The 113409-nt window shown below is 43.9% G+C and overlaps 3 protein-coding genes across 8 annotated transcripts; 1 reads left to right on the top strand and 2 right to left on the bottom strand.

Annotated features, from left to right (window-relative positions):
• Window positions 1-6121: 6121 nt before the first annotated feature.
• Window positions 6122-52592, bottom strand: DAW1 (dynein assembly factor with WD repeats 1). 2 transcript variants are annotated; one of them, XM_053309833.1, is made up of 13 exons: window positions 52446-52590; window positions 48628-48700; window positions 42246-42390; window positions 39190-39248; window positions 36856-36978; window positions 36505-36604; window positions 27950-28057; window positions 26686-26792; window positions 21009-21111; window positions 18607-18721; window positions 16907-16983; window positions 8531-8693; window positions 6122-6639 (listed from the first exon to the last, which is right to left on the bottom strand). In XM_053309833.1, the coding sequence occupies exons 1-13, from the start codon at window positions 52483-52485 to the stop codon at window positions 6605-6607; spliced, it is 1248 nt and encodes a 415-aa protein (XP_053165808.1). In that variant the 5' UTR covers window positions 52486-52590; the 3' UTR covers window positions 6122-6604. The 2 variants fall into 2 exon arrangements, with proteins under 2 accessions (XP_053165808.1, XP_053165809.1); XM_053309834.1 differs by lacking the exons at window positions 6122-6639; window positions 8531-8693 and adding an exon at window positions 11393-11858 and having other exon boundaries at window positions 52446-52592.
• Window positions 52593-58255: 5663 nt separating this feature from the next.
• CCL20 (C-C motif chemokine ligand 20) lies at window positions 58256-80012 on the bottom strand. 2 transcript variants are annotated; one of them, XM_053304820.1, is made up of 4 exons: window positions 79876-80012; window positions 60609-60723; window positions 59062-59139; window positions 58256-58781 (listed from the first exon to the last, which is right to left on the bottom strand). In XM_053304820.1, exons 1-4 carry the CDS (start codon window positions 79901-79903, stop codon window positions 58754-58756), a joined length of 249 nt encoding a protein of 82 aa, XP_053160795.1. In that variant the 5' UTR covers window positions 79904-80012; the 3' UTR covers window positions 58256-58753. The 2 variants fall into 2 exon arrangements, with proteins under 2 accessions (XP_053160795.1, XP_053160794.1); XM_053304819.1 differs by lacking the exon at window positions 79876-80012 and adding an exon at window positions 60960-61349.
• Window positions 80013-88617: 8605 nt separating this feature from the next.
• SLC19A3 (solute carrier family 19 member 3) lies at window positions 88618-112922 on the top strand. Of its 4 annotated transcripts, none has more exons than XM_053304815.1 (6): window positions 88618-88776; window positions 92685-92845; window positions 96332-97148; window positions 99611-99803; window positions 102815-102956; window positions 111813-112922. In XM_053304815.1, exons 2-6 carry the CDS (start codon window positions 92696-92698, stop codon window positions 111975-111977), a joined length of 1467 nt encoding a protein of 488 aa, XP_053160790.1. In that variant the 5' UTR covers window positions 88618-88776; window positions 92685-92695; the 3' UTR covers window positions 111978-112922. The 4 variants fall into 4 exon arrangements, with proteins under 4 accessions (XP_053160790.1, XP_053160791.1, XP_053160793.1 ...); XM_053304816.1 differs by lacking the exon at window positions 88618-88776 and adding an exon at window positions 91494-91565; XM_053304818.1 differs by lacking the exons at window positions 88618-88776; window positions 92685-92845 and adding an exon at window positions 94440-94814.
• The last annotated feature ends 487 nt before the right edge of the window (window positions 112923-113409 follow it).

The following is a 113409-nucleotide window of genomic DNA, read 5'->3' as shown; positions in this document are numbered from 1 at the left end:
AGCCACCTATCAGCAGCTGAGGCTTGTCAAAAAGATACCTTCATTTGAGCCAATTCTTTTTTTCTTTTTTTTTAAGAAAGAAATTTCATCACAACTGAAGTGTTGTTGTGGGATGGGGAGAGTTAACCTTAAATCTTTTAAAAAATAAGCTTCTAAAGTGGAGAGAAAGATTGTTTATATAAACAAGCAAGTCATGTTTTTTCTTGCTGAGGTCTTCGCAACTTGTGAGTCACTAAATCAGGAACCGCCTACCAGTCAAAAGCAGTCATCCATCAGCTTTCTGATTTGCCTTGCACAGCAAAAAGGTGGGCTGTCGAGCACTAGACTTGGGCTTCAGTGGTGCGAAAAATGACTAATCTGCACCTTGCAAGTGGTACCACAAGACAGTGGTTGTCTCCACACAGTGTTGGGGGTGAGGGGGCCTTTTCAGGAAACCAAAGCCCATACCACCACCCCCTGGTGTGATGGGAGGTGTGTGTCTATAAGGAGCACTGGGAAGGGTATTAGTCCCTCCAGCTACTTTCCACACAGAGCTTTATTGGGAGCTTTTGTTGGACCCTTGCTTGCAAATAAATGTGTTTCAGTCGCTTCAAAAGGTCATGATGTCTGCAGCCAGGGGGTCCTTTTTCACAAAAGTGGTCTCTGTACTTTCTTGGGCATGTATTGTAGAAACAAATGAAGCTTCACTTTCCAGGGCCTAAAGGGATCACACCGGTGTTTTGCTCCATAGCAGATCTCAACGCCTGACACTTTCACAGCCTTCACAGGAGGTAAACCATGCATAATAACAGAGGCTCCTTAGGGTAAAGTGGAACAGAGGAGTCAGGACAGATCATCTTTTACTTGGCTTGACATTTTCAGGGCAGGCTCACATAGGAGGCAGTAGGAATTTGGGGCTCAAAAAGTATTTGGAAGCAAGCTTTACCAAAATCAAAATGGCATCTGGCTTTCCCAGTATACACACATGCTGAAGTACACTCTGATTCTTCAGCACAATTTAAGGGGAAGACAGGGAAGGAGAAAAACAATGAAAAATTACCATGAAATTACAGAACTAAAAGAACTGTAAAGTCTAGTAAAAGACTGGAAATCAACAAATCTATTTCATGCATTTAGCCAGGAGCAACATCACAAGGGCATGGCTGAGAGGTGGCATGACCTTTCCCCCTCCCCAAGCATCCTGTTTCACACAGTGGCCCACCAGATACCTCTGGAAGTCCACAGGCAAGAGATGAAGGCATGCCATCTCTCCTGCTGTTACTTTACCTGCAACTGGTATTCAGAGTCATCGTGCCTCTGAGGCTGGAGGTGGCCTATAGCAATCAACCTAGTAGCACAGGTCACCTCCAGTATGGGCCAAGCCGCCTCCTTCCTTAAGAGCCTAATTGAATGGAGATTTAGTGTGGTTTTCCAGCCCCGGGACAGCAGGGGAAGATCACACAAACCAGGCCTCCATGCAATTGGGTGGTCATATGAAGAACCTCATTTGCACTATGTGAGATTTTAATATATCAGAATTCCCCTTTTCCAATGGGAAAAAGAGCATTCAAAAGTCTAGGTTCTTTGTCTTTATCTTTGGCTGATTTCTGCCCCTCCAAGAAGACACACAGACAAGAAGTAAAAGTCAAGAATATTTATTCTCACGCAATTTCTTGACAATCTCGGAAGACAGCAACAAAATGCAGGTACGGCAAACCGTCCACCTTTGGAGTAGAGCACGGCCGGAAGGGCGCCACTTCTCACCTTTAGTGCACTGCGCTTTTTGCGAAATTATTCATAGACCTGATTCTGGGTCAGGGTTTCATGCACAGCAGAGCAGCTCCCTCGCTGCAATCTTTTGAAAGTCAGCCCTCGACGCAGGCTTTTGAAGATGTAAGAACATTTTCTATGGTATTTTCTATGGCCAAATTGATCAGATTACTTGACCAAGGTTTCAGGAAAATTCAGGCTTTCAGGCCTACAAAGTCAGAAATGTCTTACAAACTGGCTGAATATTTAGACCAGATCTTGGTACCAAAATTTAGGCGATTTCTGACCCTCACACAATTGAACGTTCTCCCTACGGCAGTACCTGATGGTAAATTCAAACAGCTTCCTTACGAACAGCGCTGTTGTCCCTACGGTTCAGAGGATATAGAGTCTATCACCCATGTTATTCTTTATTGCCAGTTTTATAAGGACGCTCACACCAAATTTATTGCTCCTATTTTAGCCATTTATCCTGGTCACACAGACCAATTTTATTTGGAAATTATGCTGGCCAGTTTTAAACCTGTAATTTCAAATAATGTGGCAAAGTTCTGTTTTGTGGCGTTGAAGCTCCAGAGAGACTGTATTAGTAATTTGAATAGTTTGTGATTTTGTAGACTTTTGAATTTTTTGAATTTTCTTATTAATGCTATTAATTGTTAATGTTTGTTAATCTGGTCTGTGACCACAATAAACATACTACTACTACTACTACTCTTACAGACCGTTTTGGACACACTGTTTTTCAAAGTTTCCAAATCGTCAGAAGAGACACCTTTCAGAGATACATCTTAGGGCTTTCCAGTGTGAGTGAAGTTCTACATGAAAGAAAAACTGAAGGGCAGAAGGGATATGACAATATGACAACAGGATGGTGGTATGACCAAAAAAATATTGCAGCATTCAGGGGCTCTGCTCCAAGGGTGATGGGTTGTGAGTGCCTGTTTGTGGTGTTGGGCCTACACAACAAGATAGCGCTGCTGTTGGTTTATCGGCTGCCCCACTGCCCATCAGTGGCCCTACCTGAGCTCCTTGACTTTGTTGCAGGGCTCGTGGTTGATTTCTCTAAATCTTGGGAGATTTCAACCTATCTGCCCTGGGCGGGAGTTAGTTAACTGCTCAGGAGTTCCTGGCCTCCATGGCAACCATGAGCTTGTTGCAATTAATCTCGGGCCCAACTCACATTGGTGGCCACACATTGGATCTTGTCTTTGCCTCAGGGCAGTGGCAACATGATCTGAGGATGGGGGAATATAGTCATCTCACCCTTGCCATGGTCAGATCATGTCCTGGTATGTCTGCATATCACTGCGGCTCCTGTACTTTGCAGGGGCAATAGACCCATTTTATCGGTCTGCCCTAGGCACTTAATAAATCCGGTTGGATTCCAGAGTATGCTTGGGGAACTTCCCAGCAATCTTGTGGGCAGCTCTCCAGCACGACTTGTTGAGGCTTGGAACATCGAGGCCATCAGGGTGTTGGATGAGAATGCTCCCAAGTGGCCTTTTAAAGTCTGTGGGTCTCATGCCCCTTGGTTTTCAGAGGGGCTAAGGGGCATGAAACAGGTCAAAAGATGCCTAGAGCGATGCTGGAGGAAAACTGGTAGCGAAGACGATCGAACACGGTTGCATTCCTATGTCCAGGAGTATACCATGGCAATGGGAGTAGCGAAGTGTGCTTATTTCTCCGCTCTCATTGCAGCGGCAGAATCCTGTCCAGCAGCATTATTTCGGATAACCCATACCCTTTTGGGGAAACAAGAGAAGGAAGACCTTCCAAAGGGCCGTTGTGAAGTTTTTGCCATATTCTTTGCCAATAATGTCCCTTGTCTCTGCTCCGAGTTGGACTCTGATTGCGCTCTGAGGTGATGGAGGAAATGTCTTGTGATGTCATTCGGGATACGTTTGAACTTATGGAGGTTGATGATGTGGATAGGCTTTTCTGTGGTATGAATACGGCATCTTGTTCACTTGACCCTTGCCCCTCCTAGTTGATTTGTTTGGCCGGGGGAGGTGTGAGGTCCTGGGTCCAGAAGCTAGTGAATTTATCACTCAGGGAGGGAGAGGTTTATTTTATTTAACTTACATATTTTAATACCACCCAAAACTTACGTCTCTGGGCTTCCTCTAGCTTTGAAAGAAGCAGTGGTCTGCCCTCTCCTGAAGTCTTCTTCCCTGGACCCAGACATATTAGATAATTTTAGACTTATCTCCAACCTTCCCTTTTTGTGGAACGTTTTGGAGAAAGTCGTTGCTGCTCAACTACAGAGAATCCCAGATGAAGTGGATTTCCTTGACCCTTTTCAATCGCAGTTTAGGCCACAGCACAGAAACAGCATGGGTCGCTCTGGTGGATGACCTCTATCGGAGCCTTGATGAGGGGAGAATGCCTCTCTTGGTTCTATTATATCTCTCAGCGGCTTTTGACCATCAACAGTGGTATCCTTCTGGATCATCTGAGGGGTTGGGAATCAGGGACACTGTTGTGCTGGTTCCTCGCTCAGTCCTCACTCACATGCTTTTTAACATCTATATGAAGCCGCTGGGTGAGGTCATTCATCGGTCTGGGGTGAGGTATCATCAGTATGCTAATGATACCCAATTGTACATTGCCACCCCGGGCCGATCTAGGGATGCCGTGAATGTGTTGGCCCAGTGTCTGGAATCTGTAAGGGTTTGGATGGGCCAAAACAAGCTCAGGCTTAATTCCTCCAAGACAGAGTTGCTCTTGTTCAGTTCTCGATTGAGCCAGGTTCAGGTTTCAAGTGTTTCCCTTGATGGGGTCGTGCTCCCCTTAAAGAGTAGGCTCACGACTTGGGGGTCATCCTAAACTTGCTTCCTCCTGCTGGAACAGAAGGTGGAAGCCGTGGCCAGGGGAGCCTTTGCCCAGCTTCATCTGGTGTGCTAACTGCAGCCTTACCTCAACCAGCAGGCCCTGGCAACTGTAACTCATGTCCTCGTCACCTCTAGGTTGGACTACTGCAATACGCTCTACCTGGGGTTGCCTTTGAAGACAACTCAGAAGCTTTAGCTGGCCCAAAATGCTGCGGCCCAGCTGCTTATGGGCAACAGAAAATATGATCATGTTTCACCTTTGCTGAGGTTGTTGCATTGGCTGCCAGTTTGCTTCCAGGTCCAATTCAAGATGCTGGTTATCACCTATAAAACCCTTCAGGGTTTGGCGCCTGTGTACCCTCAGAACCGCCTCTCCAGTCCAACTTTGACATGCCCTGTGAGGTTGTCTCAGGTGGGCCTTCTCAGAGTTCCAGGCCCAGGGGAAGTACATGGGGACTCAGCTTGTGGGAGGGCTTTCTTTGTTGCAGCTCCCTCCTTATGGAACACTCCGCCTCCTGAGATTCGTAATGCCCTCTTTCTTCTGTCCTTTAAGAAGCTCCTGAAAACCTATTTTGCCAGGCTTTTAGTTTTTGTGTGTGCGTGGGGGGGGTGTTCTTTTTCTTTTTTCCTTTTCTTTATCTCTCCCCCCGCCCCTTGCCTTCATTGTTGTTTTATGTAAACCACCTCGAGTCTAAGGAAGTCAGGCAGTCAATAAATTTTCTAAATAAATAAATAAAATACAATACAAGTTCTGTCTATTTCTCTTGTGATAGATCCTTTGAAGTAGATTTTTGACAAAAGTACCTGATGCAAATATACCTGTATTAAACTGCATGAAACCTATGTAAATCATGGTCTGAGGCTAAATGAGCAATAGGTCAAAAGTATGCTGAATTAATTTGGCCAATCATTGCTAAAACAAAGAAGAGGGTGATGCCAAGACAAGATATAAGGGTGGGGTAGAAAGTCAAAAAGGCGAAGAGAAGAAGAGAAGCAAGAAGAAAATCGGCAAGCAAATTGCCGGCTGAGTATAGCTAGTCTTTCCCCCCCCTTTTTTCTTTTGGACAAAATCTCCATTTAGTGTTTAAGACCAGAGTGTGCTACCTGTATCCTGAGAACCGCATTTGTTGCTGACCTCTAAGATTGTCAAGAAATTAGGTGAGAATAAATATTCTTGATTTTTACTTCGTCTGTTTGTCTTCTTGGATGCCGGAGGAGCAGAAATCAGCCAAAGATAAAGTAAAAGAATCTAGACCTTCTGAATGCTCTTTTCCAATTGGAAGAAGGGAATTCTGATAAATTAAAATATTACAACTAAAGGCTCCTTTCATGATGGAGCAGTGTAGCTCATTCTGCTCTTCTACCACACTGTCACAAAGCACCCTCCTCAATGCGGGGGGGATGCAATGTTCTCACAATGCACTCCACAGGAATGTGCAGGGCTCTCCAATCACAGTTGACTCCTTAACCACGGTTGTGCTGATCAAGAGAACACAGTCTTTAAGAAGTATCTTTATCTCCAAAAATTCAACACAATATCTGAATAAGCAGTTTTAATATATACTCCATTCTTAATACAATGTAAATATTTGCAGCATGTAGTGCTTTAAATATTTTTATTGAACAAAAACTGAACACAGGAAGTAAAAAGTATCCAACTGGAAGTGTGAGAGGCATCCAAGGAATGCATTGTACATAGTTAATAATATCATGATGCCTCTCTCCTTCCCTCTTTGCCCACTCCACATCTGGCCTACAAATTATTCCAAGGAAAACAGGGTCATTTGTCACAACTTTGCCACTAACCTAGATATTTGCTCTACTAGGGGGTCCTGTTAAATAACTAGCTAACATTGTTAATTCCATGAGTCCAAGAAATAAGTCTACTTCAGCAAGGCTGAAGGTGGTACGGGAGAGAGGCAAAACCAGGGTGTTGTTTTTTAAGGGCACTGTGGTTATTGTCTGTGTAAGAAACTCATCCTGTAAAGCTCCTAGGAGGTTGGACCAGACATCATCCTCACTTAGCGCCATATCCTACATGTATTATCCTTGCTCCCTGGAAGGAATAGAGGAGAGTAATTAATGTTACTTGTATATTTATAAAATATATATTACAGCCCACAGCTTGCCAAACTGTTTATTAAATGTGCTTGATCAATCATATTCTATCTGACATGATGCAGAAAATTATTCAGAGTATCCCATTGACATTAAAACAGAACACTAAATCCATTCTGTGCACATCCCTACTGTGCAGCCACAGCCCTACAGGAAAACCTCAGTATTTGCAGGGGTTCCATTCCCTGCCATTACCACGGGTAAGGAAACTGCAAATACAGAGCAACTGGGGCAATGGCATCACAGGGTTTAGTCTTCCAGGAGGCCCCAAAATCGCTAAGAAAACGGACAAAAATGGAGCGGGGGGATGCTAAATAAAGTGCCCCACCATAGTCCGTGGGCCTCCAGCCTTCTAGCAATGCCCCCCACCCAAAGTGCCAAAATCTGCAAAAATTAAATCACAATTTTCAGAGCTTGTTTTTTTAACAAAATGAACCTCAAAATGCTCCTAGTTGCAAAATGGCATGCAGAAATTACCTCAGAGGTTATTTCCGCCCACTCCAACTCATGGATCTTAACTCTTTGAGTAGCGATTTGTATCGCATATACCAAAATCAGGTGCCAATTACCCAACCGTGGATACATTAAACTACAGGTGTCGTGTCCACGAACACCAAGGTTAGCATGTATACTTGCTGTCTTTTTCCCCTTGCCAGCTATGAGCCTATCACACAGTAACAGCACATGCTTTGACTGCAGCAGATTCTCAGTTCAATCCCTGGCCTCTCCAATTAAAAAAAGATTTCAGATAGCAGAAAGACCTCCGATGCCTTGGAGAAGCCTTCCTATCCAGAGGAAACAGTACAAAGATAGCGAACTAATGAACTGACTCATTATAAAGGCAGCTCCATACATTCTGGGCTTTTAAAAGCAAACCAAGAGGCACATATTCTGCTTTCCTCATCTTTCAATTTATGCCTGCAATACAACGGTTAAAATTATGGAGTCTCAGTTGCGGGGAAGGAGTGGGAGCCCAGTGGAAAGACTGGAGCTCAGTCCTTTGCATGGAGTCAGATCCAGATTCAAGCTCCCAGGAGTCTGGGGAAAGGTACTGCTGCCAGTCATTGTACACATGTTTAAAACATGTTTAAACTGGCTCTGGAACAACAGCTGAGCTAGTAATGTTAGCTTACATTCCGTGCAGCACCCTGCTGATCCAAGGATGGGGTGGCTGCAGTGGTTCCATCTGTTCCTAAGTGGTATCCACGCTGTTTCTGAGCTTGGAGAGCCTCCATGGCATCTGAAAATAGCGTCAACACTGAAGCAATGCAGAGCTCAGAAATAGCGTGGACACAACTAGGAGGAACTAGCACTGCTGCCCCACTCTTGGATTGATGAGGCACTGTGCAATATGTAAGCCACAATTTCCCCCAAAAAACCCTCTCCTAGAGGCAAGAACTACTGGAATCAATAGAATTCTCCTTAAGTTGTGAGGATATGAGGATGTCTAAGTAAGAAGGACATGAATACGGGAGTTGTTGAAATATTCAGGTTGCTTTAATGTATCTTCCCATAAAAATGTTCAAACAATAGGGCCAAATCTATATACAACCTATTATTCAACTGCTGTTCTGTTCCAAAAGGTTTTCCCACTCATTTAACCCTAGCTTCTCTAGGCCAAGTCTGGAAAAGGTATATACCATAGAAGCAATGGCACAGTTTTATGCAAATCTTCATTAGAATTACATAATGGTCTGGATGTGTGAGCCAGGACAACAATAACTGGGAAACTCTTCTTTTCCATGTTGCTATATTTCTACTCACCACCAATGATTGATAATTCTAGTAAAACATTTAATGTGACAATTTCTAGTTCAGAAGTCCATTACCTGTAATGATTATATTGCCCTTGTAGTTGAAAGCACATGAAAATATTTCATCAGTGTGGCCTTCTAGGATTTGAACACACTGTCCTGTCTGAGGCTCCCAAAGGCGAGCCGTTTTGTCAGAGCTGGCTGTAAGAATACGGCTGCCTTGAGGATTGAAACAGATCTTTTAAAAAAGACAAAAATGTTAGAGAAACAAGATACTTGACTCTTTCAGTTTTCCACCATAGTTCATACAGACCCCCACTTCCACAGTCAAGTTACCTGTCACAATAAATCCCTGATTTCACTTGGCCCTCCTATTTGTTTGTACATCCAGAAGCTGATTTAGACGCTGAAGTGAGTTGAAAGAAAATCGACACCTACCATTGCATCATCTTTCATCTCAGAATAATGGTGGTATTATATATTATAGCATATAATACTATACTATAACTGATTTATAAAAATGTTTCCTTCATAAATGACACAGTTTACTATTTTTTGTATTTGAGAATCAGTTCCCAAGAAGAAAATGAAACTTCTGAAGCACTCCAAAGCAAACAATAGCAGAGCTGTTGTCTGCTGGTAGAATTCTGAATTCCATGGAGAAACACAGTGCCCAACATCCAGATTAACAAAGCATCAGTGCTACATGAGAAGTAGCAGCGCCGGCACTGAGTTTGACTAATGCAACACCAGCAGTCACACAGGAAATTTTAGAAAACCTTCCCTTCCCTGAAAGTGCTCTGTACCACATAAAAATATGTTCCTGAGGGTTGCACAGCCCTTAGGGACATACTTCCATGTGGCACAGAACACTTCTGAAGGAAATGGAGGTTGTCTCTCTCACACACACACCCCTTGTACAGATTATCCAGGATAGTTAACAAGCAGCTTAGATTCCTTGTTTGGGTAGGTAGGTACTCCTAACTACCCAAATCATCTCAAGATAACAACCTAGAGGTAAAACTTCTAAATTTAATCTGTGTACACAGCCCCTCAGCTTAGAGGCAATAATAGCTAAAGGTTTATTTATGTATTAATTATTAGAAACATTTGATATACCACCCACTCCGAAGACTCTGAGCGGTGTACAAAAACATGCAAAACAAGACAGCATTAAAATTACATTCAAAATAAAACTAAAGTAACTAACAAAAAAGAAAAAGAAAAAGAAAAGCAAATAGGTAAGCTACAGGGTAAAAGCCTGGCGAAAAAGAAAAGTCTTCAATAAAGATTTAAAAATCAACAAGGAAGTTGCTAAATGAATCTGCAGGGGAAGGGAATTCCAGAGAAGTGGGGCAGCAACCGAGAAGGCCCTTTCACGGGTCCTAGCACCCCGAACCTCTCAGAAATCGGGGACCGATAAAAGGGCCATCTGAGCAGATCTGACCAGACGGGATGTAACTGGATGGGAGCGGCGGGTCTGTAGGTAGACAGGTGCCAAACTCCACAAGGCTTTGAAGGTCAAAACCAGGACCTTAAATTGAACTTGGTAGCGAATAGGCAACCAATGCAATGAGGTGTTACCCTGTCATATTGTCTGGCACCCATAAGTAAATGAGCCGCTGCATTCTGGACCCACTGTGGCTTTCCGATCATCCTCAAAGGTAACCCTAGATAGAGGGCGTTACAATAATCTAGGTGGGAGATAACAAGGGCATGGGTCACTGTCATTAATGCTTGCCGATCAAGGTAAGGGCGTAACTGATGAATCAGATGGAGCTGGGCAAAGGCACTTCTGGCTGCAGCTTCCACCTGCTGTTCAAGCAGGAGGTGCGAGTCCAAAATGACCCCCAAATCACGTACAAGCTCCTTCGGGGGCAGCGCTACCCCATCTAAAACAAGGTTCACATCCAGCTGTTGGCTGGTATGAGGGCTGAGTAAGAGTAGTTCAGTCTTGGTGGGATTCAGTCTGAGCTTATTTTGATTCATCCAGACCTTAACAGCTTCCAGGCATCGAGTAAGCACAGAAACAGCATCTCCAGAATGGTCTGGGATGGCAATATACAGCTGTGTATCATCAGCGTTTTGATGAAATCTCACCCCAAACTGGGAAATGACCTGACCCAGCGGCTCCATATAGATGTTAAAGAGGACAGGGGCAAGAACTGAACCCTGGGGCACTCCATAAAGGAGTGGCCATGGATCAGAGCATCTGTTCTCAATGCAGACCGACTGGACACGCCCGCTAAGGTAAGAACGGAACCACTGTAAGACAGTGCCCCCAATACCCAACCCACACAGGCGGTCAAGGAGGATAGCATGATCGATAGTGTCTAGCCGCTGAGAGATCTAAGAGGACCAAGAGAGGGACACTACCCTCATCAAGGTCCCGAAGAAGGTCATCTACCAGAGTGAGCAATGCTGTCTCTGTGCTATGCCGAGGCCTGAAACCCGACTGATAAGAATTAAGATAACCAGTTTCCTCCAAGACCCTCTCAAGCTGGGCACATACAACCCTCTCTAACACCTTCGCTACAAAAGGGAGGTTGGAGATCAGCCTATAGTTGTCGAGGACCTCAGGGTCCAGGGAGAGTTTCTTCAATTGAGGGCGAACTATCACCTCTTTAAGGGCTGCTGGTACAAAACCCTCACGTAGCAAAGAGTTAACCAACTCCTGTAGCCAAGAATTTACATTCCCACCAGCTGTTCTAACCAGCCAGGAGGGACAAGGGTCCAAGCAACATGTTGCCGCACCCATACCCAAGAGAATCGTGTCCATATCCTCAACCAACTCAAAGGTGTCCCATATAACATCACAGGGCAGAATCTCCTCTATCTGATCAGATCCTACAGAAGTAGAGTCCAACTCTAGCCGAAGGCGGGTGACTTTCTCAGCAAAGAATTGAGTGAATTGATCACAGCAGCCAGATTGAACATCTACCGGCTCCTCTCTCCTAAAAAGGGAGCGGGTAATCCTAAATAAGGCCACTGGGCAAGAGTCAGCTGATGCAATAAGAGCAGAGAAATAGTGAGATTTTGTCACTCTTATCGTCCTAGAATATTCCCGAATATGGGCAAGTAGTCGCATTCAGTCATCTTCGGCACCAGTTTTCCTCCAACGACGTTCCAAGTGTCTTTTGGTCTGTTTAATCTCCCTAAGCTCCTCAGAGAACCAAGGGAGCCGGGATCCATGAACCGTAAGAGGACACTTGGGAGCAATTTCGTCTAACGCCCTCGTGGCCTCGATGTTCCAAGATTCCACGAGCTGCAATGGAGAAACGCCTACCAGATTGCAAGGAATGTCCCCAAGAGACTCCTGAAATCCGACAGGATCCATGAGGCGCCTGGGGTGGACCATCTGTGTTGTAGTGCTGTCCCGGTAGAGACAGGGGGCCACTGCAATCTGCATATTAATCAGAAAATGATCGGACCATGGCAGGGGAGAGATGACAATATTTTCCATGACCAGATCTGCCTGCCATTGCCCCAAAAGATAAACCAAGTCCAAGGCATGTCCACCCACATGAGTCGGGCCCAAAATGATCTGAGACAAGCCGATGGTAGTCATAGAGCTCATGAACTCCCAAACCATCAAACCCCCATCAGGAGCTGGAAGATTGAAATCCCCCAGAACCATAAGTCTAGGGGTTGCAATGACCAGGCATGACAGGTTAACAGACAAGTTCTCAATAATTTCAAAGCTATACTTTCTTTGACAACTCAAATCATCATATCAGCATAGGATATCTAAGGTAATGCCTGGTTTTAGAAGTCAAACTCAGGAATGGAGAAGATGCTGCACACATTGAAGGTTATACACTGATTACCAAGTAAGCTAACTTGTTTGGTGAAGGAGAGGGAAAGGCAACAAATATTGAATGAATATACAGATGGAGGAGATAGATAATTTTGAATTCTGGGAATGTTAATTTTGAACATCAGGCAGGCCTCTATAGGAGTATTAATCTTATGATTATATCTGACTGAATGCTGTGATCATATGTGGCTACTTACTCATTATTTGTTGTTTCATATGCGTACTGACAATGGATTATGATAATGAATTACTGTGGAATGTATAACTAACAAATTTAAGATGAAAAATCCTTAGGTAGATATTTCCCAAAGCAACAGTGACACAATCATTCTATATAATGGCTGACATTATGTGCAACGTTCCAACACTGGGGCTGCTACAGACAATCATAATAAATCTCCGATTTCCTTTGGCCCTCCGATTTGATTGTACATCCCGAAGTGTACTGAAGTTACTCCAAATGAGAATACCTGTGGCAGAGGTCAACCACTCATTCTGAAGAGCATCAGGGCTGCCTTGCAATTCTGCAGCAGCCTAGCATGATGCATTCTGGCTTTTGATATAGTAATGTGGGAGGTTTACTACTAGGGATGTGCTCGAACCAGTTCGGGCACCAGCATTTGAACCAGTTCGGTGGGGCAGGGGTCAGTTATTTTAAAAAGCAGATAAGCAGGACCTTACCTGCTCCTCCTCTGCCCTACCGCTTTTCTAGGACGGCACTTGCTGTTCAAAAGGCCACACGCAGCTGCAGCACTGCTCCTAGCAGCCTGTGCATGGCGGCCATGTGCATGCCCATGCTGAACACATGCTGCTGGGAGCCGTGTTGCAGCCGTGTGAGGCCTTTTGAACAGCGAGTGCTGTGCCTGGAAAAGTGGTAGGGTGGCGGCAGAGCAGGTAAGGTCCTGCTTACCTGCTTTTTAAAGGAACTGACCCTCGCCCCACCCAGAGCTGCTCAAACCATCTGTGCACATCCATAATTACTACTATAAGAGATTTACGATAAGATATTACTATAAGATTGTTATATAGAACAGATCTCCTGTTCTTTCTGAATCTGTAGTGAAGAGTTATTTAAATGATGGTTATTTTTTAAAAGGCTTTGGACAAATTTAAACTATATTAAAAATGTAATTCCTCACATATATACTTTTATGAGCTCAGCTTTACTATACAAGATTTATTACACCATTGCACGGCCAAATTTTAATACAGAGACACTAATGTTCCATTTAATCACTCAACAAGACATTAAACCTGTCATTACCCTCCAAAAATTAACTGAAAAACAATATACCTAGCCAACACATTATTACAAGCGGCCCTAAACACCAACAAATGTAAGGGCTGCTGAACAGTGCATACAAGTATGTTCTCCATATCTATCCCTGAAGTTCATATGATTTAAGTGAGCGCCTTCTCCAACATGAACCTTCCCGCCTATTAAGATCATCTGGGACAATCCGGCTACGGTTGCCACCGGCTGCCCTGGGACTTTGGAATGTGCTCCCTGTCAAAATAAGAGCTTCTCCATCTCTGGCTGCCTTTCAAAAGACCCTAAAGACGCATCTGTTTTCTCAGTTAAAATATTGATGATGATGATGATGATGATGATGATGATGATGATTTAACTAATAATATTTAGTTAAAGTAGTTTAAAACTGTTTTAACTGCTGCTTTTATTTTGTTAATCCATTTTAATTGGTTTTATTTTGTTTTATGGTTGCTGTGTTTTTAAACCATGTACACCACTTAGGGCATCAGGCAGTTTATAAATATAATAAATATGTATATTTTATAGAAATATTGTTTATTTGCTTCCTTACCGGAGGAACTGAACTAGGCAAGGAGTATTTGCATAGCATATATAAGATGATTTAAAGCTATCCTTCCTAATCCTAAAATGCTTTTAATGCTTTGCATTTGTTAACTAGCTATTAGCTCTAACATCCTCCTAAAGTGTGTATGAACCTATGATCAACAACTTGAGTCAGACAATCCTATTTGTTAAGAATGAACAAAGATATGAACACAAACAGTATCTCTAGCCCAGCAAATTATATATCTCTCCAGACTAAAAAGATAGGAGGGAAGGACATCAGAGATCTTATTTCAGTGAAAAATAGAACGTTGACAAATGCTTAAAGGCAATGTTAGATAGGACTCCCATACATTTAATGGCTGCACAGAAGTGGAACTCTGAAGAGATACAGCTTGTCATGTCATAGTGCTGCAGAACAGCTCAACCAGCACTGAGCCATTCCCTGTTTTACAGAGCTATTAAAAGTATAGGAGACCTATTGCCTCTGATCACCCTAACGGTAAATCAGCCAGAGATGTGAGGTAGGGCTGAAACTGTAGTTTCCTTATAAAGCACACACTATTGTATGAAATATGCCTTGAAATATTGGAAAGACTGCCTGCTCCCACATGAACCTGTCTGCCACTTACAATCTTAATCACAAGCCCTTCTGCCTCCACCTTCAGAGGTTTGGTGGGTAGCAACTGGAGAGAGGGCCTTTTCCAAGCATGCTAGCCTCAGAATGCTACCTCAGGGCTGCTCACCCGGCACCTGCCATCATCAGCTTTTTTTATTTGCTCGGATTTCAGCAGTCAGACCCCTTACTGTTGCAGGAGTTTTACTTTCTTTAACTGCTACATGGTTTTTTACCTGGTTTATTGTCATTTTTATTGCATTTTGTAGTGATCAGCCTCCCCTCTCTCTAAGCCTAATGAGTTAACAAAGAACTCTCTTCTTCCTGGCAACAGCTCTCTAGGTCCCACCCACCTGGTGTGCTGATTGGTTGAGCCCTAGACAAAGTGAACCCTGGTCTTGACAGACAGGCTGGTTAACTCCAGGGCTCAGCCAATCAGCACATCAGGTGGGCCAGCATGGTGTAGTGGTTAGAGTGCTGGACTAGAACCGGGGAGACCTGATTTCAAATCCCCATTCAGCCATGTTACTTGCTGGGTGATTCTGGGCCAGTCACTTCTCTCTCAGCTTAACCTACTTCACAGGGTTGTTGTGAGGAGAAACTTAAGTATGTAGTACACTGCTCTGGGCTCCTTGGAGGAAGAGCAGGATATAAAATGTAAATAAATAAATAAATAACATCTGCCACACCATACACTAGATATAACTGTAGTCGAGAAGAAAGAAAAACAAGTCAAAATAATCGACATAGCAATACCAGGGGATAGCAGAATAGAAGAAAAAGGAATAGAAAAAATCACAAAATACAAAGATCTACAAATTGAAATTGAAAGGCTGTGGCAAAAAAAGACCAAAATAATCCCAGTGGTAATTGGCGCCCTGGGTGCAGTTCCAAAAGACCTTGAAGAGCACCTCAACACCATAGGGGCCACAGAAATCACCATCAGCCAATTACAAAAAGCAACTTTACTGGGAACAGCCTATATTCTGCAACGATATCTTTAACAACAGCAACAACACTGACAACAAAATTCAGGCATCCCAGGTCCTTGGGAAGGACTCGATGTCTGGATAAAACAAACCAGTCAATAACACCTGTCTGACTGTGTAAATAAATAATAATAACTGGTTTTTTTAGTTCTTTTTACAAGTCTCTCAGAGTTGTTGTTTAACTCAGGAAAAGGGATTCTTCTGGTGAAAACACGTCCTCAAATGTTCAGCAGCTATCAGTTTTCTCACCATGTGTAGGCTTGCACTTGGAAGATTTTTGTAACTATCAAATAGCAAAATAAAGAGAGTTTTCCCTGAGATTCCACCCCAAGCCCAGGGAAGTTCAAGCTCTGTTGATAAGAGAACAGGTGGTGGCAGCATTTTGAGCCTACTGATAATACAGAATAGTTTTAGGAGAAACCTAGCCAGGCAGCTTAGCAGGGATGATTCAGCATTTATTTCCCTCAAATGAGCTTGCTCTGAGACAAAGGCTTTAATCCACTACACATTTTAAATAGTTTTAAATGATTCATTTGTTTTAGTGATCCATTTATGATTTGTAAGCCATGTTAAAAGTGTTTCAGAGATGTGTGTGTGTGTGTGTGTGTGTGTGTGTATAAATCCTTACAAAAATAAATATAATACATATAAAACATCCATTAATATTGCTCCTAGAAAAGCCTAAGAAGCAAAAAACAAAAAACAAAACCCCAAACCGCTAATTTAACTTTATTGTACTTCCATGAATATAAGAAACAGAAGGGGAAATGACCCAGCTTCTTCAAAAATTTAGACTATTAACTGCAGTACCTTACATGATGTGCGATGTTACAGACTTGTAATGCTACGCCCGGAAGCTGGTGTAGAGTTTTAAGGCATCCTGGTGCTATTCTGATGCAATGCTTGCAGAAGCAGCAGTTCTACCATTTTCCCCATTTGCAACAACGGGGGGAACTGTGGAACCGCAGCAGCCCTAAGGCTGCGTTACAGCTCCATAATGCTGCACATTGTGCAAGACAATGTTTATATAAATCACAAAAGTTACTTCAGGCTGACTCTCCAGGAATAGATTCCACTGAGGTAAATAGAACATACTAGTCTTCCAAATAAGCAAAACAGCCAAAGCTAAATTTAGCTTGAGATCTCATTCACCTGAGTTAGAGCAGTAATACAGATAAATAAAACAAGAGGTCAAAAACAACATCACACTTACCTTTGAAATTTCTCCTCCATGACCTTCAAGTTTTGCAATACATTTTTTTGTTTCTGCATCATAAACTCTTGCTGATCCTTTAGCAGAGAAAGAAGAATTGGAGTTGGAACAGTTTTTCCTGAGTTTTTCCCTGCTAACTGTTGTAAGTATTCCCTGCTGAGCAAAGAGGCACCTTTTAAAAGTGGTGATTCTCTTTATTTAGCAGGGGGAGAGCAACTGGCCCTATCTATCTCCAGCGCCGCCCCCCCCCATGGCTGTTGCTGGTGTCTATCTTATGTTTCTTTTTTAGATTGTGAGCCCTTTGGGGACAGGGAGTCTATATGTATGTATGCAGGTAGGTAGGTAGGTAAACTTTTTCGGGGACTTTCATTGAAAAGCAGTATATACATATTTGTCATATTTGTAAGTATTCAACTTCCTTGAAAGCGTGGCCTACGTCCTACTCTTATTAAATACAACTGTGGTTGTGTCAGAGACTTTGAGGGAAACAGGACAAGCCAAGCGTTAGAAATCACTAAAGAAAATGTTCAGAAGCCTCTAGAACCCCTGCTAACTGAGCAAAGAGGCACCTTTCAAAGTGGTGACTTTCTTATATTTAGCAGGGGGAGAGCAAGTGGCCCTATCCAACCCCAGTACAGCATCCCTCCAGTGGCTGTTGTTGGTGTCTACCTTACGTTTCTTTTTAGACTGTGAGCCTTTTGGGACAGGGACTCATTTATTATTATGTAACTTTCTATGTAAACTGCTTTGCAAACTTTGTTGAAAAGTGGTATATAAAGTGGGATATAAATATCAGTAGTAGTAGTAGTAGTAGTAGTAGTAGAAGAAGAGTTCTGTGATGGACAAAATACAGGATGAGACTAAATACAGGTTCAAAAATTATGGTCCAGCTAAGAGTGTGATCACATAAAATGTATTTAAACCCTCAAAGCCCTTGTGTTGATGAAAAATACAACACGGGGTGGTACTGAAAACTGATTCAAATGTTATGGCCACACAAGGAAGACTATGCAAAATAGTCAGAAATGGCTCACCACATAAGCCCTATTCCCACTTTTTTTTACATATGGATCAGACACATGGAGTGTAAAAGGGCTTGCACCAGTTGGTCTTGTCCTGTCTAACACACACTGGGACAAAGGTGAGAAATGTGCTCTTGACTGTGGTCCAAAGTTCTGGAGTGAATGTACAGAACTTGTGCTCATATAGAGCCTGTTCTTAGTTTTGGATCAGTGTGTGCAGGTTGAGGGCAGCACCAGTAGACACACAGAAGTTGGGATAGGGTCAGTGGAGGGAATTCAGCTTCCCTTTCACAGTTCAATGTGTAGTGCCAGAAGTAAGAAGAGAGAAAGGAAAAAAACCACCTCCCAGTGACATAGAGAAGCTGGCAGTTGCTGGTTCTTTCATGAAGATTCTCCAGAGATATTCTCAAAGTGAACCAATTTCCAACACACACAAAACTTGCTGGAGTGCCTTCACACTCACAAATAATTGTGTGACTATCACAGAGAAGCCATTAACGTTTAGATTAGTTGAGACATATAAGGAATAATTGCCCATCTAAGCTACTATTACTTCACATTGCTACTGTGGGTGTGCTTGCAGCAGAGAGGAAAATGGTTATTTTATTTCCCCAGAACTGCTCTTCCAGCCCGTTATCATGGTATAAAGAACTTCAAGTGCTTACTCCATTCACCTACCATCAGCTGAGGCAGTTGCAATACGCTGGCCAGTGTAATCAAAACAAACATCAAGTACTTCATCATCATGGCCTGTTAAAGTGGCCACACGCTTGCCAGTCAGAGCATTCCATAGCTGCAATGTGAACAGAACGCCGTAAACCAAAATGCAGGGAAATAGTTTCAGGCAGCTGAAAACAGTCTCTTCCGATATTTGATTACTGTTTGATGCATATGTTCCCAATCATTATTAACCGTTTCATATACACTGCAGATTTGGTGCAGAGCAGGATAATGAATGCTTTACACAAACTTTAATGAAATTCTGGTATCTAATGGAACAGAGTTTCATTCTAGAGGCTCTTTAACAAAGCCACCTAGCCATGATCAATTCTCCAGATGTCAGTAGTTGCTAATGTTTCCTTCCTAGATCAGGTTGGCCTGATGTGTGTGGTTTCTTTTAAAGCAGCTCAAGTGTGATATCGCAAGTCATCTGTTGAGGTGATTTTAGGGATTACAGCACAGGCAAAGTACATTTTTAGCTGAATGGGGAAATGGGCAAGAACTAAGCCTACAATGCAGGGATGTGCACAAACCGAGGTCCTGAGCCAGATCAGACGAAGTCTGAACCAGTTCAAGTAGCCATGCACGATGCCAGCACGCACATGGTGTCTGCGTATGAGTGAGGGGGGTGGATTTGCATTGTCGGCAACACCATGCTGACCACACTAATGGCACCTGCACCTGCGTGGATGCCATGTGTGTGCTGGCACCATGCGTGGGTATTTGGGACAAGCGCCACAGCAGCAGGAAATACCCAGGTAAAAGGGTGCAAGTGAGCCATTTTTGGAAGGGTGGTATAGAAACCAAATAAATAAATACATAAATAATAAGTGTGCCCTTCTACTGGGATCCCAGTTGTGTGTCTGTTTGGGCTCATTGCAACCCAAGCAGACAGCGCTGGGCGCCTAGAGTACTTGACTTGCAGGAACCACCACCCCAATGCATCGCATTCCTTGCACAGTACATTGAGGGATTCCTGGAGGCTGGTCCGAGTTTCCCTGGCCCCAACATGGCTGTGTGGCTTCCAGCCATGTCAGTTGTGTGGGCATGCAAGCCACACGGCCTAAAGCAGCTCCAGGATTGTCAGGAGTGGGGGAAGAGGTATGAATGCTCCTAGCCTTCAGCCCTCCCCAATCCTGGCATTATAATCATGTGAATGACCTTAGTCTCCACAGAAACTCCCTGGCTGGGACTGCATAAAATCTTGAGCAAAAGTAATGTCCTCTACTGCAACTGGTCATTTTACATAGCCCACTGGTTTAACTATGGCAGCACTGGCTTAGAAATAGCAACCTGTAGCTAAAAAAGACATTAGCAAACACTGGTGACAATTAGTTACCCATTATATTCCCTGATGCATTATTATTGATTGACTGATTGATTTGATTTGATTTTTTTTATACCGCCCTTCTGAAATGGCTCAGGGCGGTTTACAATTAAAAACAGAAATCATTAAAAACAATTAAAACAGAAATACAAATATAAACACCAATTTAAAAACATCTTAAAAAACAATTAAACTATCAGAACAATTAAAACCCTGAAAACCAGGTTAGCATTAAAACAATTAAAATTAATTTAAAAACCTGAAAGGCCAGGCCAAACAGATGGGTTTTAAGGGCTCTCTTGAAGGTCAGTAAGGAATTATGATTGCGGATTTCTGCCGGGAGTACATTCCACAGCCCGGGAGCAGCTACAGAGAAGGCCCGCCTCTGAGTCGCCACCAAACGAACCGGTGGTAACTGGATACGGACCTCCTCAGATGACCTTAACGTGTGGTGGGGATCATGTAAAAGTTATTGATTCAAACAGCAGCAAATATTTATTTCAAATATTTATTTCCCACCCCTCCAGTGCAATGCTGCTCAGGGCAGCTCACAAAAATGATAAAACAATCACCATCATAAAACAATGTAGCCTTCATAAGCTGTACTCCAGCACTATGATTATGCCAGGGCTCCATCTATGTGTAGGAAATTCTACAGTGAATCTATAGCTGATGCTCTCATGTCAGTTGGTCAAAAGTGGTGACTTTATGCCACTCTCACTGCAAACTGAACAGGGCAACATAAGACTCACCATTTCAATAGCATTCTCTAATTTTCAAACCATTTATCTCTATACAGTGCAAGCCTGAAAGGTCTCTCACTCCATTCAATTGTATTGAGAGAGCCTCCATTGTTTATATGTACTTAGTAAGTTTACACAGAATGAATGTTTGCCCATATTTGAAGTGGGGTGGGGGGACAATGGAAAAAATGATACTGTATTTCTGGACCCAGACCTAAATATACAAGGTATTTGTCACCTATCATGGACAGCAACGTTAACACAAGCTGACAGGGACCCAGCTATCTTACCATGCATGTTTTGTCCATAGATCCAGTGATGATCAAAGTGCAGTCCCAGTTGAACTGTGCGCTACTTATTTCTGCACGATGGCCTATTAAAGTGTGCAACCTCCTACCAGGAGAGAGGATAAACATTCAAACTGTGTGCTTGATTCAAACCAAAGATACAAATGTACTACACAAAGGCAGATCTTTAAGGAGGCAGGGTGAGGCGGTCGCCTCACCTGATGAGTGCTTCTTTCTTCAACAAAAGATAGTTTTAATCCACTACCTATAAAATCCATCTGACATTTTTCATGGATGTACTTTTGTAGAGTACACCCCTGATGCTTTTGTAAAGTATACCCCCCTGATGACAGCACATCCAGCAGCACTGCTGCTGTGACTGCTACTGCTCCTACAGCAGAAATGGACTTTTCTGGATTTGTCTCCTCCCTACACTTCTCTCTTCCATTTCCTCTTCTGGGAGAAGATCAGGCCAGAGAAGCTGGTTGCTGTTGCAGGAGCAGTGGCAGCGGTGGGCAGGCAGAGCAGGTCCTGGGGAAAGGAGAAAAAGAAAAAAACATGAGGCAAGAGGGTGGCAGCAGCAGCCAGTGGGGTGGCAAACAAGGGGCAGCTGAATCCCATTCACACTCATCTCACCCCATCCCACTGCCTCTCTCTCCCCTCCCCTCTCCCCACCCCAGCTTTCACTTGAGCTATGTGGTCTGGTCATTTGTGGGATTGGAACCAGACCAAACCAATGGATGACCAGCCCACGTGGCTCAAATGAAAGTCAGGGCAAGGCGAGAGGAAGGCAGCCAGGGAGGGGTGAGATGAGCATGAACACGAGGCAGCTGCCGCTCATTCACTGCCCCACCTGCTGCGACAGGGCAGCAGTGGGCTCCGGCACAGAGGGTGTGAGGGTAAGGGGACATTTTGCATCTTACCTCAGGTGCCACCTTGGGTCACCCCTGAACAAAAATACATCCATGAAAAAAGTTGGGTGGATGTTATAGGTAATGGATTACATCTGTCTTCTTCCATTGAAGAAAGGTTTTCAATTTTTCTTAAGAGATGGACTGGTATAAGAATTTGGCTTCTGCAAGCCAAAGCCACATATCCACTGCATGTTTAGAAACATGTATTTCTGCTTCACAGCTTATGGTATGCTATGGTGTATTGGTCCTTAATCAGACAAAGCAGATACAATAAGAATTGTATTCTTCTCTTTAGACAATGTTCAGGGGCAGGACAGGAAGATACAAAAACCTACTTCAGACCTTACTGGGTCTGAAGTAGACAACAATCCACCTGACAAACACATTTGCAACAAATAACCAGTACTGAACAACTATTAAGGCTGTGCATTGCTGTCATGACCCTGGTAGTGACTGGATCATGCATTCGACCCCCAGTAGGGATGTGCATGAGCCAAGGTTCATGCACTGGTTCGGTGCCATGGGGAGGGGAGCAGAGACTGGGATCTTTTTTTAAAAGAGCAGGGCCTTACCTACTCTCTGCCACCCTATGCAGCTTCCTGCTGCAACAGCACTTGTCCCAAGAACCTGCGCATGGCACCAGAACACACATGGTGCCCGCACATGTGCAGATGCCATATGCATGCTGGCGCTGTGCGCAGGTTCTTGGGACAAGCGCCACCACAGCAGGAAGCTGCATACGGTGGTGAAGAGCAGGTAAAGACCTGTTCTCACTTTTTAAAACAGATTCCGTTCCCCACTCCCCTCCCATTGGCACCAAACCAGTGCATGAACCTTGGTTCGTGTACATCCCTAACCCCATCGTATGCTGGATCACATCAAGTATTGCTCGATGCATCAGGGGGAGCTTACCTTGTGTGAAGAACCAGCTTCTCTGAAGAAATCAGCTGGCCGCAGCGGCAGCATTTAAAATCACCATCTTTCCTTCCCAGGTCTTGCCCTATAATGCACTAGGAAAGGAAGCAATGTCATGCCATTGCATCCTTTTTCTGGTGCAGTACTGGAAAAAAATTGCCACACTTTCTAGTTACAGGGCATGGCCATTAATTCCACTGTAATGAACCAGGAAAAAGATGTAAAAGCATGACATTGCTTCCTTTCCTAGCGCTTTTTAGGACAAGATCAGGAAAGGAAAGGTGGTGATTTTAAATGCCACCACTGTGGGCGGCCAATTTCTTCCAAGAATCTGGTTCTTCACTAAATGGAAGATCTCCCAGCCTAGCAGATACTATCTGATACAATACTGATACAATGCAGTACAAGTGGCCCTCGTTATCTGTGGTCCCAGCACCTGCGACTGGGCAATGAAAACCCGATCTCATTATACACTGCTTTAAAGAATAGTTAAAATTCACCTATCCACACTTCCTAGGTGGCCGGAAATGACCTCCGAGGTCAGTTCCAGCCACCATTTTGCTTAACAGAGCCATTTTGTGGCACTTTCTTCCAAGAAGAACAAGAATTCCTACAATTCTTTGCAGAAAAAGCAGCAGAATTGGGGGCTGGAGGAGGGCATTGGTGAACAGCTGGGGACCTGGTGAGTATGGTACAGCGCTTTATTTTTCTTATTTCTGCCATTCCCCCACCACCACCACCACAAAATAATTTTTCCACCTGCAGGAACCTAACTTCCCAACTCCCATTGCCTCAAGTTCTCGATATCTGAGGTTTTGCTATCCATGGTTGTAGCTGAGAATTGTACCCCTGCAAATAACGAGGACTACCTGTATTGTACTGACATCAGATAAATTTTTCATCAGAATTGTTTCCAGTGAAAAATTCTCCAAGAGGTCTTGCATCACCTCCAACCCAATTATCGGGCCATGCAATGAACAGCTCTAGCAATTAAAAAGAGGATAGATACAAAAGCAAAGAAGAATAAAGAACTCCTATTGCTGCAGCTTAAAAGTGCTCCGGAATGCTAGCTTTATAGCCTACTATATAATTTTTAATATAAATTCATCAAAAAGAGACATAACCAGCACCATGGCTGAAACAAGTTCCTATTTTAATCTGAATAACATGAAACTAGCCAACATGAGTGTGACTAGAACATACAGCCCATGGTGGGGTGGATACATAGTTATGCACATTAACTCAAAAGGTATTTTGTTTAATTTAAAAAAAATCACTTGATTCCTGAAATGTGTGGTAATATAAGCAAACAAAAAACCCTAAACTCATACTAATGATCCAATAATCTCATTTTGGATTCCATTCTGTTCCAATATGAGGAGTAGAAGAATTCTCAATGTATGTTTTTACTTAATGTTTTTACTAATGCAACACCACTCTAGCGAATTCAGTGCATGCTATTCATTCATTAGAATGCTTCTTGTAATTTCATAAGGACTGCCAAATCTCCATAGTTGTTAAAGCAGCTGTTTCGGTTTTAAAAGTATGAAAATTTATTATCATTGCCTCTTCTAGACTGCTTGTTATAAAGCACTGAGCCTTAAAAACATTAATGAATACATATACTAAAAATCCTGTAAATCAAATTATGTATACTGCACTAGAATCTCCACCACAGTGACCAAGCAATCAATGAAATGAATCCAATTCAAAATACTTGGGGTATGTTATTTCTTGCTCAGTTTTTAGACTGCAGCTAGAAATGCCTCAATTAATGACAGTACCAAACAAAAATATATTGAAAGCAAATGTCTGAGTAATGTACTATCCTATTTGTTTGTAGCAATTGCACATAACTATTATATCAATTTTCATTTAAACAACTACTCTTTAATTCATTTTATGTACTTGTACTCTATTGACTTATCTGTGGTACCTAATGATAGGGAATGATATTGAGATAGATAGAAAAATTTTATTACAGTCTTTGACCAGTACAGAAGAATTAAAACACACACAAATGTCAGACCCATACAACAATATAGCAACAACATAGCTTTATGAAGATACAGTGACATAGAAATTACTACATTTGCCATTAAATGCAATTGTATATTCATTGCTATTAAACAGAACTTAGCCACGATGTAAGTAACACTGGCTTGATGGTCTGACGGGAGAAATGAAATAAATGCTTCATCTCCTCTGCCTTGTATGTCCTTAATCAGGAGTAAAATTAACGACTCATGCAAGTCCATATAAAAATTACAGCAAAATAAAACATGCCCCACATCCTCTATGCCCTGTGTATCACATGGGCAGGAATGTTCAAAATAAGAAATCCCACCATATCTACCATATAAAACTGCTGAGGGCAATACATCAAAGTGAGCCAGTGCAAATGCTCTACGATATTAAGGGATTATTAGGGCTTGGCAATAATCAGCAGGCTTGGTGCTAAAGGGGCCCTACTTATCTCCTGTTGCCATTCCATATCTAATATTCTTTGCTTTACAGCCTTTTTTGCTTATTCTTAGCCCATGGATTGCAGTGCTTTAGGAGAAAAGCCATACTGTAAAAGGCAAGCTTTTCTTTAACAGCTGACTTCCACCGTGACTGGAAGCTATCTTCAAGTATCAGTGGGGTCAGCCCCATCGGAGGGTATACCACCTTCAGCCAATAGTTAAGGATGGCAATCCACATACAAGTTTCCATTCTTATGACTCCCAGTTCCAGTCTTAACACTGTATTAGAGACACATCTATGGACGTGCTTAATTTATCTTAAAAATTTAGATTGTGCCATCTCTATCAGGGCAAGATTAAAGTAAGGGCCCAACTGTGCACTGTATAGTAGCTGTGCCACTACTTTGGCTTCAAATCGTTTCAGGACCACAGAGACATACCGCCCTCTCTTCGAATGATATTGTGAATATTATTCAGGATGCAAACAAATTTTGTGGTTGATTTATTACAGACCAATATGGAGTCATTTACTATTTCTACTGTGTGAAATTGGGGGGAGGGGGGATATTCAGATACATGTCCCCAATAGGCCTAGTTATAGTTTCCCACCAAGACTATGGAGATTCTCCCTAACATTGGATATTGACGGTTTGATCGATTAGAAGTGAGAATTCTAAAGCATTGCTCTTAGCACCACAGTAACTTCTTCTGACCCCCTAGAAGCATGATGAACTGTTAATAGGTCTGTCTTAAGAGTCAGAACTGTTCAGTTGTTGTTAAAGGCTAGTGCCTGTTTGGATATGTCACTCTTAGTATGTGATATTTTAATTTCTGAACTGCTAACGGAGCAAAGAGGCACCTTTTAAAACTGGTGGTTCTCTTTATTTAGCAGGGGAGAGCAACTGGCCCTAACCATCCTCAGAACAGCATTCCTCCAGTGGCTGTTGCTGGTATCTATTGTATGTTTCTTTTTTAGATTTTGAGCCCTATGGAGACAGGGAGCCATTTTATTTATTTTTATCTAAGTAAATCGCTTTGGGGATTTTTGTTGAAAAGCAGTATATAAATATTTGTCACATTCATATTCATAACATCTTTACTACCAGATCATACTCTGCTGTATGAGGGTTTTAATGTTTCTCCTCACACCCCTCAACATGATCATGGTGCTCCACATAATCTACCAATATGGAGAAATATTATCTTAGCTCTCTGACAGATGGAGCTCTGATCTGTTACTAAGGAGAATCAGGGAAGTAATATGCCTCACGTTCATCTTTAAAAAATGGTAACAAAAATATGAACAAATCCAGACAGTTTTAGAATATGAAGGGCTGTGGGCTCCTTTCCGAGTTCTTTAAAACAAAATAAGATTTAAAATAATACCTGCCCGTGCCAACATCCCACACTGCAACCGTATGGTCAAAGGAACCTGTGATGATCCTGTCTCCTATGGTGTTAAACGATAAGGCAATAATCTCTGCAGAGTGTCCCTAAATGTATATAAAGGGAATATCAAGTTTTAACCAAAAAATTTATACAGAGATCACGTTATACATAATTGGCATAGTCATTACAAAGGTACACAATCAGAGGTTCAGGAAACCATGCAAGCTGGGATCCGAGTGAGAAAATGGACCACTGACTCCTGCAGATATATAACCTCCCTATTGCTCATCAAACCTGGCTGAAGGATTAGAATAGCAGTGCAAAGAACACAGAAAAAAATCAATTCTTTATGGGCAACATATGGTGTAGTGAAGAGAGTATTGAACTTAAACCAAGGAAACAGATTCAAATTCCCACTCAGTCATGTATCTCACTGGGTGACCATGGGAAAGTCACTATGTCTCAGCTTAACCTATGTCAGCAGATTGTTGTGAGGAGAAACCACATATATTTCCCTGACCTCCTTGGAGGAAGAGCAGAATAAAAATTAGAGAGATAAATTAAGTATCCTGCAGGGAAAGAATTACATTGCCAACAAAAGACAGGCCAGATTTTAAAGAAACAAATTGTGAGGCAGCCACCACACACACTTCTTTATATGTGCTGCCATAACTTGACACATAGATGGCATTAAAAGAGCACGTTCACTCTACTTAAGAGATTTAATAGGAAGAGGTGGTATCATAGGTAGGCTAGCTCCAAGCTTTTATGTTTTACTGCTGCGTTTAAGTATGAGAAATGCTTTTTTAAAAGTCTCCCTCCAACTCAGTTTGGTAATAAGCAATCAAGAGAATAAACTTTAAGGCACTAAATAGAACCTTTGCATTTATAAGCCCAGGTAATAATAGGTCTTCATGCAATCGTATAGTGCTTCTGAGTGCAAGAGACATATCGAGGTATATTATAATGAAGAGTCAATTTTAATTACTAAAGTAATGCATTCTACCCTATAGCGGTTATGGCACAGAATTATGAATATTTGATTAAGTACGCTTTCATGATTTTAATAAGAATCTCAGCTTTTGGTTTTCCTTTCTGTTTTCCTAATGCATTATTTAATTACAGCTGCTAAGAGATCTGGAGAAATTTTCACCTCTAACTTTTGCAACTAATAATTAAGATTGCTCTTCCTACAGCTGTTTCAATTAGAACCTAGAAAAGCACCACACCACCGTCAGAACTATACATAACCGCAACTCACTGTTAATCTGACCACTTCTTCTCCGTTTTGAATGTCCCACAGTTTAGCTGTGGTATCCATACTTCCAGTGGCAACCAGGGTACTTTGAAGATTAAATGACAAACAAACCTGTTGGATAAAAGGGGGAAGAAAACTCTTTATAAAAATCTTCACATTTCCTATTATCTTCGCTGCTGGGCAGGATGACCAGCATGGCAAATAGCTGCTTCTGCTCAGTGTCCTTGTTGGCTGATTGCAGGCCAATAGTATGCTAGCCACAGGCTCATAGCTGACAACAAGGAAGCACCCATGCACTCACTCCATCATGTGGAATATTTTCCCATTCCTATCAGCCCCATCATCACATTTGGGAGGATCAGAAAGGACTTTTCCTCTCTGATTTTCTCTCCGAGACTGCTCAGCATCCTTTCGGTTCCTGTGGCTCTCCTTACAGTTTCTAGTTTTTCTTTGCAGAATTGACTTTTAAGATGCAGAGCAAACAGCTTTTGAAACCACAATGTAGGGTTGGCTCAACTATACAGGCTCTGCAAACCCCCCATGGGCCTCCTCCTACCTGCATGGACCCTGAGAGAGTTGCTTTACCACCACCAGGCTTTGGGCACAGAGGTGGCTTCAGGGATCCATAGTGGGCCCTTCTGAGGATCCTGGGCTGTACAATGTTCAATGATGCCAATCCCTGATATCGGTCCTGAGAACTAGCATAACGGGCAGTAAAGTATAATGGGCAGTCACCATCTTATAGGCAGCTCACAAGACTGAGTTCATGTGCTGCTCCCAGGATGACTGCCTACCACAGAACTGAGAGGGCAGCTCAAAATCCTCCATAGTGTCTCAGAAAGTTCTGGGGCATGCTCAAAGACTGTGAGGATGCCTCTGTCTACTTCTATACCTACCACACCTAAAAACCTAAGTGGAACCTGTCCAGAAGTTGCTTCTTATTTTGGATAGCCATCTGAAGTCACCATTGGTATGGCCTGCAAAAGCTGAAATCTTGTTGTTTGGTAAGAGTATCTGAACTCCAAAATTTGCTCTGATACTAAGAAGAAGTTATCTCGCAGAGCCTTCCCCTTATAATTTAGGAAGAAAGAGATAGTTATACAATGTCCTGTGATAACTGATCAGCAGGGATTACACAAGTGAGCTGACCATAACTCTCTGTGAAGCAAGTGCTTGGAAATCATGTTATCTGAGTGCATGATTGGTCTATCAATATTACAAGAGACATGGAGCTGCATCCATTCCATGTCTCTTCCACTCTTCCTCATAAAAACAGGTTGCTTACCTGTAATGATTGATCTTTAAGTGATCCATAGCTATTCATAAGCGCACATGGAGCTAAAGAATTCTACCCCACGAGGTCCTGTGCAGGCACATTACCCAAGCTTATGAATACCAAATGGATCACTTCAAAGATCAACTAGTTGAACACAATGCAAGCTGTGACATAGCACTATCATTGCATGATAGTGCTGGTAGTGGTTCCACTACCAGCACTATGATCTGGTAGTGGTTCCATACATCTGGTAGTGGTTCCATACATTCATAAAATCTGCCTGTCTGCCCCTGCAGCTGAGAGGGGCAAGCTACTGTACAACCTTCAGCCAAGATGACAAATCGATGATCTGGTTGGTCATCAAAAAACTGAGGGAAGGGACGCCCAACCACCGCTAAAGGGTACTGCAGTCACATGCAGGTGGCGGATGCCGACATTGCAAGGAGCTAACGAATTCTGCCCAAAGCTGATCTGCACAAGCACAGAACCCACTACTACTACTTATGAATGTATGGAACCACTACCCAGATCATCTGTTACAGGTAAGCAACCAGTTTATCTGGGTAGTGATTCCAATATTCATAAGTAGTGGGTGAATTACGAGCTGCCCTGATGGAGGTTGGTGTGCAGTCAAGCTACTGTAACACTCATTTTAGCACTGCCCATCCAAATTCCGCTGCGGCTGCTGTCCAGAAGTCTATGGCATAGTGCCTTACGAACATCTGATGTGACGTCCAGGTCGCTGCTGTGCAGATGTCACTGAAGCGTATGCCTACAAGATGTGCCACCGAGGAAGCATACGCCCTCGTTGAGTGGGCCTTAAGGGAGGCCGGTGGGCTGATGTCTTGTAGGTCATATGCAGTCTTGATCACCTCCACCAACCAGAAGGATAGCTTCTGGCGTGAAGGGGAGTATCCCTTCTGGCGGCCCTGAAGGTTTACAAAGAGATGCCTCGTCCTACGAATATGCAAAGTGGCCTTCAAATAGTAGAGCAGTGCCCTACGAACATCCAGTGAATGCATCGCCCATTCCGGTGGAGTCATAGGATTGTGGGAAAAGGTTGGCAAGACAACATCGGCATTCAGATGGAAGTCAGTTACAGTCTTTGGTCTAAATTCTGGATCCAGGCACATCACGACCCGGTCCGGATAGATCTTTGTGTAAGGTTCATCCATACAGAGAGCCCTCAGTTCACTCACACGCTTAGCCATTGTAATTGCTACCAAAAAGAGAGTCTTTAGAGTCACAAGCTTTAGCGTCGCCTCTGCCAGTGGCTCAAGTGGAGGTTCCATCAGGGACGAGAGCACCAAGGAGACTCCACTTTTCTGCTGGCGGTCTCACCGGCGGATACAAGCTATTTATTCCTTTCAAAAAATCCTTACATCTTGGGTGAGTGAAGACAGTTTCTCGTCCCATCCATCATGGTGTGCTGATATGGCAGCCATATGCACCTTTATGGAGACATTAGCTAAGCCCTCCTGTTTTAGAGAGGTTAGATAGAGCAGAACCGATTTCAGGCTAGCCTCTCTGGGGTCAAATCCTCTGGAGGCAGCATGAGCGCAGAATCTGCGCCACTTTGCCTGGTAACTGCATCTAGTAGATAGTTTTCGGGTGTTAAGGATGATCTTTCTTATCAGCCTATCCTCCACGCGGTGAGATTCAGTATGGCCAAGCTGCGGTGCATCATGCTGCCGTGGTCCTGCATGAGAAGGTTCGGCCAGTGAGGAAGCTTTCTGAACTGGCCTTGAGACAGTCTGAGTAGCTGCGTGAACCATGGTTACCTTGGCCACCATGGAGCCACTACAATTGCCCGAGTCTTGTCGTGAAGGAGTTTGGCCACTACCCTGGGTAGCAGAGGTGTTGGTGGATAGGCATAGAATATCTCCCAGCGCCATTGATATTGAAAGGCATCGCCCTTGGACCCCTGGAGCAGTACTGTTCACATTTCGTGTTTTTGCAGGTCGCAAGGAGATCTACTTTGGGAACTCCCCATGATTGAAACAGTTGCTGCACCATCTCTGGATGTAGCTCCCATTTGTGCTGTTCCAGTACTAGTTCTCTGCTCAGGGAATCTGCCAAGCAGATTAACATGCCCTTGATGTGTATGGCGACAGGATAGATCTTGTGTGGGATGATCTATCCCAATTCCACAACTGAAGACTGAAATTGCATAAAGATCTGGACACCATCCCATCTTGTTTGTTCATGTAAGCGATGGCAGTCATATTGTCCATCTGTAGCTGGATGGTCCGGCTGGCAACCTGGTCCTGAAAAGCGATCAAGGCCTTGAATGCTGCCAAGAGTTCCAGGAAACTGATGTGTAGTCACTTCTCCTTCGGAGCCCACAAACCCTGTACCCTGTGGTGTGTCAGGTGGGCTCTCCAGCCCTGCATCGAGGCATCGGAAGTTACCATGGCTGATGGTAGAGGAGGCAAGACGGGTACCCCGCTGAGCAAGTCTGTCTCCTTTGTCCACCTATGCAGGGATGATAGGACCTTCTCCGGAAGCATCACTAGTTTGGACTGAGGCTCGGTCTTGGGGTGGAAGGCTCTGAGGAACCAAATTTGCAACTTGTGCGTCCTTAGCTTCGCATAGAGGACTGTTGTGGTGCAGGAAGCCATGAGCCCCGGTAACACCTGGACCTTCCATGCTCTCTGGACAGGCGTCTTCTGAAACCTGTGGACGAGCAGCTGAATCAGCAGGAAGCGGTCTTCTGGCAGATAAGCCTTCTGTTTCTCCATATCCAACTCCGCGCCAATATATTGAAGGCACCTTGCTAGTTCTAGGAATGACTTTTCCCAATTGATCTGGATGCCCACGCTTTCTAACAGGGCCGTCACCACAGCTATATGTTCCAGCAGCTGTGCTCGTGTCTTGGCTGTCAGACGCCAATCGTCCAAATAAGGATACACAGAGAGACCCTGCGTTCTGAGGTGGGCTACAATCACAGCCATGCATTTTGTGAATACCCCTGGGGCAGTGACGAGGCCAAAAGACAACACATTGTACTGATAAATCTCCGACCCCATCGTGAAGCGGAGATATTTGCAATGGTTTTCTTGAATGCCAACATGGAAATAAGCTTCCTTCAGATCGTGCAATGCAATCCAATTCTCCTCGTGGAGGAGTGGCAGGATGGTTTGCAGCGTTGTCATTCTGAACTTTCGGACCTCAATGTACTGGTTCAAGCCACGTAGATCCATTATCGGTTTTATCCCCCCACTGCGTTTGGGGATCTGAAAATATCAGGAGTAAAACCCCATCTAGCTCAGGGCCCATTGCACTGGTGATATGGCCTCCTTCAGCAAGAGTTTCTGCACCTCCTCCCGGAGCACTGGCAACTCGGGAGTGAATCTCACGCCCAGAAATGGTGGTTGCTCCTTGAACTCCACACATTGGTCTGATGTTATATGGTGCCACACTTGGGCATGGCTTGCCAGTTTGATGGTGATGCTGGCTGAATTCAAAGAGATGTTGTTCCTTGTGTTGTTTTCCTTTGTTGAATCAAGGGGATGTTGTTCCTTGTGTTGGTTAGCTTTGGTGTCTTGAGGTTGCAGTTGTATTGAAGAGGTGCACCGTTGGTTGCAGTCGGGCCCTGGCCTGCAGTCAGGCCCTGGCTGAGATCAAAGCTGCTACTTGGATTGCGGCGCAGTCTTAGAACGGTTGGACTGAGTCATTTTGTTCCTAGGGAAGTACGGTTTCCTGCTATTATTATTGTAGTGCTGATAGGGGCACTTGAAATCCCTTCTTTCAGGTTGGCGATATGAAGTTTGCCTTCTCTGATACTGGTTGTATGGCTGGTATCTGGACTTAGAGTATCGTGGGTTCGTAAAGGAACATGCTGTGATCTTTGATTTCTTCCATTGCTCCATGTTCTCGTCCATCTTGTCTGAGAAAAGACCCTCACCATCAAACAGCAGAGTCTCGATGCGATCTTTCATGTCTTGCTGCCCTCAACCTCCTTAGAATAACGGATGTGGTTAAAGTCCGTGACTCTGACTCTGCCAAATGCTTGGCATTTGCCAATTGCTGGTGGGTCACCGTTGTTGTCTTTGCGAATACTAATTCTTTTTTTTTTTTTTTTTTACAAATTCACTCGGGTCTAATGTCGATTGTTGATCAAACAGAGCCTCCCAAAGAGAATGCATATACTTTGCTTGGCATGCAATGTAATTTGCTATCCACGTCCAACTTACGGCCCGCTTTGTCCGCTGGTGTTGTATGTCTTTTGCTGCTCTTTGATGTGGTAGCACTATCTACAACCAAAGAGTTTGGAGCCGGGTGTCATACAAGGTACTCCTTTTCCTCCTCCTGAATACAATATAACGCCTCTAGGCGTTTGGAGGTGGGTGCCGAGGTTTGTAACACCTCCCATGCCGATTTCGCTGTCCTAGTGATATGAGGAAGCATGGGTATAAATACGGGCTGTAACCTGGTAGCCGTTCTCATCATATTGTACACAGGATCTTCTAAGTCGGTAGACTTCTGCTTGAGGTGTAAGCCCAACACCTGTGCCATCTCTGCTACCTGTTGATGATAACCCTTCATCTCTTCATTTGGAGAAGTTGATGGAACCGCAGAGACAGCTGGATATGGGTCTGGTAGACTAGGTTCTTCTGTTTCCCCTGGGTCAGGGTTGGAAGAATCGGAGGTGGATCCTCATCATCATCAATATCCGAGGGAATAGGCGAGTTTCCCACTGCCACGCTGGCTACCTGAATTGGTTCTTATGGAAGGGCTGTCTGCGAGGCCGTCTGACGAAGAGTCAGCTGTGGCGCTTCAGATGGTTTGGGTGTGAAGGTAGTCTGGAGTGAAACTGTTCACTGCTGCATTATAGTTGCAGAGGTCTGAACTGCAGACTCAGCATGTAACACTGGGGTAAATTACGTTTGCACCGCTGATTCCTTCACTTGTCACAATGCCCCTTGTTCCCTTGCTCTTAACCACTGGGAGAAGAGTGAATATTCCTCCCCAGTCACTATGTAGGAGTCACCTCAGCCTCCATGAGGCGAGAGACCGCTGACCGATGTGCCCCTCAGTGAAAGAAATTGAGTCTTGGGAACTGAGTTTGGTATAACATCAGTGTCCTGGAACCCAACAAAGGTTCCCATGGAAGGTGTGCTTTCCTCCGAGTGCAGTAAGCGGGACAGTTGGGTGGTAGAGAGAGTTTGCATGCCAGCAGGAGTCACTGGGCATCCCTCAATGTCTTCAAAGTCTTCCCTTTCTGGTACCTCGTCTGGAATGTGTTCGAACTTGATGTTGGCGTCGCGTTCCGTGTCAAGTATGACCGCAACCGTCTGATTCGATGCCGTATCCAACAGTCTCACAGTGTTCAACATCGAAGCTGCGGCAGCCTGAGATGTCGATGTGGAAGCTGCGGTAGTCTTGGATGACGTAGCAGTTCTCGATGCCGAGGCCGTCTTAGGCATCTTAGCGGATGATGTTGACGTCGATGCAGAGCCCAAGGGCCTTGCTCCAGTCTCCTTCGGCGCTGAACGCTCTCGATGTCGAGAGGTATTCGGGCCAGAGACTGGAGTCGGCGACTGACGTGGTGTGGGCGCCGGAGATAATGAGGCAGCCCAATGCCTGAAAGAGGTCTGCAAGGACTGTAGGCCCGAAGGCGAAGGGGTGTGTGCCCCATCCTTAAAATGGTGCCCCTTGTGCTTATGCTTCTTCGGCGGGGGTTCAGTTGCTGAGGAATGGCTCTTTCTCTTTGGGCTGGATCGCGGGCCCATTGTTTTTTTAAAAGGAGCCAAGCCGCCCTACACCAAAGCAGTTGGTGCCAAAGCGGCTGATGCCGATGTGGCCAATATCGAGGGCCCCGAATGGGACGAACTGTTCCCCCCTGCTGGGATAGATGCCACGGAAGTCTTTTGGGGTAAAAGAGCCTCTTCCAATAGGAATACCTTCAGACGCACCTCGCAGTTTTTCAACGTCTGTTTATTGAAAGTTACACAAACGGAGCATTGTGTGGTATCATGCCCCTCTCCCAAACAAAATAAGCATTGGGCGTGGCCATCGGTCGAGGGGATTTTACCGCGGCATTTGCAACACCTTTTAAAGGTAGTTTTCTCCTTACCTGTTTTTCCTCTTCCAGACATCCTATTGCCTATGCAAGTAAAAGTAGAATAGTCGTTTGTTCCGAGGTCTTAGTGAGAGACAGAGAATAGCACCAAACAGAAGGAGTACCGAAAGAGTAATCAAAGTCCAAGTCCAAATGTCGTCAGGAAAGAGTCAGAAATAGCACCAAATCCAAAGGGTAAGCCAAAGAATTGTCAAAGTCCGTTTGCAAATAGTCAGAGGGTTTAGTAAGTAAACAAACTGATAATCCGAGGAGCCAACTATTCTGAGGTCTGAGCACTATGGCGGTCAGAAAGAAACTGAGTAAGGGACGCCTAACCGCCGCTAGAGGGCACTGCAGTCGTGTGCAGGCAGTGGTTGCCAGCGTCGCGAGGAGCTAACGAATTCTGCCCGAAGCTGATCTGCGCAGGCGCAGAACCCACTACTACTACTTATGAATGTTGGAACCACTACTCAGATCTGAAGGCGGCTAGAAGAGGCAAGCAGTGCATAATGCAATGACATTACATCATACAATATATTCTGTTCAAGTAAACCTTATGAAAATGCAGGCAAAAAGAAACACGGAGAGGCAGTAAGTCCATGGCTCTTTTAAAGTCTAGTTAGATTCTGAGTTAAAGGATGCTGCCTGAAATCCCTGCTCAAATCCAAATAACTTCAACTCTGATTCATAAAAAAGTACAATCCAACTTTAAAGCCAGTCACTAAATCCATAACTGAATTTAGGTCTAAGAGGCAATGGCACCAAATATACACTAGGACTGCTATTTATTGATTTTAAAAGTATTTAATTTTACAAACCAGCAGTAAAAAGAAATATTAAACACTTCTTCATATGGCGGGGGGATTTGCTTTTAAGTTCTGAACAAGTTAAGGAAGCATGTGACAGTTGAACATTTTAACTTTGGAATAAATTTTTAAAATCAGATGCCTTTAATATTCACAGCAAAAAAAATCATTTAGTGGATAATGAAAGGCTGCAACTAATTAGGATAAAAATACATGTCTTAAATTATCCTCAGTTTACCGGGTACAAGGACTTTCACTGTTTTTGAGAAAAACAACACATATTTTTGTGCTTGCTATGATTTCAGTGAGAATTAAAGAGAAAAGCAGACTTTGCTCTAAAGAGATTTGGGAAACTGAGGTATATAAAAATGAAATATTGTACTGACAAGCATGCACAAGCTCATGTACTCACAATTTCTGCAGTGTGTCCTCTAAAGGTGTAATAGCATTTTCCTGTTTCCACGCTCCATAATTTGCAGGTCTTGTCAAATGACCCAGTAGCAATCTTGTCACTAATTTTTTAAAGAAGTTGTTTGCATTGGGGGAAATATAAATAAATAAATAAATAAATAAATTGAATTACACCGAAGGGGGAACTAAACTATCATTTACTAAATATAAATTATGTTAGGGCATCAAAGAAATAATACTTTTCAGACCATCAAATATTTTAAAAATTGGATTATATTAGCAAGGCATTTAGGCTTAAGGTATCGTAGGGCCATGATACAGTATCAAAGATTCTGAATGAAAAGTGGCATACCCATAGGGATTATTGAAAGCAATTGCATAGACCACATTTCTGTGTCCTTCCAGAGAACGCAGCTCTTCTCCTGATGCTGTGTCCCATAGCTTGCATGTTCTGTCATAGCTTCCAGTGATAAAACTAAAGTGGAAAAGCAGAAATTAATTTTTAAAAGACATCTCTTCCCCATCTCACAACTAGAGTCAATGGTTATCTTTCCATAACTCAACCCTCTTCTCTTTTCTATGCTGTCCTCAAGGAAGGTGGCACTGGACAAGATTATAATGAGCAGTACTTCTAAATATGTAGAAACTCCTATTTTAGCATTATCAATACTCAATATATTTTCACAATTGCTCACAAACAATCCTTTTTGTTAAGAGAAAAAATGCCTGAAATATTCATTATCTATAAAGTCATCTGCTGAAAATAAGACATAGGCCAGCTTCAGATGTCATAACAGTTTGTTGTGATAGGTTAGCTCTGAACTTGTGCACTACTCACTCCATGAGGGGAAGAGATTAGAAACTTCTGTTTGTGGTTTGTAACAAATTAGTTTCCCATTATGCCCAAATACAGGAAACTGTGGTTTATGAGTTCATGAACAAATCAGGATATCAAACCAGAATCAGATTTACTGCACCATAATTTGTTGTGCTATCTGATCTAGGCCATAATGAAAGTACACTTTAAAAAGAAAAGGTTTCAAGTATTCAGTACATCTGCATCATTTTGAACTATGACTAAATGTGCTTTCTGCCTATGGTTATATTTCACACTGATGAAAGTGGTACTGTGGAAATGTTCACTTACTGTATAAATAAGATACACAGCCGGGGGGGAAATACAACTTGCAACATTCTTTAAAAACTGGCTACTGTCCTCAGCACTCCACTAAAACTGCTCTCACCAAAATCACAGATTATCTCCTCATCACCAAATCCAAAGGCCTCAGTTTTAATTTTCTTTGTCTTTTTATTACCTTTAATTGCTCTTCCTCCTTACTTACTTCTCTCCCCCCACCCCCATGATTCTGTCCTCAGGTGGTTCTTTTCATCTTCCTTCCCTCTATTCCCATAAAGGGAAACTTTATTCCCCTCACTGCTATTTTTCTCTTTACACAGTGTTCTAGATGACCTGGCCTTATCACATCCCATGGCTTGTAGTACAATCTATACAACGAGAATACCCAGCTTTACCTCTCTACTCCAGAACATTCTTCCTCCATCCAATTCCACATGTCCAAGTGGCTCTCTGGTATTTCTGCCTGGATGATTCATCTCAAACTAAATATTTTCAAGACCAAACTTCTCACCTTTCTTCCCAATAACTTCTCTCCTCATGCACTGTCCCTATCCACTGATATTGCCACCCATTCTGTTGCAGGCATGCTTCAGAATCTCCAGTTCCAACAAAAATACCATGGGGGAAAACATGCTGGGAGGAACTACAGTTCTCAGATGTCTCAGTGCATCTTTCCAGCATCCCCTTTCCACTCTCCCAGCTTCTCCTTCATGGCTACCTCACCAGCCTCAGTCAGTGAAAACCCCACATGAGCCAGAAATAGGCACTGCATGTGAAAGGCCACATCAGGAGTGCCTGCCTCTGTGCAGTTCCAGAGGGGTGGTACATTTTTGTTCCTTTTGGTAAAAAAAGGATCGGACAGTTTGGGCACTCTAATCGCCTACCCAATGGACGTGCTACTGTGTGAGACGCGGTTAGAGCACATAAGGAGCTTTAAAAGTCTACACTGAGAGGTCCTGCACAGGGACAGAACCCATTGTAATGAATACCAAGCGGATCACTACAGATTCAGAGATTCTGACACACAGCCCTATTATGTAGCCCTGATTTTGCATCTGACTCCCCTCTCTCCTTCCCCCACTCCCAATATTCAGTTTGCTGCCAAATTATGTTGCTTCTGTCTATAAGGTATTACAAAAATACAGCTCTTCCTCTCTGTCTCCTCAGCAAATCTCTGGTCTATGGCTTGGACAACTCTTGCCTTGACTATTTGAGGACTTTTGTTGAAAAGTGGCATATAAACATTTTATTATTAATAATAATCATTATTACTATTATTATACTGCAGTCTTCTTTCTGGTACTCCATGGTCACATGTTCAGCCCCTCCTCCCCCTGTGTAAAGAACCATGTACACAGATGGAGCTATAACAATAAATAAATAAAGTTAGCTATGTCTTTTGACATTTCCAGTCATAGTACTCATCTTTAGTAACCCTTTCTTATCCAAAATCTCAGCATAGGAAACTATGGGTTGTAAAAGCAACAAGTACAATTTACATGCAGGTGCCTTTTCTATGCATTTTGAAATGTAAATAACAGAACTTACCAAGAACCAGATTTGTTAAAGGCCACATTAGTAAGTGGCAAGATATGTGCCCGAAGTACCTGAAATATAGAAAAACTAATAATTGTAAATTTCTATACATCGCTAGGGAATTTTGCATTCACACATCAACATTCACAATCTACTGGCATTCACAATCTAATTGCACACAGATTACTGCAATCAAACCAACCAAAATTCAGCACTTTGAACTCCTATTGATTCCAGCATTAACTTCTCTCCTATTGAGCTCAGTAGAGCTTTTAGCTGGATTGTATCACAATTACATTTATATCACCACACCACAGCAGTATGTGGTCGCCATAAAAGAGTCAAACCTCAATCAAGTTATGTTCCAGCAACTTGCTACTAAGACTGCACACTGACAAAAGCTGAGCCTCTTGCTACTAGATGGAAGGTAACATGCTATTCTGAAAACATCTGCCCACACTCCTTGGTAGCAAGTGCACAAGGGGAAGGAGCATCAGTTCCTAGCCAGCTTTATTCTGTCCCCTTCACACAGCTATCACATTCCAGGCCTTCAAAGAGTACTCCTCTGACTTTTAACACTGAAACAGTCTTTCTGTGCCAATAGTAAATCAGCCAGCCACTTAAACATACAGAACAGTGAGCACAGCAAGCACTGCAATTTAGTTTCTGACATGCTTAACTAGTTCTGAAGTTCTGTTAATCTCCAGTGCCAGTCTATTTCAGCAAACGCATCTAGGGGGCAAATGAGCTCCCTGGAGTGGCTGAGCTCTGGCTAGAAGTCTTCCACCCCATGAGAAGATCACAAGCGGTTAAGATAGCTCAGCACTGCCATCTGCCGACATGAGCAAGTTATTGCAATGTATTAAAAGGCTGTGGACTTTGGAAATTAAAGCAAAGTGATACTCATAGCAGGCAAAATACCACCACTTCCCCCCCCCCATCATTTAAAAAACTTGGCACATATCAAGGTGACCGCAAAACAGACTTTTAGGTGAAAAGTTCAAAGCCAGTCACTGCAGTCAGACTTGGTATTTCAAGAGATCTCCTCTCATCTGTGCCTCAGAGCTGTACAACTTGCAAACCACCAACCTGAATGCAGCCCGCAGCCCCCAGTCATATATGGCAGCCAACTAGGAGCTTGATAAACCTGCTTCTGTTGCCTGCCTGGATCTGCAAAAACAGGGGGAGTCATCAAACTTCTAGAAGGCCATACAATATAGCTGGTGGACTGTTTTCATATTAGAGCAGGTCAACAAGTTGTATAGGCCTGCTTGCTCAAATGCAGACACGAAGCACTAAAAATCAAATACCACATTCCTCACCCGTACAAAGTAACACAATCTGCTCTTGTTCATAACGACCTTCCCGAATATGGACAGTAAGGATGCTGGAGCAAAATGCCAACTGACCCTGAACACAAGTTCTCAGAGGTTGCACTCTGAGCACCACATCACACATTAATTTTTTGTAATATGGAAACTAAGAATCATGTTGGAAAAGAGAGTAATGCAGGAATATGTATGTCCGCCCCGCACCACTCACTGGGGCTGTCTTGGAGGCCTCTACAGCCACTGGGGAGAAGTGCAGAGAGCTCAGCGGAGCTGCCACTCCCGCAGAGGGAGCATGGAGTGATGTGCCCTGGTGGCCGGACTGGGCGCTGGGCATGGAAAATGCTGTCAGGATGGGAGGGGTTGCAAAGGGAAAGAACAGGTCTCAGACAGGCCGCAAGGGCAGGGCAGCAAGGGGTTAATAAAGAACGGGGCAGAGCTTGAGGAAGGGGTGGGGCACTGATGTCCGGCATGCAAAATGGCCTTTAAAAGGAGCAAGGCCGAGGATGACAGTAGTTGGTGTTTGGGAGTGCTGTGATCCTCTGGTGAAAGGCCAGCACTGGGTCCAAACTGTGCCACAGGAGGAAGAATTGGGAGGCGTGAAACCCCCTCCCCTACCTCTGAGGCCCCGCCAGAAAGCTGTGGACCAGTCAGGCAGCAGCCAATCCACCTCAGGCAGACAATGTATTAACATACATACACAGAGTCTATGCAACTGAAACTATCGTGCAAATGAAACTAACATTATGCACTACAAGTACCAATATCAACAGAATGATACTGTTAGCAGGCATCTTAAAGGTCATCTAGTCCAACCCCCTGCTGAGGGCCTAAAAACTAAAAGAGGCACTGGTGGGAACACACTGTCTATAATATTGTACAGGCAAACTTCGTTATCCATGGGTTCAACAGTCATGGTTTCGCATATCTGTAGTCGAAGAATAGGTAGCCGATCTCGGCATACGCTGGGGGGCACCCCGTGGAACTCACATATCCGTAGGTAAAGGGCCTCGTACGGTCGACCACAGCCATACTTGTAAAGGGGAATCCGGCAAGGATTCCCCTTTACAAGTAAAGGGCTTGGACTGGAGGGGAACGAGGGGAAAGGGGGCGGCCACAGCCAGGATGGCGGTGGAGACCAAGTGGGCCAGTCTGCAGCCCATTCCAGGCCTTTCTGTGCACGCACATGTGCTCACAGAGGCCCAAAATGGGCTGCAGACCAGCTCACATGTTCATTTGGGAGGCAGGTGAGGAGGGAGAAGGCGTCCTCACTACTACTTCCGCCACCACCCTGGCCGCTGCAGCCACCTCCGCTGCGGTGGTTTAAAAAGATGCTGCCACCCTTGCCGCTGTGGTTGCCGCCGGCGCCATCCCTGCCGCACAATGGCGGTTTTAAAAGGTACCGCCGCCACGACCCCCACTGCCAACCTAAGCCCTCAATCATCGATATTCGCAGATTCTGTAGTCATGGTTGTACAGCAGAACGGAACCCCTACGAATAGCGAGGCTGTCCTGTACGGGCAACACTGCCAAGATTCCACTCTGTAGTCTGAAACTGCTACTCGAAAAACTGCTTGTCAAGACCAGCTTTAGGACTAACTATGGTTGACAAGAAAGTTAACAATCCATATTAGAATAATAGTTCATTCAACAGCCATATACAAGTCCTTTCAAAACAAAGAGTTTCTGTTCATTTATATAACTGAAAACAAAGATTTGAAATTGCCTTGTGACTCTTACCTTAAAAAGGTAGAACTTGTGGTCCACCTGCTGGCCCAGCTTCTCTTGTAATCGCAGTATTAAATGTAGAACTTGGTCTTTACGTGAAGCTGTGATGAGAGGCTCTGCCTTTCTAATGTCTTCTACTAAGGCTTCTACATCTGTCCTAAAGTACATTTAAAAATACCATTTTCATCTTCTGGCAAATAGTGCAGTGTGTGCAAAACAGGATTTGAAGTAACCAAAAGGAATCTAGTCTAAACTGTTCCCATGCAGGGTCTTCCGTACTACCGTATTTTATGGACTATAAGACTCACTTTTTTCCTCGAAAAATATCTGCCAAAATTCAGGAGCGTCTTATATGTTTTAACAGTTTAATATGTTAAAACTCTGAAAAACTGGATTAAAATTAAGGTGCATCTTATAGTCCGTAGCGTCTTATAGTCCGTAAAATACGGTATCTCCTACAGAATAACCACAGCATCCAGATTACAATGGGACACAAACTCTTGGTGGGTTTTAACCAAAAACAGAGAGCAAAATGAAAAAGATACCGCTCTTCAGTGCAGAATAAGTCAGAAAAGCAATTCAGAAGATGCCATACACTATTGTGAAATACAACATAGACACATTGGTGCTTGTCAATTTGAGCAGGAGAAATATTCCTTTCCAAGCCAAAATCTCCTGATCTACTAGACTTTCAGAGGGAAGGGGAGATCAACTACACTCACTCCTCCCTAGCACCAGTGCAGCATTAGCAGCATGAGTACTCTGTTAGTCTGGAACATTGGCCATAGTCTTTTTTCACATAAACAGCCCTATATTTGTTACACTTTGTTCTCTATAATAATATATACTTTAATTTGTACTAGGTTTAGGATGTAGTCTCATGCACACTTATTTTGGAGTAAGTTTCACTGAACTCAGTGGAGCTTGTCTGAGAGTGCTGGACTAGGACCAGGGAGACCCGAGTTCAAATCTCCATTCAGCCATGATACTAGGTGGGTGACTCTGGGCCAGTCACTTCTCTCTCAGCCTAACCTACTTCACAGGGTTTTTGTGAGGAGAAACTTAAGTATGTAGTACACTGCTCTGGGCTCCTTGGAGGAAGAGCGGGATATAAATGTAAAAATTAAATTAAATTAAATTAAATTAAGTTAAATTAAATTAAATTATGCTGTTCAGTTAGCACCTTTGATGTCTTCTCAGAAGATAGATTTCCTATTTCCTCAGTCAGTCAATTTGCTCCTTATTGCAGTAGTTTTAATGCTTTCTTTCTGAACAGACAATGAATTTTGAACATAGTATTCCACATATCTCACCAATGAGACTTACAGTGCTTTTTCTAAATAAATCATCAGATTTTAAACTGCTATTTGGACTTAAATTTTCTGCATGATAGCAATTTACATTTGCTATTGGTTTTACTTTCAAACAGCACATTTGTTTAGCAAAAATGTTGCATGGCCTTGAAAGGTTTAGTTTGGCATTATATTAGGGTTAGTCATTGGAGATAAAGAGTTAATTCCTCTTTAAACTGAAAAAAACGTATCTGAAAATAGCCTCAGATCTTTTGACGCATTAAAAACAGAACAGCATCACTGGGAACAAATATACAGTTTACAAAACTGGTTCCTGTTTGCAAAGTATTTTCATGTAGACATTCCAATTGGTGAAGGACAGATGTTTCACTGGTGAATGATGACCATGGGGCTAAAGGGGATTTGTCAAGAATCTTCTCTATTATCAACATTCTCAAGAATTACATCTGTTATGTCTGCAGTCATGGAATAAGGGGACAGCTTCAAGCGTGGATTGGTAAGTGGCTGGAGAACAGAACCCAACTACAGAACTTGGAACCACTATCCAGATCTGGACAGTTTTGGACAATGGAGGGAAGTAAAAAGTGGGGTCCCCCAAGGATCTGTACTTGGACCAATGTTCTTTAACTTGTTCATAAATGATCTAGAAGTTGGGGTAACCAGCAAAGTGACCAAATTTGCAAATGATACTAAACTATTTAGGGTAGTGAAAATCAAAACAGATTGTGAGGAGCTCCAAAAGGAAGTCTCCAAACTGAGCAAGTGGGATACAAAATAGCAAATGCGGTTCAATGAAAGGAAATGTAAAGTTATGCATATTGGGGCAAAAAAACCCAACTTCACAAATACACTGCTGAGGAGAGGAGAGCTGGTCTTGTGGTAGCAAGCATGACTTGTCCCCTTAGCTAAGCAGGGTCCACCCTGGTTGCATAAGAAGGGGAGACTAGAAGTGTGAGCATTGTAAGATATTCCTCTCAGGGGATGGAGCTGCTCTGGGAAGAGCATCTAGGTTCCAAGTTCTTTCTCTAGCATTTCCAAGATAGGGCTGAGAGGGATTCCTGCCTGCAACCTTGGAGAAGCCACTGCCAGTCTGTGAAGACAATACAGAGCTAGATAGACCAATGGCCTGACTCAATATATGGCAGCTTCCTATGTTGGGATCTGAGCTGTCAGTGACTGATCAGGAGAGACATCTTGGAGTTGTGGTGGACAGCTCGTTGAAAGTGTTGACAGTGCAAGGCAGCTGTGAAAAAGGTAAATTCCATGTGAGGTATCATTAGGAAGGGGATTTAAAACAAAAATGCTAATATTATAATGCCCTTATACAAATCTATGGTGCTGCCACATTTGGAGTACTGCATACAGTTCTGGTCACCATATCTTAAAAAGGATATTGTAGAACTGGAAAAGGTGCAGAAGAGGGCAACCAAGATGATCAGGGGGCCTGGAGTACCTTCCTTATGAGGCAAGGCTACAGCATCTGGGGCTCTTTAGTTTGGAAAACAGGCGACTATGAGGAGACATGCTAGAGGTGTATAAAATTATGCATGGAGTAGAGAGAGTGGACAGAGATAAATCTTCCTTCCGCTCTCACAACAGAAGAACCAGGGGTCATCCATGAAACTGAAGGCCAGGAAATTTAGGCCCAACAAAAGGAAGGACTTTATCACACAATGCATAATCTGTGGAATTCTCTGCCACAAGGTGTGGTGATGGCCACTAGCTTGGATGGCTTTAAAAGGGGCTTAGACAAATTCATGGAGGACAGGTCTATCAATGGCTACTAGTCTGGTGGCTATAGGCCACCTCCAGCCTGAAAGGCAAGATGCCTCTAAATACCATTTGCAAGGGAGCAACAGCAGGAGAGAGCATATCCTCACCTCTTGCCTGTGGGCTTCTCAGAGGCATCTGGTGGGCCAATGTGTGAAACAGGGTGCTGGACCAGATAGGCCTCCAGCCTGATCTAGCAGAGCTGTTCTTATGTTCTTATAGTGGCTGACATCCTCACTATCAAAGTATGAGCATAAATAACACCTCCAAGCACGTAGTGGGACTGCCCTTGCAGCTCTGGCAGTTCCCTTACATGTGTATTTTTGCACAATGGAGCCAGCGGGCACTTCTTCAGGAGCACTGTCCTGCAGTCTCAAACCCCTCGTTGCAGCACAAACATGGTGTGCTTTAGCATTGTGTTTCTGCTGCAACAGAGAGCTTTAGGAGTGCAAGATAGTACTCCAGGAGAAGTGCCCCGCTGGCTCCATTGCGGGGGAAATGTTTGTAAGGGAACTAACACAACAGCAAGGGCAGTCCTGCTGCATGCTGAGAAGTGCTATTTATGCTCATGCTTCAATAGTCAGGATGACAGCCATTATATTTAAGTCAGTGTATGTTTCCTGAAACATTATTGTGACACCTTGGATTTAACTCAAGAAAAATCCCAGGACAGTCCCAAACCTAGCTTTATTTGTAGCTGTGAACAACAGATTTTGCATGTTTCTGCAACTGTACATCACGAATCTCAAGGCAGAGGTTGTGTCTCAATAATCTAATCACCAAGGTTAACTTGTATCCTTATATTTCTATTTCAAGTACACCTTATGGATGCCACAAATCTCCTTAAATTGAATAAGATATATCTGATCTTTATTACTGACCCACACCCCATTGTAAGTAATGAATTCCATAGTCTCCAAAAATGCTGACATCTTAGTAGCTGTAAATTGGAAACCCTGCACCCTTGAATCTTCAGCTGTAGAAAGTTCCCAAAGATATAAATGTCTATATCTGACGCATCTGTTCACCCAGGCTTTTAATTAAATACTAGCTGACCCCACACAGAGCATCTGTGCAGTTGTGCACTGAGCCTGTGGCATCCCCCCTGCAGCGCTCTTGCTCGCTCACTCCCCCCGCAGCTGGCTTGCTCGCTCCCCCCCCACAGCTGGCTCGCTCTCCCCCCCCCACAGCTAGCTCACTCGCTCTCCCCCCCGCAGCTAGCTCGCTCTCCCCCCGCAGCTCTCTCACTCACACTCCCCCCGCAACTCGCTCACTTGCTCTCTCTCTCGCTCCCCACGCAGCTCTCCCCATTGGGCAGGCCAGGTCCAGGCCATCCTGCCACCGCCTCCCACCTCCTCCTCCCGGCTGGTAGGACTTTGCCCACCATCTGCCCACCTCCTCACCGCCGCCATCATTTCTCCCCGCCACCGCCTACTCTTCCTGGCCGGCGGGGCTTCGCCCGCAATCCACCCACCTCTTCTGGCCGGGCAGTGGTTGACTGGGCTGTTCCTCTCTGCTGCCACCACCATGGCCACTCATTCCCCTCAGGCTGCTGACAGGCCCAGGCCCATTCCTTTCCTGCCTGCCTCCCTCTGACAATAGGCTTGGTAGCCCCAAACAGCAGAGGTGGTTGACTGGGCCCTTCCTTGCTGCTAGTGCTGCCATGGACACTCACTCCCCTCAGGCTGCTGACAGGCTTGGGCCTGTCCCTTGCCCTTCCTTCTGTCTCTCTCTCCCCCGCCCCTTCTTTTTCTCTCTTTCTCTCTCCCCCATTCACTCTTCCCCTCTGTCTTTCTTCCCCTCCCTTTTTTCTTTCTTTCTCTTTCCCTCCCTGAGTTAACAGATTTTGTTCATCTTGTTTCCTCATCTAATTCACACAACGTCAGCCTCCTTCTCCTGAAGGGGCTCCTTCCTCCCTCACGACCCATCTTTTTGCAGACCCCTGCCTGCTATCCTTTTATATAGAGAGATTCCTCTCCTCTACAGTCAAGAACATCTTCCAGCCAGTAACAGTTGCATTCCAACTGACTTTAACCATCACAGGCACCTCCTCCTTATCTGCATAGGGAATCCCTACTGCCCAATCACCACAGTGCCACAGACTCCTCCTCCCTATCTGCATATGGAAACCCCCCTGCACAATCAGGTGCTTCTGCTTGCAAACTCTGTCAGCCAATCGCCTCCTTTCTACCACGTCCCCACGCATGGCCTGTCTTGGAGAATTAATAATATAGATAGTTTTAACAGTTTTAAAATATTATTTTATACTTTTAAGATATTATAATGTTTTAATCTTTTCTGTTGTCATCTTTTTTGCTTTGTTGTAAACTGCACAGAGACGTACGTTTTGGGCACTATAGGTAAAGGTAAAGTGTGCCATCAAATCAATTTCGACTCCTGGTGCCCACAGAGCCCTGTGGTTTTCTTTGGTAGAATACAGGAGGGGTTTACTATTGCCTCCGCCCACGCAGTATGAGATGATGCCTTTCAGCATCTTCCTATATTGCTGCTGCCCGATTTAGTACCAGCGGGCATTCGAACTGGCAACCTTCAATGTTGGTCAAGCATTTCCCCGCTGCGCCATATATGTTAAATATTAAAATAAATATATCACTAGGTGAAACAGGATTAGACACCTACACTTCAGTCTTAAATTAATGTACCTGAAAGAGAATGGTTTGACTGTATGATTTATTATTACAGGAAAATGTTATTCACAGAACCACTATACACGGTTCCGCGTGTCCATGGGGATGTCTTATTGACACCTATTTCCAGTATCCACAGATACTGATGAGTTAAAACCCATGTATCCGTGGTTCCTAGAGGGCCAGACGTGACCGTGGAGGTCACTTCTGACCACCATTTTGTCTCCAGGAAGCCAGGAGCAGACAGGAGGAGCCATTTTGTGGCTCATTTCTTGGCAGGAAAATGAGACTTTTCCCCGTGATTTTTCGTGGGTTGAGGGGGGGCAATCTATCCTTTGGGGAGCATTGCTAAGCAATGGAGGCCCAAGGGAGGATGCCAGAATAGGTTCTGACCCATTTGGGGGGAATTTGAGGGCTTTAAAAAAATTTCCCTCCACCCTGGGACCTAACTCCCCTTTCCCCATAGACGTAATGCTTCATTACTTGCAATTCCATTACTCATGGTAGCAGGCAAGGAACGGAACCCCCACGAGAAACAAGGTTCTCCTTTACCAACAATCATATAATCTGTTTTTCGAGCTGTTTAACAGAATCGCATGTATTGGTTAAATTGTTCTGTGCCAATTTGTTGTTTTATTGTGTATAATAAAATATAATACTTACGCAACACTGAGATCTAGTAAATCTATGGATTTGGTTTTCACTTCTCCACCTTGAACATATTCCAAAATAATGCCTTTGAAGAAGCAAACAAGACTATTATTAATTCAATGTCGGGACAGACTGATGGGAAACACTACAGAGGCTGACCTTTACTTTGATAAACACATAATGATTTCAGTACCACTACTTCAAATTTTAACCAGTTGAGAGGAGCAGCATCAGGCAGACAGCTTGTTGGTTTCTGTACAGATGTTGTCAGACATAGGCCAGGGGCCAAAGAACTGTACAACTAGTTGCACATCCCCCAAAGATCTTTGGACTTGTATTCCTCAAGCAGCAGCCTCCACCCCCCACCCCACTAAACAAGTTACTGTTGAAACAAAAGAGAGTTTATATGGTTTGAAGATCTGTTGTTCAAAAGGGAAATTGGGCACCTCTTTGGATCATTTGGATCCCAGCTGTAGTGTGGCCATATTAAAAATACTAACATTCTTAAGGCAAATGATATATTGATAATACAGACAGAACTCAGGGTCATCCACCACATAATTAGCTCACAGGGAATTCACTACCAAAAGATTAAAACTGAGCACAGGAAAAGATCATGGAGGTGAGAAACGTTGTGGTGGAAGAAAGTATCTTCAACACTTTTTGTGTGGTCTATTTAAAAGGACTAGACAAACACTTCCAGGCTGAGTGGAACAATAAGAGAGCACTCTCCCTCCCTCCCTCTCTCTTTTTTTAATTGTAAAGGTTATATAAAATATTACAAGCACTGGGGGAACACTTGTGTCACACAATCATCACTAGTGATGTCACAGGCAGCAGCCAAAGAGTGCCCCCGACACTCACCACAGCCTACAGAGCACAACAGAAGTGCTAGTTGGGGAGTGTAGGGATCCAGTTTTCCAGCAACAAAATTTCAGGGTTTTGACTGCTATGAAAATATGAATTTCTCTCAACACAAATGCTATCTTGGGGGAAATCAACATGATTCCTGCAGAAAATGGGTAACAGCTGCACTCTCACAATGACATAGCAGCTGCTGTTGCTTATACTAAAAACAGCAATCTAGAAAGACATTTAAAGAAAGTATTAAATCAAAATGTTTCATATATAGTAGTTCAGTAATCCTTACATCTATCCTGTAAGCTTGATGAACATTCTTAACCACTGTAAGTTAGGCCTACATCATTATTACATTGCAGAAGTAGGACTAAGACTGAGAGACAGTGGCTTGCCTATGGTCACCCAGGAAATTCATCATGACGGAGGTAGCACTTGAACTGGGGACTTCCCAATTCACAACTTATCTTCTTAGCTACTAGAACACCATCAGTTGTTCAATACAGCATGTTTAAGAAAACATAGTGCTTTAAACACACATATCTACTATTTCAGAAGGACTAAGAGTAAGATGCCTAGACTCTGAAGATGCTGAGAGCAATTTAAAATCCCAATGTGCCTTTTAAATATGAAAAGAAAATGTAATAAAGATTTTGTAGGATGCAACTGTCAGGCAAATAGCTGAACAGCTTCCTCATGTATGCATCAACAAAATTCCTAACCAGTACTTTAATCTTAAACACATGTATGTGAAAGTAAATATGTGGTTTCAATGCAAGATATGTTCAAATAAGATTTTAAAAGAGTCTTCTTAAACCAGTGCTTCTGGAAGTTCACTGCTGGTACTTTCACAGAACTGCAGGATCAAAGTCACTGATGGTATAAGAAATAGAAGTCACCACACGAGCTTTCTCAATGTGTTATCTTACTTTTAAATGCAAAAGTATATCTGCCACCATATGCCACTCTGCTATATATCACTGAGACACACAGAGAAGCAAGCTGTCCAGTTCACTTATCTCCACTACAATCTGTGTATTCCAGTATAAATAGTTTGCAGGTTAGCGTTATGCTAATACTTTAATGTTAGTCCATTGTTCTCATTGAGAAATATTATTATACAGATGTGTACCATTATTTGGCCTATAACTGCACAGTAAATGTTATACAAAAGGCTGTTACACCAGATCTCATACAACAGGCTGGCATTTAGCAGAATGTAACTTTTCTATAATGTCTCTAAGACACCAGGATTATAAGCAAATAAGGACCAATTCACATAACTCAGTAAGCTTAATGCAGTTGTAGCATTAAGTTAACCATGTCAAATTTTAGCTATAACCAAAATAAAAAATAAAAAATTGTGTGCATACTGACTGACATGCTGAAGTCATCCCAGATCGCCAGATGGTTGATCACCATCACCGCTTTTAGACATTTTCTATTGCATGCCAAAAGCTGCACTACCTTGAGCATGTAGCAATCAGCATGACTGGATCTGTTCATGGCAGCACAATTAAACATCAGCATGGGTAAGCAAAAGATTCAGCTCAGTTCTAACAAGCAGAAAGGGTAATGTGGTTTTTAAATAGTTGTAATTGGTTTTAATGTTGTAACCTGGTTTTCAGGGTTTTTAAATTGTTCTAATTGTTAATTGTTGTTTTATGTTGTTTTATAATTTATGTTATAAACTGGTTTTAATGGTTTTGTTTTAATTGTAAATCGCCCTGATCCATTTTGGAATGGCAGTATAAAAATTGAATGAATAAATAAATAAATAATAATGATAAATGTGGATGGGGCTCAGCTCAGCCTCCTATTGATTATTTAACTGTCTTCAATAAGGGGGATCAGGCCCAATGTGTATTTCAAGGAGCAAGTTGCATAGATTTGCAAAATATTCAACTTTTTAAACTCTCTTCCCCACGCAATGTACCTCACTGCAACCAGGCTTAATTTTTAAAAAGAGAGAATCCAACGAGGTACAAGAATGCCTTGGAGCACAACAGTCGGACACCATCCACTTTTACACCCAAAGGTGGGAGTGGTTACTCAGTGTTAAGGGGAAAAACAGAGTGCATATCTTCAAAGCCACTCTTTATTATGACTATTACATGTTGGCGATGCAGCTCCTAGCACCAGCAACCCTATTAACCACTAGTGATAGTGAGCAAGAGAATCCCCTCTCTGTCTCGACTCTACTATGTTAGATTGATAGTCTCAGATTTCATTCTCTCACCTGAGAGACTGACTTCCTTCTTCTCCCTTTCCCTCCTCTCCCTCTCCCTCCCTCCCTTTCCCTCCTTTCCTTTCTCTCTTCCTGTATGTAGCTAGCAACCAGACCCAAAGATCTCTCCTAATCTATCCCCCTGATGGATTTCCTAAATAAACTGCTTTATTTGAAACGTCAACTGCATGTCTCCAGACAATATTAATCAGCAGTGCTCCCTTACCTGTGCACTTCGGCTGTAGCTGGGGCAGATAAAAGAAATCTCCCCTCCCGAGTTCTTTAACACTACATATTTCACGGCTGACTCCTCAAGCTACGCTCACTTACCTGGGAGTAAGCCCCACTGGGTACAAGGGGATTTCCTCCCAAATCAATATGCCTAGCATCGGACCGAGAGCTTTGGCAGCAAGACTGCAGGGCTGAGCCCTTCGGAGCAAGCCCTTAGCCCTGCTGCCATTAATTCTGCGCCTTCTGCGATTCCTCCTCTCCATGTGGTTGTGTCCCGCTTTGCTTGTTGCACAGCGCCCGCCCCTACATTGTGCCCCACCGAGTGTCCCCATCGACCATTTCACCGCACCTGCTCCAGCCCTCCTGCCTTCCCATCGTCCACGCTGGCTGCGTTCCCCTGCCAGCACAGAAGGCTTTACCGCCTCGTTCCCGGTCCTTTCCCTTCCCGACCCCACAGGTCTCCCCGACAGATTCCCTCCCCTTCCTTCCCCTCTGCACTCGAACCGTTCCGCACCCGGCGGGTAATATCGCAGCAAGAACCGCTTCAGCTTCATCTTGTCCCCGAAGGCCGAGGCCTCAGAGCCGGTGTCGTTGTCATAGAAACCAGACAAACCGACTCGCGGAGTGGCGCGCAGGCGCAGCTGGGGACCACCACCACCCCACCCCCCCCGCCGGTCTCTGGCTCCGCCTTGGGCTGCGGTGGGTGCGAAGGGAATGGGCCGCGGTGGGAACGGCGTCGGCAGGCGGGGAGCGAGGTGGCCGGGGGCTGAGTTTTGTCTGGAGGCACTGGCTCCTCGTCGCCCTTTTTCCCTCGTTACTGTGGCAGCGGGAGCTTTGGTCGTGATAAAGAACTTCTCGGGGTAGCATCACAGCGGGCTTGGGGGCCGTAAGAGAGGAAGGGGCAAGGAAGGACCTCAGAGGACGGGGAGAGGGTGCCGAAAGGTGCTCTTTGCAGTGCGTTGTTGGACATGCTTACTCGGAAGTAAGCTCCACTGAGTTATTTATTTACTTATTTATTTAACACATTTTTATACCACCCAAAACGCAAGTTCTCTGGGCGGTATACAAGACAATAAAACAACCAATAAAAAGATTAACGCATTTTGACAATTAAAATCTAAACCGTTAAAACACAATTAAAACAATATCTGATTAAAAGCCTGGGTGAACAAATGCATCTTGACTGCCCTTTTAAAAGTTGTAAGAGATCGGGAGGCTCTTATTTCAGCAGGAAGTGAGTTCCAAAGCCTCTGGGCAGCAATGGGGAAAGCCCGTCACTGAGTAGTAACCAGACGAGCCGGTGGCAACTGCAGACAAACCTCTCCAGATGATCTCAATGGGCACTTACTCTCACTGGAGCACAGTCAGGGACATTCTGTGCGTGTTTCATGCAACTGAGTTCAAATGGGGGCATGACGGTGCAGCAGTGCAGTGTGATCCTATTCATGTTTATTCGGAAGTAAGCCCCACTGAGTTCAGATGGGGCTTGCTTCTAGGCAGGCAAGTGTTCATAAGAATACTGCCATGCTGCATGCTCCTATGGGTGTTTATGGAGAAGTCCTGCTGAAATCAGAAAAGTGTGCCGTTGTTGAGTCGGTGTCGACTCCTGGTGACCACAGAGCCCTGTGATTGTCTTTGGTAGAATACAGGAGGGGTTTACCATTGCCTCCTCCCACACAGTATGAAATGGTGCCTTTCAGCATCTTCCTATATCGCTGCTGCCCGATATTGGTGTTTCCCATATTCTGGAAAACATACCAGCGGAGATTCGAATTTGAACCTCTGGCTTGCTAATAAAGTCATTTCCCCACTGTGCCACTAGGTGGCTGTTGAAATCAGAAGCCCCCTCCAAATTAAGTAGGCTCCTTTGGAAAGGGAAAGGGTAGCCTAAGTAGGCTTTCCTTTGGAGAAGGCAGGTGTTAGGCTGCTTTGGATGTCAGCCAGGGAAAGTGAAATGTGAAGGAAACCAGAAAATCTAAAGGGAAGCCACTTTCAAAAAGTAATGATTTTGTATTGTTTGCTTTAGTTGTGGTCAATCACTGAATTCCACTGAAAAAATTCCACACACATTCCACTGAAAGGTACTAAAACCAGAGAACCTTCAAGAATTATTATAAGAATGATCACATAGACACTATGAACAAAGCTTTCTGCAGGGGGGAAATATCCCCTGCAAGAAAAGTCAGCATGGAATATTTGAAAAGATTCCCATTTCAGATGAAAAACTAGCATTGTAGGTCAACAGAAATATGGCATAGGTTAGAGTTTAATAACCTACCACTCTTTCAAAGCATTCTTATGACTCCCTGTTACTTATCCTTTGAAGACCAGACCTTTCATGTTTCAAAGACAGGAAATGATACAATAGAAGAGGGCTTCTAAAATACTTTAGGGAATAAGATTTCTTGGCTTTTTGAATGGATTTGTTTTTTTAATTGTTACATTTGTATTTAGGAATCTGTGTAGTGATGGTGTGGCAGAGGGGAGTTGCTCATTTTAAGGAAACTGCTGCTAGATTCTGGAAGACAATTTAGTTTGAAATAGTTATGTAGTTCATGTAGGGTTGATCATGTTCAGCAGCAGATGTGTTTGCTTTGTTCTGTATACATTGTTTTACTACAGTTAGTAGCATACAGTGTGATAGAGGCATGTCTGAACATACAGAGGCCATGTTCTAGGAAGGTGTACCCAGTCCTGGCTCCTCAAAGTCTTTTCAGTTGTCCCCATTTACTTTCAGGCTTGTTCAGCACTAGGAGTGCATGCAACAACCATGTCACCTACATGAAACATGATTCTAATCATGTTGTTTCATGTTTCAATATTTGGGCCTATCCCTCAGGATCCATGTAGTTCAAATATGTGAACTATTTATGAACTTTACATAAATCTCAGATCCATAGAGTTCAAAAGGCTCACCTAGGCTAAACTTAATTTGAGTCACAGATTCTCAGTTGAGGGCACTTAATAGGGAGCCATAACTTTTGAACTAGTCTTGTACTTAGCAGTTTTCAAACTACACATTCCATTAAAATGTGCTTATATAAATTTCTCTGAGAAATGCAGCTGTCATGTTTTAAATGAGAGAGCAGGGTCATCCAGTGACCAGGGTCATCAAGTTAGCTTCATCAATGAGTAGGGATTTGAACTTGGGTCTCCGAAATCCACATCCAACTCTTGAACCACTGCATCAGCTCTCCTTCCATTATTTATCCTCACAAGAATCCCATGAGATATGTTAGGATGAAAACATGTGACAGACCTAAGGTCACTCAATGAGCTTCATAGTGAGTGCAAATATGAACCCAGGTCTCCTTCATATCCAACACTCTAACCATTATACCATCTTGGTCCTCAGTAATGGAAAGCAAAAATATGTAATATGTATAGATGAATATTCAAAATCTTTTTGATAATTGCAAAGGAAGCCAACCTGGAATGTTGGCAACGTTGCTATTATTAATTAATTGTTATTGTTGTTGTTGTTACAACTCTTTTTAAAGCATCATACTGTCTGTATACATGGGTGATTACAAGATTTTCCTCCCTCTAAAATTCCACAGTGACCTGTTGTCAAGTAGGTTATTTTGCAGTATTGAGAACTATATCACAAAAGAGCAACATAGACTAAAACATTGTAATGTCACAAAAAGGAAGGGGGAAGCCCTTCATATTTCTATTGTATTTTCCATCTGGATGTTGTTGTTGTTGTTGTTGTTGTTAATATTTTCCAGTAGAATTCTATTCCTAGCAACTTTAGACTCTTACTACACTATAGCAAATCTGCAACTTGGTTTTATGTTTCATGTGCACTGAAATATAGCTAACCTATATAAATTACATTGTTCCACAAGTTCATTGTACATCTGGTGTGATCACATTGAGTTGGGTCCAAACATACCCTTCGTCTAATGAAAGAATGCGTTCTCTGAAAGAAATTCCTTCTGTCGTTTAGATCCATCCAACTGATTGATTGATTGATTGATGTCTGTACTGTATCAGGAGCATTGCCAGCAATATGTTTAAAGTTATTTATTTTGTTTATGTCCATTTCTGCTATATAGGCTGGCAAGGCACAACAATGAACACATTACAAAAACAAAGCAATCAGAGCTTACACAAATTAAAAATTGAAAATGACCACCATCCACTCCAATATTCAAAGGGCAGAAAAAACAGCAGAAAGTCCTGTCCCCCTCAAGGCCTGCCAGAACATGAAGTCCTTGATTTCCTTCCTGTCCATAATCATGAAGCTGGTAATGCATAGTTCCTGGTGAATAGCATTCATGAATGAAAGTGCCATAGCCAAAAAGATCCTGCTTCTAAGAGCAGATGCCAGTCTAATCTTAAATACGATCTTAAATCTTAATCTTAAATTTTAATCTTAAATACGATAATCTTAGATACGTTGCTCCCCATCTCTGGCAATTTTTAAAAAACACCTGAAAACCCATTTTTTCACTCAAGCTTTCCCAGCTTTTTAAAACTGCCTGTTTTTAATTTTATGGCTGTTTTTAAATTGTTGCATTGTTTTAATTTTTATATGTGTTTTAATTGTTTTTATGTTAACCGCCCAGAGATGAAAGTTTGGGCGGTATAAAAGTTTAATAAATAAATAAATACAGCAAGAAGAACCTGGCACAGCCCCTATAGAGAGCTTTGTCTGGGGTGGGTCTACAATTGTGCCCATGTGTTCAAACAACTCAAGCTTGGGGGAAAGTGGAGGCTTGTGTGGGCACACCTGCAGCCTGTCCAGGTATCACCACTGCCACCCTCAACCCCCCATATCTGTTAAACAGCCGAACAGCACCAGCACAGTTGAGGGCCAGCATTGCCTTGCCCAGGCTTCAAATCACACCCATGTAAGCTTGGCACCACTCTCAGAGCCTCAGCTGTTTGTTTGTGGGAGAGGAGAACCACACTGACAAGACTGGGAGAAGCAGCAGGATCAAGTGAAAAGACTGTTTCTGGCTATAAAGGTTCTCTCTCGACTTGCCCTGTTATTATTCATGACAGCTTTAATGTGTTTTATGCTGATTTTATGCTGTTTTTTTTAAAAAAAAATTTATGTTAAATGTGCACCAGCTTTTTACTGTAAATTACCTTGGGTGTTTAAAATATAAATGGGAATACATATGTTTTAAATAAAAAACGTATTACCTATAAAGCCCTTAACAGCTTGGGCCCATGCTATTTACAAGAACGCCTTCTTCGTTATGAACCCCACTGCCTATTAAGATCTTCAGGGGAAGTTTGTCTGAGGGTGCCACCAGTTTGTCTGGTGGCAACTCAAAGGTGTGCCTTCTCTGTAGTTGCCCCAGGACTGTGGAATGCACTTCCTGCTGAGATTAGAGCTGTTCCATTCCTGCTGGCTTTTAGGAAAGAACTGAAGACACATCTCTTCAGCCAAGCTTTTTAGGTGGTGTTTTTATGGATATTTTAATCTGCTTTGTATATGTTTTAACTGATAAATTCTTGTCTTCTTTTATGCTATAAACTGCCTAGAGACTTCGATAGCGGGCAGTATATTAATTAATTAATTAATTAATTAATTAATTAAAATAGCTTTTTACTATTTTCGTAAAAATAGTATTTTATTTTTACTGCCAAATCCAGTATTTTGGGGCTGGTTGGTTGGAGGGAAGAGGCAAGATTCAGTCTCCAATTACTATAGGGACAGTCTTGGACAGAATTTTTAAAAAGTTATGAAAAAGGCATAACCTACTTCATACGAATGACTTCATAACCTCCTACTTCCCCATTAGCCTCAGTTGTGTTTCTGACAGTCCCTTTTTAAAAAAAAAAAAAAAAGGGTGGTAGGGCACCTATTGCACCAAAAATAAGGGTTGGGAATCTTCTATTCTTAAACACAGGCCCCTTCAGAGCTTGTTAAATTCCTTGCTTTGCCACATGAGAACAATTGTACATGAGAACAACTGGGTGAGGAAGAGTCAGTTTGGCATGTTGGGTCAGGGAAAACATTGGAGGCACATGCTCTTTTAATAGCCTGCTTAGTAACATGCACTATTCATCTCACAGTCCATTGTAATGTATCTTGTATTATTCTGTAAAATTGTTCATATATGCCTTTAATACACGAGGCCCACTTTTGATGTCACATTTCCATATGTAGGTTTTTCAGAAGAAGTGTAAATTCTTTAAATAAATTTTTTAAAAAAAGCTTTTGATGGCTAGAATTAAGCTCGTAATGAGTAATGTTTTAACAAGGATTTTTCCTGATTTTATGAATATGATTAGGACTAAAAATCCAAATAGATAAGGTCCATAATAAAGCATAAACAACACAAATGTTTGACATAAATTTATTTGTTCATATTCCAGTCTTTCTAAAACATACTCAAAATATGCTAATATAGCTATTTCAGTTATCTGCATCAAATATTTGCTTATGAACAATATTACTTTTGTCATCTCCCCAAAGCGTGCATAAATACATATTCACCTAAGAAACAAGTGAGCATAGAGCCCCTGATTCAGAGAGAGTAACACACAATAAGGTTTTTCAAAAGACTTGTGCATGTACTGTAATATAATTTCACATGACAGATGTGGAACACAAATTGTATATAATACAATTTTAAAATGTATTAATCACAAAATGTGAAACGATATAAACGAACAAAGCAACTTTGGGGGGATGCTTTATTCAAACAACTTTGTGATGCAATATGAATCAATTTTGGAAGTTCCAAAGCATCCAGGGCTAGCAGTCAGCAAGCACACCACAGTGTACAGGGAAACAAGTTCAACTTAGTTTAAGTTATTTGGCTTGTCTCTGCCTCTGTCTCCATTTCAGAAGCTGTGTTACTGTGACAGCCTCCTCAGCTTTGCACTGTAAAAACAATGAAAACAACATACCAATAAGCTTGCATTTCCCTCTCATGGTACAGCTCTTGAATTATGAACAAGATAAGAAAGCCACAGTCCTACATCCCAAGAAAGCTTCATGTGCTGCCCATTTGCATCAGAGAAGTGGGGAATTAAATGTCACTTTTTCAAAGCAACCTCATCAATCCTTCTTAAGGGCAGCTACTGTACTCTGGAACCCAACCTTCAGTGAATGATAATCAGCATTTTCATCTTTGTTGAGTAAACCTGTTCATCCTACCTACCTCAGCCAACGTAGATGTCCCTTCACCCAATGTTCTTTAGGGTCTGCACAAGCTTTAAATCCACGCTTAGTGTGAAAACTGGAAAGAAGAGGGGTAAAGATGCATTATAGCAACTTACTTTAAAAACACTCATGGAGCCGAAAACAATAGAACAGAGAGGAAAGGTCATCTTTTTGTCCTTTGCTTAGCATACAAATAGGCAAGGCTTGAAAACATTTAATCAAAACACAATTAGGATTTTTCCTAGGTGATAAGAAAACTGATTTGATAACACTATGATAACACTAGCCCCATACATTGCTTGTACCATGACATCTAGTCCCTTTGTTATTGGAGGATAGCAGAGGACTGGAGATAACATAGGATTTTTTTTAAATTTGTAAACTCAGCTGGAAGGATACCCTCCTGAAAGCCTTCCCTTCTGCCATTTTACCTGTCCATGAAATAAATATATAGGGACATAGGAAGCTGCCATATACTGAGTCAGACCATTGGTCTATCTAGCTCAGTATTGTCTTCACAGACTGGCAGCGGCTTATCCAAGGTTGCAGGCAGGATTCTCTCTCAGCCCTATCTTGGAGAAGCCAGGGAGGGAACTTGAAACCTTCTGCTCTTCCCAGAGCGGCTTCATCCCCTGAGGGGAATATCTTGCAGTGCTCACACATCAAGTCTCCCATTCAGATGCAACCAGGGCAGACCCTGCTTAGCTATGGGGACAAGTCATGCTTGCTACCACAAGACCAGCTCTCCTCACCAGACACACAAATCTTCAGACACACAAATCTTCCCATCTTTGGGATTGAAATGGTGACCTTTTGTATTGCAAAGCACATACTCTATGGCCCCTTCCCAGGGGCAAGGTAGGACCAGGGGTGCTCTTACCCCTGGACTTTGGAGCCGAAGTCAGGGCTGGGGGGCCCCAAGTCTTTTTTAGTCTGTCCCAGGTGGTGTTGTCACCCAGTGGAGCATGATGGTGCTTAATGGAGGGGGGGGGGGCTCCAAAAGCCTTTAGGTCCAGGCTCCAAAATTACCTAGGTGTACCTCTGGGTAGGGCAGTGCGGGGGGGGGATTAATTTAATTTTTTTCTCTTTTTTCTCTTTAAATATGTCAGCAGTAACTGAGTATTCTGACAGAATAGGGAGAGTACAATGTTTCTAAGGCCATAAAATAATGGTACACTGAACTTTGGCTCCTTCTCATAATGACACTCTAAAATATCAGATGCTAAAAATAAGATAAGAAAATTGTGATATAAAATATAATTAAATAGGATACTAAAAATATTTCAGCTAGAACTTGAGACCTCAATTATGAGAAATGCCAACATGTACCATCTTAGATTTTAGGACACAGAAATTTGTGGCAATATTATGGAGCCTATGAATCACACCATAAATATATTGTTTTGTGGCTAATAAGGCTGGTGGACAATTGTATCTGAAGCATTTTGGTGGCATTTTTTAAAAGGCTAAATAGAGTATTGGTTATTTGGGCCACTACATTATTGTTCACTAATTCAGGTCATTTTTCTCATATAGTTAACTCACATGATAGCACTGATGTCACAGACTTCACTGGATCGTTGTTCTGTGAATCCTGTAATAGCAGTTCGAGGCAATCGTGTCTTGGTGTAAGAAAGGCAGCAATCTTGGTTACTTTGGGCTGGAATGAAGAGGGGGAGCGGGAATACATGTTTAGGAATAAGCATTACTTAGATTTCTATTCCTTGCTCTGCTATACACATTTCTTTAGTTTCCCAACCACTGGCAATGTTGCAATGAATATTCTAGCTTTTAAAAATATTTTGGGCACCTACTCTCTCAGATCTCAAACTGTGGGACACACACTTCAGCACAACAAGCAAGTCTGTTTAATAAGAGAATTTCAGAAGCACCTACCTTCACTAGTGTCTAAGAGTAGCAACAGGCCAGTCAAAACGGCGATGGCAAATATCTTCTTGCTGAAGCCAGCCATAATTGTGCTGCTGTTGGCGTGTTTCAGAACAAGTTAGTTGTTCTCAGTTGGTTGATCCAGCTTCAGTCAACCTACTTATAACACCTGCCTGAGATTCTAGGTAATTCACCATGGGGTGTGTGCACTGTTTTGCAATTGTGGGGATTTCCCCAATCATTTGGTGACGATTGGTTGTCTGGTAAACCCAGTTAATGAAACAGCATCTAGGCACTGAGTAATTGGTGGAGAAACATTTTGCTCTTCTAAATTAGAGTAGGAAATTTCAGCCAATAGATACTGTTATGCGAGGATACTGTTCTCTGAAGAAACACCTGAGGTTTTGAGGGGGCAGCATGGTGTCAAGAGCAGGAAAATCCCAAAGACTATGGTTAGGAAGGATCCAAGGGTAGGAAAATCCCAAAGACTAGGAGGTCATTCACACAATCAAAAACTGTATTCTACCCAGGTTTGGGAGCTGTGTGTGCTCCCAGTTTTCAGTTGTGTGGAATCAAGGTAGGAGGAAAGCCTGGGTAGAAGCGATTGTGTGGAAGCTTGTTTCCACACAATCACTTCTATCCAGGTTTTCCTCCTACCTTGCTTCCACACAACTGAAAATTGGTAGCACACACAGCTCCCAAACCCAGGTAGAACACAGTTTTTGTTTGTATGCATGACCTCTGTGATTAGGATCCAAAGCACCATCCACACCCAGGACATTTCAGTTTCCACTCCTGACAATAACTCTCACATAGCCCATAAGCCTCCTCCTGGAGCAATATCCCATGTAGCATAAAGGGCTGCTTCTGAAAGTCATATTGGCCATATATGGCCACTTTTAATTTGTAACTTTTAAATTTGGTTTTTGCCTGGTTTTTTTAACTTCTATTAATTTTATTTTTATTGTATTATATTGTATCAATTTTATTAATTTTATTAATTTTGTCAGCTGCCCTGAGCAGATGCGTAGTGGAGGGGTGGAGTATAAATATTATCTATATACACACACATACAAACACACAAACATACACATCTACATGCATGTGGACTCCTCCAAATTATGGACAAAATATCTACCAGTGTATCAGTGGTTGAATAACTTATTAATGTAAATCTGTCCTAATTTTATTTTACACTGGCAAAGCATTCTAGTGCCTATAGGATAGCAAAGCTTTATGGCATAGTGTGTACATGAAAACCTCGGTATTCGTGGGAGTTCCATTCCCCAACATTGCCTGAGATAAGGAAACCACGAATACCAGCTCATTGAAGTAAATGTAATTGTGGGGGTTAGGTTCCTAGAGGCTGGGAAACCGCAGTAAAAATGGGCCAAAATGGGCTCTGTGTGTGCGTGTGTGAAATAAAGTGCCTTACGGTGGTCCATGGGCCTCCAGCACTCCAGCAATGCCCCCCAAAAGTGCCCTAACCCTTTGTTTTAGTGAAAATTCATGATTTTTAGACTTTTCCACCAACAAAACAAGCAACAAAATGGCTCCGATTCACAAAATGGCAACAGGAAATAGCCTCCGCGGTCATTTCCAGCTGCCTCCAATCTGTGGATTTAACCCCTTTTTGTTTGGTTTTTCCTCATATATACCAAGGTCAGGTGGTAATTACCCTACTGTGAAAACGCGAAACTGCAGATGCCAGATCTGCAGGTAACGAGGTCCTCCTGTATTTAAGAAGTGTGTAGTTAATATAGAAGTTTATTGTATTATTAGCTGATCCGGCACAGAGCATCTGTGCCCATAGTTCTCCCTGTCTATCCTCCCCACCTTTGTCCCCCCCCCCCCGCTACAGCCCCAGTCCATTCTCCCCCTCTCAGTCTGCTTTTCCTTATCACCCACTGGTGGCACTTTCCCTCGCCATCCGGCCTGGCCGCTTTATAGTTCTCCCCCCTGCTGTTTCCTCCCCTGTCATCCCTCCCCATCACCGCCATAACAGATTTCTCCCTCCTGCTCCCACCTTCTCTCACCCGCTCCGCCTTCTCTGGTGGCCGGCCAGCCACCCCTGCCTTCTCCTCACGCCCATCGCTGCCGTAGTTTGTCTCCCACAGCTGTTATCTCCCTGGCCTGCCGGCTGGATGGCTGCCACTGCTGCCATTTTCTTCCCCCTATCCATCCCCATTGATATACAGCAGCTCTCCGAACTCTCACAAGAGCTGCCACACATGGGATTATCCACATGTATGCCTTAGTGACTTATATATAAAGAAAATATTAGCAAAGATGCAACAAACTTAAATGTCAGTTTTCTGACTCTAGAGATCCAGTTTGTTATCAAAATGGATTAAGTAAGCAAGCAGAAGAACAGATATAGCTTCCTAGATCTCGATCTGCTGGTTTTTATATGGTGTTATATTTTCTCTTGCTATATTTTATAATTTTTGCTTGATTTTATGTGGGTTTTGCTATTTTGCATTTTGGCTTTTAAATGTTGTGAGCTATTCTGAGCACTTCTGTGTTGAACAGGAGGATATAATATTATTCAGTAAGTAAATAAAATCTTTGCCCTCTACCTATATGTATTTCCTAGTACCACACCTATTCAAGTTTGTAGAGTCCACATACAGCCTGAGTGCTGATGGAACATTAACCACTTGTCAGGAGGCTAAATTCAACATGAGGGATCTCTCCTGATTCTAACCACATGGACCACATGGTCATCCTCCCTGAAACATGTTTGAATATTTTTAATGTTGGATTTTAAATGTTTTTAATGTTTTAAATGATTTTAATTGTTAATTGATTGAAATTTTTGAAATGATTTTAATTGTTAATGGGTTTAATGTTTTAAATTATTATTATTATTACATTTATATCCCGCTCTTCCTCCAAGGAGCCCAGAGTGGTGTACTAAATACTTAAGTTTCTCTTTCACAAAAACCCTGTGAAGTAGGATAGGCTGAGAGAGAAGTGACTGGCCCAGAGTCACCCACCTAATATCATGGCTGAATGGGGATTTGAACTCGGGTCTCCCCAGTCCTAGTCCAGCACTCTAACCACTACACCACGCTGGCTGACTTTAATTGTAAACCACCCAAAGACATGTTTTGGGCAGTATCGAAATATTTTAAATAAAGAAACAAAAATGTAACTGAAAAGCAAAATTAACCACACAGGATTTGCCCCGGACTGCCAGAGCTTATCAGTTTTGAATACCTGACTGATCATGCCTCTAAAGGTAGCATGTGACTGGAAGTGGCAAAATAGGTTCTTGCAAAAGGCATGTAACAAAACCTCCATAGTTTGTAATTCTGAGCAGAGAAGCAACAGAGGGAGGGTCTGTTTAATCCTTTCCCCATAAGCTTTCCACTCAAAATCACTGTGCAAAGCTGCTTTCCCCCTGAAATGCATCTTTACCAGGTTAAATATGCATTTAGGGGAGGGATGGACACTGCTTTATTGTGACTGGGGATGGTGGGAATTGTCATTCAACAACAGCTGGAGAGTTTGGTTGGTTGGCTTATTTACAAGCTGCCTATGGCTGCCTGTGGCATTTCCCTTTGGCCCCAGATGGCCAGTCTACCCTTATCCAGCAGCTGCACCACTGCTGCCATTGCTCCACTTCCTGATCTTCCTCCCATTGCTGCTATTTTTAAAACGGGAAGGGAGCAGAAGAGGAAATGTAGAAGAGACTACAAGTGTGAGCGAGAGCATGAGATGTCCCCTAGCCATGGACACATGTATGAGGAAGAAAGAATTCCAATCCTGGCTTAGAACCAGCCACAATTTGATGTGACACCCAAACCCAGCAACTCTTGGCTTGTTTTGACAGGGCTGCCATTGTGGGGATTGAACAGAACCTCTTGTATCAGGCCCAGAGGCAACAGGGGTGGGGGCTGGTATGGGAGACTCCATACCCACCTGCTTGTCCACTGTCATCCCTCCTCCTTGCTGTTGCCACTGCAAGGAGACCAATAGACTGCTGACCTTGAGCACCACATGGAGACACTCTAAGCCAACACCTTGAGGCCAGTAGAGCACTGGCTGGGCATCTCCATGGAGATGCTCCAGGCTAAGACTCTAATGGTTCCAATATACTTCTGCCCCATTGCTCCTTTTCAAAGGAAAAGCAAGAGGAGGAAACAGAGGAAGAGGATGCTGACAGAGAAGATAGGCCCCTGCTGGGAAGAGAATGGAAGGAAGCAGGGGCATAGCTAGGGGAGAGAGGGCCCATGTTCACCCCTCTCCTCAGCGGCCCCTCAAAGTGAGAGAGATAATGAAGAAAATTGGGAGGAGTGGAGCTGGGGGCCCCACAGGAGCTGGGGGGCCCAGGTGCTTTGAACCCATCCACTCAGTTATAGCTACACCCCCTAGAAGGAAGGATATGGAAGAAGGGTGGGCAGGCAGGTGATCTGGACTGTGGGGTGGAAATAGTTGCAAGGTGCACAAAGTGTGCCTTGCAACTTGAAAAAGAGGTCTGGGACAGGAAGATGGGCAGTATGGCAAAGTTTGCAAACAAGCCAAGATTTTATATTTCAGCTTCAGACCATGACTTCTTTGCAACTGTGTAGAATAAACTAGAATTTGTCCGGTTTGGAGCACATGGGAAATCCTGGCTTCTTCTGAGGCAGGATTGGATATAGAATGCTTCCTCCCTTGCATGTGAACAGGAAGGGGGAGTGCACACACCTGAGACTTGGGGACATCACATGGAACTAGGATTAAACCATGGTTCCATATTATGTCTGAACCAGGGTTTAGTCTAGTTAAACTAGCATGCTATTTTATGATTATTTTTAGACCTGTGTATCGGACTGTCCAACTTTGACAAATGTTTATCACTACTCCCAGTGTCACACAGAGGCAGTCGCCCCCAGTGTGTCCATCTCTGCACTGTTCCTCAAATTTCCAGTGTGTGTGCTGACGGGGGCTCTTCTACTGGAACTAGAGCCCATGGGGTCAGCCAGGAAGGTGCAAAGGGGATGCAGGGACATCTGGGAATTGTTGTTCCTCCCAGCACTATTCCCATAAAGACAGCTTGGTGGGGGGGACTACAATTCCCAGACGTTCCAAGCACTTTTGTAGTATCCCCACACACCTTCCCAGCTGACCCCATAGCTGGTGTAAAAAGTATTCAATTAATTTCAGTGGCAGGATTGTGTATGAAAAATTTGATATCTGTATGTAATTGTGAAGTATGCCTTTCTTTCACACAAACACACTCAAAATTCTTCAAAATATATAGTTGATGTGCCTGGTTTTGTATTTTAAAGTACAATCCTATGCATGTTTGGTCAGAAGCAAGTCACATTGATTTAGATTAAACTTATTCCCTGTACATAAATATATAGCCTTGTGCTGTTTCCCATTGACAAAATATTTTATATTGGTTAAATAGTCCTACATACGCCCTGGGATGGTTGTAGAGTAGACCGTTATAGCCAGCCTGTTTTCTATGCTGGGAAATTCCACTACATATTCTTTATGTGTGAACTGTGAATGTGGAAACCCCCAACTTAAACAAATTTTGTGTCTGGTTAAAATACTCCAGTGAATTGCTCAAGCATTTATTCCTTCCTGGTTATAAAGAGACAATAAAATCCCTGCTAACTTGACAAAGAGGCACCTTTTAACATGGTGATTCTCTTTATTTAGCAGGGGGAGAGTAACTGGCCCTATCCACCCCCAGCACAGTACCTCCAGTGACTGGTGCTGGTATCTATCTCATGTTTCTTTTTAGATTGTGAGCCCTTCGGGGACAGGGATCCGTCTTATTTATTTGTTATTTCTCTGTGTAAAGCGCCCTGAACCACTTTTGGAAGGGGAGTATAGAAATCGAATGAATTAATGAAAGAATAGTGGCAGCATGGACCAGATTAATCATATATAGCTTATACTGGTTTATTTTTTTCCGACGTGTTTCACCCCAGAATTGTCAGAAAGCAAGAAAAATGCTTAATCATATGGATCATGCCACAGCCCTTTGACACTAAAAGGGGGAATGGATACTATGTTTCTTGACTTAATGGATATGGGTGAACCCAGTTATTTGTGAACATTATGGGGGTTAGCCTGCTTGGCGAGTAGTCTCAGTACTTTTCAAGTGAATAGTCTCAGTGGTGAATAGTCTCAATGCTCCTTAACATGGGGTTGCTGTAAGCTGTTCCATGAGATAGAGTGGGATAAGTATACATACATGCATGCATACATTTCACGGAAAAGCAAATCTATGAAATTGGTGTCAAAAGCTATGCATGCCCTTCGGCACTTTCCGGATTAACCCCTACAACAGTGTCAAAACATATCTGCTAAGTGTGCTTCCGTACTTCCTGTGTTGTGACACCACAGTCCCAATACTGTCAGCAGGGTGCTGTTCACATTTCCGATGCCTTGTTTTGGATTTTATTGCTGTGATTTGGTGCTATAATGTTGTATGTCCATTGCAAAAAAAAAAAAAAGTAGCTGTATTTTCCATTGTAAATTCTGGGTGTCATTTTCAATTTGATCCTGCCAAGCCGAAGCATTTTACCACGGTTGTAGTGGCTAATCTGAAAAGCACCCTGGTTGGGAGGAGTTGGAAGATGGAGGTCATGTGTAGAAAAGAAATGTTCAAAAGGTGACACAGCAGAGGAGCCGGGGGGGGGGCAGTTTTCTAAGAAGCAACTACATGAAAAATGAGTTTTGGGATGAGGGAGAACTGAGGCCAAACTAGATGTAACATGGGTATTCCATTATATTTACTGAACAAACTACTGGTAAAACTAATACTTAACAGGTAACCATTTAACCAATTAATGTTTTACATACCTGTTACATCATTAGAACTCCCTAGGCCTTTGTTGTTGTTGTTGTAAGCAGACATATGGATCCAGTGTAGATTAAGATCACAGCACACAAATAGTGCAGGATACCCCTTTCCCCTGTGCCAGTTCCATAATGCAAATTTTCTTCCCTCCTCCACCCCCCCCCCCGCAAAACAATCACCTTGCTATTAGTTTGAGAGGGCAAAACAAACAGGGTCCCATGTTTATGTCTTTGTGTTGCCTCCTCCACTCTAACGGATTTTGGTGGAAGAGGAAGCAATTTGTGCCTTGGGGAAGTGGCACAGGCAAAGATCAAAGCCCTTTTACCACCACCCCCATCCCAATCCAACCTGGGGCCCCCACAGCTGCTTACTGAAGCAGAAAAAGACATGGGGGGAGTGGTATCAGTCATGGAATTGTGGCATTCTCTCTTATTTGTCTCTTAAAGTCAGGTGGCAAGGTTTATTGAACAGTGTTTTAGGTATAAGGGTTCTAAAGTCAAAAGAAGGGAAATAATTTCATGTTAAAGAACTGTAATCACTATTCAAAATAATAAACATGTAACATTTAAAAATAAATACATACATAAAATAAAATGCAACTGATTTGAAATCCGTGTAAATCTGGGTGAAATATAGCAGCCGGGTGGAGGAGCCAAAATCGGGGGGCTACCCTAAATTCCAGGGGACGTGGCAACTCTACTTGTTCCAAACAGTCATCATTTTCAAAATTAATTAGCTAGACATTTAATGAGTCATCGTCTAGTTTTAGTATAGCAAATCAGTTTTCCCAGAGGTCAAGGAAGAAGAAATGCTCATCTAACAAAGTATTTTAAGCTTCTAACCAGATTTAGGGTTGGTATTTTTGAATAATTATTTCCTGGGAAAATGAGATCTGGTGATTTACTTGAATCATCATATTAGGTTAACCCACAGGTTAGAGAGTGGTAAGGGACTTCCTGTCACTACTAACACCCTGTTGAATGTCTGCAGCACAGTTGCAGGCCCTTTACTATCTTGAATGATTTATCTGTGAAATTTCTTTGGCAGCACTACAAAGGATTTGAAGCTAAAGGCTAAAGTCAATAGATCATTGAGATTCTGGTACAGGTCAGGTGCTCAGCTTGCATAAATTAGCCAAACTCCATTTCTCCATACTCACACAAAGGACAGGAGAGGGGTTCTCCCCACCCACCCACTTTGAAAAATGGGAAGGAAGTGGTGATAAAAGTCTAGATAACTGTTCATGTATCTTGCAGATTTTATTTGTATTTGCTGATTTACATTTACAATGTATTTTAAGATTATGCTGGTTTCTATTGGCACATACCAGGCTATTATTTTAAAAAATCCCCTTTCGATCAGGAAGACGAAAGGATATAAAGCAGGAAGGGAAAAGTCCCTAGGGTAACTTCCCACTGCAAGGGCTGTGCTACACAAAGGAGAGTAGAAAGATACTCATAGTCTGACGACGGAGCATTGTAAACATGCTGCTGCTGCGTGATTTTGCTGTTGATGTAATCTGGACCACAGCCAGCTTCCTCAAATTCTCCCATGTGCTTTTACAGAGGGTTAGGTTGTGTCATGCTGGAAAGGTTAATCCTGGCACTGTAACATGCGTGGGTTTAACAATATACCTCACAATCCTTTCTTCAGAATTTCCTCAGAGCATGAAGGTTTAAGCCTCAGGCAACTATGGAAATGGCTCTCTTTGGCTGGATCTTACCAAAATCATATATACTGTACTGACAGGTCCACTTTAAGGAAATGTAAAGCACTCACAGGCCTGGGCTGCATGAGCTGCAATAGCTTTTAGAAACTTTTAAAATATATTTAAATATTCCATCTTATTATTTTGGAAGAATATTTGTGGAATTTTGGATTATGAATGTGGAACATTAAACAATTTTTAAATTATGAATATATAAAATTTTCTTAAGGCCTTCCCAGATTATTAAAAAGAACATTCCTCTCTAATGCTGCATTCTGCTTACCCCAGGCGTTCTCAAACTTGGATCCCCAGACATTATTGGACTACAACACCCATAATCCCCAGCTACAATGACCTTTAGCCATTGTGGGGACACGAGTTGAGAAACCCTAGGTTATCCTGGTCCACTGCCAATACAAAGATATCCCTCATGTGGGAGCCAGCATGGTGTAGTGGTTAGAGTGCTGGACTAGAACCGGGGAGACCCGAGTTCAAATCCCCATTCAGCCATGATACTTGCTTTGCTTGGTGACTCTGGGCCTGTCACTTCTCTCTTAACCTAACCTACTTCACAGGGTTGTTGTGAGGAGAAACCTATGTACATTGCTCTCGGCTCCTTAGAACAAGAGCAGAATAGAAATGTAAATAATAATATTAAGGCAATGGCTTAAGAATGGCAACTTGAAAAAAGAAACAGAGGGTTTAATACTGGCTGCACAAGAACAGGCACTAAGAACAAATGCAATAAGAGCAAAAGTAGAAAAATCAACCACAAACAGCAAGTGCTGCCTTTGTAAAGAAGCAGATGAAACAGTGGACCACCTAATCAGCTGTTGTAAAAAGATCGCACAGACTGACTACAAACAAAGGCATGACAAGGTAGCTGGGATGATACACTGGAACATCTGCAAAAAATACAATTTACCTGTAGCCAAAAATTGGTGGGAACATAAAATTGAAAAAGTTGAAGAAAATGAAGATGTAAAAATATTATGGGACTTCCGACTACAAACAGACAAACATCTGCCACACAATACACCAGATATAACTGTAGTCAAGAAGAAAAGAAAAACAAGTTAAAATAATTGACATAGCAATACCAGGCGATAGCAGAATAGAAGAAAAATAAATAGAAAAAAATCACAAAATACAAAGATCTACAAATTGAAATTGAAAGGCTGTGGCAGAAAAAGACCAAAGTAATCCCAGTGGTAATTGGCGCCCTGGGTGCAGTTCCAAAAGACCTTGAAGAGCACCTCAACACCATAGGGGCCACAGAAATCACCATCAGCCAATTACAAAAAGCAACTTTACTGGGAACAGCCTATATTTTGCGACAATATCTATAACAACAGCAACAACATTGACAACAAAATTCAGCCATCCCAGGTCCTTGGGAAGGACTCGATGTCTGGATAAAACAAACCAGTCAATAACACCTGTCTGACTGTGTAAATAAATAATAATAATGTAATGGTTTCTGACATTAGCTTTGTTGTGGGACACAGCCATAAGTCATCGTACATTCAGAGATCTGTTCCTTTCTAGTAAATGCAGGTTGTCAGGACCCAAGTTTGGGATTGGGAGATTAATGTTAAATATAGGTAGATGTTAAAATAAACAATATATTTATGAACCTTTGATTTGTTTTAAACCCTTTATTTACTTATTACACTGCCGCCACCAAATTAAATCCTAATTTGGGTTTCTAACACTAACTTTGGTATCGTGCCCAAATAGTAACATGTGGAGAAGTAAATCGACACAGTTGAAACAGTTTTAAAATTCCAAACCAAAGAAAATAACTTTATTCTTGTACAATACGTCCGGAGTAATATTCAGTAGCAATATGAATAACAATATTCACTACATTGTAGGGTCAAACATGTAACAGTTTCTGAGAGAAAATAACCTTAGAACTGGCAAGACAGTACACTATCTCTTGTACTCCCAAGGGCTTCTGCCCATTTGATAACATCTTCAGAGGGGGCTCTGCTCCGTGTGCCGATGATGAGAGGGGCTTGGTTGTCAAGCACGCAGTACAGGGGCTCTTCAGTCAATGCTCCCAGGCTTTGGAATGCTTTCCCAGCTGGAATCTGCTCCTCAGATTCCTTGACAGTTTTTAGGGGGAAAGTAAAGATGTGGCTCTTCAACCAGGCCTTCAAATGAAAATTTTGTTTTTGCTGCTGCTGCTTTGTGTTTTGTATTACTAGCCAACCAAGCACAGAGCATCTGTGCGGCGCTTTTGGGCTGGCTGTTTTCCCCTCCCTCTCCCTCCTGCCCTGGTCTCTCCTCTCTTCCCCTTCCCTCCGGCCCGCGCTCTCCAGCCCTCCTCCCCTGCTGTTCCTCTCCCCACACAGAGCCGCGGCGGGTGGCCAAGAAGGACCCCGCCACCACAGTTTTTCCTCGCCCCTGTCCGCCTGCCGCGGCAGCTTTTCTCTCCCCCTGCCCACCGCCGCCTTTCTCTCCCCGCCTGCTGCCCGCTGCTGCCTTTCTCTCCCCCCGCCCGCTGCGTGCTGCCGCCTTCCTCTCCCCCGCCTGCTGCCCACCGCTGCCTTTCTCTCCCCCTGCCTGCTGCCCACCACCACCTTTCTCTCCCTGCCCGCCGCCACCTTTCTTTCCCCACTCCTCCGCCGGCCAGCTGGCTGGCCGGCCACCACCGGCACTTTCTTCCCCCTCTCCTCCTCAGTCCTCACTTCGGAACTCTCACAGCGTGTCGCAAGAGTTCCGCCGCCAAATCTTGGGCACGCATATCCCAAGAGAATTAAATATATAGATGATGACGATGACAATGATGTTTTAAAAGAGATTTTTTAATATTGATATTATCTATATTTTTGTATTTTCTTTCTGTAATGTTTTAATTTTTGAGATCATCTTTACCTTTGTACTTTAATTATGCTTTGATTTAATTATATTGCTAACTGCTTTGAGATTATTTTAGTGAAAAGCAATATATAAATTGAATACATACATACATACATACATACATACTTCAAACTGGTATTCAAACTCAGGTACTGATATAAGATTGAGTCAGTACCTCAATAAAGGCTTGACTTTCAAGTTACTGAAGTGACTATTTCTGTATATATTTCTCTTAGGCATACCCGTCGCTATTCCCACGTGTGGCAGCTCTTGCGAGAGTTTGCAAGCAAGCTGCCTGCAGTGGAAGAGGAAAGCGGCAGTGCCAGAGGTGAGGTGAGAAACAAAATTGTTGCTGGTGGGGGACAAAATGGCGGGGCAGGTGGAGAAAACAGCCGCAAGGGCAGGCAGGGGGAGAAAATGGCAGCAGGGGCAGGTGGAGAAAACAGCAACAGTGGTGGTGGATAGGGCAAGAAACCGGCTGTGGCAGGTGAGAGAGCAGGCGAGTGAAGGAAGAAAGTGGCAGCAGGCGGGCTGGGAAAGAAAGTGGCAGTGGCGGCGGGGGGCAGGCAGGGGAAACTAGAGGCGCAGATGGTCTGTACCCAGCCCAGCTAGTTTAGAAATAACAAGCTTCTTTAGACTTCCAACACCTTTACTGGGATACAACCTCCCTGACTATATCCTGTGTAATCAACCATACACACCCACCCAGCATTTACAATTGATAGTCAAACTTGCTCTACGGATGTCATGCCTGCTGTGTGCCCACCAATCTCCCAATTCCACCCTCAGTCCCACCCTAGTGACCCTAACCAGAGATCCCATCTCTAGCCCTAACTGTCCCTAACTGAATCTGTCATTTAACTCTGAATTTTATAGCCACCTGTTCACTCCATTTCAAAACCCCTCCCTTAGGAATTCTCTCCAGAGAAGGTTCCTAAGTTTAAATTCCTCTTGATGGACAGTGTTTACTAGCCAATCACCACACAGCTATAACCTGTATTTAACTTCTACTTTTTAAGGGGTCGTCTTAAAATCAGAGTCTTCTGAAAAAGTACCATATTTATCTGAATAGATCATAGGGCACAAAACTGATTAAATAAATGCTAAGAAACTGCAGGGAAAAGGAAGTTTGCTGATGTTGTTCATCACTTTTCCCCCATTTTTGAGGGCCACATAAACACTCATGTTTGAAAGGTATAACAGGAGAACGCTTAGCTTCTAAAAGGTTGTTTATTATTATTATTATTGTTGTTGTTGTTAGGAACATATACTCAGTCAGACCATTGGTCCATATAGCTCAGTATCATATAAACATACTGGCAGCGACTCTCCAAGATTTTAAACAGGAGTATCTCTCAGTCCAACGGGGAGATGCCAGTGACTGAAACTGGGGCCTTCTGTATGCAAGCTTATGTCCTACCACTGAGCTATAGCCCCATCTCCTAAGGGTGTTCACCCCAGTGTTCACATGTAGCCACCCATCCACAATCAAACCAAGGCAAACTCTGCTTATTAAGGGGACAATTCATGCTTACTACTGCAAGACCTACTCTCCATCCAAAAGTTGACAGGTATGGGGGAAGAGGTGTGTAGTGAATGGCTTCTGGGTTGTTCAGGCCCTCCAGGTCCTTGTGGGTGGGCCCTGATCAGTATACTGCTGCCACCATCTGTTCACAGCCTGGGGTTTATTGACCCTTTCCCCTTAGGGTTTACTAGACTAGACTGAACAAGACACCCAGTCTCCCTCACAGTTTCTTTTTGAAAATCGGTGTTACATTTGCTACTTTCCAGTCATAGGGACATAGGAAGCTGCCATATACTGAATCAAACCATTGGCCTATCTAGCTCAGTATTGTCTTCACAGACTGGCAGCGGCTTTTCCAAGGTTGCAGGCAGAAATCTCTCTCAGCCCTATCTTGGAGAAGCCAGGGAGGGAACTTGAAACCTTCTGCTCTTCCCAGAGCAGCTCCATCCCCTGAGGGGAATATCTTACAGTGCTCATACTTCTAGTCTCCCATTCATATGCAACCAGGACAGACCCTGCTTAGCTAAGGGGACAAGTCATGCTTGCGACTACAAGACCAGCTCTCCTCCCTTTGAGTCCTCCAGTACAGAGGCCGATTGCAGGGAAAAGTTATATATTTTAGCAAGGAGGTCGGCAATTTCACATTTGAGTTCTTTGAGGACTCTTGGATGGATGCCATCTGGCCCTGGCGATTTGCTAGCCTCCATCCCCGAAAAGCCTGGTTCAGGAACAGGTATATACTCAGTATCCTCTGCCGTGAAGATGGACACAAAGAACTCATTTAGCTTCTCTGCAACCTCCATATCCTCCTTAATAATCCCTTTCACTCCCTCACTGTCTAATGGTCCAACCGCGGCCATTGTCTAATGGTCCAACTGCGGAAGTTTTTGTTATTCCCCTTGATACTTTTGGCTAAATGTTCCTCAAACTCTTTTTGCCTCCCTTATTGTCACCTTGCATTTCTTTTGCCAGAGTTTGTGTTCCTTTCTGTTCTCTTCATTTGGACAGGCCTTCCAATTTCAGAAGGAAGTCTTCTTCCCTTTTATGGCTTCCTTGACAGTATCTGTTAGCCATGCTGGCATCCTCCTGAACTTAGTGGTACCTTTCCTCCTTTTGAGTATACAGTCTAACTGGGCTTCTAGTATTGTGGTTTTGAGTAAACTCCATGCACTCTGGAGTGAAGTGACTCTCCTGATTTTCCATTTCAGCTTTCTTTTCACCATACTTCTCATTTTAGAGAAGTTTCCTCTTCTGAAATTCAAAGTGTCTGTGTTAAACTTCCTTGGTGATTCTCTCCCCACATGTATGCTGAATTTCATCACACTATGGTCACTGTTCCCTAAAGGGTCGATGACACTGACATCACACACCAGGTCCTGGGTGCCACTCAGAATTAAGTCCAAGGCCACCTTCTCTCTGGTTGGTTCCAAGACCAACTGTTCTCACAGTCATTTAGCATATCTAGAAGTTTGATCTCTTTGTCATGACCTGACTGTGAATTTCCCCAGTCTATGTGTGGGTAATTCAAGTCACCCATTATTACAGCCCTGCCTCTCCTTGACGCCTCCCTGATTTCCTGCTGCAACTCCCAGTCACTGTCAGTGTTTTGATCCGGAGGGCGATAGCACATCCCCAGTAGCACGTTTCCTTTCAGGCATTGTATTATCACCCACAGGGTTTCTGTGGAGGCCTCCAGTCCACCTAGGTTTTCTAGCTTGTTAGATTCTATTGTTATGTACCCCAACCTTAGACTTAAAGGTACCAACTCAGAAGTATGTGGAATTGAGGCCTGTGTCTGATTTCATTTTATATTAAGAGTTCAATTACATGCCTGAACTTGAGGTGAACATGATGCCCAGATCTGCCTGGGTAATGCTTGGTAAATACTTTGTAGAGGCAGGGGTAATCTAACATTGGTTATCAGTGTTTGTGGAAACTCACTCAGACACAATGGGTCAGGCTTAATTACCAGTCTCACACTGCTGAAATTAACCTGCTGTCCAGTAATCCCCTTACCTCACTGACAGGATGCTTCTGCCTTAGTCAAATGTGTTGATTAACTCGCCTCACACATGTGCCCCTTTTTGATGTTACTTTGAATATTCTTTTGTTATAAATACACACTAGATAGAGGTACACAAGAAATAATGTAATTGCTGTCTCACACAAATAGAACTAACTCTCTCACTAACTCCTAACTTTTAACACCTTTTGGGACCAGGCTAGCAAATCTGGGATGCAGATTTGCTTCGGGCAATTTCCCCTCCTCAAGATAGCAGCTAATAGAAGATGAGATTGAGATCTCTCTGGACTGACAAAATATCCTGAGCTAATTTTGGTAATTAAAAGACAATATTCAGAGGATAGCAGGAATAGACGCCTTTTGTGATCCAGAAGATTCAAGTGGACATCAAAGGATGGAACCACTATAAGAAGGAGTCTCTGGACATGGCAGATCAGCAGTCTTTTGCTTACAAGCTGTCTTGTGCCTACGGGCAATCTTTTGCCTACAGCAAGAGCTACTCACAAGGATCCCAGAGTTTGCTGCTAAGCCACGGGGCAACAAGCAGGAACTCTGTCCATGGACAGGAGCTGTCTGTGACTTCTACTGCGCAGTGAGAAGTCAAGATTTCCCCAGCCATGGTGCTCTGGCTCTCAGCCGTGATCTGAGCAACTGCAAACGCTCCTGTCTCCAGCCAAGTAGCCTCACTCCTTCAGCTGAAGAGATCCACCGCTCTCAAGTCTCTGGTCCTGGTAATATGCTGCTCCTTACAAGCCTTGGGCCCCTCCATCTTTTTCCCTCCTTCTCCTTCCCTCCCCCTTTCCTCTACTAATTCCTGATCTCCCCCCCCCCAAACCATGCCAGCCCTCAGCTTTCCTTACACCCCCCTTTTTCCATCTATATCTGAATTGTATTAGGCTCTAGGAAGATTTAATGCACACACATATGTTAGTCAGGAACACGTTGAAAATTGGTGCTGGCTAGGATGTGCTGGCGTTGCAAAACGGCAGCTGGGGGAGAACACCACCAGCGCATGAAAATAGCTGGGAGGAACACTGCTGATACAGGAAGTGGCGGCAAGCAGCAAAGGTAGGTATGCACCTGCTCTCCTCCATTTTAAAGGGGCCAGGAATGTGTTCCGAATCACGTGTCGAATCATGATTCGTGCACATCCCTAGTTTCAGCATTTAGGGAAATTATAAAGGCATGTTGATTCCAGCAAATATTTGGGGGCTAGTAAGAGGGTTTTTAATCCCTGCATTAGCTATTTTGATTTTGATTTTAAGATGTGTATTTTATTTTAATGTTATGTTTTGGTTTGGGGTAATTAATTTATGGCTTTTTTAAAATTGGTTGATATTTTTATCATATTGTAAACTGCTCTGTGTAGTTTGTGGAAGCATGTGGTGGGATATACATCTTAAAATAGACAAATACAAATAAAAGAAGCTCAGATTCTCACGCTTCACTATTTGCAGCCATGTTCTATCCCTTCAGTGCAATTGATGCCTCAGAAATTCATGTGAATCTTATATAATTCTGATGTCCTACTTTGAAAAATAAAAAGGACGAATTACCCTGGAACTTTCCCTACTTTAATCTTAATAAAATTTCAGCCTGCACATGTGGCAACAAAGTATAATTTGCTCTCTGTGTGGAGGTGGGGATTATAGGTAAGTTGACTACACTACAAGAAAGCATTTCCTCGTAATATCTGTCTAGTAGCTGCTTGCCAATGGTCTAGGCATTTCCCTACCATATCTCCTTTGTCACAAGGGCTTTGAGTCTAAAATAAAGCCACATTGGGAATCGCAAAACATTATTTTACAAAAATATACTTTTGGCCTAAGTAAGAGTTCCTTTTAAAAAAAATTAACTGCTCTTTGAACACAGATCAAGACAGCACACAACCCTAAAAATATACTGATACAATTAAAAGCCATTTAATTGTATTCAGGGAAATAGCAATGTGGGGCCCTATGGTGTAGAAGTCCGTGATAGAAGTGCTAGAATCCCAAACATCTTTGTTTTCCTTTAGAACAAAGTAACTTAAACAAACATCCATCTGTCTTGGAAGTGAAGCAAAACCTTTGTGATCCATGGACATCTGCTAAGAGCTCTGAAATCAGATGGAGGCTGTGCACAACTTTCAAGATTGAGGGAAAGCAAATCTTCCAATGGTGAGGTACAGAATTGTTGCCCTCTGTTCACATCCATGGTATTTTTCTCCACATAAAACAAGCACATTACTAAATTGCCTTCAGAGCAGCTCATTGACTCTCACCAGGTGAGCTTCAAAGTACTGCCTCGCCCTCTCCTCACCAGCCCCACCACCTGGGCCAGCCTCAGGGGCTGATGGTCTCACCCTCTCCGCCCTGGCCCTGCACTCTGGATCAGGGGTCAGAGATGGGGGCTGACGCAGTCACTTCCCCCTCCTCCCTTATCTTCCAGCATAGTGTTTCTGGCCCTGTCTCTTGCTGCCGTGCAGTTCCCTCAACACCAAGAATAGACAAGATTGGTACTGGAAGGGAAAACGCGGTGTAGACACAGGGGTCAGTGAAAGTGGAGGCAGTAAATGCTGCCTAATATAGCAAGAAGTGTCTAGGGATGTGCACAAATCAATTTTTTCATTTTGATTTGAACTCAAATTGAAACACCCCCAATTTGTTTTGGGTCCGAATCTGACACCCCCTCCCCGAATCACCCCAGATTCAATTTGTACCTGAATTTTCTGAATCTTAATCGATTCGGATCAAAAAAAGGGTCCAAGGGCCAAAAGGGGTGGTGGTAGTGCCCTATGGATGGAAGCTATCACCCAAATTTCAAAGAAATTGGGCAAAGGGCTGATTTATCATGAATTTTTGAAGTTTATACATCTTTAAGATTTTCCCCATAGGGAATAATGGGGATTCCAGCAACCTTATAGCTCCACGTGGGGGGCACTGAGGCAGCCCAGAGTGGGGTGTGGTGGGTGGTAGTGCCCAATGGGTGCAAGGAAGCTACCACCCATATTTCAAAGGAATTGGGCAAAGGGCTGATTTTTAAATGATTTTTGAAGTTTACGCACCTTTAAGTTTTTTCCCATAGGGAACAATGGGGATTTCAGCAGCCTTAGTTATAACTTCCGGGGAGGGCGGGTGGCACCAGGGTGGCCCAGGGTGAGTTGTGGTGGGTGGTAGTGCCCAATGGGTGCAAGGAAGCTTCCACCCAGATTTGAAAGGAATTGTGCAAAGGGGTGATTTTTAAATAATTTTTGAAGGTGGCATGTCTTTGGGGCAGATTCAGGGCAGAAAGGGGGTTTCGGGGCAGAAGAGTGGGTCGGGCGGTAATCTGCTACCATCCAGATTTCAAAGGAATTGAGCAAATGGTTGATTTTTAAAGAATTGGTAAAGTTTGTGCATCTTTAAGCTTTTCCCCCATAGGGATTAATGGGGGTTTCAGCAGCCCCATAACTACACTTCGGGGGCACCAGGGTGGCCCAGAGCGAGTGGTGGTGTAGTGCACATAGGGTGCCAACCAACCCCATACCCACAATCCCATGGGGTACTGGGTTTAGTTGTTTCTGAGGGGCTTGGATTCTGGGGGAAGCAAAGGCAAAGTCTACTAGCATAAAGCAGGGTTCATTACCTGATGGCTCAGGGGTGGGCCCTGATGGACATGGATTGGACAGAAGATGCTCAAGTCAAGCAGAAAATAGCCTGCTCTCTTGTATCTGGCCCCTTATCATGAGATCTAACACCTTCTCCTGAAGTCACTAAAAAGAAAACTAAAACAGAGACCTGGAAACCCTACATTACAGGCATGTGCAAAGATAATGGGTGGTTTTACCCTAAATTCCTGAGGTCTTTTCAACATTGAGAATCTTGTGTTCTGGAAGCTCCATTGAGAAGGAAAAGACAAATGAAGACTGCAATCCTATTCACACATTTCTGGGAACAAGCCTCACTGAAACCAGTGGGAGTTACTTCTGAGTAAATTAGTGGGAAAAGGAGGAGTCAGGAAACTACAAACCTGCCAGCTTGACATCTGTACCTGGCATGATCCTAGAACAGATTATTAAGCAGTCTCCCTGTAAGCATTAGAAAAGAATGTGGTGATTTGTACGCGCAGGCATAGGTTTGTCAAGAACAAGTCATGGCAGACTAATCTTAACTTCTTTTCTGATAGTTACTAGTTTAGTTGATCATGAAATGCTGTGGACATAATAGGCTGGAACTTCTCACAACCAGCTATAGGATAGGACAAGCATCCTACCCAGGTTTGGAAGCTGTGCAGCGCTCCCATTTTACGATTGTGTGTGCGGATAAAAAGCAAGGCAGGAAGTGGGGAAATGATCATGGGCAACGATCCTGCTGAGTAGGAGGGCTTTTCCTCCTACCTCCTTAAAACAGCTGAGTACAGCTGCTGGCTAAGTTGGAGCGCTCCTAGCCAGCAAGATCCTCACACACAATCACTTCCCCTGCCTGAGCCTCCTATCTTGCTTTTTACTTGCTCATGATCGCAAAATGGGAACATGCACAGCTTCCAAACTTGGGTAGGATGCTTGTCCTACCCTATTGTTGGTCGTGAGAACCAGCCTAATGTATCTTGGTTTCAGCAAAGCATCTGAATATCCTTCCCAGACATGGATATATTCCAACATCACTGAGAATTAAAATACCATGGGGGGAAACACAGGGAATCCACACTAAGGAGGATGTAGCAGTATATTCTTAGTGCCATTTGCTGAGAATCTGTGGCAATCCATGAAACAACTTTCTTTTTTCATACTCCTTTTATTCCAACTTGGATAAATAAGCAACATACAGAAGTTATAAATCATGGGACATGTTTCACATTTTCTTCTATTGGTTGTGTTCTATGGGACCATTTGAAAGTGCACAGCTTGAGAACCACAGAACCGGAGTTTACGTAGAGAGACTTTTAAAGAAGCCAACACATTCTTTAGCCTACTTTCCTAAAGGAAAGTAAGTTTATGAGCTAATCCTGCATTCTGTGTGTATGTGTGTCCAAGTGTGTGTGTGTGTGTGTGTCCCGCCCCCATCAACTTTGCAATTCCTGGACCAACATGAACCAAATCGGGTACATTTGTAGGGACACACAGGAACACCTCAATGGCGTAGTTTGTGATGATGTCATCCACCCCGATTCAAGATGGCAGATGCAAAAACATTTGAGGTGCAAGTGAGCTAACTTGTGAACTACCTAACTGAATTGAACCAAATTTGCTACAGGTGTAGGAATACATAGGGACACATCAAGGATGTAGTTTGTGATGTTGTCATACATCCCAGTTCAAGATGATGAATGCATGAATGTTTGAGGCACAAGTGGGCGAACATGTGGATTGCCTAACCAATTGTAGCAAAATTTGTACAGTAGTGAATGACACATAGGGGCACCTCAGTGGCATAGTTTGTGATGAGGTCATCCACACCAATTCAAGCTGGTGGATGCATGAATGTTTGAGGTGCAAGTGGGCTAACTTGTGAACTGCCTAGTCGATTTGAATCAAATTTGCTACAGATGTAGGAAAACATAGGGATGGCTCAATGGCTGTGATGGTGCCATCCACCCCAATTCAAGATGGCGGGCTTGTGGACATTTAAGGCTTAAGTGGGCTAACTTGTGAGGATGGTAATTAAGATTATAGTGAAAGGAAGGTAGACAGATTAGTTCTCACCAGAACAACTTTATTTATGACTTTACTTCTGGCTGGTGAAGGGATACATGCCACCTTCTACAAGAGTTTTGATCGGTATGTGCTACTTTTTGAGGCTAATCCAGCTGGGCACTTGGACAGTGAAATATTTCTGCCATCAAAACCAGACAGGTCTACACAAATGTCAAACTACCCACAGATTATCCCTTCTTTAAGCTCCCTTCAAGGTTACTACCCACATGTCAGGCTAGCCCTCAAATAAAGCAGGATCATGGTAAACCCATCCTGTATTTTACTCTTGAATGCTTTCCATGGCCAGGAGCATCCCTTCCAGGAGGCAAGGTGTGGCTGTCACCTCAGCCAGCAGATTACTGGAGCACCAGCAAGTCAGTAAGATGCCCCCCACCCACCACTTCAAAAGAGAGAGAGAAAGAGGGGGAGGAGGGTGCATGCAAATGGGTTTGCGTTCTGCCTCAGGTGCACAAAAGTCTTGAGCCACCTCTGTCCATGGCCTACATTGCTCAGGCCATGGCCCTAGCACAATGGATGGGGGGCGGGGGAGCAGATTATTGCTATAGCAGTTCTGTGTCATCAGCAAGAATACAGTGCATGTCTTGCAGTATTAACAGAATTTCTTTCAAAAGAATGAAATATAATCTGCCACTACAAAGAACAGACATAGGAGAGATCTGCTCGTATACAATCATTGTGAAGCAACCAGGTGCATGATGGGAGTTAGTCTCCATTATCCTGAAAGTGAGAATACCTCGTCTACAGCATCCATTTACCACTGCGCCCCTGGTGGTGCAGTGGTAAAACTGCCGCCCTGTAACCAGAAGGTTACAAGTTCGATCCTGACCAGGGGCTCAAGGTTGACTCAGCCTTCCATCCTTCCAAGGTCGGTAAAATGAGTACCCAGAATGTTGGGGGCAATATGCTAAATCATTGTAAACCGCTTAGAGAGCTCCGGCTATAGAGCAGTATATAAATGTAAGTGCTATTGCTATTGCTATTGCTATCCATAGGACCTGCCCTGAGCCAATTACCTAATCATGTCTAACACAGGAGAACTAACACTTTGTACTTCTCCTATCCTGGTGAGAGGGTAGCTGAAAACTCTTTGAATTTCAGGCAGGTGCCAGGCTCCCAGTCACCTCTACCCACCAGGGTGCCTCACCCCACTCATTGGATGAGGATCTGTCAGCCAGGCCCACGTGGTCTACCTTGGATTGGTGGAAGGGCTCACCACCCCTCTAAGCGCTTTACCTAAGAGGCTCTTTTAAAAGTGTTGTTTTGCTTTGTGTAGTGGATTAAAGCCTTTGTCTCATTCAGAGCAAGCTCACGTGAAGGAAAGAAATACTGAATCATCCCTGCTGAGCTGCTTGGCTAGGCTTCTCCTTAAACTATCCTGTATTAGTGGTAGGTTCAAAATGCTGCCACCAAGCACCCTAAAACATGCACAAACTGAACCATTGGATTGGGTGCTGTAATCCTAGGTCCCCCTGAAACTGCGTATTGGGCAAATACAAAAAACCTTCCACATGTAAGCTTACATGCAATGAAAAAAAACTGATAGCTGCTGAACATCTGAGGATGTGTTTGCACCAGAGAAAGTCCCCCTTTCACACACACCCGCCTTTCCCTAAGTTAAAAACCAATTCGGAGAGGCTTGTAAAAAGAAAAGACTTTAAAACAGTTTTATTCAATTACTACAGACTGTTTCTGTCTGAGGCTTTCTCAGCTTTAAATATAGCTAAAAATACTTAGTAAGTTACAAAAACAGGTTGTCTTTAGGCACACTTAAATGTTTATAGTATTTTGTAATGCCCTAGGTATAATGGACATAGGCTAGTGTTTCTTATTTTAATTACGTTGCAGGTAAACGATAATAGAACAGTATCAGGAATATGCAAAATCACACACACCAAAGAAATATAGGTTTCTAATGCAAAGTCTGACTAAACAAACTTTCCCCTAAATTAATCTTCCTGAAGCCAAAGCCTAGGCTTCCTGTCCTTGAACTCACCAAACTCCAGATGAGAATTCAAGCTTCCTGCCCTCCTATCTTTCAAAGATCTACAGAGTCATCCTCCTGAAGCCAGGTTCCATGGCCACATGTCCTCCTGTGCACCTCCCACCTAGCTTATTTTGCCTAACAAAGAACTCCCTGTTTCCTGGCAACAGCTCTCTAGGTCTCACTCACCTGGTGTGCTAAGCCCGGGAGTTCACCAGCCTGTCAGTCAAGACCAGGTTCACTTAACTCTTTAGGGGGAGGGAAGTCTGATCACTACGGTGACACTAAGGTGTCAGCTATTTATTCATTTTTATTTTATTTTATTTATCAAATTTGTACACTGCCCCAAAATTTCATCTCTGGGCGGTTAACAATAGCATAAAACAAGTTAAATACATATACAAAAAATTAAAACAATTTAACAATTTAAAAATAAACCAGAAATTAAAACCTAAAAATTTAGGAAGCTGAGAAAGCTTGGGTGAAAAGATGGGTTTTCAAGTGTTTTTTGAAAATTGCCAGAGATGGAGAGGATCGTATCTCAGCAGGGAGTGCATTCCACAATCTTGGAGCAGTGACCAATTGCTGGTAACTGGAGATGGACCTCCTCAGATAACCTCAGTGGGCGGTGGGGCTCATAGTGAAGAAGACACTCTCTTAAATACCCAGGGCCTAAGCCATTTAGGGCTTTATAAGTTATAACTAGCACTTTGTATTTCATCCAGTAACCTATTGGCAGCCAGTGTAGCTCCATCAATAAAGGAGTAATGTGCTCTCTCCGAGATGACCCAGAAACCAACCTGGCTGCCGCATTTTGAACCAGCTGAAGTTTCCGGACTATGTACAAAGGCAGCCCCACGTAGAGCGCATTACAGAAGTCAAGTCTGGAGGTTACCAACAGATGTACTACTATTTTGAGGTCATTGATCTCGAGAAACGGGCGCAGCTGGTGTGTCAGCCGGAGCTGATAGAAAGCACCCCTGGTCACCGCCTCAACCTGAGAAACCAGGGAGCGGTGTGAATCCAGAAGTACTCCCAGACTGCAAACCAGTTCATTTTGGCGAAGTGTGACCCCACCATTTAGCACTGGTTTGCTGGACCACCTGTCACCAAGATATGTAAGTGCCTTATTTTAACTTCAGAATGTGTTAGGAGCTAGAAATGACTTTTGCTTTATTTTCTAATGTCTACCTACTCCCCTCCCCACCTTGGTTCCCATAGATTAATAAAGTAATCATCTAGAGAGAACCATCTTGCCTCTTGTGTGGGTGTGCTCAGAGACTCAAGTTGGCTCCCCAAGAGCTGGCCGCTCAGTTGAACTACTTTTAAAAGTGGAAACTTTTAAAACAGATGGGGTGAACCAAGCCAGACTCCCACTATGCAGAGACAGAGGGGATTCGCCAAAGGTTGGTTCAGACCCAGTTCTGAGTTATCTCTGGAAGTGGAGAGTGGTGGCAGCGACTACCAGATGCCTCACTAGAGCAGGGGTGCATGAGTCATGCTACAATATTCTCATTAACATCTTAGATTTTTTAAACCAAAAGGAAAGTGTAAAAGAGATCCTGATGTTTCATCAAAAGGATGGTGTAAAAGACATCCTGACCACAACAGTTGTCAAATCCAGGAAGGTAGATTCTCACTAGCTTACTCTTTTTTATGTTGATCATCATGGTGGTCAGCTTTCCCCATTATATGCTTTGGGAGGCTTTAGATGTACTAGAAGTATTGTTTGCAAGTATTAAAATTCTTCCCAAATAAAGAATCTTCTCCATGGTTGCCTGCTAAATGAGCAAAGAGGCACCTTTTTAAAGTGCTGATTCTCTTTATTTAGCAGGAGGAGAAGAACTGGTCCTATCCATCCTGAGCACAGCATCCTTCCAGTAGCTGTTGCTGGTATCTATCTTATGCTTCATTTTTAGATTGTGAGCCCACTGGGGACAGGGAGCCATTTTTATTTATCCTCTCTAATAAAACGCTTGGTGTCCGTCCGTGGACGGACACCAAGCGTGCGTTCGTGCCTGGCCTGTTCTGGGCATGCCCAGAACAGGGCAAGGGAGGCACGAACGGCAGGACCCGGCGGCCATGTTGGGGCCGGGAGAAGGAGAAGTGGCTGCCGCCTACGCCAGGAGGAGAGTGCGGGAGAGGCGGCGGCGCAGCCGTGGCCACGGCCAGAGGTGGCGGTGGCCGCGACGGGGCAACTGGTGGCGGGAGTGCGGGTGAGGCGGCGGCGGGGCCAGAAGCGGCCGCCGCAAATAAAGGAGAGAGGCGCCGGGGGAAGAGGCGGCGGGGAAGCTGGCCGAGGTGGCGGCGGAGCCGCCGCCGAGGCCTGGCGCCGCCAGCAAAGCCGGGCGGGGGGGGAAACCTTGGGGCTCGATCCCACCATTCCCGTCCCCCCGCCAAATTACTAAGGGCCAAATTGGCCCTGAAAAATGCCGCCGCCGAACCGCCCTCCCAGCTGCCCGATCCCACCATTTGTACAGGAAAGAGGAGCTCGCTAGCAGAGCTACTCTTTCTGCAAAGGCTCTTCTCAAACTGGCGCTTTGAGCGGAAAGGGCGTCCTTTCCGCTCAAAGCGCCAGTTTGAGAAGAGCCTTTGCAGAAAGAGGAGCTCTGCTGGCGAGCTCCTCTTTCCTGTACAAATGGTGGGATCGGGCAGCTGGGAGGTTCGGCAGCGGGGTCCGAAAGCATTACTAGCGCCCGTTTTTCAACGGGCTAAAATTCACTTGTTTATGTATAACTATGTAATCTATGTAATCTTGGGAATCTTCTGCTGAAAAGTGGTATATAAATATATCTCGTATTCGTATACAGGCAGGCATCTCTCTCATCCTTATCTTGGAGATGCCAAGGAGGGAAATTGGAACCTTCTGCATGCAAGCATGCAGATGCTCTTCTCAGAGTGACCCCATCCTCTGAGGGGAATATCTTACAGTGCTCACAGATGTGGTCTCCCATTCAAATGCAACCAGGGCTGACCCTGCTTAGCAAAGGGGACAATTCATGCTTTCTACCACAAGACCAGCTCTCCTCCCACTTACTTGGGAGAAAGCCCCATTGAACAGAGGTGAGATTTAGTTTTGCCCAGCATATACTGTAAAAGTACAATATATAGTAAAGTTAGATACAAATAATCAAAAAAGTAGTCACATTGACTTCATCTGAAAACCTAATCATGTTTAGGAAAATATAGAATAAATACCAGCATTAATAACATTACCAGTTGCCTCCTAAAAAAACAACAAGCTTTGACAGACCTAATGCATCTTAACTGCAGAGATTGGATGTTCACCTTGTATCCATCCTGGATCACCCCTGAAAAATTCAAAAAATGCAAGAACACATTTTCCAGATGTGTTGCTCCATGAAAATTGTGCCAAAAACAGTCACATGGTGGGGAAAGTCACTTCAGGACCAGGCCACAGTTCCAGTCTGAGTCAAACTTTAATACTTTTAGTTAGGCTTTTAAATTTGACCAAAAGCCCCAATCACAGACCTCTCTCTCTGTGCGCTTCTTTCTTTTCTCCATGATCAGCAAAGAACAAAGAGCACATTGCAAGCTTTAGCTCTGTGACAGACTGCATGTGTTGCAAGCAGAGGGTCACAGGTTCAAAACCTGGCATCCCTAGGCAGCACTTGGAAATACCTAGGTCTGAAGCCTTGGAGAACTGCTGCTATTCTCTGTAGACAATACTGAACTAGATGGGCCCATGGTCTCTCAAGCAACGTTGTTATGTTCATATATGCCAAAAATGTACCAGAATTAAAGTGCCTCTTGAAGATTATTCCCTTCATTTACAAAATGGATGCTGGAACAGAGCCAGTTTTTTCAGGGAGTTGTCAGCTGTAAAAGTTGAAAGACTAGAGTAACAGGAAAGAACGACAAAAGAAACTATGCCAAAGTATTGCAAAACTGCAGATCCACAAAAACTAAACTAGTAGGACACCCAGCAAAATGAGATATGCCAAGAAGAGGCCTACAGCAAGATGGAAAGGAGAGCTGGAATAAGCCATATCTGAAAATGTTTGCCTCCAACTGGCTTTAAAATATCTGGATTTTGAGACACACGTTGGCTGGAAGAAAAGGCTAATAAGTACAAGAAAGGGAGAGAGGAAAAAGCTACTTTATCACATGAGGCAAGCAAAGGAGAAGACTGCTTTTTTGTAACCAGCCAAGGACCTGAGCATACAGCATAGGTAACTAAATAAGAAAATACAGTGATATTGTTTGAAGAAATGCTGGAAAGGGATCAGAGATGCCAAGGGGAAGAGAAAATAATTAGGGATATACAAAGGAGATGTAAACCTGTTGGCAAAATTGCTACTGAAATTTTGAAGTTTCAAAATTCAGGGCAAAACTGAAGAGTCCGCTTTCAGTGAAACCTCTGTGAGAAATTTGAGGGAGGCATTTAAATAAGGTTTGCTAACTTCTGTATGCATTCTATAGGACAATTTGAGAGTCTTGCAAAATGTGGAAAACCCTATCCAGATTAACGAGACTCTACAGCAAAAGCAAAACAAGCCAGACTCAAGTGATACAATTGAGAAAGAGAGAGAGAGAGCATTCCCCACCCACAGGGCAATAGTAAGGGGAAAAATATTCTTTGTTTTAAAGCACTGTCTGGTGCCCCTGGCTTTTGCAGCTTGGGGTGACTTTGACATGCTCTGTCTTGCTGCAGGATTCTTCTTTTATTGGAAGGGCTTAACACATAACTAAGAGATGGAATATTCCACTTCTTGAATTAACCATTAGCCAGAATCTTATAGCATTTTCCTTATGCTTTTCCTGATTGTGTACTGCTGATCTTAGATTACATAGTTCTCCTTATTCCCTCAAAACCATTTGGTTGCTATAAAAGTGTATAGTTGTTCTTAGCCTTATTAATTGTGCACCCACACAACTGATTTTGAAAAATGCATTCAAGGAGCTTTAGAATGCCAGAAGTTGAAGGGGGCAATGAAATCACTTTACTCATCTAAGCCATAGAACAACGTTTGCTTTAAGTCCACTTCCTTGCAGGTGGGCATATATGCCCCTCCCCCATTTGTGTCTTGTACTTTGCTTTGTTGTAGAACAGCAGGCATTTTTTTTTGTTTCCGTTTGATAAGAATGTGTGGGAGTGTATCATGTATTTTTAAAAAGATAAGTTAAGACCATTCGAATACTATCTGGAGATACTTACTGGGTGTTCTACTGGAACCTTCAGAATTTTGGAGGAAAGTCACAGCTGGCTAAATAGGTAAGAGGAATTTCCTCTGAAACTTCTGAGAAAGGCTTGTGTGGCTCTCCAGCAAGAACAGTTGAAATCTTTGGAAGGATGTTTCTAAAGAAGTGTAGAAAGTCAGAACAGTTCAGGTCTCTCTAGGGTTGTTTAACATCCACTGTAACAGATATGGTAGATTCCATTGTTCTGGATTCTTTAGTAGATGAAGTCAGAACAAAAAGCAGGGTGTTGACAAGCACATTAATAGAAACTTTACAGGCATGCTTGTGCACAACCACAGACATTTATATGTATGAATGTGTGATATTTAAATTTGCTTGCCCTGTGCTTGGAAGTAACCTGATAGTGCAAGAATTGCTTCCAGCTCATACTTCAACGATTCAAAAAATCCTCAGAGGGGAGAGCATATGGGCAGAGCATGACTATTTTGTTTGAACTTTCTATGTTCAAACAGGCTTACATAGCCAGCCAGGCATGCAGCACAGAACACAGCTTAGCAGCTAAAAAATCAGACATCACTAATTAAAATAGCCTATGCGTGCAATATTAACTAATTCAGGGAATGCAACAAGCAATAGGCGCTGTCAATTAGGGAAAACGGAAACACTGAGAGTCAAACAGACACCAGCAAGCTTTCCCAACAGCAGGCTTTATCGTGGGTTTTCTGCGAGGCTTTACTGCAAGTTCAAAGTTGCCCCCAAAAAGGAAGCAAAAAGTGGAATTTTTTTTACCCTGGATAGAAATCGGGCTACAATCTAACACGCAATGAAAAACCCGAATTTGTGTGAAGTGCTCCCTGATAGATCACAGAGACTTTGGGATAAATTTGGTCGATATGTGAATGTACATCTCCATTCTGAAGGAGATGTGAACTAAAAGTTGGGTGTGAAAAACTTCAAGGAATCTGTTTTCAGATTACTTAACCTTTCTTCCAGAGCAGCCACACTGGTTAGCGGGGGATGTTAATTTGACTGATGAAGCATGCTAGGGGATCCTCTCCACAACACCATATTCTAGATCAAAATTACATGCCCTGTCCCCAAGCACCCACCCTGGCCAACTGCGGTTAGTCCTGCTGGGCTAATACAGATAAGAAAATACTAAATACAAATAATACTGACTAAACAGAAAGAAAGAAAGATGAAAATGTTTGAATTTGAGAGAGGAGAGCTGGTCTTTTGGTAGCAAGCATGACCTGTCCCCATAGCTAAGCAGGGTCTGCCCTGGTTGCATATGAATGGGAGACTTGATGTGTGAGCACTGCAAGATATTCCCCTCAGGGGATCAAGCCGCTCTGGGAAGAGCAGAAGGTTCCAAGTTCCCTCCCTGGCTTCTCCAAGATAGGGCTGAGAGATATTCCTGCCTGTAACCTTGGAGAAGCTGCTGCCAGTCTGTGAAGACAATACTGAGCTAGATAGACCAATGGTCTGACTCAGTATATGGCAGTTTCCTATGTTCCTATGAACTGATGGCTCTTTCTCAGAGGCAAGTATTTTCTAGTATTTTTCTCAAGATTCTTCCATCTTCAATAAGATGAATGAATTTTGTTGACAATGCAAATATCTTGAGAATGCAGTGGTAAGTGCTAATTATCTGAACCAGAGTCAGTCCGGAGCTCTTGCCCCCCCCCCTTGTGTGCTGAGAGACCCTCATTGCACGCACACACCTTCATCCCCTAGCTTCTCAGGCATTGGCAAGCAGGCAGCAGTAATTCTTCATCCTCCCATTTTTGGGGCATGGAAAGAAGAGAAGCCACCACTCTCTCTGCCAAGTCCTTTTATCATAATTTCTTTCTCTCCAGTGTTTTCTCTCAAAAGCCCAAGCTTTACTTCAAATGCAGATGGTTTGACAGTGCAGGCAATGGTGGTGCCAGTCTGTCAGCTAGCTCATACCACCACTGCCACTGCAGAGGGGTGGGCTTCATGGGCAGGTGCAAGCCCTTTAGGTGGGTGTGGTCAGGAGTTCCTTCAGATCCGTGCCCATCCTGGCCCACTTAGGACAGTGGCCCTCATCTGTGCGGAGGGAGCCACAATTTCCTCTAAAAAATGATGCACACAGTACATATCATTTCAGAATGTAGCAGAGTTCCTAAATTAGATTTAAGAGTGTGAATTACTGCACTCTATAATTCCCTTCCTCATCCTTTTTTCCATCTTCTTCACATTTAGAATCTTTCAGATTGACCTCATCTATTTATACCAGAGATTAACCTGTTTTATCATATCTACTGAGTGAAATCAGGTGGCCACATACCTATTAGTTTGGAAGTATACAGGGTCACTCAGAAGTATGGTAGTGATTCTGAATGCTCCAGGGAGGACGCCCTAGATTTCCAGAAGAATATATGTTTGTTAAATTACAAGAAAAGGAATTATTTAAACAAACAAAAAATGTCACCTACCAGGTCTGTGGCCTTCCATGTGGCCTTCCAGGTGATCTTCCACCCTGGTTGCATATGAATGGGCAACTAGAAGTGTGTGCACTGTGAGATATTCCCCTTAGGGGATGGAGCTGCTCTGGGAAGAACAGAAGGTTCCAAGTTCCCTCCCTGGCTTCTCCAAGATAGGGCTGAGAGAGATTCCTGCCTGCAACCTTGGAGAAGCCACTGCCAGTCTGTGAAGACCATACTGAGCTAGATGGACCAATGGTCTGACTCAGTATATGGCAGCTTCCTATGTTCCTATGACCTACGGAATGTTAGGATTCTTGAGCCAGGATGTCAGTTGGTTAGCAAGAAGTGGAGAGCGGGGAATAGAGGGTGGGGAGAAAAGGGGAATTAGTTTGCTCAGTCTTGTACACTTATAGTAAGTATTCTGAAAGGGAGGACTGAGCTGGAAGGTGTATGTCACACAATCAGAAAAGCTCTGCAGTATACTGGGATGTTTCAAAGGGAGGAAATGCACATTTCCCCTTTCATACTTTCCAGAACCATGATACTTTTATTAATTACTTAATTAATTAAATTACATTTATAAACTGCCCCATCCAGAGGCTCTGGGCAGTAAAACCTTCAGGCTCAAGGCTGGTAGTCAGCCCTCAAACTGATTCTCTTGCACAATATAATAGCAATAGCAATAGCACTTACATTTATATACCGCTTTATAGCCGGAGCTCTCTAAGCGGTTTACAATGATTTAGCATATTGCCCCCAACATTCTGGGTACTCATTTTACTGACCTCGGAAGGATGGAAGGCCGAGTCAACCTTGAGCCCCTGGTCAGGATCGAACTTGTAACCTTCTGGTTACAGGGTGGCAGTTTTACCACTGCGCCACCAGGGGCTCATTATAATGCAGCCAGGGAGAGCTTCAAGGGAATGAGAAAGAAAAAAGCTCCATCACAGAAGGTTCCTCACCCAGTAGTGCCTGATCTCCTCCTCCCTCTGCAGCCCTTGCACCCTTCCCCACCTTCCAAAAGATCCTCCGACCCTCAGGGGAAGCTTTTTGGGAATGCAGGAAACAGATGTGGGGAACAGGGGGAGAGGAACTTCCCTTGAGCAAGCTTGCTCCTTATGCTCATGAAATGCACAACCCCAAAGGTCAGACTGGTCAGTAACTGTGCTCTGCTGGATTGTTAGGACAGGCCACAGATGAGATTCCAAAGTTCAACATTCCTCAGCTATCTTTTGGGAATACTGCAGGTATTCAAGCTGGTTACCATTCAATCTTAAACTGGAATGGCAGTGTCGTAATTATAGACTTTCCAAGTAGTCCTTTGTACACCTATCAAATACATAGAAGAAAGCACCAACTGCAGTTTTCCCTCAGATGTTCTCATTTTTACATACTTAAACATCTCTATTTGCCTTCCATTCATCAGGAAGGGTTCTCTTGCAAAACCACTCAAAGTTCACTTTGCAGAATAACCTTTTTCCCCACTGGAGAGCCTCTTCCATTGTTATGTATTCTCTCTTCTATATTTTAGCTGGCAGAACCATGGATTGTTGGAGAAAACTACAAAGCAGAAACTGGATTTTCCCCACCTTGATCCTTTGTATATATGGCTTCTTCTCCATGATGAGACCATCAGAACCTTTCCTTACACCTTATCTAACAGGACCTGATAAAAACTTGACCATCGATGAGGTACTTGCTCTGTATAGCTCTATAAAGTATTGGGTATGAAGAAATCATGAACTTGTTCAGAGATGTTCAGATACTGTGGTGGACTATGTGGCAGCACTAATCTGCCTATACAACATCACCCCAGCACACATTCCTGTTATCAACAATCAACCCAACATTCAAACTGCTAGCTGCTAATGTTGGAGTGAGCCCACCACACCTGCCAGCAATATTGTGAGGAGTCAGTGGAGTCCAGGTGTAAAGATTAACTGGGAAGGATGTATGTGATACTTCTGGGAGGGCCAGAATATGTTGCCTCTAGAGCCTAAGTTTCACATCTCCTAGCCAGGAGATGAAAGAAACCACTGAGAAAATAGTATGTATCTCCAATTTAGTACAGTGCTTGTAAAGGTAAGGTAAAGTGTGCTGTTGAGTCGGTGTCGACTCCTGGTGACCACAGAGCCCTGTGGTTGTCTTTGGTAGGATACAGGAGGGGTTTATCATTGCCATCTCCCACGCAGCATGAGATGATGCCTTTCAGCATCTTTCCTATATCGCTGCTGCCTGACATAGGTGTTTCCCGTAGTCTAGGAAACATACCAGTGGGGATTCGAACCAGTAATCTCTGGCTTGCTAATCAAGTCATTTCCCCACTGCAGCATTAGGTGGCTCATGGTGCCCGTACCAAGAGACTATCCTTTCTGGTATGAAAACATAAATACCACAGAGCTGAAGGAATTATATTTATTTAATGCCACATGAATATAGTGGCCAACATCCAGACTAACCCTCCACCAATGAACCCGTTTTCTATTGTGTGAGGGTGTGATTTTCAGTGATCTCTGCAGCTGCCTCTTGAAACTATTTCTGTCCATGTTGGTGTACTGCAGAGGGAGAGGGAGATCACCAAAAATATCCCTCCTCCCCTTTGTGCAACAGAAAATTCTGGCATATATTAGTGGAAGGTTCATCTGGATTTTGACTGTTGTATTAACAGGATAGTTCTGAGTCCATAGCGGGCAACATTCCATTAAGCTCCATTCTGAATCTAGTTAAAATAGCTACCTCTGTCCTGGATACATTACCACTACTTCCACAGGCTAAATGCAGACAAGTGGTGTAGGCCTCATCTTCAGCCCCTTGGTGACAGACCAGCAGAGAGCTTGTACTGTGGCAGGACCTCAGTATGGATAGATGCAGACAGTTAGGGGATTAGGGTTCTTGAGAGCTTCTCTCTGGCTGCATTCAGACATCGCATGAAACCAGAATTACACGTGGCTGAGTTTCATGTAACTGTGTGTCTGAATGCATGTAATCGCAGTTTAGACCCTAACTCAAACTGAGGTTTCAGTTACCAAACTCCAATTTGAACTCTCAGGCCGCATTCAGACATCACAGGAATTGGCTTAGGACTGCCGTTTGCAGTTAGCATTCTAAACTGGGGATCACATCGCAGACAATCCCCCATTCCCAGTTTGGGAAACTCCAGAGGCAGGTTAGAGTTCCCCCTCCCACTTTCTGGTCCTCCGAGCTTGGTTCCACCCACTTGTACTGCCATGCCAGTGCCAGGCTGTGGGCATGGCTTCACAGCTCCAGGAAATCGCTCACAGGGTGGTGGGGGGTGTTTTTACAGGTCCAGCACAGATCTACCACCTTGCAAGGATCACAGACTTCAAGCAATGCTCTCTGGTAGTGCTGCTGGCCCTTTAATTATAAGAGCAGCAGGGCCTGGTGTGCCTGTTGGCATGCAGAGAAAGTAGGAAGTGTGCAGGGAGGAGCATGGCATTCAGTCAGGGAACACACCTTGGAGTGCTGGGTAAGTTCTAGAGTGTAACCACTGTTAGTGCTGCTCTGAGCCGAATTCTCATTGGTCAGATAACCTGTACCACCATTATAGCAGTGGATGTATGCAGACAACATGACAACCCCTTCTAACAGAGGTTTAAAGTGGTGAAACTGAGGAGAAATCCCAGCTCCAAATTCCAGTTTGGTAAGTAAACTGAACTCCGTTGTTTGGTTGCAAAGCCGTGGTTGCATGCATTCAGACATTGCACGTAACTCGAGTTACAGGTTTGCCAGTAACCTGTAACTCTGGTTTTGTGTGATGTCTGAATGTAGCCTCAGTTTGAAGTGAGGTTCACTGCTCGGGCCTCAGGTTTGCAGCTGCCTCCATTATGTCTGAATGCAGAACTGGAGGCAGCCTTCCCTGGAACCGGAGTTGAGGGAAGGAAGTGCCTCCCTGTCTCCATCCTGATTGGCTGCCGCAGCTGTCCAATCAAAAGAGGAAGTCTGGCAGCCAGCTCCCCCCTCCTCTCTGTAGTCTCACAGACTTATGTCTGAATTCAGGCAGGTAAGTACATGGGGGAGGGGTGCAGGTGGAGCAGAACCTGGACCTTTGGTTCTGTGTTATGTCTGAATGCAGCCTCTGTCTTAAGCCAGTTCAAGCATAATTTTAGAGTAGTAGTCACCAAACTATGCTTCCTTGTGGGTGGACTTCACCACTAGTACCATTTGTAAATAACCATGCGGTTCAGTGCTCTGGTATGGAATGCCCTCATAACAGCAGCGGCAGCACCTCCTAGGAGGGTGTGATGATGGCATTCCACACGATTACACTAAATCAGAGAGTTCACTAGGCTCATTCAGACTTCATGAGTGCTGCTGTGATCACAGTTACAGCTCCCAAAACAGGGAGAAGTTCCTGCCCCGGAGACTGTCACTCACCTGCTTGAGCTGAGCGCTCATGGCTTACAGCATTATTTTTGTGAAAGGGGAATTGCTATAACCGTGATGCCCGGCACTTACATCACCTGGAACACCTGAGGCTGCTGCTCACGGAAGCACCGGCCACCACAGCTACATCACTTCCCTCTCCACATTAACAGCACTGTAAGAGTGAGCGCTCAGCTTGAGGGGGTGAGTGACAGCTCGAGGGCGGGACTTCTTCCCTGCTTTGAGAGCTGTTAACCATGAGCGCAGCAGCGCTCACAAATATCTAAATGAGCCTATAGTTAATGAGAGGCCATCAATGTGGATCTCTGCTTATGTCAAAGTGTGGCTTGCCTTTCAGAGGAGGCTGCTGTGTAGCTATTATTATTAGACCTCAGCTGCAGGTAGGTTGACATGCGATGGGATGATCAGGGGAATATAGGCAAGAGAGCTGGCCTTTGCTGGCAGCTAGCGTATCTTTTCCTCATGGACTGGGTTTCTACCCCTCTTCTGCCCTGACAATTGCAACTCTCCCCAGTTTCTTCACAATCTCGTAGGATTCCTTTCTGAGGGCACGAGTTCTTTTAATTCTTTCTTGAAAGGAAAATGGATCCTCTGGGAGTTAACATTAGAAAATTTTCTAGCCAACACAATTTGTACACATGTCAGATGATGGTTGCACTAATATTATGGACACCGATTGTTTATTAATTCATTCACTGAAATTTGGAGACCACCCCAAACTTTCAACTTATATTTTTAGAAGCTCAGTATTAACAGGATTCTTTTTTCTTTCAGGTAACGCAACATGTTTTTCCAGTTTGGACATATTCCTACTTGGCTCTGCTGTTTCCTGTGCTCCTGATTACAGACTATGTACGCTATAAGCCTGTCATTATCCTCCAGGGAATGAGCTTTATTATTACATGGTTGTTGCTTTTATTTGCATATGGCGTGATGGCCATGCAACTGGTGGAGTTTTTCTATGGAATGGCAACTGCCACAGAGGTTGCCTATTATGCCTACATATACAGTGTTGTGAGTGCCGAGCATTACCAGAAAGTCACAGGATATTGCAGAAGCATCACACTGGTGGCAACCACTGTGGGCTCCTTGTTGGGGCAACTTTTAGTCTCTTTTGCCCATGTGTCTTATTTCTATCTGAATGCCATCACAATGGCTTCTGTCTCTGTGGCATTTATTGCTTCATTTTTTCTGCCCATGCCTCAAAAAACTATGTTCTTTCATAGAAAGTCTTCCTCAGAAACTTCCTGTGGACCAGCAAATAAGCATCCACCAAATGCATCAAGCCAGCCAAACGACCAACAGGACAACATTGGAACAGCATCGGTCAGCTTTCAAGACTTACTTGAATGCCAGCTCTCCAAAGTACCAGATCAGAATAGCTTTCTGTTGGTGCTTGTGCAACTGTGTAAGGACTTGAAGGAATGCTACACCACCAAGAAGCTCCTCTACTGGTCAATATGGTGGGCATTAGCCACAGCAGGTTTTAACCAGATTCTGAATTATGTCCAAGTGCTATGGGAAGCTAAAGCACCTTCTCATAATTCTGAAGTGTATAACGGAGCAGTTGAAGCACTAGCAACATTCTTGAGTAAGTGGTAATTTAAAAATCCATTAGAACGCACTTGAGAAGACACTGATATTCAGAGTCTGAAGGAGGGCAAGTATCTGTGCCATTGTCCATCCCCTTGTTAAAGATTTAGAGGAGCCATGTGCTCCAGTAAAGGAAAGCAGCAAGCATAACCTCTAAATAATCAAACAACACTAAAAACAGTTTCACACAATAATTGGTCATTGCTGCAGGAGATGGCTGCTGTTCAGTGACAAAAACCAAATTAAAACCATCCACTCTGATGCACTTAATCTGCAGAGAAAAGCAGCTCAGATCTACCAGGGATGACAGTTTGATTTCTCTGGTCCAATAGCTCTGGGAACTATGCACATCTGCACATACCATAGACATTATCTGGCATGAGTCTTGATATTTGAACTCTGACATGAATCTAGGAAGCTGCCTTATACTGAGTCAAATCATCAATCCATCTAGCTCAGTACCACCTCTACTAGTTGGCAGTGGCTCTCCAAGGATTCAGGCAGGAGTCTTTCCCAACCCTACCTGGAGATGCCAGGGATTCAACTGAGGACTTGTTTGCATGCAGAACAGATGCTCTGCCACTGAGATATGGCCCCATTCCCAAAGGGGAAAATCTTACAGCAGACAGCACTCACATGTAGTCACCTATCCCAAGGTGAGCCCTGCTTAACCTCTTCTCTTCATTGTAAGGACAATGGCTTAGAAATTACTCGATTTTCAGCCTCATTTAAACATTTGCAATATGTAAGCAATCTATATATTTTTGAAGTAAAATAAGCCATAGCCCAGTTTCTAAAAAGCTGCACAACTTCATTAAAAAAAATCTTTATAGAAAGTAATGGTTGTGCATGTAAATAAAAACTTGGTAACCTCATTTAGTAAAGTTAGGTAACTTAAGAGTAAATCCTGAGTAGATGATACTGGTGGTTTTTATTCTCCAACTTTAACAGATTGAACAATTCATTTATTTTGAAGGAATTGCAGCTTTTATTATTAAATGCCACATAACAGAATCAGAGCAGAAAGAGCTTTAAAGGATATCTTTTTGTTTGTGTTTGCAGGCAGAATCATCTTAGCTTTCTTGCACGGTCAATTAAGAAAATTGCTAGATGAAAAGGGCTTCTGATGTTCATTGACAGCCTATGGCAGTTTTTATGCTGCAAGTGTAGAATGCCACTACCTATTATAAACAGAGACTTGGAAGCAGGACCTTATTGCATCTATGCTGCATCAGTTCCACTAGCTCTCCTTGTTATTCTGAATCAAATATAAAGTGCTGGTTTTGATATTTGAAGTTATTCAGAGTTTTGAACTAACCTAAATAATATAGCCTCTCCCAATATTAGCCCACGCATCAGATGCAGCTGGCAGATCAGGTGCTGCCTTTCTTCAAGAAGTTGGAACATGAACAAGTACAGGGCCTTTTCGGTTGTAGCACCTAGGTTTTGAAATAAATGTCTGGTAGAAGCCTCTTTACCTATTGTAAGGGCTGTAAACCATTTTAGTTCCATCCATGCATAGCTGCCTGAAGTTAGTGAGCAGGTGGTTGTACGTTTATGATCATCTTGCTGGCTCTATTTTGTATCAGTGGTGTTAATTGTCTTTTTACATTTTGTGAGCTGCTTTAAGCACTTAGAAAAGCAGCACAGAAGTGTTTAGAAACAACAGTGCCAGCTCCAGGCTTTGGAGGATGCTCAGGCAAGACACTCTCAACAGGTTGTCTCTTAAGAGGAGCCCCCTTCCTCCTTGCTGCCAACTGCTGTGAGCAAGTGAGCTGATAATGATGCTGTTGCTCCTGCCCACCATCACTGTCTGCACCCTTCTCAAGGAATGAGCTGGCAGTGGCGTGGGGTGGGGTGGGGGTGGGAGCAGTAGCGCCTCCCCTTAACTGCCAAAATGTATTCACTCGCCCCCCCTCTCTGTGACAGAAGGAACAGGCAGGTGGGTTCGTGTGCAGATGGCAGCAATGAGCAGCAGCAGGGACCAGGCGTTCTCTGTGGTGGGCCCCTTGCAGAGAGGTGTGGGTCTCAGTAGGTGCCTGACCAGATCAACCTCTAAAACCAGCCTTTGTGGGAAATAGAAAAATAATAAATATCAGAACACTTTAATACAGGGGTCCCTAAAAGTGGTTGGACTACAACTCCCATCATCCCCAGCCACAATGGTCCAACTTAACACAGTGGAGCTGGTTAGTGCAATTGTAAGCCCTTTGGTTCTATACATTAGGTGCTGTTCAGTAGGCTTTGGCTGATGTAGGCTCTGAGCACATGAAACTCCTACCACAATAATTTCCTGGTCTTTAAGACTCATTTTTTTTACAACAGACAGCTCCTCAAGAATTATGTTTGTGTCTCAACATGGCTATTTAGATAGATGCATATTTGTTCTTTTAAACTCATTTTGGTGGGTCTTGTGACTTTGCAAAGTAGAACAAGCCTAAAATTCATCTCTATTCCTAGGTTCAATCACATCACTGGCTGTGGGTTACATTAAAGTGAACTGGGATCTAACAGGGGAGCTGGCATTGGGAATCTTCTCTGCACTGGATGCTGGCACACTCTTTTTGATGCATTTTACCAGGGACATCTGGGTCTGCTATGGTGCCTATCTCATTTTTAAGGCTTGTTACATGTTCCTTATAACAATAGCAACGTAAGTATATCTAGGACTAGGCCTGGCATCAGGGGTCAGCCAACGTGGGCACTGGCTGGGGGTCTAGGGCCATCAGAGCTCCCACAGGTCCTGCTCAGTCTCCAACTTTGTGCAGAAATAGAAAAAAGACAGCAGCTGCCCGAAAATCCGCTACCACCACTACCATCACCAAAGCAGACCTCCCTAAAGCTCTTGTGGCAGCTTACCTTGGTGATGGGGCCAGCAATAGGCTGGAACATTCCTTGGCAGCCATGCTGGTGGCCACCATATTTTGTATCAATAAGGCAATGCCCTCCATTGCTGCACTGTAGTAATGCAGTAAAAGCAAGGGCAGGGACATTGCATTATTGGTATGTGGGGGGAAAAGAAATGGCAGCCACTAGTACAGTTGCTGTGGAGTGCTCTGGGCCACTGGTGCCACTGCCCCCATTGCTAAGGTATGCTACCACCAGGGCTTTGGGCTGGCTCAAGAGGGCTCCTTGGGAAAATGCCTTGGTGGGCCCCCTGGCCAAGGGCCCCCTCAAACCTAGAGCCAGTCCTGTCTAGGAGGACCTATGTTAATGGTGGTGTTTTTGGTTAATTCATTCCTTGATCCAGGCCAGCTTTTGAATGGGGCTTTAGTTACTTGTATTCCAGTCCTAGAGTGGAGGTGGGGCTAACAAACAGCCAGCCCCAAGACACCGAAGGCAGACAGCATTTGCCTCTCTGTATATAGTATCTAGTTCATTTAACTGTTAATATTCATGATTCAAGTCCTCTGCCTTGTCCTTGCATACCACAACTCTTTCCCTTGGATTCTACACGAATGTACCACTTCAGTCCTGTTTGAGCCATTCCCTAGGGGAAAGGTTACACACAACCAGAGGCACAGAGGGAGGACGAAGTGGGGAGAGCAGGTTGAAAGGCTTGTGCCAAGGCACACAAAACTACTGAGAGGAAAAGACAGAAAGCTTACCCATTTCTCTGTTAGCTGCCATTGCAGCTACAGCCAGCCCAGGCACAGTTTCTCTAGGCCCAGACAAATTTGTAACATAGCCCCCTCCCCCATGAAGGGACTTTTGGAAACTTGGAGCATTGATGGGCAGCGTTTGTTTCTAGCTGCCCAAGTTGCATGTATAGGTAGATCCAGCAGAACAGCATGTGTGCCTTTCATTATGCATAAGTGACAAAATGCTCCTTGGATACTGTTGCCTGTCTCTGGTGTTGCGGATCTAGTGTCAGTTGTTTTTTCTTTCTTTCATATACCCATGAAACTAGAGCCTCATTTCCCAACATATGTTCTGGGGTCCATAACTCCTATCAACAGCACTAGCTCCCACTGTTTGTAGATGCCACACAATCACGATCCGTATCCCTCCTTCCCATTGGTTAGTGGATGGGCTACCTCGGGGATGCCTTCAAAAGGTAGCGGGCATTCCCCCCAAAATATTTCCTGCTCCCCTCTCCACCAGACTAGAACTTTACAGCAAAGTGTCAGACAAAACAGTCTTATTATACCATGGTCCTATAGCTTGAATTAATTATTTAAAAGGCTTCTGTTGTTTAAAGAAGCCTCATTCACCCAGTCCTCTAGCCCAGTACAAGCAGCAGAAGCTAGTGCAGCAAGGTATGCGAGAGACTTCTCCAATACCACAGGAGTCAGATCAGCCCTTTAGCATCCTTCCTGGCCAGGAACTGGGCTAGGTGAGACGACCATGTGTGCAGCAGGGAGCAGGGTCATCTTCCCTGAAGATTTCAGTTGGCCTGTTACTGAGCTTTCTCCCCACCCCACATGGTCTCCCCACTCCCCCACAGGAAGAGAAAACCAGCCTGGAAAGCAGACTGGAACAGCCTAATAATCCAAAGAGACAGCATTTTCTAAGAGGAATTTGGCTCATCTTCAGTATAATTTTGAAATTTTCATGTAAGCGTTGTTAATAAGGTAGACAAGCAACTTTAATTACTTTACCTCTGGATTTAATGCATATTTAAATCCATAACATGTATTTAAATTATGCATATTTAATGCATAGCAAAATCCTCACTCCCCTAATCATGTTATTTGCCAGACTTGTTCTAGAGTTGCCCCTGAAGCCTTGTTGGCTCTACCTGCTGTGCATAGTAAATGCCAGCAGGAAATAAGGAATTCTGGGATCTGTGGCTCCTGAGAGAAGTGTGCCACCCTCTCCCACATGACAAAACCTAGAGTTAGCACACTCTTGGTGTATGTATAAGTGCAAGTATGTTATTTGTGCTTTTCAAACCCAGCTATCAACTGGCTCCGACAAATCTCATAATATCTAGATACGAACTCTGATACAGAGGAAATAAGTTGGCATGACCTAAAATTAGGCTCTTTTTCCTCATTGTAATGGGTGTGCATCAGAGGGTAGAGCCATTTGGTTCAAAAGGCCTTGTGTCTAGCAGCTTTGGATATCTTGGTATGTGGTATGTAAATTTAACCAAAAAACCCCCAAGATTAGTCCCTTTCGCCACATGCTTCGGCTCTGCTGCCATGCCCCTGTTGTGACCACAAAGGTAAGTTTAAGTCAGCCATGAATTGAATGCAAGCTATGTTTGCAGTATTTATGCACATATTTAACACCACAGCTTCTGTGGGAGTGACCCCATCATACCAAATGTTGCATGTTTCTTTTGGTCATTCACTGATAGCCTGCATTTCCTCAGAAATCCCATTGCTATCAGCTGTATGAATCATATAAAGGGGTTTGGGAAAGAAAGCAAATACAAAAGATAGACATATTACCCATAAGTTATTGTGAACCCGTGACCTATACCATACTAATGAGAAGACTTAATGAACACATTAATATGCTTAGTTGAAGAAACTCAACCCATTTTGTCCCTGTAGCCTTTTACAATGCTTTGGTAAAATGTTTTCACATCTATAACTCCCAATAAAATTGAGCAAGCTTCCCATCCCCTCCCATAAGGAAAGATTGGTAAGGGAAAGTAAAACTACAACTGTAGGTGTTAGAATGTCCGAATTTTAACCAATGTTTAAATCTTAGATTTCAGATTGCAGTCAACCTCAGCATGGAACGTTATGCCTTAATGTTCGGATTCAACAACTTTGTCGCACTGCTAATTCAGACTATTGTGACAGTTACAGTGGTGGATTCCAAAGGTCTGGGACTTGGCATCAAGACTCAGGTCAGTTTGTTGCTCTTACATCATGTTGCTAATTCCATAACTTTAAAGAAATTTCCATCTGTTCAGATGCCACACTCAAATGAAGTCAGTGGGCTCAAGGATACCTAAACATGTGTTGGATTATTATTATTATTATTATTATTACATTTATATCCCGCTCTTCCTCCAAGGAGCCCAGAGCAGTGTACTACATACTTGAGTTTCTCTTTCACAACAACCCTGTGAAGTAGTTTAGGCTGAGAGAGAAGTGACTGGCCCAGAGTCACCTAGCTAGTTTCATGGCTGAATGGGGATTTGAACTCGGGTCTCCCCGGTCCTAGTCCAGCACTCTAACCACTACACCACGCTGGATTGTGGCACTGTGGTTCTAAACAATGGGGCTGTCAATTGTGTCACACTGGCATACCCTCTGGTGTTGAAGGCATATCCTTCATGACATCAGCCAGCCTCTGACAAATCTAACTGCTGGAACACTCCTGCTGTCTTGGCAGAGCTCTGTGACATCTGACATGTCTGTGGGACCAGCCCAGCCCTGGGCTCCCCCTGCACTTTCCTTCATCCTCTCCTGTACCTAGGACCCAGGTGGGGGCAGGATACAGGCTGTGCGGTGACCTCATCACTCCATAGGGAACACTCCAACAGCCACCTTACCTTTGGGTACAGCTTCTGTTTAAAAAGCACATTTTGGCATTCAAAATTCCATTTTAAGTCCGCAAGTGACTTTGGCCTCAGAAAAGGAGAAGAAAAACTCTACAAATCTCAGAGCCACCCATGCCACTTTTTCCCTCATGCATACACATTCTCTGTGTGAACCTCTCTGAGCCATTTTTGGAAGGGCGGTATAGAAATCAAATTAATAAGTAATAAATAATAATAATAAAACTGGCAAAAGAGATTCTCAAAGGTTAAATATACTTTTGAAACATGATAAATTGTAAGATTGCTAACTATTAGCTAGCTCTTCACCTCTCTCACTCAGCTCTATTGCTGCATTTTCAGAATATTGCCTTTATATCTGTGTGCATGCACACATTTACTCTCCCCATTGACTCATGATATTCGGCACGTTGGAGAGGCCTTCTCAACTGTCTGTTCTTTTATGCCAGCTTGGTGACCATTCACTACTAGATACATTCAAGAGTAGAATATGCCAAAATATCCAAGAGAAGGTAACACACTGAGCATGATAACCTGTGTCCTAAAAATATAATATGCATACATAATGATCATACAAAGCTGCCATATACAGAGTCATAGTGCTCACACATGTGGTCTCCCATTCAAATGCAACCAGGGCAGACCCTGCTTGCAAAGGGGACGATTCATGCTTGCTGCCACAAGACCAGCTCTCCTCCCACTTACTTGAGAGTAAGCCCCATTGAACAGAGGTGAAACTTACTTTTGCACAGGATATACTGTAAAAGTACAATATACAGTAAAGTTAGATACAAGTAATCAAAAAGGTAATCAGATTGACTTCATCTGAAAACCTAATCATCTTTAGGAAAATATATAATAAATACCAGCATTAACATATCTTACAGAGCTCACACATGTAGTCTCTGATTCAAATGCAAACCAGGGTAGACCCAGCTTCGCTAAGTGGACAATTCATGCTTACTGCCACAAGCCCAGCTCTCCTCCCATAGACCAGGTGGTCAAGTAGTCCTTGGATATCACATTCTAAATATTAGGAAGACCAGCAGATGACAGCTTTATGGCAACTTAAATAACTATTTAGCCATAACTAAATAGTGAATAAGGTGAACTATAGGATCAGCAATTAATGGTGTGACCCTGGGAGTTTAAAAACCAGCAAAAGATAAAGCTTTGCTTCTCTGTATAACTTCAAATTACTGGGTAATTCTGGGTACAATGAATTCTGGGTACAATGCCTGAATTAATGTTAAGCAGTACAGAAGTTGATAAAACAGGATGGTCCGTTAATATATCACTTTATATTTTTATGGTAGTATAGATAAGCTGCCTCTTTCTGAATAATGAAAAGAAGGCGGCTTTTGATCCCTAATAATTCCTTGTCTATTAATTAGCAACTCCCAGGTAATACCCATTCAAATGTTCAAAGTGATCCTTGAGATCCTTGATTATTTTAAATTCTTGTACTGTTTTTTTCTTCTGTAAAATGTTTCTCTCTCTCTCTCTAAGCATTATCTTGCTCTACACTCAGGAACAAGATAATGTTAAGGGGTTTCCTCACAGGCTTTGGGTATTTAACTTGTGATAACAAATCAAGATATTACATCACCTGGTACAATCAAGAGCAGGTACAACATGACCTTAAAGAGAAGTCAACAATAAGAAAGGTTCACCTGTACTTTGCTATCAGTTATTAGCATTGCATCCAATGATATTATGGGGAACTGCTTATAATTCATAACTGAAAGTACTTAATGTCAGTATGTGTGTAGTGAGTAAGGTAAAGTGTGCTGTCATGTCAATTTTGACTCCTGGCACCCACAGAGCCCTGTGGTTGTCTTTGGTAGAATACAGGAGGGGTTTACCATTGCCTCCTCCCGCACAGTATGAGATGATGCCTTTCAGCAATTTCCTATATTGCTGCTGCCCGATACAGTACCAGTGGGGATTTGAACCGGCAACTTTCTGCTTGTTAGTCAAGCATTTCCCCGCTGTGCCACTTAGTTAGGGGTTAACAGCGCCCGGAAATCCACATGAGCCCTGTGATCTGTAGCCAGGCTGAGACCAATCAAATTCAAAAGGGGGTTTTCCCTCTCTTTTTGAGATGAGGGATCAATAGCTTAGTTTGCTTGAGAGCTGCTTTCTTTTTTTGGTGATTCAGTCTGTTTCAATTTCTAACTGTGAATCGCACCACAGATGCTGGTCAAACCACAGCCCGCCAACCTCCAGTTGCAGGAGAGGGGAGCCCCTCGCTGCTGCCTGGCCACTGAGGCCAATCCCTGCAAGCTCCACAGCCAGATTGTGGGCAAAGCATCACCACGGCAGAGCAGCCGCGATTGGACACAATCTCCAAGGGGGCATGCTGAGTGTGATTGTGCATTTTTGGAGTGGTCTGCCTGCTCTCAGCATATAAACGGCATGTCATGCCAGTGCCTCTTTTGACAGTGATGCCGTCGCCACCCCCCAAAGAGTCCTACACTCACATAGTCCTGCACAAGTACGAATATGGGGGTGGGGGGCATGGCGGGGTATTTCCCTGTTACTCAGGAAAGGGAGGGGAACATGAAGACATCCTAGGAGAGGATATGCAGATGAGAGAAGGCAAAGGATGCTGGGGGGTCTGTCCCACCTGGGATGATGTTGCAAGGGGTAACCTCAGCAAAGCAGTCCATGCCGACCCAAACAACATCCAGCTCCTCTACACTGGCAGCTTGCTGCCGGTGGGCTTGCCCTGGAGGAGCATGCGGCTGTGAGGGCGCTGGTCTACCCTCTCTGTGCTCACGAGTTGAGCCAACCCACCTAAGGGGGCTCCACTTGTATAGGGCCCCAACTCTCCATGATAGAGGACAGAACAGAATGTCTGCAAGTGCCCCCCTTTCCCTGTGAAGCCTTGTGCACACCCAAAAGGGGATTTTGACACTCCATGTTCCATGGACTGGCCACTTGCGCAGATGAGGGAGACACTGGGTTTAAACCCATTCAAAATTCCCAGGTCCAGGACTGCACCATATGTAGATCTGCCAACATAGAGATTTGTGGGAGAGGGGAGCCCCACACTTTCCAGCAGGGCATGGGCATGGGTGAACATGTCCACATGGGGGGACAGGCTGGCAGGAGCCATGCTTGACAGCAAATTTGCCACAGTCACCAAGACTAGAAGAGCAGTAGCTAGGTACCCATCCCCACCGCTTTCCCCAACACATCAACTTGGATCGATAGCAAGCCCAAGGGCCTGTTACTCTCATGAGAGATCTGTCCACAGAAGAAGGGGGTGTTTTGCCATCAGGCATCAGTAGAATTTTTGCTCGGCCATTCTCTTCCCTCTCCTCTGATGGCTCTTCTCATCTATCTATCTATCTATCTCATTATCTAAGGCGTACCCGTGGATAATCCTGTGCCTGGCAGCTCTCACAAGAGATCGCGAGCAGAAGCACCGTGGTGATTGGGCAGTGGAGGTTCTATATGCAGATGGGGGAGGGGCCTGTGGCATTGTGGTGATTGGGCAGTGGGGATTCCATATACAGATAGGGAGGAGCCTGTGATGGCTAAGGTAAGTTGGAATGCTACTGATCGGAAGATGTTCTTGATTGTAGAGGAGAGGAATCTATCTATCTATATTAAAAAAGGATAGTGGGCAGGGCTCATGAGGGAGGAAAGAACCCCTGCAGAAGGAGGTTGCTGTTAAAAGGAAGGGAGGAGTAGAAAGAGAAGGGAAGAGCGAGTGGAAGAGAGAGAAAGAGAGAAAAAGAAGGGTGGGAAAGAAAGAAGGGTGAGGGACGGGCCTGAGCCTGTCAGCGGCCTGAGGGGAACAAGCGGCCATGGCAGTGGAGGCAGCAAGGAAGGGCCCAGTCAACCACTGCTGCTGCTGCTCCTGTGGAGAGGAGCAGGGTTCAGGTGAGGGTGGGGAGGTCTTTGGGGATAGGGGGCTGCAGCTGGGCCAATAGGCACCAGCAGAGCGGCAGCCATGACCAAGAAAGGTGAGGGGGAGTGAGTAAAGGGATGGAGGAGTGACCAAGAGAGGTGAGGGGGATGGAAGCAACTGGAAGGAGGAGGAGCAGCAGGAGTGTGGCTCAGGTGAGGGTGGAGAGATCTCTGAGGTGAGGGGGGCTGTGGCAGGGGGTGAGGGGAGCAATCAAGTTGTAGTACACAGATGCTCTGTGCGGATTAAGCTAGTTAGTTATGTGGGGGGGGGGTCCCCATGACCTTATACTCATGATGGAGTGGTGCACACCAGATTGGGTGACTGTCTTCACAGTAGCGGGGCACTCTAAGACTGGAGCACTACTGACCCTATTGACTTGCCTTGCTTTGGGGGAGCGCAAGCCCCCAAAAGGGGAAGGGGCTGGGGCCAACCTTTCAGTGAAAGAAGCAGAACTTGGCTACTCAAGAATCCCTGCTTGGGGCAGCCTTTTAAATCTGGCCCCACCTCCCCAACTATTTTCTCTCTTCCTGGTGCTGTGAAGGGATGCCCTGCTCATGTGGCTTGCTGACAGCTAGCTATCCCTCTCATGAGAGGGCTAATACCCTGGGGAGGACCAACTGGTTGTTTGTCCCAGGTCTCCCTTTGGACTACATGCTCACAGCTCAAGCTAATCCCTCCATGGGGGCCCAACTTGCATGGGGTCCCCCAACTCTCAATGGCAAAAAATTAAACTAGAGTGCTGCAACACACACACACACACACACACACACACACACACACCCCACCACATCCTCATGAAGCTGTGTGGATTAGGGTTAAAAAACCCTTAGAGGATTTTGATGCCCCATGTGTCAGAGCCTGCCCACATGCACAGAAGGGGGAAACGCTGGGTGCATGGTACAATATGGTGTTGCACCATATGCATATCTGCCGGTGCGTGGATTCACAGGAGAGGGGAGCCTTGCCTCAGGACAGCAGTGTCACCATTTTGGGGTACAGGCAAGGGTCCACATGGGCAGATAGGCTGGTAGGGGGCATGCTCTGACAGCTACTTGGTAGCAGTCATCGGGACAGCACTTGCCTGTTGTCCCTGCAGCTTTCCCCTATAGAGCATCCTGGCTCGATTTTGAGCCTTGATGGCTTGGCACTCTCGTGAGAGAGTCGTCTGTGGGAGAATGTGTGATAAGTACATGAGTACCACCTAGTAAATGTGAAACTGTTCTTCACAGAAAGTTATGAGTAAGCCTAGAGACTGTTAATCCCGAAGGGACTGGACCCCCACTTCCCCAACCTTTCGGGGGGGGGGGGAGAAAAAATAACTTGGCTGCTCCATAATCCCTGCTTGGGGGTGTCTTTTGGACCCAACCCTGGGTGCATGCACATGCACACACCCCACTAAGTGTTCCTCTCCTGGCACTGTGATGGGGCACCCTGCTTATGTAGCCACCTGGAGTGTTTGTGCTTTTGAACATACATCACTGTAAGTGCCCATCCTGTCATCTTGTCCCCTTTCCCTCCCACTTGCCCAGCAAGGGGGGGAGCAAGGGACAGAGTGGGAAGAGGGAATGCCCCGAGAGGATGTCGAGCCTGCAATGGGACGTGGCGGCATCCCTGTTGCCAGGCAACTCCATAGCTGCATAGGTGACAGGAGGAACGGGGCTGGTTCTCCAAGAAGCCGCCAGCAAGAAGCGCCACTTGAACAGAGCATCCACATTCCTGGGCAGGTCTGTGACACTGCCTCTGATTGCAGTCTGAGGATCTCCGCAAAACCACGATTATGAGTTGGATGTAACGCTTTGGTGGACAAACCAGAGGTCTCAGCAGCGAACCGTTGTGCTAACCAAAGGTTCAGTTTGCAGTTAGGCGAGGCAAAGCAGAGCTCTCTTTAGCTGTGAAACTCTGGTTTCAACACATTTGGATGTACTGCAGTTCCAACCTCTGCCCCGTTTAACTCTGGTTTGGTCCTACACCTGAACTCAGCCTGTGTTAGGTTGTTTCTTTTTATTTTAGTGTGCCTGTGAATTCTACAATCTGATTTGTTTCTCCTATTACCAACTTTTATATTTTCTCAATCAAGTACACATAACTAAAAAACTCTTATATCAGAATGGTTTGGAGTGCTCTGTGGGAAAGGGAAGTTCCTCAGCACCATGTTAATGAGCCTTGGAGCCTGGCGGGGTGGGTGGGTGACCAATTGCCCCCATTCTGTGAGGGTTCTTCATTGATTCCAGTTGGATGGTTGGTGGTCTGGGTCTCCTAATTTATCCAGTCCAGGATACCCAAGGGGAGGGGGAGTAAGGAGCTTACCCTAAAGGAGAGTAAGCATTACCAGCCTGAAGAACCAATCCCTTTTGTGGGAGTCAATCCTTCAGTGACCCTGTAACCAGGGAGAGGTCTACCCATTGGGTCTGGAGTGCACCCTGCTTCAGTGTGTCATGGAGCTTGTAAAGCTATCTTAACAAGAACATTAATGATAACTGGGAGAAGGTGAAGATAGTGGTGGAATCAGTTCCTGACCTAACAATGGTGTTTGAGTGAGGACATGTATTTTGCTGAGCAAAACTAAGTGTCTGAAAATGCCAACGAGTTACTTTTTTATTGCATGCAGCTAGGCAGCCTCAAGTACTGCACCATAACAAAGAGCAGGATCAAGGAAGGGGGTAAACGCACAATAAATACATAGATAGGAGAGCTGCTAGGATTCATGTTTGCAACAGTTATTAATCTGTATCAAAAGAATATTCAATTCCTTTTAAAACTAGCTCAATATATACATTGCCGTGATCTCGAGCAAGACTCACTGCAATGCCGTTTTCTTGAATTAATTATAAAAGAACGGAATATTCCCTTGATAAGCTATTCATATTGAAATATCTTGGAAACGCCCATCATGGGAGCTCTTTTGTATGCATATCACATTGGTCCATCTAGCTCATTATTATCCACATTGACTGGCAGCGGCTCGCCAAGGTTTTAGGCAGGAGTCAGTCTCTCCCAGCCCTACCTGGAGATGCTTGGGGTTGAACCTGGGACCTTACCATGCTCTTCCACTGAGTTATGGCCCCATTCTCTCTAAGGGGAAGATCTTACAGAGTTCACATGCAGTCACCCATCCAAGTGGACCCTGCTTAGCAACAGCTGTCATGCTCACTACCATAAGACCAGCTCTCCTCCCCACCTTGCCCCTAGGAGAACTTCAAGTCTCTTTGTAACTGGTGGCTAAAGACAAAAGAAGAATCCAGCAATTCTTCTATAGCATTCTGCAGAAGAGTAGTCTTCCCTGTCATTGCACCACTGGAAATCTAGCCCAGCCATCCCTGCCATTTCTGCAGTCGTCGCCACACACCTCTTAGCCTATCTTCACAGCCATAAGGGCTAGAATTTTTTTTTTTTTAAAGGATGCTGAGGTTCTCTCCGCTGGATTGCACCTTTTCTGTTCTCCCGCAAAATGGGAAGCACACATGTGGTCTTGACAAAGAGTACATAGGAAGCTGCCTTATACAGAATCAGACCATTGGTCCATGTAACTCAGTATTGTCTACCCAGACTGGCAGCAGCTCCTCCAAGTTTACAGGCAGGAGTCTCTTTCAGCCCTGTCTTGGACATGCCAGGGAGGGAACTTGGAACTTTCTGCAGGCAAGCATGCAGGTGCTCTTCCCCGAGCAGCCCCATTCCCTAAGGGGAATAATTTACAGTGTGCATATGTAGTCTCCCATTCAAATGCAAACCAGGGTAGACCCTGCTTAGGCCAAAGGGACAATTCATACTTGCCACCACAAGACCAGGAAACATGTGGCCTATCTTGGAGATGCCGGGGGGGGGGGAGCTTGGAACCAAGAATAAAGGATCAGAAAAGACCATGTAACTCAAGAATGAAGGATTTACAAAACATTGCATGCACAGTACTTCAGTGTGGACCTTTAGTGGCACACTGCAGTCTGGATTGTGTTGTGCTCTTTCTATACTGGACCACTTGGATATTGGTTTCAACGAAATAGCAGCATACACAATTAACTTGGTATAATTGCAAATAACTTTTGACTATCTATCCGAACCATATGGTTTGTATAAATCCCTTGTGGTATGGACTGAGGCTATATGTATGCAAGAGCTGAAGGATGAAGTTATATAACAGCCAAGGATTCTGGAATTATGATTCTTCACTAACCAATGCTTAGACAAAGAATGTGTGGACGGACAAAGTGGTTGAAAAATTATACTTTATCACTAGAGACAAAGCTAAAATATTCACTATCTCCCCCTTTGCTTTTTTGCAGTTCCTAATATATGGCAGCTACTTTGCAGTTATATCTGGAATTTTCCTCATCAGAAGCATTTACACCATTATCTCAATGAAATGCCAAAAGTCTGAAAATCTTGCTGGAAATCCTCTAAGTACTGAGTTAAAAGAACAGAGTGAAAGTGGCTATGCAAAAGACTGACTCTTTGCACCATTAGTAGTTTGCCTTGAGTAGGGATGTGCATGAATGGCTTATGGGGGGGGGCGGGGGGCGGTGAGCTGTTCCCTTAAAAAGAAGGTCCTTACCTGCTCCGCCACCTTTCTTGCACAGCACTTGCCCTACCAAAGGCATTGCGCAGCTGCAGCGCTGTTCCCTGCAACCTATGTGCGATGTCAGCAGGCACATGGTGGCGCGCATGTGTGCCAAGGCTGAATACAGGCTGCAGGGAACAGCACCGCAGCTGCACTCAGCCTTTGGTAGAGCAAGCACTGTGCCCGGAAAAGTGGCAGGGCAGCAGTGGAGCAGCTAAGGACTGCTTTTAAGGGAACTCAGAGGTAGGAGCGAAACCACTGTAAGACAGTCTGAAAAGGTTTTTCTAATAAAATAAAAATCCAGCACACTTTTAATATCATCAAATTCTGCATATTTCTTTAGCATCACAGTACAATACTGATTACAATAATGCATCCATGCATCTCTACAGGGTACAGTATTTACTGAAAGTTTTCCTAAAAGACTTGATTTCCCAACCTAGGATTCAAAATGATACATGTTTCTGGCATGCTAAGGGACACTTTTAATGTTCTGACTGTAGGGGGCAGGATGGAGCTAGCTTTAAATTCCAGAGGGACTACTGTTTGAACTGGTCCATGGACCTGTGGGAAAATGATTCCTTTCTCAGACACTTCTTGGGGAAATTGAATTGAGGCTGTCAGGCTAACACAGGCCAGGGAGATGAAATGAAATCCAAAAGTTTAACTCCAAAAAAACCTTTGTTTCAGGGTGGTTATGCTGTGGGTCACCTGAGCTGTCTAGAAGGATATAGACACTGTTTAGTGCTAGACAACTGGTCATGTGTATTAAATATTTCTTTTCTAACATGTTTCTGATGGGTTTTCCTTAATAAACATCGTTATTCAAGATGCAGGATTGGGTTTGTGCTTCCTGGGATGATAGTCCAAGCATCTGTGATTTCAGGAGCAAACCCTTTTAGTACAAATCACAATTTTAGGGAAGTTTACCTGAACTTCAGGTTCCATTTCTAATTATGACATTTGTGTCATCAGGACCGACACATGCACACAGGCAACCTAGGTGGCCACAGAGTGCCAGGTTTTAAGGGGTGCTGGCCTCTGCCAGGTCAATTCACTAATGAGGGTGGCAGTAGAGAAGGTGATGAAGAGGGGGAGGGGGAGGGAGGAACGGAGGCAGCACTTGGTAGGGCTCAGTCTAGGCCATGGCAAATGTGTGCCCCAGTGGAGGCAGCAGTGGCAGCCTGGGGCATACAGTCTGTCCTCCTGCTGGCTGGCAGCTCTCGCCTGGCACAAGTAAGCCATGTGCTGGATGGAACCTCATGCCAGCTTGGCATTGAGGGGGGAGAGGTGGGCTGTGGTGGAGGAGGAGCTTGCCTCCA

Source organism: Hemicordylus capensis, chromosome 3 (genome assembly GCF_027244095.1).
Source record: "Hemicordylus capensis ecotype Gifberg chromosome 3, rHemCap1.1.pri, whole genome shotgun sequence".
In the NCBI taxonomy this organism is placed as follows: Eukaryota; Metazoa; Chordata; class Lepidosauria; order Squamata; family Cordylidae; genus Hemicordylus; species Hemicordylus capensis.
The sequence above is the reverse complement of the archived record's forward strand: the minus strand, read 5'-3'. Positions and strand labels throughout refer to the sequence as shown.

Coding starts and splice junctions, on each gene's coding strand:
- SLC19A3 (XM_053304815.1), top strand. CDS start 92,696: ATGGATTGTTGGAGAAAACTACAAAGCAGAAACTGGATTTTCCCCACC. Junction 92,846..96,331: donor AAAACTTGACCATCGATGAG/GTACTTGCTCTG, acceptor TTTTTCTTTCAG/GTAACGCAACATGTTTTTCC. Junction 102,957..111,812: donor GACTTGGCATCAAGACTCAG/GTCAGTTTGTTG, acceptor GCTTTTTTGCAG/TTCCTAATATATGGCAGCTA.
- CCL20 (XM_053304819.1), bottom strand. CDS start 61,035: ATGGCTGGCTTCAGCAAGAAGATATTTGCCATCGCCGTTTTGACTGGC. Junction 60,724..60,959: donor ACTCTTAGACACTAGTGAAG/GTAGGTGCTTCT, acceptor TCTTCATTCCAG/CCCAAAGTAACCAAGATTGC. Junction 58,782..59,061: donor GGACATCTACGTTGGCTGAG/GTAGGTAGGATG, acceptor TTGTTTTTACAG/TGCAAAGCTGAGGAGGCTGT.
- DAW1 (XM_053309834.1), bottom strand. CDS start 52,485: ATGAAGCTGAAGCGGTTCTTGCTGCGATATTACCCGCCGG. Junction 28,058..36,504: donor GAGGACACACTGCAGAAATT/GTGAGTACATGA, acceptor TTTATCCAACAG/GTTTGTTTGTCATTTAATCT. Junction 26,793..27,949: donor AAGAAGTGGTCAGATTAACA/GTGAGTTGCGGT, acceptor ATATACATTTAG/GGACACTCTGCAGAGATTAT.